This window comes from Cupressus sempervirens, chromosome 11, assembly GCF_028749045.1.
Source record: "Cupressus sempervirens isolate cs-2001-9-10 chromosome 11, ASM2874904v1, whole genome shotgun sequence".
NCBI classification, from domain to species: Eukaryota; Viridiplantae; Streptophyta; class Pinopsida; order Cupressales; family Cupressaceae; genus Cupressus; species Cupressus sempervirens.
This window is the reverse complement of record NC_143128.1, coordinates 241,793,582-241,937,760: the sequence shown is the minus strand read 5'-3', so window position 1 is coordinate 241,937,760 and position 144,179 is coordinate 241,793,582. Positions and strand designations below refer to the sequence as shown.

Sequence of the window (144,179 nt, the reverse complement as noted above, 5' to 3'; positions counted from 1 at the left end):
AAGAAGGATGTGTGAAAATATGGGGTTTTATTGGATATTGTTGTCTAATTCATAAGGTGAACAGACCGAACATGAATTTGTAATTTTATATGTTCAAGAACAAAGAGCTTGAACCCATTTGCAATTGCCCGGTTGTATGTTTGAAGTTTTCTTGCCTTTGACTCAAGGAGTCATATAATTGCTTGTGGTTTCAAACAAGGTTGCAGATTCATTAAGAAGGATGTGTGAAAATATGGGGTTATATTGGATATTGTTGTCTAATTCATAAGGTGAACAGACCGAACATGAATGTCTCAACATATGCCATATGTTGATTGATGTTCAAGGATGCATAATTTTGAAGTATAAGATTGCCCTAATGGATAAGGCACTAGTTATTTGTAGGATCATTAAGTTTTTGCTGCATATTGGACATGTTGTCTTTTCTCAATATAAATCAATCATTTTCCCTTCATGTTGAAGTGGACATAAAAGTTTAAACCCTCACTCAGTTTATGAATAATATAGGTTTGCACCTAGCTATTATAGAATCTGTGTTGTTTCATAAGCCACTAGAAGATATTAGGGGTTTCATCTGCTATCATAGATCCTGATTATGTTTATTACACTGGTTCCATATGTCAGATCTAAAGAGGTTCACCTGCGTAGGTTTTGCAGAGCCTGAAGAAGAAGAAGGTTCTAGCCTTATAGTTGGCCTAGTGTTTGAATGGGCATTTTGAAAATGGGAGTTAGCTGCCCCTAGATGTGTTTTGTTCTCATCAAGGTAATTGAAAACGGGTAACGCTTTCAAACACCAATAGACACTATGAATTTTAAAGTCTCTGAATGTGGGCCAAGGTGGGTGGATGACTCAAAAAGGATATTTTCAAAAAGAATTGTGAATGAATGGAATGTGGCAAGGAAATAGAACACTCAATGAATACTTCAATGGGGAATTGATCTAACAAAGTGACATTAGATATAAGTAAAACTAGAAAATATTGCTTCATCACAAATGAAAAAAAATATTGATGAGAGAGCATGGAATGATCTCGATTTTTGAAAACCCTATCAAATCTAGACTATAAATTGCTCCAGGTATGCCAAACTACACATAGAAGGTAGTGATTGGTATTGGGATTAAAATGGAACAATTTATTGCAAATGTAAAACCAAGCATCACACTCACCAAGTGTCTAGTGGAATAGTGTAATTTCATCCTTATTAGAAGCCACGTCTACCATATATTAAAGTCACCATAGAGAACCCATGTTGCAAGGGAACTAAATCAACAAGCTCTTGGAAGAGATGTTCTCTTTCTACAACATCATTTGAGCCATATATATTTTATATGCCAAAAAGATAATTATCAATGTTTTAAAGAATTGACACAACTTTGTGTAAGGAGTCCTCAATAGAATAAATCACTAAATCTTTCTAGCATGGCACTAATAGTGTAACCACCCCTCCTCTACTAGCTTCATGAGATAAGAGTAAAACTAGACTAAGAGTCCATATAATGTGGAAAACCACAACAAGGGAAAACCCAAGTATCTTAATCTCTTTAAGGAAAAAAACCTCAATTCTAGGAAACTAACGAAGGACATCTTGAACTGAGTATTTGCAAGAGAGGTCTTATATAAACCTCACATTCTATGAGAAAATTCATTGAAAATAATCCTTCATGTTATCCTCATCCCCAAGAGAGGAGAAATTATTATGAAAATAATGTAGAACATGGTGGAAGACTTGATAGAGATCTCATTGTATAACCTATCTCTTCCCTTTTCCAACATCTATCATGTCCACTTTCCTAAGAAGACTACAAGAATAGTGATGCAAGGACACCATATAACTTGAACCCACTAAAGCCAGTTGAGGGGTTGGGTTTAGCAAAAGAAACCTATATGAAATGGTGGAAGAGTCTGTAGGTGGTTGTGAATTTCCCTAAGAAGCAAGGTTTGAAATGTTGCTTAAGGCGGAGATAGGTTTGGAAGCCTTAGAAGGTAAGGGATCCTTCGATGGAAAAGATGAGGCTAGCAATTTGTAACGCCCCGCCAAGGGATCCAAAAGAATTAACCTAAAGTTTCACTAAGTTTACTAAACATTTTTTTTTTTTTTTTTTTAAAGTAAGAAAGTATGACATACACATCAAACAAATAGTAGCGGAAGCAATAACATGTAATCATCGACGAACATACATTGCAAGTTACATTTCTTAAAGATCCCAAGACGTTGAGTCACGTTTAAATTTAATTAATTCTAAGTCTAACAACTAACACATACATATAGAAGAATAATCAGAAACTCCAATATCCATAATATACATTTGTTCTGAATGCTCCTTGGCAAATTAATTCGGAATGCTCATTCATCCAAGTACATGTCACAGGGTATGAAAGGCTTAAAAGAATATACATATGTAAAGATCAAGATACAACATCCTCAAATCCATGATACAAAGTACAGTAAAAATATATGAAAATTATTCACCATACATGATACATCCATACATCCATAATGATAAAACATCTATCATAAAATCTAATCATCCATCATACTAATCCAAGAACATAGTGTAGGTAAATGCCAATCAGGAAAACTCCAGCCACGGTGACCACGGAACGGATCTCAATGGTAAGAGTAAAAGCACTACCACCCGACCGCGTGGAACCTAAATGGTCCACTCCCACCACGCTGAGGAGATAGTCTCAAGTCCCAAATAGGATAACAAAACCTATAATCATAAATACTTTCTAAGTCCAGGAGATCCTATAAGTATGCCAACTCAAGGGTTCCTAAAAAGATCGACATCTAAATCCCAGAGGTACCACAAGACACGTAGGAAACCTAATATGCAAGCGGGAAAGTGTCATCGCAAAAGTCATGTAGAAGTTACCCGAGCAATCCCTTAGGAATCCCGGGTCCCTACTGATCCTGCGGCCACTAGTATCCTCTCGTACTGACGAGGCATACTATGGTATGCAAGGTCGTAACCAAGCGTCCTCTCTACCCCATCCTAGTCTGTACTAGCACTCATGGCATGGGAGAGAACATACAATTATCTTATTAGGTTCATTTTCTCTCATTTAGTGTAAATGTTTTCACTTATTAAAAACGACTTACAATGGGTTTCTCAAGGCAGCCACTTAGGGCTCCGACCCCCATTGCAAGCCACTTCCCGACTCTACACATAGATAACCTACCCTAGCTCATGAACTCATAAATCAAAGAATCATAATAAAACCATCTCAGTCCTATGCGAGCAACTGAAAATATCATAAAAAGATAATCCACAAAATATATCAGTTCTTCATGAGCAACAGATAACATCAAATAGTAATCAAGTAATCACGACAGTTCTCTATTAGCAACTGAAGGCATCAATGATAAGTCACAAAATCCAATGGTTCTCTAATGAGCAACCAGAAAGTAATACAAGTATAACTGATCGAGACTCAGAAATGGTTAAGTTAGGTATTCTCAAATACATACATCTCAGCTTCACACAAGGAACTGGAAAGCAATCACAAACAGTAAACACAATCATGTCATAGAGCACTTCATCACATTACCATGGTCAGGTTTAAGAAAGATCGAGACCAAATCATCAAGACATCACATTCACAAACCCCGAGCCTCTGGTAACAACCTGAACTGGTCAACGCTAAACCAACCCCAAAACATTCAAAGTATAAAGACAACATCAAAGTCTCAGAGATTGGATCTGAAAGTATATTATTTAAGTTAAGGTAAGGTTTGTGATTTAGTTTAATGTCGAATTCAAGTAACAAAGTTTTCACAACTACCCTTTTTCGAATAACTCATTTCTATAATAACTTTCATTAAATCAATATCCAAATTTATAATTTAGTCAAATAAAATTCATTATTAATTAACTTAATTAAACTAATTTTAATTAAATTAATCAATATTCATTAGATCTAATTAATTATTTTAATCCCACTACTAATTGTTAATTTATTAATATTTAAACAAAATTATTAATAAATTAAAATCTACAACTATATATATGCAATTAATATTTATTTATTAAATATTTAAAAAGTTTAATATATTATAAAAATTGAATATATTATAATTTTTATTATTTAAAATTTTTAATTAAATAAAATTTCGTTTTTTAATCATTAAAAAAAATTATATAAAAAAAAAATTAAAAAAAAATAAAAAACGGAATTAAATTCTTCCCCACGTTTAAAGCCCGTCGGCTTTGGCCGCAGGCCTGCGGTCGCAGGGCCTGCGGCGGCAGGTACTCTGTACCTGCCGTCGCAGTACCTGCGACGCAGGTATTGTCGGCCTGCGCCGACAGTGGGGGCGGGTACGGGGTAATTCCCTCCCCCCCACTATATAATATTTAAATATATTTTTTTATATATATATATATTTTTTAAATTTGATTTGATTTTATTCTAAACAATAAAATAAATTTTATTTTAACAAAAATAATTTTGTTAAATTCTTTTTTTTTTTTTTAATTTATTTATTTATCTAGAACTTTTCAATTTCATTAAAAACAAAACCCTTATCAAATTAGATCTTAATTTCTAAATCAGGAAAAACAAGGGTTCTAATTAATTCATCCAGTCTCCATGGATACAGAAATTATTGACGAATAATTAATAGCTTCACAAGATTGAAAGCTTAAAACTTTTATAACAGAGAATTCATATCTACAAACCCCAGACACGAAGAAGGCAGGAAGGGATAATTGCAAATTTAATGGATAAAAAACACAAGACCCTACCTGATCCTGATGCTATTATGCAACCTCCAAAAAACTGTATGCGAATTCGCTCCTCTCAATAACCTTTCCCTTCGAGACTTTCTTCGTATTAGCCTTCTGAAATTTTCTTCCAAAAATTGTCTTCCTCCTAATTCCCGTCCAAATTCCTCTCTCTAAAAAAATGAACCCCCAAAGTTGTGATAAGCAAATTCTCCTCAATTCGGGGCACTAATTGTGCGTTTACCCGAGAAGACTCTTTTCACAACTCAGTTAACTCAAATTAACTTTTATTATCTTTTCTAATTCTTTTGCATTCAACTTTCATGCACATTAAGTTGAATGATTAAATAACTTTATTTAAAATTTCACTTGACTTCAATTCTTAATTAATTTATTACTTTAAATCTTATGTGCACTTTTAAGAAATTAAAATAACATTATTAATTTTTATAATTTAATCTTTTAATTTAATTCTTATATTTAACTCATGTTTAGATCATGCGATCTAGAATTCTTAATAAAATTAATATCTTTCAACTTTTTTAATTTATTTTAGAACTTAATTGATAACATATTTAATTAATTTAAATAACAATAATACTTAGCATTTATTTAAAAATGAACTCCAAATATATTATTATTAAATTAAATAAATATTATCCTATTCTAAATATATCTTAAACTTTAATTTCCAACTTTAATTCTTTTATTTAATTAATTAATTAATTAATTAAATATAAAGATATCATAATAATTCCTTATTAAATTAAATCATTAATTTGTCTTTTTAATTAGACTTAATTAATAGAAAAATACACCAAGGACTCATAAAGCAACATACGAAAACCCATCATAGAAAAATACATACCACATCAAACAAAAAGGTTATAATCACAAAATTACATCATTTGATGCATTCGGAGGGTACTAACTCAGATACTTGTCCTAATTATCAATTAGGACAATTCGCTAGAGGGTTTAGGATTTGGACTTAAGAGTTTATCTCCCCTCTCTTACCATTGAGACAGTGCGATAGGGTACGCTCATCCTGACAATTCAGGGAAGTCGATACCCGGTACCTGCAACCTGCATAAAATCCACGCATGTACAAACACAATATTCTAAGCTAAACAGGCAATGGCAGGAAGTGGTGCATCGTGTAGATCCCGACTAGCAGGTGACTACGACTCCCTTCCTTAACCATATCAGAAACACCATACATAAATAAAACAGCACGCACACCATACACATGCAGTATGGGGTAAGTATCCATAAGAGGCACATGAAATAATAAGCCATCTAACTAATCATCATCGATAACTAAAACCATTGAATAATCATCATACATGCATGAAATATAGAGTACCAAGTAATCTCATCATATAATAAACTGAGTGTAAACATCATCTGATAATCTCTAAAATAATAATACTACTCATCAAACATAAATTGGCCTAAAAGAGTTTGGCAATCATAACATAAATGTAGCTCGAAAAATGTAAACTAGGGGCAGGCACTACATCCACCCCCCCTAGACTTAGGCTTACTCCTGGAAGCCTATAAACAAATAGGGATATAAATCCCGTAATCTAGATGCATCCTCCCATGTCGCTGAAGAGTCATCAGTAGGGTCCCATTGGACCCTTACCTGCTGTATGGTTCGACCCCTGAGGGTCAACTCCCGCTGCTCCAGAATACGACTTGGCTCCAAAGCCAGCTGCCCGTCCTCTACCTGTAATGCATTCCAATCAAGAATATGTACAACATCAGGAATATACTGTCTAAGTACTGAAACATGGAAAACATCGTGAATGCGAGCAAGGCTGGGCGGTAAAGCAAGACGATAGGCAACTGGACCAATCCTCTCAAGAATATCGAATGGTCCCACAAAGCAAGGTGCTAGCTTCGAGCCCTTTCCATAACGGATCGGACTCTTCCGCGGACGCACTCTCAAGAAAACCTTCTCACCCACAACAAACTGCTTATCTGACCTATGAGCATCGGCATACTTCTTCTGCCTATCCTGTGCCGTTGTCAAGTGCTCTCGGATACGCACCACCTGTTGCTCCATGTCACGAAGCATCTCTGGGCCCAACAGGATGCGATCCTCAAGGCTATCCCAACTCAAAGGTGTACGACAAGGGCGTCCATATAAGGCTTGGAAAGGTGCCATGCCAATAGAACTGTGATACCCGTTGTTGTAAGCAAACTCCACTAGGTAGAGATAGTCCTCCCAATGAGTCTGCCTATCCATCACGTACATCCTCAACATATCCTCGAGAACCTGATTCACTCTCTCTGTCTGCCCATCTGTCTCTGGGTGATATGCTGAACTGAAGTTCAACTGTGCTCCAAGATCATGCTGTAGTGATGTCCAAAATGCGGAAGTGAAAACATGATCCCTATCCGAAATGATCTTTCGGGGAATACCATGTAGTCTCACAATGTCACGCATGAAGACATTAGCTACTGAAGCTGCAGTGTAGGAAGACCTGATTGGTGCAAAATGTGCCACCTTGGTCAACCGATCAACGGTGACCATGATAGCATCATGACGACGAAGAGTCATAGGTAATCCTACTATGAAATCCATAGAGATGATGTCCCACTTCCGTGAAGGAATGAGATTCGGTTGCAAAAGTCCTGCCGGATGCTGGTGTTCTGCCTTGACTCTCTGACACTCAAGACATCTAGCCACAAAATCAGCAATGTCGCGCTTCATCCCGGACCAAAAGAATAAACGTCGCAAATCTGCATGCATCTTCTTGACACCTGGATGTGCCGAGTAAGGTGCACGATGGGCCTCTGATAGGATCAATATGCGAAGCTCATCCAGTAGCGGCACATAGATCCTTCCTGAAAGTCTCAAAAGGCCATCTGACTCTAGGACATAGCCTGAAAACTTTCCCTCCAAGGATCTCCCTGAATTGATCTCACTGCACACCTCCAGATACCATGAATCAGTGGGGAGTGCCTGAAGTATCTGACATCTCAAATCGACACTAAGAGTCATAGATGATATCACATGTTTCCTGCGACTCAAAGCATCAGCTACGACATTCTCCTTCCCCTGGATATACTTCACCTCAAAGTCATACTCGCACAAAAACTCCATCCAACGCCTTTGCCTAGCATTCAGATTAGGCTGCGTGAATATGTACTGAAGACTACAATGATCGCTATGTAGTTCAAATCTGTGTCCCAACAAGAAATGTCTTCATCTCACTAAGGCATGAACTACTGCTGCTAACTCAAGGTCATGTGTAGGATAATTCAACTCATGATCCTTGAGTTTGCGTGACTCATATGCAATCACTCGACCATTCTGCATTAGAACTGCTCCAATACCCTCGAGGGAAGCATCGATACACACCATGAACTCACCTTCTGGATCAGGTACAGCTAAGATCGGTGCACTGGTCAGAAGCTCTTTGAGTTTCTGAAAAGCTTCTACACACTTTTCTGTCCAAAGAAATTTCTTTCCTTTCCTCTGAAGGGAGGTAATAGGGTGTGCTATTCTGGAGAAGTTTTGAACAAATCTGCGGTAATACCCAGCTAGACCCATGAAACTACGAATCTCCGACACAGTAGTGGGTGCAGGCCAATCGACTATTGCCTGGATCTTCGCAGGGTCTACAGAGATACCTTCGCCTGAAATAACGTGTCCCAAATACTGTATCTCTGATTGAAAGAAATCACACTTTGCCGCATTGGCATAAAGTTGATTATCTCTCAAGCACTGCAAAACTAAACTCAAATGTTCCTCATGTTCCTTTTGGGACTTAGAATATATCAGAATATCATCGAGGAACACAAGAACAAATCTATCAAGATAGGAACGGAACACCCCATTCATTAAGCACATGAAAACTGATGGAGCGTTCGTCAGCCCAAAGGGTACCACTGTGAACTCATAATGCCCGTAGCGAGTTCGGAAGGCGGTCTTATGAATATCAGCCTCCTTGATGCGAAGTTGATGGTATCCTGACTTAAGATCAATCTTAGAGAACACTGTAGCTCCCTTGATCTGATCAAATAAATCATCAATCCTAGGTAAAGGATACCTGTTCTTTATTGTCACCTTATTCAGCTGTCTGTAATCAATGCAAAGGCGCAAAGAGCCATCCTTCTTCTTCACAAAGAGCACTGGAGCTCCCCATGGTGATACACTAGGTCGAATACTATCCTTGGCCAAAAGTTCCTCTAACTGCAAATGCAACTCACTTAGCTCTTGAGTGGTCATACGGTAAGGAGCTCTAGAAATAGGTTCCGCTCCTGGAGTGAGCTCAATGCTAAAATCAATGTCTCTCTTCGGAGGCATGCCTGGAATCTCACTCGGAAAGACATCAACATACTCCTGTAAAATAGGGTGATCTAGGGTCTTCCTCGTAGATTCTTCCTCATCAAGCTCATTTACCGAAACGGCAAATACCTGACACCCCTTACGAAAGCTTCGCTTAAGTTGCATAGCAGAGATCATCCGTAGGGATATAGGCCTCGGTATCTCCACAATCTCCACATCCTTCCCTTGGTCATCCTGACACAAAATGGTCTTCTTTCTGCAGTCAATACTAGCCCTATGAGAGCCAAGCCAATCCATACCTAAGACCACATCGTAGGAGCCAAGAGGAATAACTCAAAAATCGACTGAAGTCTCGAACCCTCCTATGCTAAGTCCACACTTGTGAACTACTGAATCTGTGGAAACTTTAGCACTTGAGGCTAGTTCCACTTGCCAACCATGGTCTTGCTTAACCGACTCCAGCTTACACTTATCAACTAGAGATGGAGAAATCAAAGAATCTGTAGCACCTGAATCAAATAATACAGAGAGAGGTGTACCTCGGATAGCTCCTGTAGTCTCGACTACTGTCCCCTGATGGTCTGCCTGACGGTGATCCACCGCTGCAAAAACTCTATGAGATCCACCTGTATTTCCGACTGTAGGCTCAGATGCTGCTGGCCTGGGTCCTGAATACTGAGATGCTCATTGTGGGCAGTATGCTGCAATATGACCAATCTGTCCACATGAATAACATCCCGTGCCTCTGCCAGATCCTCTCCCTATAGGTGGTGCATTCGACCGCTGGTGACTACCCCTGCTAGCAAAAGACTGGTTGCTCTGTGCAGGCCGAGATTGCTGATTCTGCCTATTACGTTGAGCATTGCGATTGATCCTAGGGTTGGATCCACCGCCACCACTCTGTGCCTGAGGGTAAAATCCCTTATGCTGCTGAGGCTGCTGCTGAGAATGCGGCTGAGAATACTGATTCCTCCTAGGGAAGGGAGGCTTCCTGACTCCACCGGAATTGTGGTTGCCCTTAGATCCTGCTATAGTAGGCGCTCCCACAAATCCTCCTTGCCCAAAGTTGACACTCTGCTCTACCAGGATAGCTCGATGTACCGCATCCTTGAGGGTCTTAGGCTCAAATACCTTAACACCCCCAATAAAACGGTTGTTCAATCCTCGAATGAAATGTTGTGCCAACTGTGCTGGGTTATCACTGAATCCCGAAAAAGGCATGAGCTCATAGAACTTGCGCTCATACTCTACAACGGTCATAGTGAACTGTCTCAGGTTATGGAACTCATCTGCTCTATGCTGCTTCCATTCCTCTGGTAGGAATCGCTCATGAAAACTCTCCAAGAAAATCTCCCAAGTGACACTACCCATGTCAATGCCCAACTTCTTCTCCTCAATACTCCACCAGGTGGCTCCAAATAACTCCAGATTGGTAATGGCAAACCTCGCTTTGACATTACTGTCAAAGTCCTGCATAGCAAAAATCCTGTCAAGGGCAATAAGCCACTGCTCAGCTACATACCCAGAACCTTGCCCATTAAAGGGTTTGATCTTGGACCTCTGAAGATCCTTCATCTGAGAAGATACTATGAATCTATGACGGTCCTTCTGAGGACTCCTAGATCTGCGTCTATGCTCATGTCCATCCTGGTGTGCTCTATCCTGCTCAAGAACAGGAGGTAAGCGATCAATAAGGGTCTGCATCATTTGCCTCAGATCAACCTCCTCAGAGTCGGCATGTCCCTCATTGTGGTTCTCTTCCTGATTCTCATTGACATGCTCTTCCCTATTCTCTTCCTGAATGGGGCTCTCATGGATAGACTCATGAACACTAACATCTCTGCCTCGTCCACGACCTCTGCCACGGCCAAGGCTACGGCCCCTAACGGAAGATCTCGTCCCAGATACCATCCTACAATAATATCCAAGACACAAGATGCTAAAATAATCATGAAACATACTACTGAAATACATAGATAAAAGACACATGTTTTGCAAACAAGATATTTTCAGTTTTCAGTTTATCTATAATTTCAGTTTAAGTATAATTTCAGTTTTGAAGTTTTGAGTGTTGAAGTATGAATAAAATAGGTAACTAATAGTTTATATACAGTTTCAGTTCAACTAGCTTCAAGTTTTAGTTTAAGGTTTGCATTTTTATTCAACTAGTTAACACTAGTGGCGTTCCAATATACCCAGAGCTCCCAATGTAGAAAACTGGGCTCTGATACCAGATGTAACGCCCCGCCAAGGGATCCAAAAGAATTAACCTAAAGTTTCACTAAGTTTACTAAACATTTTTTTTTTTTTTTTTTTTAAAGTAAGAAAGTATGACATACACATCAAACAAATAGTAGCGGAAGAAATAACATGTAATCATCGACAAACATACATTGCAAGTTACATTTCTTAAAGATCCCAAGACGTTGAGTCACGTTTAAATTTAATTAATTCTAAGTCTAACAACTAACACATACATATAGAAGAATAATCAGAAACTCCAATATCCATAATATACATTTGTTCCGAATGCTCCTTGGCAAATTAATTTGGAATGCTCATTCATCCAAGTACATGTCACAGGGTATGAAAGGCTTAAAAGAATATACATATGTAAAGATCAAGATACAACATCCTCAAATCCATGATACAAAGTACAGTAAAAATATATGAAAATTATTCACCATACATGATACATCCATACATCCATAATGATAAAACATCTATCATAAAATCTAATCATCCATCATACTAATCCAAGAACATAGTGTAGGTAAATGCCAATCAGGAAAACTCCAGCCACGGTGACCACGGAACGGATCTCAATGGTAAGAGTAAAAGCACTACCACCCGACCGCGTGGAACCTAAATGGTCCACTCCCACCACGCTGAGGAGATAGTCTCAAGTCCCAAATAGGATAACAAAACCTATAATCATAAATACTTTCTAAGTCCAGGAGATCCTATAAGTATGCCAACTCAAGGGTTCCTAAAAAGATCGACATCTAAATCCCAGAGGTACCACAAGACACGTAGGAAACCTAATATGCAAGCGGGAAAGTGTCATCGCAAAAGTCATGTAGAAGTTACCCGAGCAATCCCTTAGGAATCCCGGGTCCCTACTGATCCTGCGGCCACTAGTATCCTCTCGTACTGACGAGGCATACTATGGTATGCAAGGTCGTAACCAAGCGTCCTCTCTACCCCATCCTAGTCGGTACTAGCACTCATGGCATGGGAGAGAACATACAATTATCTTATTAGGTTCATTTTCTCTCATTTAGTGTAAATGTTTTCACTTATTAAAAACGACTTACAATGGGTTTCTCAAGGCAGCCATTTAGGGCTCTGACCCGCATTGCAAGCCACTTCCCGACTCTACACATAGATAACCTACCCTAGCTCATGAACTCATAAATCAAAGAATCATAATAAAACCATCTCAGTCCTATGCGAGCAACTGAAAATATCATAAAAAGATAATCCACAAAATATATCAGTTCTTCATGAGCAACAGATAACATCAAATAGTAATCAAGTAATCACGACAGTTCTCTATTAGCAACTGAAGGCATCAATGATAAGTCACAAAATCCAATGGTTCTCTAATGAGCAACCAGAAAGTAATACAAGTATAACTGATCGAGACTCAGAAATGGTTAAGTTAGGTATTCTCAAATACATACATCTCAGCTTCACACAAGGAACTGGAAAGCAATCACAAACAGTAAACACAATCATGTCATAGAGCACTTCATCACATTACCATGGTCAGGTTTAAGAAAGATCGAGACCAAATCATCAAGACATCACATTCACAAACCCCGAGCCTTTGGTAACAACCTGAACTGGTCAACGCTAAACCAACCCCAAAACATTCAAAGTATAAAGACAACATCAAAGTCTCAGAGATTGGATCTGAAAGTATATTATTTAAGTTAAGGTAAGGTTTGTGATTTAGTTTAATGTCGAATTCAAGTAACAAAGTTTTCACAACTACCCTTTTTCGAATAACCCATTTCTATAATAACTTTCATTAAATCAATATCCAAATTTATAATTTAGTCAAATAAAATTCATTATTAATTAACTTAATTAAACTAATTTTAATTAAATTAATCAATATTCATTAGATCTAATTAATTATTTTAATCCCACTACTAATTGTTAATTTATTAATATTTAAACAAAATTATTAATAAATTAAAATCTACAACTATATCTATGCAATTAATATTTATTTATTAAATATTCAAAAAGTTTAATATATTATAAAAATTGAATATATTATAATTTTTATTATTTAAAATTTTTAATTAAATAAAATTTCGTTTTTTAATCATTAAAAAAAATTATATAAAAAAAAAATAAAAAAAAAATAAAAAACGGAATTAAATTCTTCCCCACGTTTAAAGCCCGTCGGCTTTGGCAGCAGGCCTGCGGTCGCAGGGCTTGCGGCGGCAGGTACTCTGTACCTGCCGTCGCAGTACCTGCGACGCAGGTACTGTCGGCCTGCGCCGACAGTGGGGGCGGGTACGAGGTAATTCCCTCCCCCCCACTATATAATATTTAAATATATTTTTTTATATATATATTTTTTTTAAAAATTTGATTTGATTTTATTCTAAACAATAAAATAAATTTTATTTTAACAAAAATAATTTTGTTAAATTCTTTTATTTATTTATTTATTTATTTATTTATTTATCTAGAACTTTTCAATTTCATTAAAAACAAAACCCTTATCAAATTAGATCTTAATTTCTAAATCAGGAAAAACAAGGGTTCTAATTAATTCATCCAGTCTCCATGGATACAGAAATTATTGACGAATAATTAATAGCTTCACAAGATTGAAAGCTTAAAACTTTTATAACAGAGAATTCATATCTACAAACCCCAGACACGAAGAAGGCAGGAAGGGATAATTGCAAATTTAATGGATAAAAAACACAAGACCCTACCTGATCCTGATGCTATTATGCAACCTCCAGAAAACTGTATGCGAATTCGCTCCTCTCAATAACCTTTCCCTTCGAGACTTTCTTCGTATCAGCGTTCTGAAATTTTCTTCCAAAAATTTTCTTCCTCCTAATTCCCATCCAAATTCCTCTCTCTAAAAAAATGAACCCCCAAAGTTGTGATAAGCAAATTCTCCTCAATTCGGGGCACTAATTGTGCGTTTACCCGAGAAGACTCTTTTCACAACTCAGTTAACTCAAATTAACTTTTATTATCTTTTCTAATTCTTTTGCATTCAACTTTCATGCACATTAAGTTGAATGATTAAATAACTTTATTTAAAATTTCACTTGACTTCAATTCTTAATTAATTTATTACTTTAAATCTTATGTGCACTTTTAAGAAATTAAAATAACATTATTAATTTTTATAATTTAATCTTTTAATTTAATTCTTATATTTAACTCATGTTTAGATCATGCGATCTAGAATTCTTAATAAAATTAATATCTTTCAACTTTTTTAATTTATTTTAGAACTTAATTGATAACATATTTAATTAATTTAAATAACAATAATACTTAGCATTTATTTAAAAATGAACTCCAAATATATTATTATTAAATTAAATAAATATTATCCTATTCTAAATATATCTTAAACTTTAATTTCCAACTTTAATTCTTTTATTTAATTAATTAATTAATTAATTAAATATAAAGATATCATAATAATTCCTTATTAAATTAAATCATTAATTTGTCTTTTTAATTAGACTTAATTAATAGAAAAATACACCAAGGACTCATAAAGCAACATACGAAAACCCATCATAGAAAAATACATACCACATCAAACAAAAAGGTTATAATCACAAAATTACATCATTTGATGCATTCGGAGGGTACTAACTCAGATACTTGTCCTAATTATCAATTAGGACAATTCGCTAGAGGGTTTAGGATTTGGACTTAAGAGTTTATCTCCCCTCTCTTACCATTGAGACAGTGCGATAGGGTACGCTCATCCTGACAATTCAGGGAAGTCGATACCCGGTACCTGCAACCTGCATAAAATCCACGCATGTACAAACACAATATTCTAAGCTAAACAGGCAATGGTAGGAAGTGGTGCATCGTGTAGATCCCGACTAGTAGGTGACTACGACTCCCTTCCTTAACCATATCAGAAACACCATACATAAATAAAACAGCACGCACACCATACACATGCAGTATGGGGTAAGTATCCATAAGAGGCACATGAAATAATAAGCCATCTAACTAATCATCATCGATAACTAAAACCATTGAATAATCATCATACATGCATGAAATATAGAGTACCAAGTAATCTCATCATATAATAAACTGAGTGTAAACATCATCTGATAATCTCTAAAATAATAATACTACTCATCAAACATAAATTGGCCTAAAAGAGTTTGGCAATCATAACATAAATGTAGCTCGAAAAATGTAAACTAGGGGCAGGCACTACACAATTATTTCTCAAACTAAGGAGCTAAAGGCTTCTTTCCCTTATGAGAAACAATTATCCAAAAAGCATCTTCCTTTGTGGATTATGGATGAAAAGATGCAATTAACTCCTTTGGAGGCGTTGTTATCAACGTGGGAGTGGCCAAAGGATAGTCCTTAATTTTATGATCAGCAAACTCACAATGAAAGAATGTATTGGGCAAGTTCACATACATGACATGTTGAGAGAAGGATTTTCCACCAATCTTAATGTCAGTTATCTCCATGAGTTCTTTGGTGAGATCAATTTCAACACTAACCCTCTTTTGAAGGTGGGCCTAATAAAAGCAGTTTGGTTCCATACAAACCACTTCACCTAAGGTCTAAGCAATATTTTGTAGGAAAGACCAACATAAAAAAGGCAAGTCAGGTACCTCAACCCAAATTAGGACTTAAAGCTTGTTTTCATCAGAGATTATAAAGTCTTGGGACTAAGGTTTAAGAAAAAGCAAGGAGTTGCAAACAAACCATGAGTCATTTTTTAGAACACCCTCTACATGAGAAGGGTTGCTAAAAAGAAAGGGGAAAAAGTTTATGGTCAAATTTTGGACTCCATCTAGGCAAACTCCGCATTGGAGCCATGCCTTGGTGACTCAATCCCACCCTACACTTTTAGAAGGGACATGACAAAAACATAGGCAATTAAAGTAAATCGTTCAAGCCATTCATGGGGTTTGTCAAAATTAGGCAATGACAAAACAACTTCAGGTGTAGCTTAATTCTTACCTTATGAAATACCTTCAAAACAAATTTCCTAAACTTTTTCTTGAAGGAGGTGTTAAGAGAAACTGCCGAATTAAAGGTGGCTGCAACATTTTAAAATGGGTAGCAAAAATTCCCATGATAAATACAGAATAAAATTACTAGCTAACATGCAATATAGAAACCCTAAATCAAACCTAGCAAGATGGACACGACATGCACTTGTAGAGCTCTCTCAATATCCAATGTTTACAAGCTTTAGATGTTTCGCACGAGGAAATTTAAAAAATAAATAGCTATCATTTTAACCATGACCATCTCTACACTTACATTCATAACGTTGGAATCTCACATTACAAACTTATAAATGTGAACATAAGCTCTTTCCATTTTGAGTTGAAGAATGTAAAAATAAACATCTTGCATATATTTCCATAATAAATATTCATATATCTTAAATATTGACCACTTGAAATATTTTAACAATTTAAATTTAAAAATCATTTTTTGAAATCCTTATTTACCTTGCTCGCTATAGATGAATGAAAATTTGATATTTTATTATTATTAAATATTTAAATATTTATAGATCCCGAGCATTGACTAATTCAAATAAATCAACGTCATTATATCGCACAAATAAAACAAATATATTGTATTTATTTGATTTCCATGTTTAATTTTTCTATCGATTAGGAATTAACGAGTGTTCATGAATGTGACACTATGTGCTGACAAGTATCTTACAATTTAAAACATAAAATACATTATCTTCCTCTATATTAATTACGGAATAAAATATATTAGATCTATTTAGTTTACTTGACTCAATGTTTTATTATTATTATAATAATAAATAATTAGATCCATTTAGCTGACAGGTCATATCTTGTGGGTGTGCCTGCTTATATTTTATTATTATTAAAAGCTGCATCACTTGGCAATTTCAAATGTCACCAAAGAAGTAGAAAATAATAAAAGAGGAAGGGCGAAGGGACTGCACAATTTCATGTACACCAACTTTGACAAATTCAATTTAGACTCGTCAAAATTGTTTTTCTTTTCTTGAGGCGCTGTTTTATCCTTTAATATGCGGTTGGAGGCCAACTTTCCTACCTAAAAATAATAAATAATTGTGGAGATGTGGTGATATGAATATATAATTTCGTTGCTTATTTTAAATAAGAAAATAATCATAATTAATTGAATGAATAATAGTTTTGTAGAGAAAAAAATAGAAATAAAATCTTTAAAAAATAGAAAAATGAGTTTGTGGAGCCACTACTACTTTTCAGCCCTCCCTCTTTTCTACTAGTCAGGTCCCATGGGCACTTGCTTCCTTGAAAATAGAGGGCGCATTGAGAATTTTTAAGAATATCTAAAAGAAAGTGGTCCCATGAATATTATATGTGAATTAGCTTCAAACAATCAACTCCTAAACTCAAGGAACCTTGTCACTGGTGTTATAAATTTTAAAAATAAAAATTTGATTTGTTCGTAGAATTATTTATATCATTTTGGTGGGAGAATGAATAGTAGGTTTTGACAAGTCACATTTCTTTCGTAAGCTGGTGGGGCTATTTAGAGTCCCACCCATTTTCACCCACTCAAATTAAAGGGGCTAAAAAGTTGGAACTCCTAATTTATAAGTAGATTCGAGATAAACCTATAGCCCCCTTAAACCTGCTCCACAAAAGTAGAGCCCAAGCTCCTCCCATGGGACCCATGCTTTATTTTCATTTTCTAAATAATAGCTTATTTTCATTTGCAAAATAATAGCTGCTCCACTAAAATAGCTGCTGGATTATAAATTATTCTCTTTAAACAATTTAAAATGTCCATAAGAACACTTAAATGATTAAATTTAAGCACAAAACAAACTTAAGCAGCGATTTACCGGACAAGCTAAAAAAGAAGATGACCATGTTTCCTCTGCTTCTCTTTTTCTGGCTCTCTGCACTGGCTGCTCCTGTGGCTGGGTCTTGTGATGTAGAAGCTCTGTTGGGTTTCAAAGCTGCAATCTCTCTTGATCCAAATAACTCCTTGCTGGATTGGTCTGTTGATCACACCTTGTGTAATTGGACTGCCATAAAGTGCTCTCCTCGTCAGGAGCGTGTGGTTTACTTGAATCTCACAGGTAAGGGATTAACTGGCTCCATCTCCCCATTAGTGGGAAATCTTTCCTTCCTTAGAGTACTTGATCTCTCCTATAACAGTCTGCAAGGCCATATTCCATACCAGCTAGGAAAGCTATTCCGCTTAAGAAGCCTTCGGTTGACTGGCAACCATTTGGAAGGTCACATTCCATCCTCTCTAGGAAGCTGTCGTTCTTTGCAATATCTCTTGATGGCGTATAACAATTTGAGCGGAAGCATTCCCTCTGAATTTAGTCTTCTTTCAAAGTTAGAAATCATGTCAATAGCAGCAAACAATTTGACAGGTGGTATCCCACCTATCTTACTGAACATGTCTGCTTTAACTGCCATAGATTTGTCCCAAAATACACTAGAAGGTAACATTCCTATTGAGTTGGGTATGCTTAGCAAGCTAAAGTGGCTTAATCTTCACATGAATAGCTTCATAGGCCCGATCCCTGTTGCCCTTTCGAACTGTACTCATCTGCAGATCCTGGACCTTTCTGAGAACCACTTGAATGGCCCAATTCCAGGGGAGCTTGGAGTGCTGTCAGAGTTGCAAACAGTGATTTTGGGTGAAAATCAACTCACCGGGGAAATACCCACCTCAGTGAGTAACTGGACTCAGTTGCAATGGCTTTACTTGAATGAGAACCTACTGAGCGGCACAATCCCCCTGGAGTTTGGAAAAATGCAGCAGCTGACACGGTTCGCTCTATGGCAAAATCAGTTTGTGAGTGGAGGCAATGGCTTGTCTATTATAACCGTATTAACTAATTGCTCCAGCTTGGAAGTTCTTCAGTTGGCATCTAATTATCTCACTGGCGTTTTGCCTGCTTCAATTGGTTGCCTTTCAAATTCGCTCTCAGATTTAACTTTGGGCTCAAATGAAATCGAGGGAAACATACCCGGTGAGATTGGTAACCTCACAAGTTTGGCGACATTAAGTCTAGAAGCAAGCCGATTCAATGGGTTAATTCCATCTGCACTCAGTAAGCTATCAAATCTGGAAAGATTGTTTCTCGAGGCAAATAATTTACATGGAAGAATTCCAGAAGGCTTTGGCCAATTGAAAAGGCTTGGATTGTTGGAACTCAGTGAGAACATGCTTTCAGGGAAAATTCCTGATAGTCTTGGTGAGCTTCCACAATTAAGAAGGCTCATTCTTCATCATAATCAACTTTCAGGTAAGATACCTGCCAGTTTAGGAAGATGCAAGACTCTGGAAATGGTGGACTTGGCGCACAACAAATTGATTGGAAATATACCTCTTGAAGTTGCAGGTCTTCAGAATCTTCAGTTCTATTTCAACGTCTCGGGAAATTTGCTGCAAGGTTCTATTATGGAACTGAGCAAAATGGAGATGGTTTTAGCTATAGATGTTTCTCAAAACAATCTCTCGGGTGACATTCCTAGTGTGCTGGCAAGCTGCAAGGAGTTGGAATATCTAAATCTTTCCTCGAATGCTTTTGAGGGTCCAGTCCCGGCATCACTGGGGGATCTACAAAATCTCCAGTCCATGGATCTATCCTGCAATAATTTGTCAGGTACAATACCCATAGCTTTCAAAAAAATGAAAATGCTTCAACATCTTAATCTCTCTTCAAACAGGTTAACTGGAGAGGTCCCAAAAGAAGGAGCTTTTGCAACGCTTGATATATCAGAAATTAGCGGAAATCATGGTCTTTGTGGTGATTGGTTAAACTTGCCCACATGCTCTAATTCCAGTCACAAACAGTCATCAATCTTCATAATTGTGATAATTCCTATTGCATTTACTACTGCTATTTTAACCATGTTTCTTCTCTTAGTAGCATTTCCCTATACACGGACTCATTCAAGTACCCTACCTCTCAATTTGTGGCCCCACAAAATTTCATATGAAGAACTGGTAATTGCAACCGGTGGGTTTAGTATGGAAAATGTTTTAGGAATTGGCAGTTTCGGATCTGTTTATAAAGGTATTCTCAAGAATGGTACAAATATTGCTGTTAAAGTTTTCCAATTAGAAGATGAGCATGCTCACCAAAATTTTATTAGAGAATGCAATGCATTAAAGAGAATTCGGCATCGCAATGTGATTAAAATCATATCAGTATGTTCGACCATTGATTTTAAAGCTTTAATTTTTCCATTCATGTCAAATGGAAGTTTAGACAGATGGTTGTATCCTCCTAAAGGGGGTAGCAGAAGGAATGGCATATCTCCACCATTACTCCTTTACTCAAGTGATTCATTGTGACCTAAAGCCCAAAAATGTCCTACTTGGTGATGACATGACTTCATACATAGCAGATTTTGGCCTTTCTAATCTTATTTTTGGCAATTCTCTGGATTCTTTCACTTCTACAAATGCTCTTAAAGGATCTGTTGGCTACATTGCACCACGTATAGATTTCTCATTAATGCACCATCCATTTCATAGGTTTTATTTTTTCTATTATACAACATCAAATGATTCAAATGTCTTAGGAGTCATTGATCCTTTTTTTGTTTGTTATTATAGAGTATGGAATAGGTGGAATGCTTTCTGCAAAGGGAGATGTATATAGTTATGGAATTCTAATTTTAGAATTGATAACAAGGAGAAGACCAACAGATGACATGTTCACTAAAGGAATTAATTTGCAAAAGTGGACAAAAAAGTATTTTCCAAATAGAATCTCAGATGTGGTTGATAATTCTTTGTTTAAAGATGATCATGGATCAGGGACATCAAGAGAGATGGAATGCCTTACACAATTTATACAACTTGGATTGTTGTGCACAAGGGAGTCACCTCAGGAGCGCCCTCATATGACAGAGATAGTTGATAGATTAAACACAATTAGAGCTACATTTCTTGGTACAACTAAATCTTTTCAATTTCCCATAGATATCTCATCTTTTATTGATGATGGAAGAAATATAAAAATGTCAAATTTAGGAAACATTGGAAGTTGCTCTACATCTACATCATAAGATGAAGGAATTATTCTTCATTTATTTCTCTAGCCAAGAGAAAAAATAATACCCTCATGTACTATTTATGATTGTATAGTATACTGTGAAATAATGTAAAATTGAGCCATCTATGTTGTAATATCCACTATTTAGGAGGCATATTTAAAAGTGTGAATAGATCAAGGACATGTGGATGTCATATTTCTTTTACAATATAATCCATATAGATACATGATTAACCATACTTGTTACTCAATGAGAAATTTTCAACATATATAATTTAATTTTATATCAATGAAGTTATGAACAATATTTGAAATTTGATTTATTTTATATTAGTTTATTATGATTAATTGTTAAAGTTATAATATTTTTTTCAAAATTAATAATGAAAATAGTTAGAAATCATTTAATTTTCTTCTAAATTTTAAAAGAACATTATTCTATTTTGATAAAAATGTGGTAGATTTTCTTTTAGATAGATTTTTTCATCACTTGAAATCACAATGAATAAAGATAAAATTTTAAATTTTAACATTAAATTATTTAATCACTTTTAATAAATATCAAAATAGAAATTAGTTACACACACAAACGTACATGTGTATGTACACACACACACACACATGCATGCATGCATGCATGTATGTATGTATGTACACACACACACACACACACACACACACACACACACACACACACACACACACACATCCATCTAGATACATATACACACGCACATATATACATATGTGTGTGTGTGTGTGTATGTATGCACATACATACATGTGTGTGTGTGTGTTTGTTCATTGGATTCCAAAAAATATTAGGCCTCATTAGATATAGTAATTATAGGTTTGTCAACTTATCTACTTATTTCAATACATTATTTTACGTTTTCTATGATCACATAAGGAAACTTGATTTCTTTTAAATTTTGGTGAACTTGGTTAATCTATGATCATATAAGGGAACTTGATTTCCTTTAAGATCTATAATTCTTTAGTTTCAATTCCCTTCTGTGTCTTTTTTCTTCATTAATTTATCCTTATTTCAAGGATGTGAGATCATTTTTGCATCTTACATTGTACCCATTTTAATTACCCCTATATTAGCTCTACCATTTGCAATTTCTATCTATTTTGAGATATGATATACTAAGTTTTCTAGGATGATATTTATAGCTCATTCCATATTATCATTTACACTACTCCATTCTAGATATCCTCTCCTCATTTCTTATTAAAGTAACTTCTTTTTTCACTATACATTGTAAATTTGTACATATTTTATGCTATTAGCTACATTGTTCGTAAATGTACTTCATGTAACTAAAAATCTTGAGCCATAGGTCATGTCATATATATAATTCATGATAAGTTATATTTTATATATGGATCCTTCTTATCGTTCAATTTTTTTTGTGATATATAAATAAATGTGTAGGCAAGATATCTTCTGTACTGCCCAATGTTATATTTGTCAAATTTGGATCATGTATTTATCATGCCTATCTTAGTAATGACCCTTAAGATTAGTATATATCTTCTCACTAACTTAACATAATTGCTCATAACATACTTATTTGAGAGGAAACACATGATACACATCAAAAATTTAATCATAGAGATAAATTATGTCAAAAACGTGAATACAATGTCTAAATGACATAAAAGAATTACTATAATACCATGCAAAATATGGTGATCAAATCTTATAAGAGAATGTTGTCTTCATGCACACCACTTGTCACAAAATTTAGATTGAAAACAAAAACATTATCCTCAACAACCTAATAATTATGAAACATTGGACACAAGATTAAATGCTATAATGGCTGAATGAAACCTTGGGATAAACAATAAAGTAGGATAAAATTAGATAGTGATAAGTGTTACAATAATCATAATATAAGAGAAGACTTATGGTTATTACTAGCTTAATTCAATATAAGGAAGAAGCATGTAATATTAGCTTATATGAATAAAGTAGTTATCTTCTCCTCCCTCTATAGTTCAGGTTGGTCCCCTTCACTTTTGGGCTATAGGTCCAACCCCCATTGAATGTATTACATACCTTTGAAGGTATGCTTATTAGTTTAAGAATGATTTTGGACGTAAATTCGTGATTCCATACTATAACGAGAGGGAATAACAACAAGATTCTCTAGAATATTAAATCAAGAGAAAAACATTTTTACAGGAGCACCTAGGGGTTCTATGTGGTGGACCCTCAGTTTTTGGTGTGTAAGATCCTATAAATATCATGGTGAGAATGAGGAATATCTAAGGGTCCAATAGATGTGTTTGAAAAGGTTTAATATCTAGTGTGTGTGTGTGTCATTGACAAAGTTGGACAAAGTCTATCATTATATTGGCTAAGAATTTCCATGTAAGCCAAATTTGGCATAGTAGGTGAAATGAACCCAAAATAGAATAGGAGGTCATGTTTGGTATGTAGACATGTTTCATAGTGGAAAGGAATCCATTGGGAATATTGGAATGCCAATATTTTGTTAGCACCAAATGATCCTAATATGGAAAACTAATGTTGATGGAGAACAATGTTATAATAGAGCTATAAAGCATATGTGAAAGAGTTAGATCAGTTATTACATTTTAATTGATGTTAATACTTCTCATATGATGCATTATGATAATTCATGTAAGGTTCCAATCATCTAAAGGATGTGATGTTGAATGAAGAAGAAGATAGAAAGATAACAGATGGAATGAAGAAGTGATGTTAAGTGTAAGAACTTAAATTGACATTTGATGGATTAGTCAGTGGTAAGAAAATAATGATATTCATTGTTTTACATGATTTTATGAAGTGTTAAGATGATACTTAAGTTGGTTGGCAAGGAAGAAATGAAGAAGTGAAGTGAAAAGACAAGAAAATAACAAGTTGCATCGAACTAAAAAGGTGGTTGATAAATGAAGGACTAGTATTCACCAAGTAGTCATAGTATTTTTCGAGCACATGTTAAGTAAGTTGAAGTGAATAATGTCAAATGAGTGTATTATTAACCAAGAAAGCATAGTGTTGACCATGCAAGATAAATGAAGAATAGTTTCTAGAAGATTCGATCTAAGGCCTGCATATAGTGAAAATATAGATTATTCGAGAAGTTTTTAAGATAAGGATGAAGTCTATTAGAAAATTCAATTCAAGGATCGATTCAATTACAGATCTGTGATTGAGATTTAATGATTGAAGGAGAAGTTCAAATGTTAAGGTTTAAATGTTTTTCTGAGTGTCTAGATTAATTTTATCTAAGCTAGAAGGTGATCATGTGGACCATGTAATTAAGTGGAAAAATTCTAGAGAATCTAATTAAGTGGTAAAAATTTAACTATACAAGGGATGATCAAGAAGGTAATAGATGTTGATCAAGTTAATTTTGAAGTTAATAGCCAAATGGGTCAATGAGTATCTAGCAATATTGTTGATCTAACAAAAGAAGTAAGAAGTTTATGTATGTGAGTGGATCAACCAAAGATGGAAGAATGATTATTAGAATGGAGATCTAAAATTGAAAAGGTAGTTTTATATTCATGAGATCATTTTGTAATTACTCTCTAACCATTATAGCAGAAAATATCCTAATCAAGTGGACTTAATAACATTATTTGTAAATCCTTTTTAAGGTGGCATTCCATTGAATATTTACAAGTCATTTAGATCGGGCTAGTCATTTGAAGAGTGTTAAGGTCTAGATGATCTTTGGTGAAAATTCCCTAATAGGGTGACACCTAGCAGTGTTCTTGTAACCTTTTAGAGTTGGACCCTAACCGAGCTCACTTCAAAAGAGTAATTTTTTTGAGTGACTAGTCCCAGGTGGTTTATACCCTAATCAAATTTCCATGTTAAAATCATTGTGTCAAATTGTGTGGATGAATATGTTGCATGTTATTTCATGTTTATATCATGCATACTATTGTTAACTATTTTACTATTGAGGGTCATTTAATTAAGAAAAGAGGTATCACCAAGTTTATCAGTAAACAAGTTTGAAGTAACCGTTAGATATATCTGATACTCAATATATACATATAGTATAATATTAAGATGTGATTAATGATTGATGTAAAGGTTATATCTGATTACCAAGTGAATTTATTGAATGAGGATAATTGATTCACCCCCCTCCCCCCCCTAGTTATTTAATAATCGGTATTAGAGCACTAGTGCTTAAAGGAACAAGTTTAAAAGGACATAAGCCAAAGATCCAAAGATGTACAAGAGAGAGGTGCTTAAGGTATAAAAAAAAGAACTTTTCATCTTGGGAAAGTAGGATAAGGGTGTATCTATCTAGAATTGAGGCTATGCATTTTACTACATGGACAATAAATATACCTCACCACCACTTGGACCTATGACAGTTGAAAAAATATAGAAAAAAAAAGAGCCCAACACTGTGATGATAGATATTGTTTCTTCTCTTACCAATGTTGAATTCGATGATGTTAAAGACTATGCTATTGCAAAGGAGATGTGGGAAAAACTTGCACTTTTTCATGGAGGAGATAAAAATGTATTAAGGGCTAAGGTTAAGAGTCTCAGATGAAAGTTTGATGAAATGAGGATGAAAGAAGGAGAAAACATTGCTCAGTATAGTAATTGAATTAAGGAAGTGGTCAGTGTCATTAAAGTAATTGATGGAGTCATAAGTGATGAACATATGGTAAGAAAAACTCTCAGAACTTTTTTACCTAGTTATGCTATTAGAGTTTCAACTATTCAGGAATTGAGATCCATACCTAGTAATGTCCTTACTCTTGATGTTTTGGTTCGTAGATTGATTGATTTTGAGCTAAGAATTTTTTTATAATAGTTTACCTAAGATAGAAAATGCTTTCAAGTCATCTCTAATCATTGATAGTTCAAGGAAATATAATAATACTCATCACAATAAATATGGAAGTGACTATGAATAAGAGGAGCAAGATTAAAATGAATTAGAAGCATTGATGATTGATGACTAAGAGGCTACCAAGAGGAAAAGGAAAGTGTAAAGGTAAATTGCCTTAATATGTTTTAAATGCATTGAAGTTGGTCATATTGCATCTAGATGTCCTAACAAGAGAAGGAATGACAAAAATGGAAGAAGGAAGAAAAAATTATAAAGGAATAAGGATTAAAATGATAAAGGAAAGAAGTCATGCTACCTTACTAAGGAAAGCAACATTGAGTCTAAAACTGATGATCAAAATGAAGGTTTAAGGAAGTTATATATGTTGCAATGAAGGATGATTCAGAAAGAGAAGACTAGTATGAAAATGAAAGATATCTTATTTCTCAAGTAAGTAAGAATGCTACATGGATTATTGATAGTAGATGTACACATAATATGACTTGTGATGTTGAAAAGTTTGATAATTTAGAGGATTATGATGTAGATTTGTTAATCTTCAAAATGGTTATCCATTTCCTATGAAAGGACAAGGTTCACTATTGTTGAATGAAAAGATAAGATGTGATAATGCATATTAGGTTCAAGGTTTAAAATTAAAAAAAAAATTGAGTGTTGCATAAATGAACAACACAAGTCACTAACTAGAATTTCATAATAGAAAGGTGAAGATCTATGATGCAAATGAAAATTTGATTGGTACTAGAGAACAAACAATACACACCTTATTCTATTTGAATCATACTGCAAATACATGTCTGATTACAAGATGTGATGAAGTTTGGTTATAAAAAAAAAATTATGGTATGTGAACTATAATAATTTGATTAGGGTGAGTAGAAAGAAAAATGTGAGAGGTTTACCGAGCTTGTCTAAGCCTGATAATGCTATGTGTAAAGAATGTCATCTTGGTAAGACAAATAAGTCAAGTTTTTCAAGAAAATATTATTAATCTAATGACATACTGGATTTGGTTCACACTGATCTTTGCGGTCCTATAAAAGTAAAAAGCTATTGTGGCAATAAGTATTTCATTATATTTGTTGATGATTACTCAAGTAAGATGAATACAATATTTCTAAAAGTTAAGTTTGATGTATTTCAAATGTTCAAATGGCACAAGGCAATATTTAAGAAAGAAACTAGTAAGAAATTGAAATGTTTAAGATCTAACATAGGAGGTGAGTTCATGTCTGATGAGTTAACTAAATTTTGCAATGAGAATGGAATCACAAGACAAGTATCTACACCAAAGACACCACAACATAATGTCATAGCTAAAAAGAACAACTCCATCGTTGATTGTGCTAGAGCATTGTTGATTGAGAAAGGACTTGCCCAAATGTTCTAAATAGAGGCAATTAGCATTATTGTCTATACCCTCAACCAAGTATAGTTAAAGAAAGGTACAAAAAAATATCTATGAACTTTGGTATGGACATAGACCGAATGTAAACTAATTTAAAATATTTGGAAGAAGGTGTTATATTCATAAGGATGCTAGAAATGGGAAGTTTTATTCAAAAGGTGATGAAGGAATATTCCTAAGATATTCTATTAGGAGAAAAAATATAAATGTTTGAAAAAAATTACTGACACAATGGTGGAAAGTGCAAAAGTAAGGATAGATGAATTTGCATAAAAGAATGAACTATAAAGCAAAAAGGAACCTGAAGAAGAATTTCACATTGAACAACTTGATGAATTTATTGATCCTAACTAGAGAAACATGGTATGCAAGTTGCACAAAGCCTTATATGGATTGAAGCAGACACCTCGAGCATGGTATGAAAGGTTACCCTCTTACCTAATAAGAATTATTTTTTTTAGAACTAGCGATAATAGTAATTTGTACTTGAAGAGTGAATATGAAGATAAAATATGGACAACAAAAATATTTGCTGATGAAATTATATTTGGAGGGCATGAATTGGAGTTTAGATCATTTTTTGTTAAAATAAGAAAAGAGTTTGAAATGTCAATGTTTGGTGAGATAAAGTTCTTTATTGGTTTGCAAGTTCAACAAGTCAAGGATGGCATATACATAACATAATCCAAGTATATCGAGGATATCTTGAAAATGTTTGGCATGGAAGAATCTAGACCGGTTGGCACACTAATGGTCATAGGTTACGAATTGTCAAAGGAAGATGCATCAATAGAAGTAAACGATATCCTGCATATATCAACGATTAGAAAGCTACAATATGTTGTTCATAAAAGACCTGATATTACACATGTAGTTGGAGTTGTAGCAAGCTTTTCTTCAAATCCTAAGTAAACATAGATGACTTTAGTAAAAAGAATTCTTAGATATCTGAAAGGAATAGAGGAGTATGGTTTATGGTAGAAAAAAGATGGAGATTTTTCTTTGAGAGTCTATACCCATGTTGATTGGGCAGGAAATATTGATGATAGAAAGAGTACAAGTGGAACACCTGGGTATGTGCAAGATCATGGTGTACCAAACTATGACCTTAAGTGGAAGTGAAAAATCAGCAAATTAGGTTTATGTCAACTTGACACATAATTTTGAAGTGGTTATGGACTTTATATCAAAAAGTTGTAAGAAAATAATTTGTAAAAAATTGAATGCAGTTTCTAAACTACTAGGCCTTATCAGGAGAAAAAAATAATTGATTGGTCAAAAGTTTGAATTTTAATGCAGTACTAAGAAAATTTCAGGGCGAAAATAAAAAGTAGGTGTATGTCTGACCACCTTAATCAAAATCAAATCATAATATTTTTTTAATATAATTATAGATATGAAAACTAGACTCATGCCCGGATGTGACGCATATTTTTTGATATTTTTATTCCAAATAAATAATTAAAAATGAATTTTCTACCAAAACTTTTTTGGATTAAAAAAAGTCTCGTGTCTGACCACCCTAACTAATAGAAAATTTGATCAATTTTTTTTTTTTTTTTTTTTTCTTATACTAGGCGAAGTATAGAATGTGATGCAACTTTTAGATTTAAAAAATGTTATACCGTTTGAAATTTATAGCTATTTTTCATTCAGTATGTCAATCAGCACTTTACAATAATCTTCATTGATAATTAACTAATAAATACTTATCGAACTTAGAATTTGACAGAAATTATATTGATGGAATCTAGAGAGCGATATTAAAAAACCCATTTCGTTTCATTCAATTTTGATCAAAATAACATTGTCAGACGGCTACCCGAAGTCTGAGTATCACTAAAACTCTCTATAAACACGTCTTTGGGGTTGACCGGGCAGGCTTGGTAAATACCAAGCCTGATCGGATATCCGATTCAAAATCGGATATCCGATTTGACATCGGATATCCGATTTGGCTCGGTAGTCAAATTCCAAAAATCTTCAAATTTTGGAGGGAAATTCGATTTAAACGTTCTAGTTTTTTATTTTTAAATTATTTCACTTATATTAATATGTAAAGGCATATTTTAATATATTATATATATATATAATAACGTAATGTAAACATACAAGATATAATCTAGTAATATATAATAATATCTTATGTTAATCTTATTACAATCTATAAATATAATATATATTATTATTATTTTTACTAAATATAATAACGTAATATATATATATATATATATATATAAAATACGTATTATATATTATTATATTAATACGTATGTTATTAATATATACAATAACGTAATATTTTCATTAAATGTAATATGTATTATATATTATTATATTAATATGTATAATAATATAATATTTATATAACAACGTAATATTTTTATTAAATATAATATATATTATAAACTTTATTATATTTATATGTATGTTATTAATATATTTATATAATAACGTAATATTTTCATTAAAAATAATAATGTAATATGTATATGTATATATTATTATATTGATATGTATATTATTAATATATATATATATGTATATTATTAATATGTATATTATTAATATATAAGAGTCAAAGGGGGTCATAGGGTGACCTATAACCCTCTTTGACCCATTAAAGGACGTCATATGTCCCTAGGGGTCCTAGGACCCCTAGGGACATATGACGTCCTTTAATGGGTCAAAGGGGGTCCCTTTGACCCATTAAATGATGACATATGTCCCTAGGACCCCCAGGGACATAGCCGAATCGTTCATATCGGTCAAAGGGGGTCATAAGGTGACCTATGACCCCCTTTGACCCATTAAACGACGACATATGTCTCTAGGGGTCTTAGGACCCCTACGGACATATTCGAATGGGTATTATGGGTCAAAGGGGGTCATAGGGTGACCTATGACCCTCTTTGACCCATTAAACGATGACATATGTCCCTAGGGGTCCTAGGACCCCTAGGGACATAGTCGAATCATTCATATGGGTCAAAGGGGGTCATAGGGTGACCTATGACCCCCTTTGACCCATTAAATAACGACATATGTCCCTAGGGGTCCTAAGACCCCCAGGGACATAGTCGAATCATTCATATGGGTCAAAGGGGGTCATAAGGTGACCTATGACCCCATTTGACCCATTAAACGATGACATATGTCCCTAGGGGTCCTAAGACCTCTAGGGACATATTCGAATGGGTAATATGGGTCAAAGGGGGTCATAGGGTGACCTATGACCCTCTTTGACCCATTAAACGATGACATATGTCCCTAGGGGTCCTAGGACCCCTAGGGACATATTCCAATCGTTCATATGGATCAAAGGGGGTCATAGGGTGACCTATGACCCTCTTTGACCCATTAAACGACGATATATGTCTCTAGGGGTCCTAGGACCCCTAGGGACATATTCGAATGGGTAATATGGGTCAAAGGGGGTCATAGGGTGATCTATGACCCTCTCTGACTCATTAAATGACGACATATTTCTCTAGGGATCTTTGGACCCCTAGGGACATATTCGAATTGTTCATATGGGTCAAAGGGGGTCATAGGGTGACCTATGACCCCCTTTGACCCATTAAACGACGACATATGTCCCTAGGGGTCCTAGGACCCCTAGGGACATATTCGAATTGGTAATATGGGTCAAATGGGGTCATAAGGTAACCTATGACCCTCTTTAACCCATTAAATGATGACATATGTCCCTAGGGGTCCTCAGACCCCTAGGGACATATTTGAATCGTTCATATGGGTCAAAGAGGGTCGTAGGGTGACCTATGACCCTCTTTGACCCATTAAATGACAACATATGTCCCTAAGGGTCCTAGGACCCCTAGGGACATATTTGAATCGTTCATATGGGTCAAAGGGGGTCAGAGAGTGACCTATGACCCTCTTTGACCCATTAAATGACGACATATGTCCCTAGGGGTCCTAGGACCCCTAGGAACATATTCAAATCGTACATATGGGTCAAAGGGGGTCATAGGTCACCCATTAAACGATGATATATGTCTCTAGGGGTCCTAGGACCCCTAGGGACATATTCAAATGGGTAATATGGGTCAAAGGGGGTCATAGGGTGATCTATGACCCTCTTTGACCCATTAAACGATGATATATGTCCCTAGGGGTCCTTGGACCCCAAGAGACATATTCGAATGGGTAATATGGGTCAAAGGGGGTCATAGGGTGACCTATGACCCTCTTTGACCCATTAAACGACGACATATGTCCCTAGGGGTCCTAGGACCCTAGGGACATATTCGAATTGTTCATATGGGTCAAAGGGGGTCATAGGGTGACCTATGACCCCCTTTGACCCATTAAACGATGACATATGTTCCTAGGGGTCCTAGGACCCCTAGGGACATATTCGAATGGGTAATATGGGTCAAATGGGGTCATAGGGTAACCTATGACCCTCTTTGACCCATTAAACGACGACATATGTCTTTAGAGGTCCTAGGACCCCTAGGGACATATTCGAATCGTTCATATGAGTCAAAGGGGGTCATAGGGTGACCTATGACCCTCTTGACCCATTAAACGACGATATATGTCTTTAGGGGTTCTAGGACCCCTAGGGACATATTCGAATGGGTAATATGGGTCAAAGGGGGTCATAGGGTGACCTATGACCCTCTTTGACCCATTAAACGATGACATATGTCCCTAAGGGTCCTCAGACCCCAAGGGACATATTCAAATGGGTAATATGGGTCAAAGGGGGTCATAGGGTGACCTATGACCCTCTTTGACCCATTAAACGACGACATATGTCCCTAGGGGTCCTAGGACCCTAGGGACATATTCGAATCGTTCATATGGGTCAAAGGGGGTCATAGGGTGACCTATGACCCCCTTTGACTCATTAAATGACGACATATGTCCCTAGGGGTCTTAGGAACCTTAGGAACATATTTGAATCGTTCATATGAGTCAAAGGTGGTCGTAGGGTGACCTATGACCCCCTTTGACCCATTAAATGATGACATATGTCTCTAGGGGTCCTAGGACCCCTAGGGACATATTTGAATGGGTAATATGGGTCAAATGGGGTCATAGGGTAACCTATTACCCTCTTTGACCCATTAAATGATGACATATGTCTCTAGGGGTCCTAGGACCCCTAGGGACATATTTGAATCGTTCATATGGGTCAAAGGGGGTCATAGGGTGACCTATGACCCTCTTGACCCATTAAACGACGATATATGTCTCTAGGGCTCCTAGGACCCCTAGGGACATATTCGAATGGGTAATATGGGTCAAAGGGGGTCATAGGGTGACCTATGACCCTCTTTGACCCATTAAACGACGACATATGTCCCTAGGGGTCCTAGGACCCCTAGGGACATATTCGAATGGGTAATATGGGTCAAAGGGGGTCATAGGGTGACATATGACCTTCTTTGACCCATTAAACGAAGACATATGTCCCTAGGGGTGCTAGGACCCTAGAGACATATTCGAATGGTTTATATGGGTCAAAGGGGGTCATAGGGTGACCTATGACTCTCTTTGACCCATTAAACGATGACATATGTCCCTAGGGGTCCTAGGACCCCTAGGGACATATTTGAATAGTTCATATGAGTCAAAGGGGGTCATAGGGTGACCTATGACCCCCTTTGAGCCATTAAACGACGACATATGTCCCTAGGGGTCCTAGGACCCCTAGGGACATATTCGAATGGGTAATATGGGTCAAATGAGGTCATAGGGTAACCTATGACCCTCGTTGACCCATTAAACAACGACATATGTCTCTAGGGGTCCTAGGACCCCTAGGGACATATTCGAATCGTTCATATGGGTGAAAGGGGGTCATAGGGTAACCTATGACCCTCTTGACCCATTAAAAGGTGATATATGTCTCTAGGGGTCCTCGGACCCCTAAGGACATATTCGAATGGGTAATATGGGTCAAACGGGGTCATAGGGTGACCTATGACCCTCTTTGACCCATTAAACGACGACATATGTCCCTAAGGGTCCTAGGACCCCTAGGGATATATTCGAATGGGTAATATGGGTCAAATGGGGTCATAGGGTAACCTATGACCCTCTTTGACCCATTAAACGATGACATATGTCTCTAGGGGTCCTAGGACCCCTAGGGACATATTCGAATCGTTCTTATGGGTCAAAGGGGGTCATAGGGTGACCTATGACCCTCTCTGACCCATTAAACGACGAGATATATCGTTAGGGGTCCTAGGACCCCTATGGACATATTCGAATGGGTAATATGGGTCAAAGGGGGTCATAGGTCACTTTGACCCATTAAACGACGACATATGTCTTTAGGTATCCTAGGACCCCTAGGGACATATTCGAATGGGTATTATGGGTCAAAGGGGGTCATAGGGTGACCTATGACCCTCTTTGACCCATTAAACGACGACATATATCCCTAGGGGACCTCCGACCCCAAGGGACATATTCGAATGGGTAATATGTGTCAAATGGGGTCATAGGGTGACCTATGACCCTCTTTGACCCATTAAACAACGACATATGTCCCTAGGGATCCTAGGACCCTAGGGACATATTCCAATCGTTCATATGGGTCAAACGGGGTCATAGGGTGACCAATGACCCCCTTTGACCCATTAAACGACAACATATGTCCCTAGGGGTCCTAGGACCCCTAGGGACATATTTGAGTCATTGATATGAGTCAAAGGGGGTCATAGTGTGACCTATGGCCCCCTTTGATGCATTAAACGACGACATATGTTCCTAGGGGTCCTAGGACCCCTAGGGACATATTCGAATGGGTAATATGGGTCAAATGGGGTCATAGGGTAACCTATGACCCTCTTTGACCCTTTAAATGATGACATATGTCTCTAGGGGTCCTAGGACCCCTAGGGACATATTCGAATCGTACATATGGGTCAAAGGGGGTCATAAGATGACCTATGACCCTCTTGACCCATTAAACGACGATATATGTCTCTAGGGGTCCTAGGACCCCTAGGGACATATTCGAATGGGTAATATGGGTCAAAGGGGGTCATAGGGTGACCTATGACCCTCTCAGACCCATTAAACGATGATATATGTCTCTAGGGGTCCTAGGACCCCTAGGGACATATTCGAATGGGTAATATGGGTCAAAGGGGGTCATAGGGTGACCTATGACCCTCTCTGACCCATTAAATGATGAGATATGTCGCTAGGGGTCCTAGGACCCCTAGGGACATATTCGAATGGGTAATATGGGTCAAAGGGGGTCATAGGGTGACCTATGACCTCCTTTCACCTATTAAACGATGACATATGTCTCTAGGGGTCCTAGGACCCCTAGGTACATATTTGAATGGGTATTATGGGTCAAAGGGGGTCATAGGGTGACCTATGACCCTCTTTGACCCATTAAACGACGACATCTTTCCGTAGGGGTCCTTGGACCCCAAGGGACATATTTGAATGGGTGATATGAGTCAAAGGGGGGTCATAGGGTGACCTATGACCCTCTTTGACCGATTAAATGACGACATATGTCCCTAGGGGTCCTAGGACCCCTAGGGACATATTTGAATCGTTCATATGAGTCAAAGGGGGTCATAGGGTGACCTATGACCCCCTTTGATCCATTAAACGACGACGTATGTCCCTAGGGGTCCTAGGACCCCTAGGGACATAGTCGAGTCGTTCATATGGTTCAAAGGGGGTCATAGGGTGACCTATGACCCCCTTTGACCCATTAAATGACGACCCTCTTTGTATTATATATTATTATATTAATATGTATAATAATATAATATATATATATAACAACGTAATATTTTTATTAAATATAATATATATTATAAATATTATTATATTAATATATATGTTATTAATATATCTATATAATAATGTAATATTTTAGTATATATAACGTAATATTTTAGGATATACTATTTATACTATTTTAGGATAATAATTATAATATAAATAAACACTAAATATTAATATTATTATATGTATAGTAATAATAATACCATTATAGCTATAATAATAATATATATTAATACTATATATTGTAGCTTAATATAAATAAACACTATATATTTACACTATTATATCTATATTAATAATATTAATACTATTATAGGTATAATAATAATATTGATACTATAGGTATATTAATACTATTTTATATTAATATTATTGATATTTTATACTAATACTAATATACTATTAACTTAGTTATAAATTAAAGTCATTTGCCTCCAAATATTTTCATAATATTAATATTATTGTGGCAAAGGAGGGAAACCTTAGCAAGTTTTCCCCCCAGAAGTCCTTTTCCTATATCGGATATCCGATCTATTATCGGATATCCGACTATACTGGCATCAATTTCAAATATTTGACTGTCCCTACAGACCCGACAACATTACTTTTTTACCTCTTTTTTCACGGGATTTGTAAAAAATCGTGTTTTTGGGCCCAACCAATCGAAAAGAATTCAAAAATATAACCTTAGGTGTTCGAATTTGTCATCTGAATGGGAAGCAGCAGTCGTCGAAAGAATAAACGTAAAAGGAAGATATCCAATGAAGACATTGCAGCATATAGGGAAAAGGACAAAATGAAACACCGAAAAAAAAGACAAGATATGCTAAATATCAATCAAGTTGACAATGAATTAATAGAAGGTGAAATCATAGAGTCAGATAATGAAAATGAACAGTTGGGGAATGAAAATGTACCTATTGAAAATGATAATGCGAAAATTGAAAATGTAGAGATTGAAAATTTTGAAGAAGAAATGCCACCAAGTCATAATCCAAATTGCATAATTGACCATGTCGAAGATGACAATGCACAGGAACTTAATGCACAAGAACCTTACATATCTCCTAATTATAATCGACATGAAGGTTCTAAAACACCAAAATGGATAATTGAAATTGATGAAACGATTATGACTAGTTTGGAAGGAAAAAAATCAGAAAGAACCATTCGGTTATGGGCTTCAAGACTATATCAGATGTTTTTCGGCAACAAGACAGTGGTAGAGCAATGTCAGCTTTTCATGCACTTATTAAAGATGCAAAAGATGAGACCTATGCTTTCCAAATTGAAAATTCGTGTCAATAAAATGTTGGAAAGAAATGCCATTATTGTGAAGAATCTTTTCAGTGCTCTCAATAGCATTGGGAAAAATAGCAGAGAGAAGGATAATAGAGCTGCTCGAAGGGTTATTACAACCTCTTTGGTAAGTCATCATTTGAGAAAGGGTAGATATATGAGACAAACTTGTATTGATTTGAATCTAAATCGTACTACTTTGAGAAGAGTACTTAGTCGACGAGAGAAAATTGATGATCCTCTTCAAAATGAAACATGGGCATTTGGTGGGAGACTTCCACGTTTTGATAAGAAGCTATTCGACGATGTGAAGGAAGAAATTATACAATTTTGGCACTCTAACTCACGAGTATCACCCAATGCTAAAGATGTCTTAAAGTTGAGAATTGGCATCAGAGATCGCACGCCACATCCTAAACACTATTTGGAGGTAAGTCAAACTATGTTGTTCAAACAATTTAGAGAGAGTCATCCAAGTGTTCATATATCACAAAGGGCTTTTGAATCTTTGAAGCCATTTTATTGTGTGCCACTCAAAATTCGAAATACATGTTGTTGCAAATATCATGTTGAGTTTTCTATGCACCATGAACTATTATGCTCCATCCATTCTACTGTGCATAGTAAAGAAATGTTGGAGGATTGTGGGGCTAGTGGGCTTCCAAAATCATCAAGAGACTTGTTAGATCAACTCTTATGTCTTAGATTTGATGGTTGTTCCTTTTATAAAAATGCTTGCTTAAATGAGAAGTGTTCAGAATGTGGTGGCTTATCCAAGTTTGACACATGTTTCCATGAGGGGTGTGAACAAGATCTTGGAAAGACAATAGTGAAAAAAAGGGTCTATCAAATGGTGAAATACACATTGAAGAGTGGGAGTGAGAGCTCTAGATGTGAATTGGTTGGAAAAGATATCAATGTGGCTAATTTTATTTCAGATTTCAAGGCAAATCTTTTTTACAAGTATGCAAGACATAGTCACAGGTGTCAGTGGTTGGATCAACAATTTAGAACGTGTAAGGAGACTTTTCCCATTGGCACTATTATATCAGTTGTTGATTTTGCTGAAAACTACACATTGCAACCTCAAAATGAGACACAATCTCAGTATTACAACTCTATTTAGATTGCAATTTTTTTTCACATAACATATAGACATGCCCCTGATAGTGCGGAAGATAATTGAAAGATTATTAGAGAGTATCATTTTTATATGAGTGATGATAGATCTCACTCTCACGAGTTTGTGCAACATTGTTTCGAGAATTTTTTTTATTTCTTACACGAGCATGCAATTGCTATGGATAGACATATCATTTGGTCAGATAACTGTACAGGTCAATTCAAGAATGCTCGCATGTTTTATTGGTTGTGTAGGATGCACGTAGAGAGAGGGGTGCCTCATATTTGGAGTTTTTTTTAGTCCGGCCATGGAAAAGGGGAACATGATGGAGTAGGGGCATGTGTGAAGAGAGCTCTAGTTAAGGAGCAATTGAAGATTTCAACAACAGAGCTTCTTGATTCTCGTAGCATTGTTGATTGGTGTAGTTTAGCATTATCATAGGGGGGGACTCTTAATTCAGTGGTATGCAGGTTCTTTTGGTTGGTTGAGGAAGGGTCCATAGGTGATAGATCAGATTGTGCTACAGTGACAGACTCATCAAAAATGCATTCATTTCGAAGCTCTAATTCTAGTACATGGACCATTTGGACACGACAACTAGCTTGTTTTTGTCATACTTGTTTTCAGTGTGATTGGGATCACTGTGAGTCAAGTGAGTGGGTGGACACATGGGCTCCACGTTATCTTACTCCATTATCAAACTAATCAAATAAGAAAAATCCATAAAGTACGGATGAACAATTAGAATACTTGATTTTTTCCATTTTACAACCAATCATAGCATTTGAAAGCATAAAGAGTCATAATATTGTATAATGTTTTGAAAGACTTTCATATTGAAAAGTTGTATGAAGCACATTTGGGATAAGCCATAAAATCCATGAAAGAAGATAGCATGTAGGATAAGCAGTTAAAGCCAATAAGCAAGATAGCACATGCGTACTGACATGATATGAAGTTGGATATGAAGGCTATGAGTGGATGAGTCATTAGAGGTATCAACAATCCCATCATAAATGAGATCTTGGATTTTATGTTTCAACACTATGGAATCTTTAGTTTTATGAAATTTTCTTCCATGGAGATTAATTTAAGAATGCCCCGTGTGTATGTAAAGGTCTTAAGGGAGATTAATTTAAGAATGCAATATTCTCCTCTAACCTTTTCTCAAGTTTAGAATTGATTTCTATCATGTGCTTAGAGAGATGAAGGTAAGAAAGATTATTTGTCTCTTCTAGCTCTTTGTATTGAACATATAGAAAGAGAGATGACAAGTGAACAAATTTAAGTGTAGTCAATAGATCAAGGAAACCATTTAGTGAAAGAAATTCTTAGTATGCATATCATAGACCATGAAGTTAGAAAATACCAATAGCTCTAAGACCAAAGAGCCATTTTAAGTATGTTCAAGCACTAGAGACATAGAAAATCAAAGTCAATTTATGAAACTCCCCTTAGCAAAAAATGCAAACAAATATTTGCATTTGACATTTTGACTTGGTTGAAAAAGTTTGACAATAATTGATAATATTGCAAGCTTGATGTTCAAAAGCAATTTTTTTTCCAAGAAAGATAGTGACACATGGAGTAGTCTTCAAACAATCATCCATCATTTGTGGCCACCCCGTACCGAGGAGTCTCCAAGGTGCTCTAAGTGCATTTGGAGGTCGATCTTTCGAGGGTCATAACTCAGAGCTCGTGAGGGCTATTGATAAATTGTCAAATGCTACAGGATGATGATCCTGAGCCTAAAATAACCTATCTCATTTTCGAGAGATCACATTCCGTTTGGATTCAGCACAGCGATCTCGCTCGATGCCAAAACTCGCAGTGTGCCTCAGTTCATAGGTGCACCACAGCGTAACTTTGAAACCACTGATCTTGGCATCGAATCGTCAATGCCATTAGCTCTGGATGGGCGGGTGAACCCTAGTCACACCCTTGTTCTGGCCACGAAGACCATCCATCATTTGCGGCCACCCCGTACCGAGGAGTCTCCAAGGTGCTCTAAGTGCATTTTGAGGTCGATCTTTCGAGGGTCATAACTCAGAGCTCGTGAGGGCTATCGATGAACTGTCAAATGCTACAGGACGGTGATCCTGAGGCCTAAAATAATCTATCTCATTTTTGAGAGATCACATTCCGTTTGGATTCAACACAACGATCTCGCTCGATGCCAAAACTGGTAGTGTGCCTCAGTTCATAGGTGCACCACAGCGTAACTTTGAAACCGCTGATCTTGGCATCGAATCGTCAGTGCCGTTAGCTCCGAATGGGCGGTTGAACCCTAGTTACACCCTTGTTTTGGCCATGAAGACCATCCATCATTTGCGGCCACCCCGTATCGAGGAGTCTTCAAGGTGCTCTAAGTGCATTTTGAGGTCGATCCTTCGAGGGTCATAACTCAGAGCTCGTGAGGGCTATTGATGAACTGTCAAATGCTATAGGACGGTGATCCTAAGGCCTAAAATAACCTATCTCATTTTTGACAGATCACATTCCGTTTGGATTCAGCACAACGATCTCGCTCGATGCCAAAACTCGCAGTGTGCCTCAGTTCATAGGTGCACCACAGCGTAACTTTGAAACCGCTGATCTTGGCATCGAATCGTCAGTCCCATTAGCTCCAGATGACTGGGTGAACCCTAGTCACACCTTTTTTCTGGCCACGAAGACCATCCATCATTTGCGGCCACCCCGTACCGAGGAGTCTTCAAGGTGCTCTAAGTGCATTTTGAGGTCGATCCTTCGAGGGTCATAACTCAGAGCTCGTGAGGGCTATCGATGAACTGTTAGAGGAGACAAGTTCATAAGGATAGAGTGGCTTAGTTTTTTTGCTAAAATAAGTTAGTGGGAAGGCTTTATTAGAGGGTCTTCGCCAAACTAGTGGGGTGTTTGCCAAAATTTCTTGTTTTATTTCTACTCGGTTTTGTTTTCTTGTTTTGTGCTTGAGTATTGTTATGGGATTGGGACTTACACTCACCCTTGTGGGAAGGGAAGAGAAGTCCAGGGTGAAGGGCTTAAGTTGGGTTCAAAAAATGTATTGAGAACCTTAGAGTATGGGCTCCATTGTATGCAATAACATTTCATATCTTGCTGGGGGTGATAAGGAAAGTATGGTGTAGAAAGGAAGTTTGAGGAGTTATAGCTGATGGTAGTGGGTTTGGAGGAGGAAATGTGGAGGCCCCGAGAGGGCATTAAATGGTTCATTTATGATAGCCCCGAGAGGGCATGAAATTTGGTGAATTATGATAGCCCCGAGAGGGCATGAAAATTATTTATTGCAAATATGGTTTGGTATGGCAAGTCTCCATTTTAGAACACACCTTCACCCTATGTTTATGGTTCCATCTGTGAAGCCATTGTGAAATAGTCTTGGGGGAAAATTGTTCAAGTTTGAAATGTAATGTTTATGCATTGAAAGATTGTATGTGTATCCCAGTTTGAGCCTTGTTCACTAGCGCGGGGGTGGTCTCTTTGAGGCCTATGGTTGGGTGGAAAGCACCCATGGTCCTTGTTATTTTGTTGTGTTGCATATGCAAATTTGTGTCCAAGGGAGCAATGGAAATGGCTTGGAATGATCATCTTGCAGATTGATGTTGGATGAGAAAACTTGACATTGTGCCCTCATTTGTGAAGGAGGATTCACCAGCTTGTTCATGTTCTCAACAATCATGTTGGACAATGTTCATGCTACTCATTGTCCATATCTTTCAATGTCCATGTTCTTTATGATTTTGAAAAGTCCCTTATGTTGCCCCATTGTGATGGAAGGAGATTGTATCATTGTTACCTAATGTACATGTAGAAGAAAATATTGATAAGGTTGTATATGCATGTTTCATTTGGAGTTTATATTGTTATGAAAGCATTGGTACGAGTCACAGATTTGCTTTGACATCATTGTTATCATTTGAAAATGTGAAAGAAAGTTTTCTCCTTGTGGTATTGTAAATGACTAGTTGATAATAACAATCCATAGATGTTATGTGATACCATTGATTGTATAAATTTAAAACTTAGTAGATTGCTTACAATCTTGTTGTGCACTCAATAATTTGGTGAGGAAGCAATGTTGATAGATAATGAGGATATAGTAATATACTAATTGTCACATTAATATATATTGTAATGATTAATGAATGTGTGTACATTGGTAATGAGGATAATAAGTAATTGTGATCCCCTTCCCTTACATGCTAGAATCACGACCTAGTCCATATGATACAACTGACAGACCCTAATAGAATATTAGTATCAGAGGCTTGTTAGGATATGGATTACCTCACTAATTTATGAGTGTTGTATCTTGAACTTGCTCGTTTGACTCGTGACGCTAACTTGAACTAGACTGTCATCCAATCTATTTGAAAACCACCTGTGACTAAAATGTTAACACCTTCACACTATTCACATGAGTCTTGAACTCCTATTCAATGATAACCTTGTTTTACAATATGTAATTTCTTATGCGACTTCATAAGCTAAAAAAAAAAAAAAAAATTGTTGTGTTTTTACTAGTAAAATTTAGGGCATGACACATGATCCACGATAAATTGAACAATACTAGATACTAAATTAATATGTATATCATTGTGCACGTAAATGATAAAAATATATATCAAAATACATGTATCCATAGAAAAAATTTTACACAAATATATATATCAAAGATCATGTATCCATAGACAAAGTACTCAAATATATATATATATATCAAAATACATAGATCCATATACAAAATGTGGCTGATCCTGCCATCAGAATGTGTATAATATCAATGTTTCTATATACAATGTGGCATATGCCATCTTAAAATGTCTCATGATGCATCCTACGAAAACTATACTATCCTAGGGTGCTGGTGGATGATCAAAATGCAGCCTCTTCGCTGCACTAGGTGGATCGGATGCCTCCTACATAAACAAAAAAGGAAAACCCAAAGTTAGACTACTAAATTTATATGATTCTACGTATCTAACATTGAATTACTCAAATGCATAATGATCTTTTCCGTATTGGAGATTAATACTGTCAAAATTTCATAATAAATACCTCTCTCGTCGACCTCCTGTGCCGGTCAGGAGTCCTCTCGTATGCCCTCGACAATGCTGGTACCTCTGTGATTGTGGGCTGTATATGTTCAAATACCTTTTTCAGATGAATCTACAATTTAAACTATAACATTATAATTCATAGCATGCTAAATTTATAACATATTTAATCATGAATTCAAACTACAACTTACTATTGTAGGCTCCTCCTCAGGAGTGAGTGGTCGCGTCATCAAATCTACATAACTGTCCCGTCGAACCTCATGTGCACTAGGAGTCTCCTATGAGATACAAAATAGTAGTTGTTAATATCACAAAAATTAGTTTTGAATTTATTTATGAAGATAAGTGATGCAAGAGCATCCCATGCTCATCAGGGGAACATTGAAGATCCAAGGCATTACAGAGGTCATGGAACATCTCTTGAAGTCAATTGGGAAATCCTTGCACCAATTATGGCTCATGGAAGCATACAAAGTTATAATGTTGGACTCATATGTGGAAGAAAGTTGTAATTGGGCATGAGATAGGATTTTAGGATTTCATATGGTAGATGTGTCATTTGATAGGTTCATGTAGGTTGTCATGATCATATCTTGTCATTAGACAAGTCAAAACGTTCTAGAATTGAGTTTTGGGGTTTGAACAAGCAGGCCCTGGTTTTTAAGCCATTTTAAGGAGGGTTTTGAAGTTTGGGTGTTTAGGAGTGTGACCAAGACCTATAATCTTGAAAATCCTTAGTGTGTTGGTCCCTTTGTTGAAGCCTTGGTGTGTCTAATTCCTCCTTGTGTGTCCCAGAGTTGAAAGGTACATAAGTGGTGTCCAAAGATTTCTTGGTGAGGAAAGAAAGAGAATCAGTGAGTTGGCCCTTGGGAAGGAAGAAAACTTGTTGTGAAAATGCCTCCTAAAAATCAAATGGCTAGAGAACTTGAAGAATTGAGAGAAGAGTTGGCAAAAGAGAAAAGAGAGAGGAGAGAACTTGAAGCATCTAGAGTGAGGGAAGAAAGACAGATGAGAAGAGAGAGGCTGTAGCTTATTGCAAGGATAGAATCCTTAGAAAAGGAAAGGCAAGAACCTAGAGGAGAAGAGGTTAGAGGAAGAAATCATGGAGAGAACCATGAAGAAGAAGAGGTTGGTAATGCAAGGCAAGAGCATGAGACAACAGATGATCCTGAAGAAAGGAGATTTATGAGAATCATTAAGGCAGTACAAGGTAATGGTGGGAAGAACCATATTGATTTTCCAATATACCAGGGTAAAATGGATAGTGAAGAAGTGCTAGGGTGGATAGAGGCCCTTGAGAACTACTTTGATCTTGAAGACATAGAGGCAGATAAGAAGGTAAAAGTAGCAACAACAAGACTGAGAGGAACATCACTCACTTGGTGGACTAGTGTTCAGAATGAGAGAGAGGAAAGGTGGTGCAGGGCACCTAACCTATGTGGCAGGGGGGAACAAGTATCTCTGTTGCCGGACACCTTGCCACTCCATGAAAGCGAGGATTCAAGTAGATTAGGAAGTTGGAATAAAGGTTTGGTCCATATTTTACAAGTTGGTCTATGTTTTGTAATAAAGGCACATGTAAGGCCCACAAGCATTTTGGTGTGGTTATAAACCAAGTGACTCCATGGGACCAAAAGGCCTTAGAATAGGGTATTTAGAGTCTAAACAGTATTAGCAAAAAGTGGTTGTTTGTTTGTTTTATGGTTGGGAACACCTATATGGTTGTTCCAACGGTCATGTAGACCTTTATATATGTCATATGTGATCTCAGTTGAAAGGGGGAGATCAGAGTGTACGGTGGTTTGGAGAAAAAATAATAAAAACTTCAATTTTCTGGAAATTTACTTAGTTGCATTTAATAAATCCATATGACCAATTTTGAGTCAATGGAATAGTTTAGAAAGTTAGGGAATGCATAAAAACTATAGTTTGAAATTTTAATTTCAAATTCAAACGGTCATATTAGTTTTGGAGGGAAAGTAGTAATTTGGTATTTGTTTGATTAAATAAACCTTTGTAACCAACTTGGTCGGTTGGACAGATGCATATAAGCCTATTTAAGTTGTAATGAACATATGCAAGACATGAATCATTATTGGTATGGAAAAAATCATAGAAATTGTATAGAACAACAATCATACTTTCCTCTGCATCAATTAAAAAAATAAAAAATAAATGATACTTATACATACAATGGGGCTCTCTGTGCGAATGAAAATCCCTGATGATCTAGGACGCCGAATCTGTACAGGCTCATCGCCAGTAGCCACACCCTATATACAATAAATAATGTAATTAAATGAGATTAACACAAACATTTTATAAGAATGCATCAATATTTAATCAATTAGAAAAAATCTAATTACCTTTCCTTTGTCAATGCATGTTGGCTCACCCCCCGCACTTTGTCCCCCTGGGGCAGGTGGTATCTGCAAGATAAAAGAAAGATTAGCAACCATATATGCTACAATATCAAATAGAAAAAAGAAATGCGAACACAACATAATGTACCGTAGATGTCTCAAGGTCAAATGAAATGGCCGAGAGTGTAGCATCATCTATTTGTCTGAGCTCCTCCTCGGTCATCAACTAAACATGAATGAAGATCACATACATGTAAAAGTCAGTATGGCTTAAAAATTAAAATTACTCTATTATAAAAATTAACTTTAAATCACATATGTCATAACAAAAAAATGTATACACGTACCAACACCGAAGGAGTCCATGCCTCTACATTCCCCTCCTCTCTCGCATTCGGGTCTGTAGCCTCTGCACGTGCGTCTGGTGTATCCTCGTCTAATACAAAATGATACTCAGGAAGATCACCTATGAGACCTAGGAAAATATTCTTGCATGTAATGCAAGTGTGAGGCACACAAACGTGTGATGAGCTAGCCGATGATGAACTGGCACCAACATCATCAACACGAGGAGGCAAGATTGACCTAGCCTGAGATATCATTAGGCTACTCAGCCTATGAATGGCTTTGATGGTCTGAGAGCTAGCCTCTGCCATAATATCTGGATGCTGTACTCAAGGAGGGGGGGAGATATCAGGGGGGGGGACAAAAGTGCCAAGTTTCTTCCGTTGGGAAGAGGGTCTATCCTGAGGAGCTCCTAGTCCTAAGCCCATGTTGGGCTTCATGCTCCAATAGTTCACTTTAAGTTTCAACACAAATTCTGCATATAATTTTTTAAGGAAATAAAATGGTATGTCTAGATTACCATGTGGAGGGATATCAAAGACCATCCACCAACGGTCCCAAAAATTTGCACGTATGGCGTCATTTGTGTACCATTTAATTGATAGTTTGGTTTTTTTTGGGTCAACTGGTATACCCATTTTTGGGTTAGCAAAAAGGCTTGCCAAATCGTCTTTGGTTATGTTGAGGGCCGCGACCTCATCATAATCCAAACCATCATCAAACATCTAGTGCATTTCATCATGCCAACGAAGAGCGACATTTTGTTGGTTTCTAAGAGTTTCAATGTTATCCACTATGGTGTTTAACATGGATAACATAGGAGCCAGTGCAGGTACATTATTGTATGTTCTATGCAAACCTCTCAACTCAGTGAGATTTTCATTTATCAAATCCTCAATTCGAGGAGGGTTTTGAGGAGGTAGAGGATCATTTGGTGGACGGTTTTGTGGGGATACTGGATCATTTGGTGGTGGGTTGCGAGGAATATTATTCCCTGCCTCAGTGTCATCATTTTGATCAGCCATTCCTATTGAATTGCAAAACGTAATATATATTAAAAAAAAATCTAAATTTTAACCATTTTTGTCAAAAAAACCCTAGATTCAACTAAAACAAACAAAATCTTGTTAAAATCTATTAAATTTAGGTTAAAAATGAGTCAGGGGGGGGGGGGGGGGGAGGAAACATACCTGATATTTGATATCCAATTTGCTATCTGATATCCGATTTATTATCTGATATCCGATCTGACTGGCCCAAATTCGCGTGAAAATAAGGGCCGCAGGTCTGTGATTTGTGTTTAATCCATGCACAGGTATCAGATATCTGATATTATATCGGATATCCAATATTATAATATATATAATATAACATATATATTACATTTTATATATTTTTATATTATATTTTATATTTATTATATTAATTTACTATATATTATAATATAAAATATTATTATTATACTATATTATTATAATTTATAATATATTATACTTTTTTATTATATATTATATTATAAGATATTACTTTTTATTATTATATTATATTATATATATATATTATATTACATTACTATATATTATAATATATGAAATATTATATTATATTATTATAATATAATATGTTATTATAATATTATTATTATAGTATAATAATTATTATAATAATAATATTAAATAATATATCATAATATTATATGATTTTAATTATTAGTCAGATATTGGATTTAAAATCGGATATCTGATATGATATCGGATATCCGATAAGGCTTGGCTTAACCTTCCAAGTTTGGTTCCTGGTTAGGTAAAAAAAAGTCAGAGCGGATTTTGAAGCGCTTTTAGGTGTCTTCAAACTCTTTTTTTTTCACATCGCCACTTTTTGGCATACCATGATCCTGCACATACCCACCTTTCTTTTTAAGAGAAAGACTAGTGACATGGATAAGAAAGAAAGAAAGAAAGTTGTATATCACAATCCATTGCTGAAGCTAAGTATGTAGCTACTGGCATAAATTATTCAAATATTGTATGGATCAAACAATTACTATAAGGTATGTAGGAGGAAGTGATTGATCCTATCACAATCTATTGTGAAAACATAAGTGCTATAAATATTTCATATAATATGGTGATGCATGCAAAAGAAAAACATATATCAATCAAGTATCACTACTTGAGAGAGAAAAGTCAAGAGAAATAAGTAAGATTAGAGTATGTGAAATCTAAGGAGAAGTTAGAAGACATATTTATAAAGCCATTACCTAAGGATTCCTTTGAATATCTAAGAGGTAAACTAGGGGTCATTCCCCAATCTAATATACACTAAAGGAAGATGCATAATAGTATCAATTCATGCTTTACCAGAACATCTATTTGTGAGTTGATGCAGGAGTTCACTATTTAGGGACAATCCTAAAGTTGTGAAAACATTAAATTATACATTAGATCTTATCTATACTCTCAAGGTACAAGGTACAATTACATGTTGACCTTTGACATTTCTATCAAAGGGTGTGAACTGTGAATATTGGGGAGAACTGTGAAGATGGAGAGGTGATGAATATCAAAATGAGGAGTATATGACCTACTCAGTGGTAAAATGGAAGCACTTTAATAGGATGTAGACCTCTACATTATAGGGAAATAAGCCATTCAAATAAATATATGTGAGGGAAAGAGGGGGATTTCCATGTATGGTTCCACCTATGATCCAAATTAGATTAGCTAGGACCTAAAAGGAGAAGGGTGCTAATACTAAATTTGGGTTGTAAAGAGAAATGCATTACAAATAAATACACTCTCTTAGGCCCTTGATAGGATAATGTGAATGTGAAATTGAACTAATTGCATAAGAAATATAAACCTAGATGCTATCTGAATAAAATAAACACAATTAAGATGCAAATATGGACTAAAGATATGAAATGTAAAAGACTCACCTTGAAATGCATAGAGGAAGATTGTAATGCCCCGCCTGGAGATCCTTGGAAACAAGGATTCAAATCAAGCCAAGATATTTTTTTTTTTTTACAAGTATGAATGCACAAGACAACATAATACAGGGATCACAAAGATCACAACGAAAGACTTCAACACAATCCTGGCAACCAATGAATCTCAAAATGCCACTACCAAACTAACACACACAAACAAAGCCAACAAAGACAACGCACATGATGAGGGCACAAGAAACAACCACTCATCAACAAAACACCAAGCTGGGGTAAAATGTAGAATCCCGAAATTTGGTTAAGTCTGAAATCCTGAAGCCCTGAAAATTGGCTAAGTCTGGATTTCTAAAGCCCTGAAATTTCCTAGAATCCATAACTTATCTTTGAGAGGTCTGAAACCTATCTCAAACGATTTTTCGCATATATTAAAATATATCTTAAGCAACTTATACTTAAACGATATATTTTAAACCCCAAGAGACTAAAACAGAAACACAAAAACTCGATTTCAAAAGAAACCTCCTAAATTCAAAATGCAACAACATAGGCTCGAAGAACGCCCAAAAGGGTATCCAAAACCACTCTCAAAAAGATTAGATCACGAAGAAAAGTGCCCGCTGATGGCACGCGCAAGTTTTTCACAAAAATCGTGCGACACTTTTTACTAAGGGAGGGTGACACTTCTCCCTTACTGAGTGTGACACTTCTCAAGAAGGCGTGCGATACTGGAAAAGTATTGCGCGACATTTCTCATAAAGCCGTGCAACACTCTTCCAGTGTCGTACGACACTTCTTCAGTAATGCATACGACACTTTATAGTATCGTACGACATTCTTTCTATGGGCGTGCGATACTTTATTAGTGTCGCACAATGCTGAACAAATGTCGCCCATAGAAACACGAGAACACTCCCAGAAGAAAAAAGGACCAAAATAGAGCAAAGAACCTCCACACCAGGGAGTACCAGATCCACCAAGGCTCGAGGAATGAACACTCGATTGCAAGAACAACACAGAATGAAGAACACCAAACCATCTAAACTATAGCAGCAAAGAACACACTAGAAATAAGCACAACATCCAAGGCTAACACTCACGCCAGATAGTATGATGGCTGAACCAAGAACCTAAGACAATGCAAGGAGTAAAGGTCCTGGTCAGACACTCAATAGGCTACTATGTAGGGGCTGAAATCCTGGAGAGTCGCTTGGCATCAAAAAGCCCAAGCTCGGATAGTGTGTCCTCAAACTTAAACGGGTGCTCACACGTTGTGTCCTCGAACTTAATCGGGTGCTCACACATTTTACTTATCTTAAGTTTTATTAACAATCACACATTTTATTTAGTTATCACTTATTTAAAGCTTCCTCTGCCAACCCATGACGCCATGGTCATCAGGCTGTGAGATAGAAGCCCCCTCCAGATGCTACCCTACCCTACCCATGCTCATCTTACAACAAGTGCCCGTGGGCATGCATACTCCCATCCCAACCCCAATGATCAAAACTTTCGGTAAATCCACGAAAGATTGGGCCTCACAAGTCACCCAACAAATGTACGCGCACGTACTCGTGTGTGGCGCACCACCATCACGAAGATCATAACACAAGGATAGGAATGAGAACATAATGCAAAGAAAACACCCCACTGAAAGCAACACGGGAAGGATGGATTCTACACGAATCCCAAAGCCAATAAAATCATACACCATGAAATCACTCAACCGGCCTCAATCTGAGAGTATGGATTCTACACGAATTCCAATGATGCAATAAGACCAACAGTCATGAACTTACTCAATCGGCCTCAATCTGAGAGTATGAATTCTACACGAATCCTAGCGTTCACGAACAAAAGCAAAGGTCCAAAAGAAACCATAACAGGTATAAAATCACTCAACCGAACACAACGTCGGGAGTACGGATGCAACATGCATCTCAATGCAACAAAAAGGTACAAAAGTGGTCTGACTGATATCCAAATGGATCATCAAGATCCACGACCCACATTGTGCCAAGAAAACTCGAGAAAATAGGGTAGCACGCAAAACGAGGTAAAAACCCCAAAAAAATTGAAAAACTTCAAAATTAAAACCCATTTGGCCTTTGGGTTCAAAAACCCCAAAAATCCAAAAATAAATGAAAACGGACACCGTATACAAAAATGGCCAGCATAACGGTGCAAAATCTCAAACCCTTTTCCCAAAAAATAGGGAAATGTTCATACTCGCCCAACCAGGTAGAACTAACATACAGAAACGGAGGGGAACACTAGTTTTCAGCCTCCAAACAAACGGCTACCAAAAACAGAAGTTGAAACGGAGCAGAAACAATAAAACGGGAAAGCCCTACCTCACAGCCAAAAGGGCAAAACGGGAATCTGAACCATAAAATAAATATCCTGCAGAAGTAGCTGAAAATTGCGGCAATCCAAGGTTTCCCCGAGCTAGATCCAACGAGCCCAACCTCGCGACGATCCCACGCCCGTAGCTCCCACAACGAACAAAACAGTAAATCCTCATGAAGAGGATTTTTGGGTTTTACTCTCCAACTTTCCAATTTGAAAGTGAGAAGTGAGGAATTAAATTCCTCTTTGGATATTTATTCACTTTTCGGGTGAATAATCGATTAGGGCAAATAACCAGCCAATCCAGCTAAACCCTGAATCGACCCAAACGAAAATAGGCTATTCCTATAAATAGGAATTCATCTATGGCAAAGCTGCCATAAATTAAAATAAATCAATTAAAAAGCCTGAAAACCCAAAAACACATAAATCTCCTAAACAACTTTTGCGACAAAGCGAAACTCTAAATGCACAGACACGCTTACTGGTCTAATCACATAATGCAAATGAGTTCGGATTTAATAATCACCGAAAGGTTTAATTTAAACATTTTAATAAAGGATACGTCGACCATACAAGGATGACATTGGTAAAATATGAAAGGCTGAATCACTAACTCCATGTGCCACTGCTAGGGATATAAATCTTGCACACTAAACAACACGATCAAGTGCAATTGCATATAATAACATAGCCGAAGCAATAAATGCATTAAATCACCTAATTTAACCATTTATTTAATTATATTAAAATAATCTATTTACATCACTCACGTTCGCATAATGCATAACAACGCAGGAATGAAGTAAATAACCATAGCATTAAATCCATCACATAACAAAATCAGAGGTATGTCCAAATACCAGATAACCAGATAACATCGTAAAACACACTGTCATCTCAAAATGGCATCATCATGCAATATGATTAACTGAACAACATAGTAGTCTAAAATCTATGATACTAGAATCAAAGAGTAACATTTGACCCTCGGGTCCTCTCAAATGTAAACATCACATGAGTAACAAATATCTCTCTAATAAGAAATATAACAAGGTAAATGCCTGCAACAAATAACCAAATAATCCAACAAGAACACTCCATTCTAATTACTTAAGCATTTAATAATGATTGGTTACTCTGCATTAAAACACATAAGTGAACACAGTCATAAACATGACTAACCACTGCTACAGGAGCCTAGTCAGGTGTAGCATGGTAAAAGAACATAGTGTAATCTCTGCACACATCTCAGGGTAATCATAGAACAACCTCATGATACCACATCGATCCTGGTAACCACTGGCACAAACCTCAGTGAACCAAAAATTACATCGTAATCTCAAAGATCAGTCAAAAGCATAAATAAAGCAACTGATAAAGAAGCATAAATCCAAACACCTCAACAGTGTAGACCACTCAGGGTCACAATCAAGATCCCATCACAACAAAAGATCATCAAGGTTGCATCCATTAGGATGACTTACAAAAGTCAAATGGGAGAGGCACTACAAAGATGTAGTTTTGCTCAAGAACTCTAATTGGAAAGATTGGTTGGAAGCATGAATGATGATGATATTGCTATGGGGGAGTACTACTATGATGATATGTTACATTTGTGACTGAGTTTGTCATTGATGACAACATAACAAGTTTTATATCAACATAGAAGTTGTCTGTGGTACCTAACATAAGAACAGTGGAAAGATCAAGTTGGTACAAACAACTAGTTGAGCATGATAACCACCCGAGCTTATGGGAGATACTTTTGCGTATCTAGTATATGTAGTTAACATTGGAAGAAGAAAGGATAAGTCTAGAAGAAGTTATGTAAGTTTTGGTGATGTTTTTTTTGAGATAGAGTTTACAAAAGCATGTTTTGGTAAACTTGTTATATCTCTTAGTAGAGTTTATATCTTGAGGATTGAGGTTGAGGACATAAAGAAGAGACATGGCTAAGCTCGATCATCATAATATTGCGTGTATAGAAAGTTATTCAAGTTGCAATGCAGAAGATTAATCTTATTGCTAAGTGTAACATGTTATTAATGTGGTCCCATAATAATTAATTGAGAAGGACTAACATCCGTCTCAAGAAATTGTTTTATGGACTTGGTATAAAGGAAGGACATTTTCCTTTATCATATGTAATTGATTGAATGTGATGATATGAGTTTATGATCGATGATAAGCAGTAGAGAGTGTGGAATGCGAAGTTGAGCAAAGTAGTGCAAAAGTGAAGGAAAATTCATTTTTGAGGTTTTACTCAGTGATCCAAGGTTTGGTATTTGGATCTGAGGTTCGTGACCTAGTCTACAAGGTCTAAAATGATTGGTCCAATTGACAGGACAGAGGAAAGAATAGAGGAAGAAGAAGACAACAATAGATTACTTGTTTGAGCAGTGAGCTCTTCTTGTAGTTGAAATTGCATAAAAACAAATAATAGGATTTAAAGCATTCATTAAGATCACTTAGTGAGGTTGAAAGTGTATAAAATAGGAATTTTGGACAAGGGTTAAAGATAAAAACAAATAATAATATTTAAAGCATTCATTAAGATCACTTGGTGAGGTAAAGAGGAGGCTTGTCCAAACCCACACACACATGCTTGCGAAACATGATATATTAATATCTAATAAAGAGGTGCAAATTGTTTTCACCATTAGAACAATTAATTTATATCTCTATTAAATAATCTATGTAAATTATTAAACATTTCAATAACTAAACAATTAAATATGATATTATATATATTTTATTTAAATAATGACAAAATAATTTTATTTTTCTCTTTATATTTAAAATCACAAGCTTGGAATCCCACAAGACTAATATATAAATGTGAGCAAATGATAATCCTGTCTTAAATTCAAATGTGTGAAAAGAAATGCTATGGTACATATATCCCTATATCAAATATTCATATATTTCTAGTATTGACCAGCTAAAATATATCAAGATTTTAAAGGGTAAAAAATAAAAATAAATAAAAATTGAACACCTTGTTTTCTTACCAATAATATGCTTATTGTAAATGCATGAGCATTTGAAATATTTTTTATGATAAATATTTATAGAGCATAAACATTGACTAATTAAAAAAAAATCAATTTTATTAAAATGCACAAATAAAATAAATATATTTTATTTGTTTGATTTTCATGTTTAATTATCATATTCCAATTAGAAATTATTGATTATTCGTGAATTTGGCATTATATGGTGACAAATATCTCACAATTTCAAACATAAAATACATCATCTATATAATCTGTTTAGCTGACCCATCATGTCTCATAGGTCTGCTTGCTTACATGTAAAATTATTGTGAACTAAATTATTTATTATTTATTTATTTATTATTATTATTATGGATCTGTTTGCTTGTATTTGCTTTTATTATTACAAGCTACATCACTTACCAATTTCGATCTATATAATATGTTTAGCTGACCGGTCATATTGTTTAAATTATTGTAAACTGCATTATTTATTATTATTATGATGGGTATGCTTGCTTATATCTAGTTTTATTATTGCAAGCTACATCACTTAACAATTTCGAATGTGAGTAAAGAAATAGAGAATAATAAAGGAGGGAGGGCGAAAGCACCACCCAATTTCACGCTAACCAAAGACCACAACTTTGACAAGTTCAAATTACATTCGTCAGAATTGTCTTTTCTTCAACGAGCATATTTCGTTTCAATCAGTTGAAATTCGACTTCCTTTGTCGCGAGTCTCTATCTGTCGCCCACTACGTAATTTGTCCGCATCTCCTTTGAACGAGAACTCCATTGCATGTTTTATTAATATGCATTGAGGCGTGTCATTTAATCAAATTTCCCAATGAAAGCTGAATGGATATTCTTAAATATTTATTTACTGCTACCTTTATCTATATTTATTTATTTACTCTAGTACTTGCACTAAGAAGAGGTCCAATGATTATGTCTATAGTGAGATGTACTATTGAGAACATATTAAAATATTACCAAACTCTTTTCATTGTAACCATTCATGTGTTGCACCTTAAGTTTAGAAAATCATCATCTTTTTACACATATTTAAATCAATAACAAAAACATACACTAAAGTTTGAAATGTTGAGGATAAAATATTTGTAGATGCAAACTTATCTCTAACATCATCATTATTATGAACACTATATTTCTGAATATGATGAATTTAAATAAACAATACATGCTTTTCATATAACCCATTTTGAAAATGTAATTAATTAACAATAAGTCGTAGAACTTTAGCTGAATACTCATCATAGTAAAAAATATTACTATAATTTTTATTTTAAAAAATAAAAATAAGAATAACATAAAAAATGTAGTACTATAATATATTAATAAAAATATTAAATATTATTATCAATATAATATAATTATTAAAATTCATATCATAGTCTAATAAGTGCCACATAGTGGCATTTATTGTTGTTATAGTTATATTATTTACACAAATTTAAATATTTGTCATTAAAAAAAAAAAAAAAAAAAAATATTAGATAAGTTGAACAAACAATAAACTTAGTAAGGTTGTAACTATCAATGTTGAAGTAAATGGGATTAAAAATGACGATGGATAGTAGGAGTAGGAGCAGGAGCAGCGACCGAAATGGCGCAACTAGGGTTTTAGGGCTAGAAGGATCAAGTGATGGAGATGGAGGTGGGGAGTCGAATGAGGATGATCCTAGAGGAGGATGGGGTGATCTGGTAGCTGCTTGGGTTGTTGTTTCCAAACTTGGGCTGCTCGATGTTGAGGATTTGGGGGCTGAGACCATTGGGAAAATGTTGATTTGGGGGTTCTGGTTGAGTGACCTACAGTCTCTCTCTTCTCTGTGGTGCCTTTCCATTGGTGAGAGATTAGTCTTGGATGACTTCAAAGCTTCCCTTGGATAGTTGGGTTTTTTTTTTTTCCATTGGCTCCCACTCTATTGTTTGGAGTATCTAGTTTGGGATGAATCCCACTCAACATCTCTTCAGTGCTTTTTGTGGATGGGCCTTTTGTTCGAGGGAAACTTGTGGATTTATTTTGGCTAGTCTTTTTGGGCGCACCCCTCCCTTGGCCCTCTCGTATTGTTTGATTGGAGGGTTTAGTTGGGACTCTTCTCTTTTGGCTTTTCTAGGCGAGCTTGTTAGTTTGGGCCCTCCTTGGATGAAGCATGATCTATCATCTTGGTGGGCATTTGGAGTTAGGGCCAAAAAGTATTTGTAATTACCCTTTCCCAAACTGACTGATTTTCGCTCAAGAAATATTGTCAAACACTTGTATTGTTGCCTTTTAATGCTAAGAAATTTAGAATGTTCACAAATGATATTAAGATGCCTCTTACAATGAACTAATATGCAAATGCAGTTCTTTTGATATTTTCAATGCATATGCATGGAAACTAGATATGGAATGGATACCTACAACCAACTAACATTTTGACAAATAATTGACATGCAACTATTATGTTGATCATATATGCTATTAGATGGACATTTTGTCAAACAAATGGTATGCAACATGTATCTCCTTTATTGAATTCATTCGCATGTGCAATGTTGCTATGAGTTTGCCAAGACAAATGGCTTACAATAATGACTACAGTAATGCCAAAATCTGATTCTAAATTATCATAGCAAAATCATATGCCCTAAAAAAAATTACAATGTTAACTACTAATAGCTGCAAGAGGAACCTAATAATAGTGATGCCCAAGGATGGAGATGAATCAAGCATAAGTACCATAGCACGACATCATTCTTGCAAACTGTAGTAGCGAATGATAAATATATGCTCCAATTTAAGCACAAATAGAACTCCTAAATTGAAGCTCTCCTGAATACCAAATTCAATGGATATTTCACCACCTCAAATGGCTGCAATACTGAAGAGTTGATGTTCTCCAATGGTTGATTGAAATTGGAAACCTTAGTTTCTTCTCCCAACTTTATATCAAATGCAATTCACAATAATTGAATGATTAATAATGAAGCTCTTACCTCTATTTATTCTTTTCCTTCACCCTACTAGAAGGAAATAAAATATTATTTAATTGCGTTCTCTAGAAGCTTCCCCCTTTCTAATACAATAATTAATTATATTTCTAGAAAATGCACTCTCTAGAAGCTTCTCCCTTGCAATACAATAATTAATTGTGCTTCTAGAAAATTAAATTAATTAAATATAAAGTCACCTTTTAATTTTAATTTTTTTAAAGGACTTTATAAGAAATTAATTTAATCGATTTCCCCTTATTTCTTCACTTAGACTTTAGGGAATGTAAAGGCTAAGAACTCCATTGAGTTGCTAAAAAGATGGGGACATTACAACACTGGATGCTTTGTGATTCTCATTTGGAGGGTAGCTATGTTTTTTCCCTTTCTTCTTTCCCTTTGAGCTATGTGACTCTTTCTGATGTTGTCAATATTTACAAGATCTGGGTGTCCTTTGCCTAGATTCATAAATGGTTTCTTCTAGGTTACTTCCAAGAGGATGTTGAAAATTTTCTAGGGCCCTTTATGGCTCAGTTGTGTTTATATTTCAGTGGAGGAGTTTTTTCCCTTAATGGAGACTGGTGCCTAAGTTCTCAAGGGCCCTATTTGGCTCCTTGTGTTTGCTTAAGTACAAATCTCTTTTTGGGGGTGCCTACCCTCAACAGAGTCTGATGCTTTCTTTTTTTGAGTATTTAGTGGTCTTTATGCTTTCTCCTACATTTCCCCTAGACATTTCTATAGAGATAAAATCTTACCTTTGGTTTCAAAGGCACCTTTGGCTAACTTCCTAGTTTGAGGGTTGGTTCTTGTCATTGTCTATTAAGCTCACAACTCTTATTGAGGTGGATATATCATCTATTGAGGTGGTGATATGTTGTGTGGGTATTGCTAATAGTGGGTTGAACATTTCTTCTCATAAAGTCAATGCTTGGAAGTGGGGTGGATTCAACAAAAGGGTTTTTTGGGGATTCTCTTCCTCCCCACTATCCATATTGAGGTGGGGCTCCTTTTTATTAAGAAGGAAGGAAGTTATGTGAGGAGAATGGTTTCTATTATTCTCTTCTTATGGATTTGGGAGGTTCCTTCTAAGTGGAAGGCTTGGAGTTTGTTGGTTTCTCCCTCCAAGTTTTTGACAATGAGATTGACTCCTATAGAGGTGGAGTTCCTTATGATTTTGTGGGTGGAGATAGTCTTTATTGGAGGGGAAGTTAGCTAGGCTACCATTAGTGATAGTTCTTATGTTTGGAGGTTTCTCTCCCTAGCATTGGATTTGTGATATTTCCACATTCGGCTTCTATGGAGGTGGATCCCTTTGATATTGTGGTGGAAAGGAAGTGTGCAGAGGGGCACAAGATTTATGGGAACATTGACCTTAACAGGCCATTTTATTGGCTACATAGACCTATGGCTATGAGGGTGCTAGAGGAATAGACTACCTATTGTTTGATGTTGGTTTCAAGGCCTCATGAGAATGAGTTTGTCTCTCCCTCTTTGTTTCCTTTCTTCCTATGATGGGGTGGTTGGTGATCGATTTAAAGAACTCACCTAGATCCTTTGTTCCTATTTTTGGTTTGAGAATTTAGCTAGTAAGGGAACTTATCCCATGCTGATTCTTAGTAATGTGGACCATTATTGGTGGGTTTTCCACATTCAAACCTTTGTTTTTGATATCTAGGCAAACTTTAGTTGATGTGTTTACTTGATGTCTGACACGAGGTGTTGTTAATATGTTGTTTACAACATCTAGTGTCTATTATTTATACCGCAAGTCAACACCTTCTTGTTGCTTTCTATATTAAAAACAATGAACTTAGTAAGGTAAACAAAGCTACAATTAATATTCTAACAAATAATCTTCGATATTTCATTATAAAATTAAACTCTCATTTAATTTAAAAACTTTTCATTTAAAAGATATTTTTATCAAATATGTCTAATAATATTAATGCTTATGCCACGAGTAATTGTTTAGATGACTATAATTATATAGAATTATAAAATAAAGTATGAAACATGTAGTATAATAGAACTTATACAAGATTTTTAAATTTAAATATACATATGTATTTAATAAATATTAATTTGATTGAGTTTGTTATTTAAAATTGGTATTTAATAGGCAAGAGCCTACAACACAACGGTAAATTGTGAGCCCCTTATCTGAGAGGTCTTGGGTTCGACTCTACACAAGCATAATAAATAATAATAATTCATCACATCACATAATAATAATGAATCTTGGCTTCGACCTCTTACTAACCAAAAAAAATTGGTATTTAATTGAAATTATAACATTCATTATCATATAAAATTGATTTTTTTAATATAATCATTAATATACATCAAATATTAACATCATATATATGTTTTAATCCAAAAAGATTAATTAGATTTTTTAATAAAATTATTTATATATTATGAAAACTTATATTTATATTATGAATAATAATATAATGTATATGCATATATTTTATATAATATATTTAACTTAGAATATGTAATTGAGGGTTTGTACAACCTCCATCTGAATCCTTGCTAGTTTCCACTAGTTGTCGTACCGCATTTACTATAGGATTATTTTCATTTATAATGAGTTCGGCCTTCTCTAGCCTAGTAGTTCATGTTAGTGTTAGAGTTACTATTGCTAACGAAGATAATGGCTCCGCCGACCAAACACTCGTGCAAGTTTGTTCCCAATGTGTTCCACGAGGTAATTCCTCTCCTAATATTATTTTGAATGCCAAGGAGTTTGATAGTGCATGCACATGGCTAGAACAAAAAACCCTCATTGGGTATTTTGTGGGTTGTACTCCTTCTGAAAGCACGTTGAGGGAATGGGTTTCCAAGGTTTGGACACCTTAGGGTGTTCACCTTGAAGGCGTTCAAAGCCTTACCAAAGGCTTTTTTCTTTTTCATTTTGGCAATGCAGGCCAAGATGAGCATGTTTTTTTGTGAGGTCCTTGGACTGTAAGGTCCTCCCTCTTGGTTTTTTAGTGTTGGTCGTGAGCTTTTTTTGTTTTTCAATGATTGGAAACTTAAGCTACCCATTTGGGTGGAGTCCCCTGGGCTTCGATTCCTTACTAGTCTTTTTTACCTGCTATTATGCAAACTATTGGTAAGGTTTTTTGCCTCGAACGGAACAATTTTTTCAATGCTCATCCCCAACATAGGGTTTGTGTTGAGGTTGACTTATCTAGGGACCTCAAAGATATAGTGGATACATAGATAGGTGGTACCATCTTTACTCAGAAGGTGCTTTACCTTAACCTTCTGAGTACCTGCTACTGGTGCCAGTCAACTGAGCATAAGATTAGGGATTGTCCCTTGTTGGATCGTAAGCACCCCTCTACTTTAGGGACCAAGCTCACTCTACTTGCTAAGAAAGATGAATGGACTAGAATGGTGAAAAAAGGGAAGGGTTTGGCTGTGGCTAAGGCAAGCTCTGTTCCTATGGATCAGGGTAAATCTAGTTCAAGTTAGATACCCATTGAATCCCCAATTCCATTGCTCCCTCCCCATCTTGTTTCAAACCTTGGAGGCTAGGGGATAGTGGGTGTTCATACCCCGGACCCATGTCCTCTTTGGACTCGGGCACCATAAGTGACATTGATGATTGCCCAACAAAAGCTATGGCGGTCTCATAGCCTTGATGGCTACGATGAGTTTTTTGACAATGGAGAGAAGCTTTGAAGGTTCATTGCTATTGATGACCCTTCTTTTGAGAAGCCCTCTTTTTTGCACAATAGTTTCTCCTCTCTTGGGGATGAGAATGACATGCAAGCTGGGTTACCATGAATTGCATGTCATGGAATGTACGAGGGCTAACAGAACTCCCTAGAAAATATTCTGTGTGTGATACCAAATGTTGGTTTGATCTTGAAGTGCTTTGCCTCTAGGAAGTTAAAGTGGCTAGGTTTCTTCTTATCTCAGCCTATCATGTTATTTGGTTGGATAGTATCATTTTTGCTTCTCAGCATAAAGCTAGTTGAGGTGGTGTTGTTACTCTTCTCTCCCCTTGTTTACTTTCCTCTGTTGTTTCACATGGTTCTGACCCTATGCATAGGGTAGTTTTGATTTTGTTGTCTTTTCAGAATCATTCTTTTGGTATTATTAACATTTATGCTCTCAATGATGTTGTTGAACATTCACACTTGTGGCGTTGGTTGGCAGATCACTTGCCACCTGCGACATGGGTTTTCTATTGGGACTTCAATATGGTTGAGCTAGCCTCTGACAAGGAAGGCCTTTTGGCCTTTAGGTAGGAAGCTGGTGAATGAGAGGCTTGGTTTTACATGCAAAATAAATTAGGAATTTTTGACCCTAATGCCACTTGTTGATGCCTTGATGGGATATGGCACTCTTAGTCCAATTTTTGAGTTGGATCTGACATAGTTTTTAAAAGATTTGACAGGGCTATGATTTTTGTGTAGTCCTTTTTTTTTCCTTTTTTCAAAAGCATGCCTTGCCTATCATTCCTCTTCTTGATGTGACATTGTTAGACCATTCCCCCATCCTCTTTTCCATTAGCTAGTAGAAATCTTAGCCTCACCCGCAAAAAAACCCAATTTCACCTCAACACTTCTCTACTATCCCATATGCCAACTATTGTCACATCCTATGTGTTTGGAATCTTGAGCCTCGACCCTACAATCACCTTGGTCAGATTAAATGGTTGAATGATGCTATCCTTCATATTGTGAGATTTCTTCACATTTATGATAGACAACTTGCTATGTACCATAGGTGATCTTACAAGGCCACTATTATTGATCTATGTACAACTTCTAAGGTCCTTGCCATTAATTCATTTGGTATGGATCTCTAGGTTCAGCTTGCTAACCTTTAGAATTAGAAGCAAATTGTAGATAGTTATGCTATTAGGGGAGCTTAGATCAAAGCCTATCTCCATTGGTTGGAGGTTGGCGATCAAGCTTCCAAGGAATTTTTTAGTGCTTTGAGGGCTCATCATTCTACTGTAGGTATCAAGCACATCTGCAAAGATCAATAGGTTTTCATCGACCTGCCGAATATTCTCCAGGCTTTTGTGCACCACTCTGACTAGGTTTTTACAACTTAGGGGCCCTCTATTGCACATGATGAAGCGCTACAAACCTACCTTGATGTTACTCCCAATAGACTTGCTCCTAAATAGTATGCCTTTTGTGAAAAAAATCTTACTCTTGTAGACTTAAAGGAAGCTATCTTATCCATGGCTAATGACAAGGCCCCTGGATGTGATGGATTCCCTTGTGAGTTCTACAAGACATTTTGGGATGACATTGGCCCTAATCTGCTTCAGGTTTATCTTGAAGCTTACACTTATAATTCCTTAGGCAAAATTAGCACCAAAGGGTTCATATTAAATTCATACCTAAAGCCAGAGATCCTAAAAAGATTTGCAATTGGAGGCCTGTCACTTTGTTGAATGTCTCCTACAAGATCATTGCCAAAGCCCTCTCTCTTAAAATTTGGCATTTGCTCCTTTAGATTGTTTGACCTGAAAAAATTGACTTCTTCAAGTCCCACTATTTCTTGGAAAACATCATTGTTGTCTGGAAAGGAATGGAATGGGCTAGACAGTCTAAGCAGCAGGCCCTTTTCCTAAAGATTGATTTTGCTAAAGCATATGACCATATTGAATGACCCTTTATTCTTGCTATGCTTCAAGCTCTAGGTTTTGGTCTAGTTTTTTGTGAATCAATGTAGATGCTATTTGAGGATGCCTCTACATGCATCACTATTAATGGTCATCAATTTGAAGCTTTTGGGATCTTCAGATCTATTCACCAAGATTTTCCTCTTGCACCTTCTCTCTATGTTTTGGTAGCCGAGGGCTTTGGTTATTTGTTGGCCAATGCCATCTCTCAAGGTCTAGTGCATGTTATTTCTTTACTAGAGTCAATCTCTCAACTAGTCAATAGCCATTTTGTAGATGATTCTTTCCTAATGTTGATTGAGGATGAGGAGAATATTTCTAATGCTTTGTAGTGTTTAGATACTTTATGTCTTGTGTCAAGGTCTATTATCTAATGGCACAAAACCCTTTTCTATAGACAATCTTTTCTTCCAAGCCCTCCTTGGTTGCAGTATTATGGATGGAAATGGGTCCAACATGGTGAAATTTTTTAATTTCTAGGCATTCCCTTTGCTTTTCAAGCATCTCCTATGGAGTTGTGGAATGTTGTGCTTGCTCGAATTGAGAAGAAGCTAGAATATTGGATCACTAAGCCTGTTTCACTTGCAGGAAAGTTTCAAATATGCTCCAAAGTGTTTGTTGCTACTCATGTATATTATTCTTCTTGTTGGGCTCCCTCTAAAGCCTCATAACTTAAGGTTGAACATCTTCTCTAGGACTTTCTCTGGGCCTCTGATGTTGTACATCATGGCTTTCACAAAGTAACTTGGGATTTCTATTTTTTACCCAAGGATTCTAGTGGTCTTGGCTTGCTTTCCACCTGAAATCAAGGGATGGCCTTTTATGCCAAATGGGTCATACGAGCTCTCACTAGAGATGAGGCCTGGAATCTTTTATTACGTCACTGCATTTCTTTAGGCTTTCTAGTTAACCATCTAGCCTGGAAGGGGATTTGTTTTCAAACCCTTCTTGTGACTCTAGAGCCTGTTTAGATTTAGAGCACTTTTGTTGCTAAGAGTATTTGGAAATCATGGGAAGCCATTAAACCTTGGTTTTGTTGGGCTAGTATTGGATTTAGAGATGGACTCTTGATGAATCAACCAAACTTTTGGTGGTCGCCCTTGTTTTCCATTCAAGGGGTGTCTTTAGCCAAGATTCAAGGAGCCAGTGCTTTGCGTTTATTTCGTAGTGCCATCAAGACACCGAAATATTTATTCTCTAGGGTTACAATGAGCCTTCACTCATGGGAGGATTTGTAGATGCAATTTAGGCTTATCCGTCCAGATTGACAAAGAACTAATCTTCTAGTTTCTACAGTTCCTCCTAATTTGTTACATGAACTTGGAATTCACTCATCTTGCCCGTGGTGGAAAGATTGGAAGTGGTACCTTGCCACTCCAATGACTAGCTACAAGCCTAGGCTAGGGTATCGGTGGCTAGTGCCCCATCTTCCGATGGTTGATACCCTTAATCAATGTTGGCATTTGCATTCTTCTCATAAGAATTGGAATCTTAGATTTGCTACTATATGGCATACTATTACTGAGCCAAAGATTGGTCACTTTTCTTGGTGTCTCCTCTTCTAGGGCTTGGCTTTGGCTCCTTGGTTGTGGCATTTGGGAGTTCTTGATCCTTGATGCCCTTTTTGTGGCCAATCTAAAAGCTTTCTGCATTATTTTTTGTTTTGCAGAAGAGCTTAGCATTATTGGCTCTAGATTTTTTATTTCTTTAGGCCTTTTAATCTAGAGGCCTTCACTTGGCATATGGTGGTTGTGGCTAATGCTCCCAAACTCCCTTTTTAGATATGCCCAGATTTGGCATGCTTTCAGAATGGAGTTATTATTCACAATCTGGAAAGATCGCAATGTTGTTTTATTCTCTCACAACTTTCTTGATATTTATGTTGCAATGTACTCTAAAGCACAAATATGTAATAATTTCATGATGCAAATTCAAGTACAAACTGACAAAGTCATGCTGGAAGTGGCTCACCTGCAGGAGCTACTTTCTCACTAGGGAAATGCCCCTTGAATGGTTTCTCGAGTGCCTCCAGATGCTTTATCCAGTGACCATACTCCTCCTTGTAGTCACTGAAGAGGCTAGGGTGGTTTTTGTTGCCACTCGCAGACTTCTAGGTCGCAACCTCATCAACGCTCTCCTAGTGGAGGCTTTCGTGGTTGTCACTGCTCAATCTCACCTCCTTAGGGGTTAGGCTCAAGTTGGTCCCTGGTGGCTCCCCATACTACAACTGATGTGGGTTGGCCATTTGCTCCTCATGACCCCAAGTAGGTGTTCCCCCAACTAGATTTAGCCATTTCTCCTCCTAGGGCTGAGGAAGATAAAGATAAAGATCAAGAAGCTGCTGCTACTGATAGTTGGGCTCCCCGTAACCCAACCACTAACCCCATAGATTTTTGGGGTTCTGATGACAAAGACCCTCCTTCAGCTGGCACTGCTCTTGTAGCCTAAAGTTTTATATTTATGTTTATATATGTTTTTTTGATGAATAGTTGATCTCTGACCTTGGGCCATATGAACTTGCAGGGTGGTCCTGTATCCCTCAACCCTTTTTTTGTGAACATGTATCTTTAAAGTTTTAATTTAATGGAAAAGGTCTATTCATTAAAACAAATATGTAACCAAAATTTAAGTTAATATTTTTAATCTTTTAAAAAATAGAATTGCATATTTATAAAAATTAATTATACATTGAACTTTTTGCCAAAAAAAGAATATGGAAGAGGTCTCCAAAAAAAGGGCTCCTATAACACCAAATCAAATTAACCTATCATAATTGAGATAAAATATTTATATAAAATATTTATTTAATAAAAAATATAAAAACCTTTAAACTATTTGATTAACAAAAAAATTCAATACATATGATTGGTTGATCTATCAAAAACTATTTCACTAATTTGAAGAAGTGAATGGAATAATATTTGCCTACAACAAATACAATAATATAAGATGATATACTAAAATAGTATATAAATTACAAACTATTAAATAAAGATTATTTTATTTATTATAAATATTAAAAAATAAATTTGTAGAAACAATGCTAAGCATTATACACCAAATATTTAAATCTTAAAATTTGGTTAAAATTGCTTTTTATGTTTTTAACTAGTTTAAATAATATTATACGTTCAAAATGTTTTCTAATTTTTTATACTTAGAATTAAATTATTATTATGTTTGAATTAATTTATGAGATAGTCTACATTAATAGATGCAACATATTATTATTATTGTATTTGTCATAGGCAATAAACTATTGTAATCACTTGAACTTAAATGGTATATCAACCGATTACATTTAAGTATTTATGTTTCTAATTTTAACTTTTAATTTTTCTAGTGTTTATTTGTGATATTTTTAATTTCTAAATTGATTAAAACTATTTTACTCTAACTTGATTGGTTGGTATATTTTGAGTCTTATAGGAACGGATTTTCAGGAAGCACTACCCCTATTATTAGGCTATATTTACAGATGAATTATATATAAAATTATATATGGAACTTATTTAACAATGTTTAAAAATTAAAAAATTGTCTAAGAAATAATATTTCGAGTTGTTCATCTCATAATAAGCATACATAGGACTTTAATGAAGTATTATAAAGTTATTTATGATAATAATTTATATAGAAAAAGTTAATTATTAATTTTCCATTAAAAACAATTAATGGTACTAGTATAAGTTATATTTAATATAAATTATGTCTAAAAATGTAATAAAACTATAATATCACAACTAACTTATAATAGTAACATTATATTTATATCATGAATTTTAAATTAGTTTTAATTATCAATATTTTCTATTGAAAACTATTATGGGTATGAGCACAAAGTTGGTTTGCAATTCTATGGAAGTCAATTATGTAGAATGAGACCTTTTAGAAATGGGTACCTGATTTGTTTAGAATGGGGTACCCAATTTTAAGAACCCACTTTGGGCACCCGATCCATGTTCAAAAAATTAGGTACCCGATTTGTTCAATGCGGATCAGGTGCTTGAACCTTTTTAAAATCTGGTACTTGATTTGTTTAAAATCAGATACCCGATTCTAAAATATTGGGTACCCAATTTTAAAAATTAGGTACCCGATTGTGGGAAACTAGAAATCCCAATTTTTGGGGGTTTTTTGGCTCATTTTAACCATTTTGAAAATGTGAGCCCAATTTTAAGAGTGATATGAGAGCCCGTTTTAGATGTCTACTGACCCCCCTGCTGCTATTTTTTGGCATACCAGGTATTTTATTTTGTTTTGAAATATTTTATTTAATTGTTTTTAGTTTTACACTTTATAATATTGTCAATTTATTGATTTTTTTCAGTTTTAATATTTAAAATTGTAAATTTACATTGTTAACAGTATTATCTTTAGATTATTGTATTTGTTAATTTAAATAATAGTTTCATAGATGTTCATTTAAAAGTTATTATTTTATATGTTTCCATGTATTTAATATGTAAATTACAATGTTGAATGATTAGATAGATGTAAATTCATTGTTTAAACATGTAATTACATTCAATATTTTATATTTATTTCAAATAAATAGTAATTACTTAGAGATTAGTTTGTAAACCATATAACAAAGAAAGTAAAACTAACTATATTCATAAGTCTAACCTCAACCTAACCATAATTATACAATAATTTAATCTAAACCCTAAACATAAAATTAAGTATTTAATGTGTAACACCCTACCAAGGGATCCAAACACAAAACTAAGTATTTAATGATTTTACTTATTGTATTGTACTTTGTTTCATGAATCGAAGAGGGATGATGTAAACTATTTTATAGATGTATATTCTTTCAGCCTTTCATACCTTGTGACATGTACAAGGGATGATTGTGCATTCCAAATTAATGCCAAGTGACATATGGAACAAATATATATTATTTAAATGGATTGAACTTGTAGTTATTCTTTCATGTGGATGTGTTATTTATTTTACTTCTAGTATAATTATTTAAAAATGAAATGTGACTCAACACCTTGGGATCCTTAAGAAATGTAATCTCTTATCTTTTCTATGTATTATTGTACATGTTATTGCTTAGTAAAACTTTAGGTTAGTTCTTTGGATCTCTTGGCTAAGCATTACATAATGTGCTCCCTTACCTTAAAATCATATCTTTTTAATTAAAACTACACACTAACCATAAACATAGTATTAACCTTGATGTAAAATCTCACTCTCACCATAATTCTAAACCTAACCCTAAAATTGATTAAGATTTTAACCAAATTATATAATTAAAATCGATAATCTTAATTCTAAGCCTAACCCTAATCATTAATAAACTTAATCCTAAATGTTAAACCTTAATTCTAATTGTAACTTCAAATCTTAAACCTAACACTTGATCCCTAGCAGATAACCATTATAGTAGATCCATAATGGAAAGTAATCTTAATCCTAGGTTTGAAAACTATATTTAATGATTTTAAATTGGGTTGAAGAAATATTATGGATAATATGAATAATATTATTTTGAGAATATATGTTATTAATAATTAGTTCTAAATAATGAAATGGACTATGTGTAAATATTCATTTATTAATGTAGTTATTTAATAGTGATTGTATATTTGGTACATTAATATTTTGAGACACTAAAACTATACCAACTATAAACTTCCTCTATCAAACTATTAAATTAAGTATATTTTATAATTGTCCATTACTCATTCAACTTCTGATGAAGTCTACATTCATTACAACTTTAGCTATGAGTTTTGTAAGAATTTGCTTTAGGGAAATATTCACCCAAGATCAAGGAACTCAAGATCAAGTACAAAAGTAGACCAAAAGAGTATGATCAAAATGAGAATATACTATCTCAAGCATATAGAATGTACATACACACTAGGAGAGCCTGTATATAAAGGCCTCTAAGATGCACCTAGAATGTGTCTAGAATGTACTAGGAGATAAGCATGATAACTAAGCACATATCCTCCATAATATGAGGATAATCATGATGAGGTGTCTCATGTGTGTAGATTTTGTAGGCACCATGTGCATAATTAGAGTGTTAACTCCTGTGTTGTCAATATGACAACTCACAAGAGTATGCATACTTCTAGGTGACTAATAAATAAATAATAAATGCATTAACCTAAGTAAACTTAAATAAGTGTAAATAGTAAATACTTATTTACACCAACAAGTTTGTATGATTCTATTCTTTTATAACCTTTTTAACCCATTCATTACTAAGATTTCGAGCCAACAAAGGTAACATTGCTAAACTTTGTTTGATCCCAAGATGAACATATAATCCATAATGAGAATACGATCACCCAGTGTCACAAAATAAGTATACATAAAAATTGATAGTGTTGATGTTTGTAAATTTTAGATGGTTGAGAGAGCCTTTGTACATTGTTCCAAGAGGAATTTATTTATATCTTTGTCTCCTATTTTATCTACACTAAGCTCAAAGTTAGTAGAGGTAATCAATTGATTGTAATGTTTGAATGGTCTTAGTTTCCTTACAAGCCTACCACTGATCCTCTAAAGAACACATTAGACCATTAATTTTCACAGCATTAAACTATAGTGATGATTATGTAATGCTTAATGAATACAAATTGAATCTAAAGTACATTGATTCCAAATCTTATCAATTCTCGCCAAGTCTACAATAGTAATAAATTATCCAATATGGTCCTCCTTTGAATAGAATGAACTTTACCCCTTATCAATGATGAAAACCATAGTACTAATAAGGATCAATTCGATTTCAAGTGTATTAAAGATAGTTTCTTTCTCTACTATTTTTATTTTTATATTTTCAAGAATATAGAAATCATTTGGACCCCCTATCACTTTAGTGAATGGATAAATAATTTACTTTCAACATACTTATTAGTAGGCCTACATAATATCTTTTTTTAGATATAAATATATCTTTTCTTTTATATATAATGAAAAATATATTATTTGAAAAGGATAGTTGTGGGAACAATGTCATCACATAAGAGTCAAATAAGGAGAACTAAAAAAAGCTAATTGAATCTCAAAATCATGGGCCTATTCCAAGAAACAACTATGAGGTCCACTGAGCATCTAATTGATTGCTTAAAGATGGAAGAGGGTCTTAATATTATCTTTTACCTGATACATCAATAGGGTCAGTTTAAGATTGTAGACAGACCATCCATCGTTGTCTCTATCTATTTTTTTCTCATTCTTGGATGGAGAACTAACTATATTTTTCATAGGAACCACTTCAAATATATGAACTAGATTGTTAGTAGGATAAATAAATGCATAAATAGTGTTGAATAACAAATCTTATAGGAGTACCAAAATACGTTTTCCCTTTCTATAAGGTCAGTAAGGGGTCTAGGATAGAAGCATATAACTGTAATATTGTTTTCAACAAGACTTTAAAAACTAAATAGAATAGGAATGTAACTACTCTAGCATGATATAAAATATTAATAATAAAATAATCATTACAATATTTCATAAAGTAATTCCATGTAGGATCTAGATCATAATCTAATAAAACAATGGTTAAACTATTGGGCACTTTCACATCCTTTTCCTTAATATCAAAAACATGTTCCCTTGAACTTGCATAGACAAACCAAGTTCATATCTAACATTAAAACCAGATGTATAGTTCCTCCTTATAACAGAGACACATAGATAAAGATCTACCATCTACATAGATACTTATATAACTACTTAAAGAGTTATTTATTCAAATCTTGGCAACCAACACATTTCCCTATAGATGTCACCATTTGAAAGGATAATTATGTGTGATATTATAATATGTTCAATCCTAACCCAAACCACAATCTTATTTATATGTTTAACAGACTAATTTTTTTAATATTGATCCTTAATCATACAAATTTGCAAAGGCATAATCATAAACATATTTATATAAGATATTTTTAGAATTCACATTTTTAAGTTGATTTATTAATATAGTTTCTTGGAGTATTATTTTATAATTAGGCTTAAATTCAGTATAATGTTCAATTAGATTTAACATTAAAGTTTATTAAGTGTTTGAGTTTATTTATTTAATTGGTATGGTTTTAAAGATCTGTGCATTTATATAATTGATATTTTAGATTTATTTTATTTAATAGTAATTTTGTGATTTTTTATGTTGTTTAAACATATATACAGATTATATTTGATGGAACCACCCCTACCTCCGTCCCCTCCATCTCCACCTCCACCTACACCCCCACCTCCACGACCACCTAGTCCTCCTCCACCACCTATCATAGATGATTTGCAAGAGAGCATAAGGTGTAATCTTAGTGACCTCATGTGAGATATTGAGACTATCAGGTGTGAGGCTCACCCCCCTCCTCACCTACTACACCTTGCAAATAGCATGCAAGGTGTCATTCACTCTATACAACATTTGGATTGCGATATTGATTCATTTAGATTATGGAGGCAAAACATGTGTGCCTTCTATTCTGATGGCTTATTATACAAAGAGGTCCATAACCTCAAAATAGTTAAAGGACATTTTAAAAGAGATTTTGTAAACCCTAAGATAGGTGAGGAGATTAATGAGAAGAAGCCTCACATTTCTATTAGATAGTGCACACATCCATGTATATCAACATACTTTTGGGAGCAGTGGTGGATGGTATTTGACCATCCACCACATGCTAATCATGAGGTGCCCATGTACTTCCTTAAGAAACTATGGGTTGAGTTTGAATTGGGTTTGAAACCCAATTATTTTGATATTAGATCATTTCACGAGGTTGGTGGAGGGATGCCTCAAGATAGGCCTAGGGAAAAGCTGAGCAATAGAATAAGAAACCACATGCAACCTTAGCCTCTTATACCTCTTCATGTGCCCATTGTACTAGTGCCACACCATCATCGAGAAATTTTATCTACGCTTACCTCATTGAATGCCCTTTCAGGCAATTTAGCAGAGCAGTGGACATAGGTGAGACATATTTGTCAACTTGGACACATTTGTACTAGTTGTGGAGATATATGCAGAGGCCCCTAGAGTGATGTTGATGCAACACATCATGACCATTATGCTAAGGGCTCTTATTTTTATGATGATGCATATGCTACCCATGGTGATGGTAGTGATGATATTGATGTGTCATCATTTGTTGACCTCATGTAGGGAGAGCCTGGAGACAGTCAAGAGCAGTAGGTAAAATTTTAATTAAAATTTAAATATAAAGTACATAATTATTTACTTTCTACATACATGTGTAATTTTATTAACCATATTAATGTGCATGTTGATTTTGAAATAATAGAGGATTGATGATACTATTCCTTGTAGGATGCAACATAGTCTTTTTTTGAGACCTATAGATGTTGGCATCCCTCATATGATTTGCACTTTGAATTACATTGTAAAAATGTACATTCAAACTTGAATTTAGCAACATGTCATTTATGTTCTTTTTATGTGATTTTGTAGGGATTGTCAACTACTACACAATTTGATGTCAATACAGGTCTTGATCTTGACCATTGAGGCACAGCCTCAAATACCTACTTTATGAACTTTTGACTAAAGACAAATAACTTGTACTATTTTTATGTATGTACATTGTTATTAACTTATGATTTGAATAATTTTGACTCACGTGTATAATAACTTGTACTATTTTTATGTATGTACATTGTTATTAACTAATAATCTGAATAATTTTGACTCATGTGTATAATTTTATGTGTTTTGATTTTATGAATAGGAGATGGATTGTACTTATCCATACAGGCCTTGGTATAGTTTATTTTTGACTCCATCTTTTGATCATCGTGCTAGCATATCTTTAAACACATCTGTGACATTGGCTTTATTATTATCCTAAAATGTGAGCACACTTCTATGAGTCATTATATCCAAGATTGATCAAGAATGAGGTCTCAAACGATAGCTCATAGCTGTCTATTCATGGAATGTAAGAGTTTGTAATGGAGGCCCTTAGTTTGACCTAGTTTGTGCCCATGCAAGTACACCATGAAACAAGAGATTCAACGATCGAAATATGAATGCAAATGAAGATGAAAACTAATATAAATGATAACAATGAAAAAAAATACAATATCTAATCTATCAATGCAAGATCTAAGCTAATATGAAAGCGTAAAGATGAAACCTCATGATGATGGAAGCCATGGATGTAAGAGAGAATAAGACAAGAAGATTTAAGTTCTCCACAAAAGGCTTTAATGCTCAAATTTCTTCTCCAAAATCACTTTCTAAACATGTAGCATAACAATAGCATAATTGTGGATTAGTTGTGGATGTCCAAAATAAGGAGAGGGCTCTCCCTTATAAAGGAAAATGTGGAGGTGAGAGGCTTCTCACAACCAATATGAGATAATAGAGTTTGATCCATATGAGACAAAATTGCACCAATGAGAAAAGAGGAGTGTTTGAGAAGAAAGTGGGAAGAGGAAAAAGAGGACTCCCTCTTAGAGATATGTGCATTTAAGTGTAGAGAAATTTTTTTAAAAAAATTATTTAATTTCTTATTTTATTTTATTTCATTTTTCAAGTGGGTTTAATTTTTATTTATTTAATTTCCTTTTTCATCACAAAGAGATATTTAAGTGAGAATTTTATTTAATTAAAAGGGAGCAATTTTTTTAATTAAATAGGAAATATTTAATTAAATTAAAAAAGGGTTTTTTCTTTTAATTAATTAAACATGGATTAATTATTTAATTAAAAGAGAGGTTTCCTTTTAATTAAATAAGACTTAAGATAAAATGATCAACCTTAGAAAAATAAATAATCAAATTTGATCAAGAGAATTGATTTAAATTGATTTAATAAAATATTGTAAATCATTGATTTAGGAAATTTGATAAATTGATAAATTAAAAAATGGGGGCCCATAGTCTAGGCAACCATTTTAGGGTGCATACATTTGCCACTCTTTGACTAATGTGTGATCGAGTTGGGAACACATGTAGTCAACGAAAGAAATTGAAGTGTGGGATCGATTTGGGATCACAAAACAACCAAGATGTGTGGTCAATTCGAGAACACATCAGGACAAAGAATACAAATAAATTTTGACTTTAAAAAGTCGAGGATAAAATTGACAAAATTGAATCAAGGATTGAAGTCGATAGGTACAGCCCCCTCATGATCGAAATTGAAATGAGATAGAGGTGAAATAGAAAATTGATCAAATTGATCAAATCAAACAAAAGATAAAGTTCTTGATGTAAGATGAAAGATATAAGAATCATTGAACCAAGATAGATCATCTAGCATGAAATATGATGCCCCATAGCTGAATTAGAAGAAAAGAAGTTGGGTAAAAGAAAATGGAAGATAGAAGAGATGAAAAGAAACAAAAAGGAGAAAATAAAATTTTTCATAAGAAATAAAATGCTCCAAAATAAATCAACTGTTTAAGATAAAAATTTTGATTGAGATCACAAAATAAGATAAGGAAATAAAGATCAAAATGTGACCACAGTTGATTAAAAGTCCACAAGAAAGATGAAGGGAAAACCCTCTCAAACTCATAATGCAGCCTAAAAATGCAAACTAACATGAAGCCTAACAATGCAAGCTACATGAAAATGCAAAGGTGTACTGGCAATAGAACAACTATAACATAGGATTTTGTATTCATCATTCATTAGAGAATGTAAAGGAACTTATTCTCATCATTGGGCCATTATTAATAGACATTGAAAAATCACACAATCATCACTAGTCACAAACACAACTATGAAAATATCAATGTGATTTATATCGGATTGGAATGTGGAAAGATTCTAACATAAGCATCAAAGACATAAAGGTCAAGATGAATTTGATGTTAGCTTACCCAGTTTAATGTAGCAAAACCATGCTCGCATCAAGGCATAGATGTTAGTCCATGACCCTAAGAACAATTATGCAAAAGTAGTCAAGGATGATGCCTCAAATCTTCTTAGTGTTTCAAGCAGACACCAACAGACACTCTAGAGTTTAAAGACCACATCCACAAGTAGAAAATAAATAAAAAAATTCCTCATGCCCCAAGTCCACTAGCTATGTATCCCGAAGAGACTTATTAGATAAGGACGCTAAACAAAAATCAATAACAGTTAGCACACAAAGAAAAGATCATGACATAAGTCAAGCATTAAGTATTTGTGTTAAAAAATTTAAGTGTGTTAACTAATACTGAGTTTTGAGAATAATGATCAAATGCTTGCAAACAAGGAAGATCACATGATGAAATTGGGTAAGACCAAACCGATAAGTGTTGAAAAAAATTCAACATTAGGGGTTGTATTGAAAAATACAATTTGGGGTGGTGTTGAAAAACACTATTTGCAAGGTTTCCTAAAGACTAACACAGCCAAGAGACAAAAGATAATATAGTTATGCCCCCTAGGAAAAGACCAATTTCAAACCAAAGCAACAAGGACAAGGCATGATGGACAAAGGCTAAATGCCGAGGACAGACACTAAGAAATAGGGTGCAAAGGCCTCAAGTAGCACTCATTTTTTAGGTTTTCACCACTTGGATTTTTAAATTTTTTTTTTCAAGACTTATATATATATATATATATATATATATATATATATTGTATTTTTGTTACCAAGGTACCTGTTTCCAAGTTTTCACTAAGGCACTTTTTCTATTATTTTTGAATTTTTGATTTTTTTTTTTTTGTATTTTTAGAATATATATATATATATTTTGGAGATACATGAAAACTCTTATTACTAAATGATCAATTTTTAGGACATTTTTCAATTTTTAGAATTTTCACAATATATCATTTTTTGGATTTTTGAAATATATCATTTTTTTGTATTTTTTCAAGATCAATAAATATTTACAAATAATATACAATGCCTCCAGACAAAATGGGCATCAAACTCTCAAGCAAGAGAACATCTTGCAATCCTAATGTCTAGCAAGGTGGAGGACAAGAGTGATTAGCAAGCTAGTGGAAGAAATGAAAGACAAGAGAGTGAAGGAGATTAAAGGAAAGAAATCCTCAAGGGAAAACTTCTCAGTAGTACCCAATCTAGGGAAAAATTGTCATGTAAAGCACATTTGGAAAAGAAATGAAAGGCTAGCATAAGATAATTCATGAAAGTATAATGTAAAAGTGGGAAAGATGCAATCCAAAGCAATAGTCATGTCAAGAGGCTTCATAGCATTGCATTTTACTCTTTTTTATTAGATCAAGACCAAAGGGGTAAATGAGAAAAGGATAGCGGAAGACTAGAATGAATGGAGGAAAATAAATATGAAGGCTAAATATGAAAGGAATGAAGACAAAATCATCATAAGGTAGCTCACAAGATAGCCAAATGTTTGTGCATAGGTCAACATTGTCAAGTTCAAAGAGAGAAGACAAAATGGATGAAAGATGTAGATGAACTACGCATGATGCCTGATTGTTAAGTTTTCATCATGGTACTTATTCAAGGCACCAAAAGGGAGTGGATTTCACCATAGGACGAATTGATTAATCTTTACTTTTGCTACCAAGATGCCTAATTACTAGGTTTTCACCAAGGCACATTTTCAAATTTTTCATTTTTTTTTCTTTCTATTTTCAAATTTTTGATTTCTTTTTGGAAGAAGTCAAGCATTTTAGATAATGCTCCTTGAAATTTTAAACCATGACATGCAAAGGAGTTGAAATGATATGCTCAAAGATGCTGATAGGGAAAGGAAGATGGAAGACAAAAATGGAGGATATGGCTTTATGCAAAGTGAGTAAGATTGGAAGATGGAAATGAAGGCAAGATCAACGTCAAAACACACCTTGAAGGGTGGCAAGAGAATGGAGAAACTGTGAATGAAAGAATATGTGAAGGAATATGGTGAGTGGATAGAAGAGGTTGTAGTTTAGGTGCGTGAAATGGAAGAATGCTTTTGGAAGAAGATGAAGTGGAATCCTATGGAAGCTTGAATGTCAACTTCAATTGTTGTTCAACATTAGAATCTCTCAAGAGAGACTTTGGAATCCATATAGTTGTAGGCCTCTTTTCATTTCTTTTTGATGATTTAGAGATAATATCTTCAATGATGGATTTTGGAACCCATACTTGTCTTATAATTTTTTTCTTAGATATCTCTTTTGACTTTATGCTCGCATGTCAATTAGAGGAGACATGGTGGTCTTCTTTTTTATATGGGTTCTTGAATTGCTTCTTTTTCTTGTAATGAACATTTAGGTTACTTGAAAAAGACTTGGGACTTATGGAAGAAGAAGGATGATATGACTGGTTTAGGTAAGTGGGTGGATCAAAAGGATTCAAGGATATGCATCTACATTGATCTTGAGGAAAGATAGGAAAGGGAGGGATGTAAGGACCCAAGATGGATGATGAATTAGGAAAGCTGGAAGGGGAAAGTGAAGGGACATAAGGACCCAAGATGGAAGGAAGATGTGAAGTATTTAGTATTGGTAGGGGAGGTCCAAGGATAGATGTGGAAGATGCAAAAGGGTAATCAATAAGTTCATCAAAATCTATATGACAATCAAGGACATCAGCATCTTTAGAGTGAGCATTAGAATTTTCAATAGGATCATGAACATCTTGAATAGGAGAAACTTCTTTGATAGGAGTAATTGAAGCTTGAGAAGACTTAGGAAGAGTAGAAAGTGGAAGGGAACATGGAGTGGTAGAACAAGAAGATGGAAGACTTTGATCTTGACAAGGATCTTTAGATAAAATAAGTGTAGAGTTTTTCTCTTGATTTTCAATAGGCTCAATATTGGAAGTAACAAAAATATTTTTAATAACCTTAATGGAAGTATCATCTTTGGAAGGCACAACTATATTAAGGTCATTTTGATTGTCAATAAGCTCAGTGATGTAAGTAGAAGCTTGTTCTTGCTTAAGAGAAGACTTAAGACATGGTGGAATGAATGAGGAAGGTCACAGAGGATCAAAAGGACCATGAAAAAAATTAGATACATCTTGAAAATAATTGGATGAGATGGAGAGTTCTCGATCTTGATCTTTCTTTATATTCTTTTCTTTATCATTTTTAGAGTCCTCTTGACATGAAGCCACTCCTAAGGAGAAAGAAGCATGTTGGAATTTTATTGAAGACTTTGGAATAGATGATGAAGGACTATTTGAAGTAGGCATTATAGTGCATGAAGGCTTAGGCTCTTAAGGTTTAGCATGATCAAAAGTATTTGTAGCTAGGTGAAGGTTAGCTTGAGTTTCTTTAAGAGGTAGCCTTTGAGGATAACTATAAGGAACCACATGAAAAGCATTAGGATCTTTGTTGGATTAAGGATTGGTAGAAGATTTGAGAGACTCAGAATCTTTAGGTGATGTATTGATAGTGGAGGAAGTAGAAGATGGAAGGGGAGCATCATAAGACAAAGGTTCAATATTAATGTGATCTTGCTCAAGAGTGTAATCTTTATTTTCAGCATGAGAGTTATTAGAAGAGGAACTCTTATGTCATTGATGTTTTATTTTAATGCAAAAAAATGCTTTCTCTTCCTCAAAAAATGCAGATTTATCATTTAGGTATTGTTCACAAAATTTATCAATGCTTTTTTCAAAATTTGATTCATATGGATTACCATCAATATCTTTCCGTGACTCATCCCCTTTAAGCACAAGCATAGGACTAGGAAGACTTTTAGGACTTGTAGGAATGTAATAGTCATCATCATCATAATTATTGTCACTGTAGGCATTATAGATAGGCATATCAAAGAACTTTTCATGTTGTTCATTATGGTATGTCTTAATAAGAGGAATAAGACTCTTGGTAGAAGTAGAAGAAGAATGATATTGTGAAGAAGAGGTAGGTGAAGACCTACATGAATGATATTTAGAAGAATCATGGTAAGACTTAGAATATGAAGAATGTGAATGATATTTAGAAGAATCATGATAAGACTTAGAAGATGAAGAATCTGAATCATATTTAGAAGAATCATGATAAGACTTAGAAGATGATGAATGTGAATGATATCTAGAAGAATCATGATAAGACTTAGAAGATGAAGAATCTAAATGATATTTAGAAGAATCATGGTAATACTTGGAAAATAAGGAATATTTGGAAGAAAGATATTGTGATATGATCTTACGCATGATCCTAGCAAGAATGTCTATTTTCTTCCCTTTTTAAATCATTTTTGTCACAAGGTTAGCATCCATATATCTATTCTAGTAAGAACACTTTTCAAATTTAAGAAGGAGGTTGATTTCATCTAAGCTCAAATGAGGATCCCTAACAAGATATTCAAGATCCATGGTTCTAGAAGAAGAATAATCAAACATGGTAGAAGAGAAAGGGTGAATAGAAGAAGGTAGACTATAGGATAATAGGAGAAAAAGAATCAAGAAGACATGAAGAAGAGGAAGAATGGAGATGGGAGACTAGAAAGACATGGAAGATGAAGAATAAAGAAGACCAAGAGTCATTTTGTGAAATTTGATATCATTTGAGTTCATTTGAATGTTGTGAAACATGTAATAGCACTTGTAACCAATATGAAAGAAAAGGTACTAGTTGATAGGAAGCACTTACTTGCCCAAAAGAAAAATGATATGATAAAATATTGCAATAGGAATAAACCAACACTACCACAGAGGTGCCCACAACTTTGGGTGAATACCCTAGCACATATGGACCGGGAGGATGATTTACCCAAATTTTAATGAATTAAAATTGAATTTTGATGAAAATGGATGGACAAGAGATTACTAAGACTCTTCAAGCATACTATCAAAGGATTTAAAGGTATATCTTTTTCAACAAGGAGAGTCTCTAACTCACCAACTCCAAACAAGGTCTCTTGTGAAATCAATGATTACTAATTCAATAGGTCAAATCACAGTAACCCAAGGTGTAAAAAAGCTTCTAACAATGGGGTAAGTACCATAATCTAAACCAGATCAACCTAGGGAGATTGAAAATAATAGGACAACAAAGTAGTTTCATCATAAAGTCTCAACTCAAGAACTTAGATTTTGTTCATTTTAAATGTCCAACTAGGTGTATCAATAAATTTTTAATCATAAACCAAGCATGTAGGATAGTAATCAGGGATTTCAACCAAATGTCTTCAAACAATGAGCAAGGGACAAAGCAACCTTGCACATGAACAAGAATAGTCTCATAGAATTAATGTAATCCCTAGAACCACTACTATGTATTTTCTCAAAATATTTCTTAATCATACACATAGTCCTATAGAAGAAAATTTGGCAACACTATGATTCTAAGTAATATTCAACTCTCTAGCTTTTGAAATCTAGAGTGGAAAAAATCCAATCCCATTGCACCAGGGTTTTGACATATTCTGAGAATTTAATCAATTACAGATACTGAGGAGATCTAATAGCCCAACAAAAGACTACACCCATGAAGATTTCCCCCACAAGGACATTTATATAGCGGTTCCTACTACCACATCAAAAATGACTATTACTACTTGAGGTACCACCCATGTGGTTAACCCAATAAAGGGAATATCCACTATGGTTTAACCCTCTCTAGTCAATGAAGACTCAAAAAGTTGTACCACATGGGGACTTAGTTTGGATTCAAGGGTTCCAAGTTTTTGATGTGCCCAAAAGGGAATAGAGCATACTCCTCTAGCCTCTTCACCTTACCCAACTATAGCAAACAAAATTCTTTGACATGCTAATTTCAAACCACCTCACCAACTATTTGAAAAATCCAACAAAAAACACCACCAATCTCAAAAGAGAAAGGACTAATGGATGTTGAGAACAAATCCAAGTGGAATAGTGAGATAATAACAAATATCTTTCCCTACCTACAAGGGGATCTGTCGTCAAGAGGAGCTTAACATGTAAAGCGAGCGAATGAAGCTTCGTCTCTTAAGATCTCCTGAATAGTGTTTATGGGGCCTAATTACTATGTTAAACATAGATGTTTGAAAGAAAATCTAGATCCAATTTTAGAGCACCAAATGAAGTGTGAATCTATGAAAGCATGTAAAAGCACTCAAGCCAAACACATGAGAAAGTTTATTTTACTTCCAAATTCAAATGTTATAGAGATCCAAAAAAATACCTAGTAATCCTTGAAATGTGTCTTTTCTCTATTGTACCTTTTTATTATTCTTGAATGCTCACTCCCAACGAACAAAACAACAAGAAAAACAAGCGAACACAAGATATGTAATATATATCCAACTTATGCAAAACTAGGGTTAGATCTGAAAATCTAATTTTTAAGAGTGTTAATAATCAAAAAATAACTCAAATGAAAGCTCACATCATGCATTGATCCATTGTAAAAATTAAATGCAAGCTATTCATTAAATTCCCCTTTTTTATTAATTTTTGACCTAGTCATAAAGATTAGACCTATATGATATGAATTCGTACCCAAAATTCCAAATGTAGAAAAGTGACCCCAATCAAAAATTAGAGAGCTTTCCAAAAATGCCATAATTTTGAAAATATCTTTTCATTTGTGCCCTAGGGAGCCATTTTGTCAAAATAGACTAGTTTTTGCAAATTGAATTATTGAGCCCTAATACGATTGCTAAAATCAAAACACAAAGAAGCAACTCGATTTAGAGTTTAGAGGGATTTCCAAAAATGTATAATTTTCCCAAAAATTCAGTAATTTGCTCCTTAAAATTATTTTTCATTAAAAATAAGGAAAAAATTATAAAAAATAAAAAATACCTCAAAAAAATCTAAAAATTGGACTGAAGCTTGTTTGATATTTGGCCAACTTGCAAAAAGAAATCCAAATCAAAATACTTATCCATTCTAGAGATATGATCAAATATTTTAGATCTATGGTTTTTTGTCTTCAAACAAATCTGCACAAGGGGGTTAACTCCAAAAATTTCTAAAACCAGCAAGCAAAGGTGGGTTGCCCTGCAACGGGCACCAAAAATGTATGGTTAAAATGTAAGAACACTTTTATGAGTCATTATATCCAAGATTTCTTAAGAATGAGGTCTTGAATGGTAGCTCATAGCTCTCTATTCATGGAGTGCAAAAGTTTGTAATAGAAGCCCTCAGTTTGACCTAGTTTGTGCCCATACAAGTACACCATAAAACAAGAGATTCAAGGATCCAAATATGAATGTAAATGAAGATGAAAAATAATCTAAATGATAAAAATGAAAAATAATGTAATATGTAATCTATCAATGCAAGATATAAGTTAATATGAAAATGCAAAGATGAAACCTCATGATGATGGAAGCCATGGATGCAAGAGAGAATAAGACAAGAAGATAGAAGTTCTCCACAAAAGGTTTTAATGCTCAAATTCCTTTCTAAACTTGTAGCATAACAATAGCATAATTGTGGATATCCAAAATGAGGAGAGGGCTCTCCCTTATAAAGGAAAATGTGGAGGTGAGAGCTTTCTCACAACCAATATGGGATAATAGAGTTTGATCCATGTGAGACAAAATTTCACCAATGAGAAAAGTGGAGTGTTTGAGAAGAAAGTTGAAAGAGGAAAAAGAAGGCTCCCACTTAGAGATATGTGCATTTAAGTGTAGAGAGAATTTAAAAAAAGATTTATTAAACATGGATTAATTATTTAATTAAAAGAGAGGTTTTCTTTTAATTAAATGGAGAGTTATTTTATTTAACTAAAAGGGAGATTTTCTTTTAATTAAATAAGACTTAGGATAAAATTATCAACCTTAGAAAAATAAATAATCAAATTTGATCAAGAAAATTGATTTAAATTGATTTAATAAAATATTGCAAACCATTGATTTAGGAAATTTGATAAATTGAATAATGGGGGCCCATAGTCTAGACGACCATTTTAGGGTGCATATAGTTATTAACTTATAATCTGAACAATTTTGACTCATATGTATAATTTTATGTGTTTTTATTTTATGAACAAGAGATGGATCATACTTATCCATACAGGCCTCAATATAGTTTATTTTTGACTCCATCTTTTGATCATCGTGCTAGCATATCTTTAGACACATCTGTGACATTGGCTACTACTCAGGTATGATATATATACACATTTTTATAGTGTGTAAAAAATGTAGATTACAAATTATGTACTTTTTAGTTTACGTACTTTATAATTCATGTATTGTTAAGAGTATGAGACTAAGCTAGATGGAGATACCTACACCATCCTTTGAGGTCAGTATTGTGTTTTATGTACATACATAGTTCATTATGCTCTTTATCAAATTTTAAAAATGTATGTATTACAAATTATAGGACCTCACCACTGTCGCATTTGGTAGCTTTCACAATGCACCTCCTCCCATTACAGAGGGAAACCCATCTCATGTGGTATTATTTTTATTATGTAATGAATATTTAATTTATTTTCTTGCTAGATTTTGAAACCCATTTCAATTAAGCATGTACATGATGAGAAACCTCATGTTACACAAGATGATCCATTTGCCTCACGGGTGCCCCACATGATGAGACAACTCATATTACACAAGATGATCCATTTGAGTCCTCTTCACGTGGAGTAAAGAGGACTGTAGATCAGATAGATTAGGTCTTGTTGGCACCTTTAGATTGTGTTTCTATGACACATATTGTTTATTTAAATACACTTTGTATTAGGATAATTAACTATATTATATGTATTTTTTGACTTCATAGATCATGTTATGACATGTTAGACCATGTACTATTTTTTTAACAAATTCTTATCATGCTAGTGTATGTAGTATATATTATTATGTTGTCATGTTGTAAGTATTCAAATAATTTTCTTTATTGTGAAATATTTTATTCATGTTATGACACATTTTGTAAGTTTATATGGTACATGAACAATAATTTTAACTATTTATAAAAAAAATTAATTTAAACATGTTTGAATGTAAAAGTAATGGAAAAAAATAGGAGGTTGTTACTAGAATTGATAATTAATTTATAATATCAAGTACACACCCGTAACTTTCAAATAGAAGTAAACTCCTATTTTTAAATTTGTTTACAACATATTTCACAATATATGTAAGACAATGTCAATGATATATTTATATAAGTGAACTCAAAATATAAAATTGGTTCAACACATTTCTTCAAATGAGGTCCTATAAAATAAAATTGTAAAACAAAAACACATGTTAATAAAAGCATAAATTAATATGAGCTATTTGAACTATGTAAATATATGTGTAATTTGTATGCACTCACTATGTGTAATTGCACAAGATGTTGATGTTCGATCCAGCTTGACATTTAAATTTGCATAAATTGTAATTGAGACTTGAATAAGAGGTATATATATAAGTTCTCTAATTTTGCATTGACAACACATACATACATGCAATTAAATTATATAACTACATATATAAAAATAACACAATAAAGAAAAAACTTACATGTGTTTGATTTAAATATAGTCATCCCACTGTACCATTTGCATCCTCTCTCTTTTGCAATGCAACTATGATTGTCTTGTGCTCGTCCATTGAAATTATCCATAATACCTTAGTGGTGTGTCTCCCTTTGTATCTTTCTAATTTGATATTTGTTGCCACAACCAAATGAGAATAGTATAAAATCTTCTTTTCAGATTGGTAGTCTTCAAATGCCAGTAAACCATTACTTCTTGTTAAGTATCTATGTAGCCAAGTGCCAACTACAATGATAGACCCAATTAAATACTCAAAACCATCATCATCTACTTGATGACATATCAATTTTTTCTTAGGTTCCACACATCTAGCTAGCCAATACTTAGTTTGTTCATTGTTATCATTAGGTGCAATAACAACATAAACATGTCCTAGAAGATAAGATAAAGTACATAAAGACTTTAATCACATGTGTACATATATAAACAATATAAATTGAAGCATGATCACAACAAAATCTAATTAAATTGTGCATACCAAGTTGTATGAGGTCTGAAATATGATCATAGTCTTCTGATGCAAAAGTAACATTTTGGCCTTCATTTATTATATCATCTTGAAAATGTGTGTCAGTAGATGCTAATGATTTTTGTTGCCAACCTTCAACCCATTCTATATTCTTGCATTCTTCCCATTCACCTACAAGACAAAACTAACAAAAACAAACAAGCTCTCTAGTCCATATAGTCCAAGTGTTAGAATCTGAACTCCTAAATGAATGCCATTTAGTTGACCCACTAATTGTATCATAGTCATATCTTGAAAGGATATTCTTCTCTTCAACTAGGTAGAAGAAGAATTTGATTGTAGAGTTCTCACTTGATCCTGTGTATAAATATTTGTTACACCATTCGACAATCTTATGTGCATTTTTGAATTTGACTTTTTCTTCAAATTTTAATTGCTCTCTAGTAAGAGCTCTCTTCACACATGCACCAACACCATCATGTTCTCCTTTACCATGTCCAACCTCAAAAAATTTCACACATGTTGGATATTAGTTTGTCTATGTGTCCTACTCAACTAATAGAATATTCTACCATTCTTGAATTATCCTATATAATTATCTAACCATATCCAATGTTGTGTCATTTGAATTTGTCTCTCTTTTAAATTATCATAAAAAAACCTTGAAACAATATTAGAAAAACTTAGATGAATGAAGTTTATTATCACTCATATAGAAATGGTACTCTCTCAATATTTTTTGATCCTCCTCTGTACTATTATGTGCATGCCTATAACTATATGAATATAAATTGTTACTTGCATTGAATTGTAATATTGTGGTTGTACCTCATCTTGTGGTGCAAGTGTGTTGTTCTCTACAAAGTCAACAATTGAAAGTATAGTACCAATTGGAAATATATTCTTACATATGTAAAATTGTCTATCGATCCATCTAACATATTGAGAGTGTTTAACATATTTTGGTATGATCACACTCTTAAACTCATCCATAAATGCATGACAACTAACTTTATTTATAACTAGATCACACCTTCGTCCAATCTTCCTATCCTTCAATAGATATTCAATAGTTTTGAATCATTTTACATCAACTAAGTGTTGTCCAAAAGCAGTCAAAGCATTTTCATGCAAACATTCATCTAACAAAGAAAGATTGCCACACATATAACATGTACCAAAAAGACATGCATTGAAAAGAAAGTATTGATCATTAGGTGGCTTACAAAAAAAACATGATATGAAATCTTTTATATTTTGAGGTGATATTTCTATACCACATTCTTGCAACATTTCTTTTAAATGCATGGTACCATGTATAGATCAAAATACATCATAATGGTAATGAAATTGAACATGAGTTTTACAACATGTGATTCTTTCCTTGTTAATCCTTACATACCATGGTTTACACTTTTCAAAAGATCTTTGACTAATGATAATAGTTAATACCTTACCATCTACAAATTTTCCAAACAATTTAATTTGAGTCATGTCCACAAGGTGTTTAGGATGTGGATCATGTATTTTTGACCCAACTCTCAATTTAAGAACATCTCTTGAATTAGGTGATACTCTTGTATTATCATGCCAAAAATTTTCAACCAAACTTTTGACTTCACTAGTAAGTTTCATATGACATCTCAAGAGTCTACTACTAGAAGTCCACAAAATATTTACTGGATCACATTTAAAGTTAACGCTTCCCTTTATAGCTCTTTCTGAAGTCTTATGATTCACATTAAGATATCCACTTATGTTGCTAATCAATCTTTTGTTAGTTGTTGATTTGTTAACTAAAGTTATTGTTATTTCTCATCGTGTTGCATTCTTATCTTTAGAGCGACTTCTCTTTCTAATAACATCAAAGGCACTAACAACAGTGGATACAACTTATTTTAAAGACTCATTTTTATTCTTGGGTTATGTATACATTCCTTACCTTTTCATTACTTTTCACATTTTAATTAGTTGCAACATCAACTGACATTGAAACCCAAATTTTTTATTATAAAAAAATGTCTATATAATCTATTAGCACATGTCCTAATTTGTCTCCATGAAACCAATCCCTCAAGATTATCTAGCATATCATTAGGAAAATGAAAATTATGTTTAGGCACTTTACTATCATTCTAACATGTTTGTTCAGTAGTTGGTGTTTCTATGTCTACATTCATTCAATTTTTATTTTCAGTTGACATTTCATTTTCACTATTATTTGGGATTTGAATCTCATTTTCAATTTTTCTTAATATTTATTTCAGGGCATGCATTTCCATTGGAGTTTGTTGTGCATGATCTTTTGACAATCTATTCTCACAAAGAAAATCTAAATCATTTAAATCCTAACCTGCTTCTAAAAAATCACCAATTTCATCATGAGAAAAAATTTGAGGGTTTGTAGACACACCTATATTGAATGTTTGATTAGAATGTGCACTTGAATCTCCTTGTATTGGATTTTATTCTTCAACCTCTTCATCCATCATGGAATCCTCAATGTTTTTCTCCTGTGAAACATTGTTCAATTCTCTAATTTTTTGTCGTCTCTCTCGTTGACGTTGTGTTTCATTCTTTTTATTTGTTGCAATCTCCTCATTTTTCAGAACTTTTATTTTCTTCTTTCTTCGTTGTTTTGATTCCATGTTTGCACTAATTTTGAATTTGAATCAACATCTTTCAAATTGTAGAAGAAGACAAGAAAATAGAATAACTATGACATAATTCATTGTTATAGATCAAAACTATTATTCAATCATTGCAATCATTAAAAATCGGCCTGTGGGGCATCTTTTAGAGCCCAACGAGTGCATTAGAATCGAGTACCCAATTTTTAAACAATTGGGTATAGGTGTTTAAAAATGTAGATACCTAATTTGTAAACAATCGAGTACCTAATTCTATCAACAGTTAAAATACAATTGGGTACCCAATTTTTGGATTACAAATCAGGTGCCCAATTCTTGTGACATAGGTGGGAATTTGGAATGGTTGCAAATTTTGCATGAGATTTTGCCTTGGGGAAATGCATGACATAGGCTTGGTCCCACCATGCCATGCCTTTATGAACCCTTTTTTTCTAAGGCATTTAATCGACAATTTCAGGGATTATCATAATTTTTATATGGTCATCCCCATTGAATTTTTTGATGAAAAAAAACCTATTATAGGTCTTACTTTCTGATTTCAAAAATGTAAATTTTATTGTGTTATTAGTTCATTTTCTATTTTTTCATTATTTATTAATCAAAAGTATCTCTTAAACATTAAAAAGTGACATTCACTAAAACTTTAATAACTTTTCTTATATATATATATATGGCATCCATACACAAGATGTTTTAGAAATTAGCTTAATCATCAATTAAAAATTAATTAAAAAATTTAAGAAAAATATTCTCATCAATTTTTGGTGTGTTAGATAAATTTGTTTAAAATGATTCACAAAAATTCATTTAGTTGTGTTAAATTATGGTGTCCATACACAAGCGTGGTATGTTCTTGAAACAAGCATTTTGAAAAAGTGGTTTTTAAAGATCCATACCAAAAAAAAAAGCTATCATATGGGTATAAAAATAAATTACATATTCAAAAAGAAGATCCCATTCACTACAATTTTTATTGCTAAATTTTTTTAAATATTTAATCTCTAAATGACTCAAATTTTGGCATCAATTGATAAAATATTTCAAAAATAGGAAAAACACTTCTACTTTTGGGCCAAAAGTGAGATCCAACTTGTTGCATTGACCCTTATTTTTCTAATATAAAAATGTGTGTCATTTTTAAAAATCTAAATGATAATTTTTCTCAACTTTCTAAATTAAAAATTAATTTTTTATGTAAAAATTCTATCTAATAATATTAATTCAATGACTCAATTATTTTCTTATAACTATTAATATATATATATATATATATTATACATTATATCATATTATAACATATGATGACTACATGGCACTATGTGACACTTGTTATTATTTTGACCATGTCCTACAAATTCTCCTAATAACATTATATAACTTTTATAGCTTTTATACGTTGCATGAATTTATCAATAGTAAACATGTGATATGTGAGAAAAATAATGCAACCATTCGTACAACTATTCTCTTACATAATTTTGCTATGATAATGAGAGAAGATGGTAACTTAATGAAACTAGATTAACCTTATATGTTGTATTTGCATTGAAGCACACTAACAAGTAAGAAATGTCAAAGTCAAGAGTACCTCACAATTCTAATTGAAACAAGGGGTGCAAGCGCCAAAGTTCTTGCATGTAGTTTGATGGGTTTTGGAAGAGATTAAAGACTATAATTCCAATTCACTTTTGTGTTATCAATTGGAATTTGCTTCAAATAGCTTCTACATGACAACTAGGCTAAGTTAGTATGCTACCTTTTCATAAGAAATATGACTAGTATATCTACATAAAATTCACTAATAAATATATAAATATCATCTTAAATTTTAAAAAAATCAATATTTATATTACATAAAAGAATATAATAATATATAATGCTAAATATAATTATATAATAAATATTTAATTTTTAACATTTTGAGTAAATATAGGAACTCTTAGCTTTTACTTCAAAATTAAAATTAAAAATTTATAAAAATTTAAAACTAATCTATAGTGCCTACCCCTAGTTTACATTTCTATTATTATTGTTGAACTCTTTTAGGCTAGTTTTATGCTTGATGATTAGTAGCATTAGTACTATATACTTCATGTATGCATGATGATTATTTTAGTAATTTCAGTTATTGATGATGATTAGTTAGATGGATTATCATATGTATTTTCTTATGGATACTTACCCCATACTATATTTGTATGGTGTGTGTATATATTTTCTTTATGTATGATGTTTTTGATGTTGTTAAGGAAAGGAGTTGTAGTCACCTACTAGTCGGGATCTACATGATGCACCACTTCCTACCATTGCCTATTTAAGTTTAGTATATATGTGCTTGTACATGTGTGGATTTTATGCTAATTGTAGGTACTAGGTATCGACTTTTCTGAATTGCCAGGATGAGTGTACCCTATCGCATTATCTCAGTGGTAAGAAAGGGAAGATGAATTCTTAAGTCCAAATCCTAACCTTTAAACCCATTTGTCCTAGAAAATTAGGACAAGTATCTGAGTTGATTACATTTTGAATATGTCGTATGACGTAAAATCATGATTATAACCCTTTAGTTTGATCTTGTATGTGTTTTTCAATTATGCATTTTTTTATTTTATCTTATAAGTCTTTGGTGATTTTTCTATTAACGAAGTCAAATTAAATGATTTAATTTAATAGAAAATTGTTATGATATGTTAATATTTAATTTATTTGGAAATTAATTAAATAAAAATAATTAAATTTAAAGATAAAATTATTAGTTTAATTTTAAAACATGATAATGTTTATTTAATTTAATAATAATATATTTAGGAGTCCATTTTTAAATAAATGCTAAATATTACTATTACTTAAGTTAATAAATATTTTATCAATTAACGTTTTGAAAATAAATTAAAAAAAGTGAAAAAATATTAATTGATTAAAGAGTTTTAAGATTGCATAAAGTATGCATGAGATTAAAATTTAATAAATTAATTAAAAAAGAGAAGTCAAGTGAAATTAAATAAAGATATTTTATATTGCAATAAAGGTGCATGAAAACATAGAAGAAAGATAATAGAGTTAAATTTTGGTAAGCAAGGAGTCCTCTCAAGTGATTACACAATTAGTGCCCCAAATTTAGGAGAGAACTTCTTATCACCAATTGAGGGTTCATTTTTGAGGGACCGCAAATTTTGGGGAATAAGGAATTTTTGAAGAGAGAAGGTTTTGAGAGAAGAAATTTCTCTCACAAATCTTTTTGTTGTGTAGAATTTTAGCATTAGAATCTAGGTAGATTCTTGTGTTTTGATTTACGCAAATAATTATGTTATTTCCTTTTTCCTATCTTCTTTGCGACTATGAAATGCTTATATGAAATTCTTTGTGACAAGTATTTCAATATTGTGAATTTCTAGTATGCATGTTGATTCTTCTGTATATACAGAGATTGAAATATCTTAGAATCCTTGTTCAATAATTTTACAAATTATAATTTAAACCAAGAAGGGTTTAGAATTGAAAAAATGATATTTTTAAATTAAAAATTTGACTGATTGGCCGTATTTGCCCTATCAATGAATTGTTAGAACTATTATAAAAATATATATAATTAAATCATTATAAAGGAGGGTTTTTATTTTTAATTAATTTTTTTTTTTTAATTAAACAAAACAATATAAAAAAACATATATAATAAATAAATAATTTAATTGGGAACGGGTGGGAATTCCTCCCCCCCCCCTCATTTACTTCAGACGACATTATCTGTTGTCACAAGTATTGTGACAACAATGGTATAGAGTACCACTATGGCCATAGTCCCTGCAACAGTCAAAAGGCCGCACGATAACCTCCCTTTATGGGACAACCGATGGTTATTTTAATATATTTTATTTTATAATTTTTTTTATTAATTAATGTTAATTATTAATTTTATTAAAAAGTTTTATGAATTGTTAATTTTATTATTTATTTTAATAATAATGATATTGACTTTAATAAAACTAAAATTATTTTATTGGAAGATCAATAGTTATTATTTTAATAATTTAAATAAATAATTACCCTTAGATTATTTTAGGAAATTGACTTAAAATCAAATAAGTGTAATTATATTTTATTTGAATATAAAAATGGGTTAAATTGTAAGGGTAAACTGTGAACTCATCTTCTTAAAACTTACATTGAACAAAAACTGAAACCTTACTATTAAATCAACAACGTGTTTTCAAAATCAAACCAAACTATGAAACCTACACTATTGTCTGCATGTTGATTATGCTTTGGGTTTGGGTTGACTAGAGTTTTAGGACATCTACCAGAGGCTTGGGAGTTTTGTGATTGTGATATTATGCTGATTTGATCTTTGATCTTTTAAACTCAACCATGATAATGTGTTGGTATGCTCTATGATGAGTTTTGATTATATTGTTGATTATTGTTTTCATTGTCATTATGGGATAGCAAGATGAATGCTATGATATATTTGACTTAACCATTTTGAGTCTTCAATCAGTTTTTTTGGGATACTTTCTAGTTGCTTGTAGACAACAGATGGTTTATTGTGATTTATCTTTTGATGTTATCCAATTACTTGTATAGGATTGAGGTGATATTATATGATTCTTTGATTTATTATTTCATGAGCTAAGGGTAGGTTATCTATATGTAATGTCGGGAAGTGGCTTGCAATGGAGGCTAGGGCCCTAAGTGGCTACTAGGGTAACCCATTGTAAGTTGTTTAAAAAGTGAAAACACTACACTAAACGAGAGTAAAATGAACCTAATAAGATTCTTTGTATGTTCTTTCCCATGCCTTGAGTGCTACTAAGACTAGGATGGGAGTAGAGAGAATACTTGGTTGCAACCATGCATCATTAGTATGCCTTGTCAGTACAAAAGGATACTAGTACCACATAGAGTCACTAGGGGGCCAGGGTCAAGTTAGACTTCCAGGGTAACTCTAGTGTTGATTCATATGATGACATTTGCCTTCTTACATAGTATATTCCCTATGTGTCTTTATGTGCCTCTAGGTCTAGATGTCAATTTATCTTGGAACCTTTGAATTTATATTACTTTTAAGATTTTCTAGACTTAGAGATTACTTTTGATATTTGGATTGATATCTTGTTTGGGACTTGAGACTATCTCCTTAGCACAGTGGGAGTGGGCCTTTTTGGGTTACCACGTGATCAGGTGGTAGTGCATTTTACTCTTACCATTGAGATCCATCCGTTGTTGTTGTGGCTAGAGTTCTTTGTCTACTTTTCCTTTCAATCTATCTTTGTGTATTATGATGGATGGTTATATGAATTGGACAGTAAAAAGGTGTCCCAAATGGCCAAAGAAATGGTGGATTTTGGAGCTGTAGTTGCTACAAAGGACATAAAAAAGTTATTGGAGCTTAATGGTAGATTTAAAAAGGTACTAGAGGCTTATGAAGGAAGAGGAAACACAATACATCAATTGGAAGCTTAGATTACTCAAATGGACAAACAATTTGGAAAAGGAAAGATAGGAGAATCTAGCCAGCCTAGGATTACTTATCCTCATCCTCCAATTGAACCTTTCATGTCAACTCCCCTTGTAGAAATACTAGATAGCCCACATAGACCCCAATTCTATATAACCAAGGAGTTTGAGGAAGAAAAGAACAAATTATGAGTGTTACATGTGGAATTGGATGCCTAGTATGAGGAGAAAATAGGAAATACAATTATGTATCTAGTAGACAAGATTGGCTGGCCTATATTTTATGAACAATCATCAAATTTAATGAATATATGGAATGAGATGAAAAATAATGAGGCCGCTTTGAATCCAATTGTGAAGAAATGGAATAAAAGGGACAGAAATGTCACTCTTTTATGTTTCTTAGTCATTAGTCTATCTTGTGAGAAAATAGAGAAAATCTTTGACATAACTAATGACCTCTCTAATTTTGATGATAAAGAATTACATTGCAGAAGTGAATCATAAATTATCTCTCAAAATATCTTGATAAAAACTTTGAACTTTTCCCTCATGTGCTCAAGACTATAGATAAATTGAAAGACAAGGAAGAATGAGCCAAAGAATTGGATGATTTGATATTTATTAGATTCAATATGGTCATAAATAAAAGAGGCCATGCATGGTTGGCCAAAACAACTAAGAAATTTGTTAAAGTTCAAATATTCTTTGATTCTTTTAAAAGGAAGTTTGTTGAAATAAATAAAGACAGAGAAGATGTTCTAAAAAAGTAGTAGGAAATATTGAATTTTAATTGGCTACATGGCATAGTTTTTAATAAGTGGATGGCAAATATTTTTCAAACTGATCAATTGTTATCTAAGGGAATTGATGAAGATGAGATGGATCAAGAAAAATTGCAAATAATAGATTCACTACAATAGACAAAAGAAGATCAACCAGTTGCAATAACAGAGGTAGTTGAACAAACTTATGATTTGGCAGTAACAGAATCAAGTAGAATTGGCTTGTTAGTGTATGATGACCTAGATGGAGAATCACAAGTTAAAACCAGTTTTCAAATATCAAAACCTGGTCCATCATAGGTAGATCAAAATGTTACACAACCCAAGGAATAATAATTGCATATAGGCCAATCATCAAGTGAAACTCCTCAACAACAAGAAGATGCAATGAAACTAGCCCCATAGAAGGAATATTCATGATGTAAACATTCAGTTGCACAATTTTTTTCTTTTATAACAGTAGCCTCTTTTGTAAATATCTTTCTATCTTAAGGACATCTATCATTCTTCTCTAAGCCTAAAGTTTGTTGCATCTCATGCTATATAAATGAGATTCAAAGGCTAGAGAAACCCCCAAACTCTTATGTAATATCTAGTCTTTTCCTAGGCTTACATTCGGTCTAGTTGTCTTGATGTTCATTTTGTGATGTATTTTTCTTTGCAAATATGAGAATACATTAACATTGAAGGGTCATATTGTCTTGTCCAAAATTATTTTGAGTTTTGTATGAGTGTTGCGTGATTTTCAATGAAAATTAATATGAAGGAGAGCTACACCCATATTTATTTTCTCTGAATTTTGTCTCCATTATTATTAGCTAGTCATCTTGAGGTTAAATGAGAAAATATTGTTCTATTTAATGCAACTAGGATTGGTTGTATACCAGTTTTCTATTGCTTTTAATTCAATGAATTAAGTAAATGCTTTAGTGAGGTAATAGGATTTCTAGTCAATAAGAAGGATATGCATAAGAATGAGGTTTAGGGTAAATTGTTGACATTATTTATTGTAATGCAATCAATTAGGTCAAAATAGTTGGGTAGACTCTGAATACCAATAGATGAGGCATTGATACTTTATTAAGTTTTTATATAAATAGATCATAGATTTTCATTAAGAAATGTTTCAATTTAAAAATCAAATCAATTTTACTCTAATGTATGAAGAATATAATAGTTGGTCATCACTTGTTTGCATTTAATCTCTATGTATTGTAGTAGGCTATTTTAACTTAGAATTATCTATAAATCTAAGAAGAATTGTGACCAAATATCTATTATAGGGATAAGTTTTATAAAAGAATATCAATAAGTGAATGATGTGTGAAGACAATATCAAGTTGTGAGCCCTTTTATCCCTCAGGTGCACCCACATTGGTTTTGCAAAACCTAAAGAGTAGAAAATCATTGTAATTTTGTTGAAGTTGGGTCTAGTTTTGAAGGTTTCTTAGTTAAACATAGGAATTAGCTAACCCTTAGAACAAGTTGTTCTTCATTATCCTGGCATAAAGTTTTTTGTTACGTAGTAGATTTTGAAACATCAACAGTGCAAAAACTTATTTATAATAAATGTCATACCTTTGAGTGAAACTGTTAGCAACCAATCTCGCCTTATGTCTTTCAATACTCCAATCATTTTATACTTGATCTTGTAGATACATTTGGAATCAATCTTCTTTTTCTCATGCATAAGCTCTACATGCTTCCAATTCTTATTCCTATTAATTGAATCCATCTCTACTTTCATTCCTTGTATCCAAACCTCATTAGTACATGCATCTTCAAAACATGATGATTAAAAATTAGTTTGATCAAGTAATGCAAAATTCATTGTCTCACCTATTGGATCATCTTTGTGTGTTTTATTTTGACTCATTTCATAAATGTCCCTTAATCTTCTTACCTTTCTTGTATAACTTGGACTTGAAGATTAAGTTTCACTTGCAATTTATGAGGGGTAGACTTGAAGATCTTAAAATAAATTCATTAGTTTTTTGCTCATGATTTTTATTATCAAATCATCATTCAAAATGGATTTTGGCTTTTTAACATGGCCTTTTTGATTACCATAAACTCCCTCTTCATCAAAAATCACATCTCTTTAGATAATAATCTTATTAGTAATAGGATTGTACAACTATTAGCTTTCTCTCCTCACTATAACCCCAAAAAATGCATGGTTCACTTTTAGGATCTAACTTTTCTCTATTCTGATTAGGTACATGAAAATAAGCCAAACAACCAAATATTTTCAAATGGTTTACATTAGGCCTTTTCTCATACCATGCTTCATATAGGGTCATCTTTTCTAGGGAAATTTTAGGAATCCTATTTAGAATATAGATAGATTTAGCAATTGCATCTTCCCTATAAGAATTGTTCAAACTCTTGGTTTGTAACATGCTCCTTTATGTTTCTACCACAATAGGGTTCTTCCTTTTAGATACTCCATTCTATTGAGGTGTACCGTGTGTATGTAGCTAACAGTTTCTTGTTCATCCCATTCCTCTCAATTTTTTTTGAAATTTTTTAGAGAAAAACTCTTCTCCATGATTCATTCTCAAATATCTAATTATGTTCTCTTTTCCATTCTCTACATGAGATTTAAACCTCTTTAATCTATCAAGGGATTCATCCTTAGTCTTAAAAATATACACCCAACACATGCATGATTAATAATCAATAAAGGTTATAAAATATGATTAATTAGTCAAACTTTATGTTTTCATAGGATTGCATATATCTACATAAATAAGATGAAGTGGGTTGGTTATAGGCCCTCTATGCATTGCCTTATGGAAATGACTCCCTTGCATGCTTCCCTTTTACACATCCTTTACAAACTATTTTTGTGATTGTCAACCATCGGCAAACCAAGAACCAAATAATTTGATGGAAGAAGTTTCAAACTATTAAAATTAAAAAGGTCATACTTGAGATGCCACAATCAACTTTTATCCTCATAAGCCATATTGACAAGCTAATTGGTATTTTCACCAAACTTCAAAGGAAGCATCCTATTATTTAGCATAGGAAAAATTGTGATCACTTTAATGCCCTAATTATTATCATAGATAGTACAAACCATATTCTTAAATGTCACTCTACAATTCTTTCCACATAACTACTCAACACTTAATAAATTATTCTTCAACTTTAGATTATAATAAATATCTTGAACACTTTTCATACATTCCTTTGTTTGGACATATATGGATCCTTTAGTTACAACCTCCATTGTATTGTTATTACCAAGGGTAGCATTATATGTAAAACCATCATGAATTTTTAAAAATATCTCCTTATTACAAGGCAGGGTATTAGAGCACCTCAAATACAAATAACAAAAAACATTCATATTATTTTTCATCTTTTCCAAAATACAAAAATAAGTTACTTGAGGAAGGATCTTTATCTTGTTGAGCATAATTGATATTATTATTATCTAGATTTTAATCTACACCCTTTCTCAAAATGTCCATACCTATTGTAATGGTAGCATTTAATGAACATTCCTTTTATCAAATCCGCCTTTGCCTCTTCCTCCTTGACCACCCCCTCTTCCTCTATTTCCTCTCAAATAATTTTTATTTTGACCCCTTCCTTGGCCTTTATTGTTCCTATTGTTGCTACTGGCACCATCATTTTTTAAAATTTATAATTGGGAAGCAAATACCTTTTAAGTAATATCTGTAGAGGTATACTTCAATATATCATCATGTGACATGAGATATCTAACCAACTGATCATACTCCAAGGTGGATAAATCTTTTCTCTCTTCCATAATGAATTCTACATTGTTCCATCTTTGGGTTAAATATATCAAAAATTTCTAGATCACATGTTACTGACTCATACTTTTACCTAAAGTGACCATTTTACTAACCACATCCTTGACTTTTACACAAAAATCTCTCATATTCTCACTTTCTTGCATTTTCAAATTCTCATATTCTATTTTCAAGGTATGTATCAAGTAACAATCTTAATATGATCATTACCATTGTAAGGATCTTTTAGAGTCTTCTAATCCTCCTTTGTAAGGATCTTTTAGAGTTATCTGAAAGTGAAATAGAGTCATTCCATTTTTATTTTCAACTTTCTTCTCAATTCTCCTTTTAGTAGCTTGAAGATCATCCCAATTCTCAACCTTCTCATACCTTGATTCAACAATATCCTAAAAGTCTTCTCCTATAAAAAAATATCTTTATCTTAATTAACTAATATTGATAATCATCCCCATTGAATTCTAGAATTGGGAAATTGTTTGTCATGATGATTTCTTCAAACACTTTACCTCTAATACCAAATGTAGAAGTAAAATAGTAGCAACCAAAGGAAAAAAAAGAGTAAAAAGGATACTAAATCTATGTAGACATAGGTAGCTCTATTTTTACCATTAAAAAAAAATTCACGATCATAATATTTTTTTATTATGAGTTTATGTAAATTAAAACAATAAAAAAAAAAAATCTTTTTATGAGTCTATAGTCATCACATATTTCTTCATGGCCAAAGAGGACACTAGATTATATTCCTAAATTAACACATAAAAATCTACCAAAAACTATGCATAAATAACGTGCTTTATTGGTGAAAATTAGCAAATGAATTTTGCATGATTAAATTAAAAAAAAAAACTAATAGTCATTGAATATATGAATAAAAATTAAGATGATCTTCTTGATCTTGTAATAGTAGCATCATCAATCTTAATAGCTAGTTATAGACCATTGTTTGACAGGTTCAAATTATGTTATCTTATTTGGCAATATATGACTTATGACCTCTTCAATATTTTCTTTCTTACATCCATTTATTTTTTCCTTGGACACTTTCATAGATGTTTCCAATCCTTTCTTCTTCTGAATTGTGGATGTTGCACTTCGACAACTTCTATTGTAGTGTAATTCATCATTATAGCTTGACTATTATTTTATGTATTTGTGTAGAGATAATGTTATTTATTGGTCCTTCATTTAGAAAAATAATTTGAAATAGCTACTTTATTTTTCATCTTGGCTTTAGAAGTGTTTATTTTTATATGTACTCTTGGTATGACTTGCATAGGCTTCATAGTCTTACATCTCTTGGCTTAAACATCCTACACTAATGACTAGATTATAGGCTTAAAGTGTTAAATAGTCAAAAGTGACTAATTATTTCCAATTTGAATTTTTTTAGTGTATGATGTTTAAGGCTTGTCATCCGTCCTGCTCATTTATGCAGACTAATGAAGGGTACTCCCCTTAATACCATAAATACATAACAGAAACAAAGAAATAACAACAATTTGCTAGAACAAAATATGGGCTTCTAATTATCATCACAAATGCAAAATTATAGAATTCAGAATTACAATATGATAACCCACATGGGTTCCTTCATTATAGTAATTTTCAAGATCTATGAACTATCACCCAGAGTTTTCTTAGACAATGTTTGGGTAATTCTTACTTGTAGGTAATTTTATACCGCCTGGGAAGGTTCTAGACACTCAAACTTAATACCTAGGGCCAAAAAACCCTAACAATACATATACAATTAACCAAATACATTTTTAACATTTATTTTGGAAGTTTTGGTCAGCCCAACTCTAGAAGGCCATAACTCTCAAACTGTTGCTTTGATTGGCTATTATAACCACTTTTTGGAATCCTCATGTTTTGATCTACAAGCTCAAACAAACTAGACCTTATCTGGGTATGCTTAGGCCTTCAATAATGAGCCTAGAGTTTTACACCAAAATTCCACACCAAAAATTTACAAAAATCCATGAATACTTATGATATGACATTGAACCTCAACTAGTAAGTTGGTATATCCAAGGTGAACACCCACCTCAAAAAACTAGGAAATTCTGAGCTCCTACGATTGACTTACTAAGTAGCAAGCCTCCATAGACACCAACTTTGCATTAAGACAACCCTTATTCAAATAATTAAAATAAAATATTTATTGGGTGATGCAAGATTTCTCTTACACCTAGGATGCTCCTACATCATAGACTCTAGAAACTTTTCTATGAGTAGGCACCTTATAATCACAAGAATATGTCGCAATCCAAGGCTTGGATTCTTGTCCTTTTTTAGAGAACTGACATAAATTTATACATTACTTTCAATATTCGGATGGAATATATGTGTAAAAAAAAACATTTTTGAGAGAGTGGAAAATTAGTAGTTATGATAAGTTTTATGCAGAAAATACCATTTTCATTTTAAGTGCTAGTTGGTCCTTCAATTTCTACAAATATGCTTGAGAAATTATCACTATTAGTAACTACTTTAATGCCAGTTGGTGGAACTTCATCAAGACTCCTTGTCTCCCTTGGGAATTTCTTCTTCATTTTGTTGGGAAGATTCTTATTTTCACCCATCACACTCAATTGAAGAGTATTTAACATAGGCTAAAAATTGAAATATGTCTTCTAGTCTTGCCAAAAACTTGTAACTAATCCAAGCCTTCTTAAAAAATATAATTATTTCTTGTGCATAATTCTCAGTCTTCAACTATCTAGGATCTCCAAGAGCTTCCAAGCACAACCCACGACTCCACTCCAACATATCTAGTTGAATCATAGAATTGAATATGCTCTAAAAAACCTTCTAAGATATTTTCCCCACAATATTAAAAAATTAATAATTATCTATAATAAGGCTCAACAAAAATCAATTACAAATTTTACATTAGCTAAAGATCAACTCACTTCAACTCCAATTTAAAGATGAATACTACTCCCAAGATGCATGGGTAACTAGTTTGAATTGACCAAGCTATCCTCTAATGCACTTCAACAAAAAAATTAAAGAGTGCAATAGACAATTTTTCACCTCAAAGGTTAATCTTTCTCCTTCACTTTGGCCATTTTCAGCATATTCTTGTGCTTATGTACCTATCATAGTCAAATTGAGCACAAAATTTATTTGTCCATTTAGGGATTTTGAAAGAAAAAGAAAATAACAAATGCCGAAGTTATGCTTGAAGAACCATAATTTTTTTTTTCAAATAGGGTAGAGTAATGGATACATAGAGATTTCTTCTATGTTACCGAAATATGCAATAGAATAATATTCAAATGAAGACAATGAATACAAAGGTGGAGATGTGCAATATTTCATTCTTTCATTTAGATTCAAAACTAAAACTAGTTGTTGATTACAATATGAACAATACAATATATAAAGCTATAGCACTTAGTGGTAGTGAACATAAAACAATATGATCTCTATAAGATCTTACAATAGTATGGAACAATCACTTCTCTATGACACAAAACTTAAAGGTTACAATTGCTTCTATAAATAATCTATGAAATAGAGGATAGCTTGATTCGACTTTCTCTCTCCACTCACTCTATTGTATATTACCAGAATGTTTCCTTCTTTATTCTTGATTCCTCCCCCCCTCCCCAAAACAAAAAAAAAAAAAATTTGATTTTCCTGATAATTATTTTTATCCCAAAAACTAAAAACTTCATTGCTTAGTGCAGAGGACTTGCTTAGAAACTTAATCACCAAGTTATGGTGAAATAGGGGATAAGTTTGCTGAGAAGAAAATAATATTGACCTACTTACATGGTTCAACTACTCAATCTCCTCAAGTACCTAGAAGCTCCTGAAAAGTAAATGAGTAGCTTAGGAATAGGATAGAAAAAACTGATAGATCTGGCCAAAAATATGATTGGTTAAACAAGTAATTCCAATACTACCCCTTTGCCTTGAACCAACAAAACAAACATGCTTGATCATGCTTGACCAACTATGCCTAAATTCTTCCTCAATTGTTGAGAACTTCTAATACTTAAAGGCTTGGTGAAGATGTTACTATTTGTTGCTCAAACTTGCAAAACTTCATCTGTATTTCACCATTTTCAACCTATTCACAAATAAAAAGATATCTATTTTTTATATGCTTACTTCTACTACGAAAAATAGGGTTCTTTGTTAAAGAAATAGAAGAAACATTATCACAAAATATAGTGGTTTCTTCTACTTGATCTTCCTTCAAATTAGTCAAGATCCATCTCAGCCATACTACTTGACATCTTGCTACATTTGTTGTTATATATTCAGCCTTTGTTGTAGCTAGGAATCCCAAGAAATTAAAATAGAACCCATAAGAAAAACATTACTAGAAGTACTCTTTGCATCATCTGGACTTCCATCCCAATAACTATCTTTATAACCAACCAACATAGAATAATTATCAATAGAATATAAAATAACATACCCTTTGGTGTCATTCATATACCTTGAGATTCTCTTTCTCTCTTGTCAATGAGTATCCTTTGGTGTTTCCATAAACTTGGAAATCAAACTCACTACATGCATAATGTCTGACTAGTTTTTATTAAGTACACTAAACTCCTAACTAAACTCTTAAGCATATTTGGATTTATAATATTCCTACACCTACACTTGTTAGTGTTGGGGCTTCCTCCTTTCTCAACATTCTAAAACTTTCCATAATTTTATATGCATACTTCTCTTGAGAAATAAAAATATCATCATGCATTTTTTTAACTTTTATGCCTAAAAAGTATCTCAAGATTCCTAAATATATCATTTCAAACTCATTCTTCATAGTTTCATTGAAATTAATAATAACAAAATTATCATCCCTATTAAAAATCAGATCATCAAAATATAAGACAATAATTAAAATCTTACCATCTACTTCTTTAATGTAAAGAGTAGGCTCACCATTACTTTTGCTCAAACCATTGCTCAAAAAATATGATTCAATCCAGTTGTACTATGCTATTGGTGCTTGCTTCAACCCATAAAGAACTCTCTTTAGCCTACGCATTATTTACCCAAAACTTCATAACTAGGTGGTTGTTCCACATACTTCTTCACTCAACATGCCATTAAGGAAGGCTGACTTCACATCCATTTTAAATACCTTCCACTTGTGTTGGGCTACAATTTCTATGAATGCGGGCATAGTTTTCATCCTTGAAATATGTGCATATGTTTCATTATAATCTCTACCAAACTTTTGTTTGTATCCCTTGACTACCAAATGATCTTTATGCCTATCTATTTTTTCTTCAGTATTATACCTTGTCTTACGCATCCATTTAACACCAATTACTTGCTTGTTGGGAGGCACATTATTTAAATCCCAAGTTTCATTTCTTTCTATTGCGTCTATTTCCTCATCCATGGCCTCACACCATTTTTCTTGTTTCACAACTTCTTCAAAGTAAACTATATCACTATGAGAAAATAATTCAAAATTACTATTCTCATCAAAATCAATATACCTTTCATCTTGGTGTTGGGACTCAAATTTGAAACCCTAATTTTGAGTACCATTCTAAAAATTGAGCCCCTTTAAGCACTTTTAATGAATGTGTATCCAACTGTCATTTTGAGGCCAACACCTTTAATTTAGTTGCATGCATCTTATGATGATAATTTTTCATTTTGATTCATTCCATGAAGCGTCATTCTGAGCATTGTTCAAATCTGCATTTTTGCCCAAGTGTCAAATAGCGAAAGGAAGCCTAGTTTACAATTGAATATCTTGTACCAATAAAGTTTAATGACTTGCCACTTTGGAAGTGTTTAGTATGCATATCAAAGAACCTATGTTTCATATTTCAAGTTGTTTCAATTTTTTTTGTCTAGGTTTTGAATCCCTCAAAGTTGGTTGTTTACTATTGGCATGTTGATGTATATATCTTGAAATTATGAGAAACCCTATTTGACCAGTTATAACTTTGACCTAGTTTAGCAAAATGAGAAAATTCCTTTTGTATTGCATTTTAGAGGTTAGACACTTTCTATTTTCCATATTTGATCCTATGACAAATCTATTTGACTAGTTTTCAAATGTTATTCCAAATACAATTTATAAAGTTTTATTGGTGTCTAAAAGTGAAAATTGATCGATAGCCTTGTTCTGGATGTCATAACTTTGTGTTAGAATCTGAAAAGATTGATAACTTAGAAAACTAGTTCAAAGAATAGATATCTAAACTATGAATACAAATGATATAAAATTAGAATAGTAACATAGAGTTAGTCTCCAAGAGAGTATTGTAAATACTGGAAGCAAAATAGCATTAAGAGGATGAAAAAGAAATCGATCACAAATACAAGCTATGTAACATGCTTATATAGACTAGGAAGAGGGAGGAGGTGGCAACACCAACCAATGAGGAGCAACCATCTATCAGACTAAAGATAGCAAAGTATCTTCCTAAGATAGATAATGGATGCTCATATGTAGGAAGGTGACACCTCACAATCACTTTCTAAATAAGACATGCTTTATTAAACTAAGCAAGATTATTAAAAGTGTAGGAAAAAACTAGCAATATAGGAAAAAATAAATAATCCACTAGGAAATTTAAAAAAATACACTAACACTTTGAATCTATGATAGATGAGACCAAATGGATTATACCACTATGTTCTACTCTATAAATACTTTAAGTGTACCAATTTTCAAATCTTGATGAATTCTTCTACACACTTTCCTAGGTCCATTCTATTTGTGAAAAATGTGTTTCTACTAGTGTTCCTAGTTCTGTGAATACTAAGTACATAACTTTGACCACTTGCCAAATGTACCCAATTATTCATCATGATCCCAAGCCATAGAATTATGCTCTCCTTGTGATAGTGAACTAATGACCCAATTTTCATACCCCCAAGTGTCCATTTCACCTATTTTCAAAGCCAAAACTGGACACACTTTATTGTTTTATGACATGTTTGTTTGTAGGAAGTTTCAAGTAAGAAAGTTTGATGGTCAATATCTTTTGACCTATATATCTTCATGAGGTGAAATCTGATAGGGTACAAGAATGTGGGACAAAGAATTAGTATGCTCATATAGACTAGGAAGAGGGAGGAGGTGACAACACTGGCCAATGAGGAGCAACCATCTATCAGACTAAAGATAGAAAAGTATCTTCCTAAGATAGATAATGGATGCTCATATGTAGGAAGGTGACACCTCACAACCAATTTCTAAATAAGAAATTCTTTATTAACCTAAAAAAGATTATTAAAAGTGTAGGAAAAAACTAGCAATATAGGAAAAAATAAATAATCCACTAGGAAATAAAAAACTACACTAACACTTTGAATCTATGATAGATGAGACCAAATGGATTATACCACTATGTTCTAATCTAAAAATAATTTAAGTTTACCAATTTTGAAGTCTTGATGAATTAGTCTACACACTTTCGTAGGTCCATTCTGTTTGTGAAAATTGTGTTTCTACTAGTGTTCCTAGTTCTGCGAATTCTAAGTACATAACTTTGACCACTTGCCAAATGTACCCAATTATTTATCATAATCCCAAACCATTGAATTATGCTTTCCTTGTGATAGTGAACTAATGAACCAATTTTCATACCCCCAAGTGTCCATTTCACCTATTTTCAAAGCCAAAACCAAACACACTTTATTCTTTTATGACATGTTTGTTTGTAGGAAGTTTCAAGTAAGAAAGTTTGATGGTCAATATCTTTTGACCTATATATCTTCATGAGGTGAAATCTGATAGGGTAAAAGAATGTGGGACAAAGAATCAATATTCTCATTTTCACAGTCAGATTGTTTGTTTTAGTCAATGTTTAAAGCCAGTCTCCAAGGTTTCTAGACCAAAAATCACAGTTTGCAAAAAGTGTTAAAATGGGTCTTAAAGTTTTCATGCAGTGATGGGTTTTGAATCAAATTAGCATGATAGGTGATTAATTGATCAGTTCAAGAGTTAGGTGTTTTAGTTTGAAATTTTTTAGCTAGGCCCACTTTGGGGCCCGACTGACTTCAGCAAACTAGTAAAGCATTGGGAGATTGAGGGTGTTTCGAAAGGGGATTATCATGGTGTTGATCACTATAATGTTATAGTATACATATATCATCATTTTTTAAAAATCGATGTAGAGGGTTAGACAAAAATTATGCACTACATGAGGAAATTGTGTAAATCAAGATGAGCATCTATGAAGTTGTGTAAACACCATGAGAGAATAAAAGAGGAATTTGAAAATAATTAAGAGGGTTGTTTGCCAAGATTACTTCATTTTAAGGTTGATAACATTACTTTATCACAAATTAAATTTTCCAAAAGGGTTGAAGGACAAATAATTTAGAATGTGTACCAATGATGTCCAGTCCTCTAAACTGTGGCTTAGAAAAATTAAGGAATGTGATTGGATTTTCATTATGAGTGACTAAAGATGTCTCACGGGAAGCAACACATGAATAGGTGGAGTCCCATTCCACGAAAGAAGATCACATTAATGTCATGTTGACTCTAGTAAAAGTGACAATATCTATTTCCATTGCCAATCAACATGTTGAATTTAAGAGTGGAAGTGGATGAAGCCACCATTCTCAATAAAATACCATCAACTCATAAGAAAATATTTTGATCCCTATTACTTGTTTTGTGAAGTAAAATCAATGTATGAACCAGTAGTGGTTGTGGCTCACCAAGCATAAGAAATGGAGATTGTTATAATCTAGCAATGGATGATGTGAGAAATGCATTAGATTATGCTTTACTGTCTATTTCTACTAATAGAGCTGGCCATGTAGTAGATATTGTGGAGCTAATTTTTTCTAACCACCTAGACAATTGGCACCTTGTCCTCTTTTAAGCCAGATGGAGGTGATCATGACATAATTTTCTTCCTCCATCATAGATATAAAAGATTTGGTTATCTTTGCTTTGAACAACTCAACCTTGCAAAGCTTTCCCGACCAAGCACTCTACACCACGCAGTCATTCAAACAGAACCTCTATGGATTATTTTTGAAAGAGATATGGTCATTCAACTAAAGGAGGAGCTTATCATGAATAGTTACAAGACTATTGATGGTAGAGGAGCCAATCTTCACATAAAAAATGGAGCTTGCATTACAATATAATACTTAAAAGGGTCTCATGTTTGCCATGAAAAGACTGCAGAAGAAAAGAGACGCTTTTAGACAAAAAATGGTAAAGGAACACCATGGGAAATATGGGATGAAATTATGGGCTCAACACTTAATTAATGTATGAAAACTAAGAAATTTTATTTGATTGGAATGACAGTGTGGGTGAGGCCACCACTCTTGGCAAGGACTTTGTACTTATAAAATGAAGGCAAATGGCCTTTCAACATTATCCATTTTTTCTAGCATAAGAAAAAGTCAAATTAGAATAGTTCCATAGATGTCTCTACCAACTACAAACCTATGAGAAATACAAATGTTAGGATCTGAACCACCCATTATTACAATAGAACTATGAGTGATGGAGATGGAATTAACATCTTTGGATCGTGTGCAATTTGGGTAGACCATTGTTCATTGTCAAGTTGTACTGATGGATTGATTGATGCCATCATGGGTTCCACTACAACCACAATATTAAACAACTTTTTCACCCACCATGACAAGGTGATGCTCTTTGGACATAGTGATGCCTATACCCAAGATGTAAAAATGCTAACCCTTGAAGCAGGAAATGATGAGTTTTCCCTTATGGTGTGTCTAGAAGGATAGTTACATAATGGGTCTAGATGGGTCTACAGTGTGCCCAATTGGCAGTACTAGGGACAAATCCCCATCAATTTCCTGTATCCCCTATGATGTTCAAATAAAATCTTTAAGCATTATCCACTTCATCCAAGTATTTTCTCTTTTTCATAGGGTATGTTGTGTAAAGGTGAGCTTAGAGGCAATTTGTCTAATCCTTGTGGGTATTTTTGTTGCATAGTGTGGGATAATTTTGTCTAAATTCACGTAGAGCTTGTATGATCCTTGAAATGTTTGGGAGTTTTCCATCCATGATGGAAACTTAATATCACTACTAGAAAACCTCATTTTCCTTGCAAAATTCTAAAAGTGACTATCTCAAAATCCCTTTCCCAATTTTTTGACATGTCCACGTTATGAAGAGACGTATGTTGGATTTGAAGTAGCTTGCATGAAATTAGGGATCACATGAATTACCACCTATTGTGTGATTTATCATTAGATATAATTCATCTGATATCTATTGGATTGGTGAAGAAATCCAATGAGGGAAGAGGAAGAATACATGAAAGCATTTATCCCACATTGGGTAGGCTATCATAAGTTTTAATGTTTAAGTACCCTAGTCCATAATAAGTAAATGTCTTTAAGACACAAGCCTTTTCAAAGGCAAGGACAGTATGCTCACATGGGCCCCAACTAGTTGGTGACCAAGTAGGTGATTTTGAATACATAGACTCATGATTGGATGGTGACAAGGATTGGAGGACCAAATAGACGATAACACATGGAAACAAGAGAGCAAATTGATGTACAACATGTGGCAAATGCTTATGGGCCTTGTGCACTTCCTGAGGTGATGATGTGGCAACATGGGATGTGTATTGCAATGTCACTATATCACTAGTGACATGGTGATTTCTAACTTGGATAGCAACATAACAATAGGCCACCACATGGAAGGCAGGCTGAGGTGTCAAGTTTCAAGATCAGATTCAGAGGATTTAACTATGTAGTGCAAGATCGACGGTTGTTGCTATGTCATTTTCCAAAGTTGTGCAAAGATTAACAAAAGTGAAATAGAAACATGTTGACATGTAGCAGTGGGCCCAGGTGGCAATGATAGTAAAAAGATGGACAAATTACACAATGACATGTGTCAAGCCCGGTCAAGCAAGTTTGGCCCAGATGGAAGAAAAAGAGGTAAATTTCAAGCTTTTCAAAATTGCATTTTAAATTTTTTTTCCTCTTACATGCAAATATTTTTTTGAATCAAAGAGGGTTATAACATAAAGTTTTAACTTTAGGCCAAGGTTAAATTTTTGCAATATAAAAACATGAGACCTAGTGAACCTTATTTTCTAATGGACGTCTAGGGCATTTCCTTGACTCTAATATAGGACAATCATATACCAACGGAAAGGTCTTGGAATGAACTTTCTAGATTTTGTTTTTAAATTTTTCAACATGAAGTATTATGTGTGAGATATTCAAGGTTTTGTCTGAGGTTCTTATTTTTTAACTACATTCTAGTATGGTGGTTCAAACTTGGTTTCTGGTGAAATGATATAGTGGGTGTGTGCCAAAGTTAGTGGGGATGTAGTTAGTGATGCCCTTTTACCTCCAAGTTAGTTTAGTGAAGGATTTATTAGAATTTTAGATCTATACCTAATGTTTTTAATTAGAATGAGGGTTTCTCATCACTTGGAGGAGATATTTTGAGTTTGTTGAAGCTCAATGATGAGATTCCATTTAGATATTGGTTGTAGAGAGAAGAGGGAAGATTTGTAGTAGTAGGGGATGGGGATTCAAGTGGCCATATGTCACTTCCAAATTAGATCCAAGATTTCTTTGATCTCTTATATCTTTCTTTCTTTCTTTGCAAGTTGATGGTTAGTTGTTTGTCCAAACTATTGAGTAGTGCTCTAGTTGTGATCGCACCATTCATTCCTTAGTATTTTCTCTTGCTTGAACAACATTTTAATGGAGTTTTATGCATATTTCTAGTCTATTGAGTTGTTTATCAGTTATTTACATGCATCTTATGTGTATTGTGTCAAAGAAATGAATACAAGGAACAATAAACTTCTTAGTTTAATTCTAATTTTCATCTCCTATTTCTATTGTCTACAATGTTTTGTGGTTTAAGAACAAAGGGCTTGAACCCACTTGCAACTCCTTCAAGTTGTATGTCTCAATATGCTTTGTTGTTGGAACAAAGAACCAAGTAAATGCTTGATATATTTGGTAGGGTTGCAAGTTTCATGAGAAGGATACTTCATGAGTATGAGGGTTGTTATGAACAATGATATCTGATTCACAATGTGATAGGATAGTTATGATATCTTGATGTATGGGATATGTCACTGATATCATGGACGTATGTTTGTAATTTTTGAAATTTTCCAATAGAAAAGGAATTAATAAATTATAGGATCAACATTTTCTTGTTGTTGCATATTTGGATTTTGTTGATATCAAACTTAAATCAATTATCCATTTCCCTTTCTATTTAAGAGTTTAAAGGATGCCCTCACTCAACTTATGGATTTCACAAGTTTTACAATTTTCTATTGCATCTCTTTGTCATTGCACGAGTATAGGAGAAATAAGGGTTTTATTTTCTTTGTATAGATTCAAATGGTATACTTTTGGAACTAGTACCATACAAATGAATCTAAGATTCACCTGCTTAGGTTTTCAAAGCCTAAAGAAGGAGTATATCCTTATAGTTGGCTCTAATGTCTAAATTGGCATGTTGAAAATGGGAATTATTTACCCCTAAATGTATTTTTTCCTATCATTGGGTTATTCAAAAATAGTTAATTTAGGAGCTAATAAAATGGAGACTCTGTTGGGGAAATATTGAATATGAAAAGAGACTCAATATGATTAGAAGAAAGGCATGCGAAAATTTTTCTATAGTAGGAAGGTTGTGAAGTTTTTTCCATTTCTTTGCTAAATATTCATGTCTCCCATTGGTTACCTTATTCAGAACAGTAGTATGTTGAAGGTTTAATAAAAATTGTGCTACAAAATTGTAAGTTTATCATCAATTAGTTCAATTGGGTAATGTTTCAAAATGTTATTGTAAAAAAATTTAGACTCAAGAATTATCAAAAGTTTTTGTTCTCCATTTTGAGTTTGTAAATCTCCAAGAGTGGTCTGTGTTGGAAATATAGATGGAGTAACTGAGAAGTGGGGGAGGGGGTGGTGAATCTGTTACCACAAAAACAAATTCATAGATCCCTTAGATGTCTTATAAAAGTAGTTACTATTGTCACTCGGTAGCCACACAAAAAAATGTTGTAACTCAATAGATGTAGTATTTGTTAACTTATTACTAATCTTTAAGCATTCATAGTAATTTAATATGCATGTATGAAAGAAATACCATGAACACAAGAGACACCATATTTAACATGGAAATCCAATATGGGAAAAACCATCAAGTAACTCGCTACTAATTTTCACTCTTTTGAAGTGATCCCTATTAGGAGCCAACCTTGTTAAAGGTTACAAAACACACTCTTAGATGTGACCTTGTTAGAGGATTTAATCACCCTACTAGGAGTAGCCTTGCTAGAGGACTTTAGAACAATTCAATAGTACTGTCCACCTTGTTAGAGGATTTACAAAATGGTTGTTAAACCAACTCTATTAAGAGATTTAGAAATCAATGCTAAAATTGTGAGAAAGCAACAATGAAGTGACCTGAATGAGATGCAATTAAATTTTGCTGATACAAATCTCTACTCTACTTCACTAGATCCTCTCTGATCAAATACACCTTTTCTACTCCTCAAGGATATCTGATCCTTCTTCAAAATTTTCTCACACTTTCCTTTTCACACAATCAGTATACTTGTATGCTCCTTCATTACAATTTAGAATTCACAACTTGACCTTTTATTTATACCTTACAAATTATCAAGTTGACTTATTTACAAGTTACAATTACCAATAAGCATTACATTAGTTGGCTAGAAACATTACATGAAACAATTAAACTTTATTTCCCAAAACAATGAAATCCTTTATTGGCCAACCCTACTCAATAGACACTACTCCAGAAATGATTTCCAGTATTAACCAACTGAAGCTCCGTAAGCACTATGAACTCTAAAAAATCCTTTGGAGACCAAGTAAACTTAGTAAACACTGTCTTCCCTTCACTAACCTTGTGAGCTCGATAGAAATTGACTTTTGTCACAGAAACACTCGAGTGAGCTTGGTAGACACTGTTTCCATAGAGTAACTTTTAGGAATGCTTGGTAGACTTTGTAATTCACTTTTCTGACCAACCAAGCTTGGTAGATTCCATTTGATAACTATTATGACATTTGTGTAACATCAAAGTCAACACACAATTGAACAATTATATCCAACAGTTTGATGATTTGCATGTTTTTCCTACTAACTTAAATTCTGGTTCAGATTTTTCAAGTGACAAATTATGTTTCAAATATTTTCTCACAAGTGTGAGTGGTGAGTCTAAATTTTTGTGCCAGTTTCCTAGATTGATTTCATATTAAATATTTTGAAGGAATTTTAGCTTTTGTGGGCAGATCTGAAACTTTTGATAGTGGTTCTTAGAAAAGAAGATATAAGTTCTTGATTTAAAGAGTGTAAGTGTTGTATGAATCTACTGTTGTAAGGAATTGAAATGCAAGAAAGTGAATTGTAATAGTGATTTCTTTGTCCTCTTCAAGGAGGTGGTGGCTCTACATATTTTTAATGAATGGTGTGAAGAAGTTCATGTTTACACCCATGCCAAATCAACAGATTGAGTTTGCAAGTATCAACACTAAAAGGTATTTTACTTTTCATGAGTTTCCCTTTCATGGAAATTCAAGTGATAATAAATGGTTGCTTCTATTTAGTGATTATCAGCACTATGGAAAGAGGTATTTAGAAGTTTTATTTCACAATGGAGTCATATTTCAGATTTGCAATTGGTTTGCCAAGTCATGAAGATGTACTGGAAGATATTGTAAAGATAAAAAAGGAACTCTGGATTCATATTGTATGTTTCATAAGAAATATGGTAGGAAGTATTTGAGGTCTAAGAAATAACCAAGTTTATATGAAGTTCAAATCAGCACTCATGGAGTTGCACTTTTCTTTAAGACCTAAGGAGTCTTCATGACCCATTATTTGCCTAGAAGTTTTTATACCTGATTTAGTTAATTGGTGAACACATTTAAGATTACAAAAGATTTTACAAATCAAAGAATACATCAAGAAAATGGAAAATGATTTGTATAACAATAGAAGTCATGTTGAATCTTCTAATTATGAAAGTGAATGTGCTAAAAGTCAGAATGAATGCAGTGAATCCATGTATAATGAGAATTTGTCTTCTGAGTGTGAAGAGATGGATTCTAGATTGAGTGAATTAGATAATTGTAGTCAGCATGAGAAAGAGAGATACATAACTAAAAATGAATCATGTGATCGCATGTATGAGAGTGAAGAAAACTCTAGCAACAATAGTGATCACTCTTCTTGTGATAAAAGTGATTATTATGATGCACTTAGTGATGATGTATCTTGCAATGAAGAGGAAAAAAGTTGTGATAAGGATTCTAAATTTTTAGATTGTTCTATTAATGTTAATGCTATTGTAGATATTGTGGATCAGTTGGATTCTGATCAAACCCATGGAGAACAAACTTGTGATAAAGCCTTGCTAAACGCTAATGAAATTTCAGAACTATTGGCTCATGATTGTGAAAGGTATGAAAATATTTTTAAGGATAATCTAGTTATCCCTTGTTATGCTTCTTCTCAAGATGAAGTCCTTTCCCACAAGTTTGATGCTGAAAATGATACAAATTTAGAACACTATGTGTCAATTCTTGGAAGTGTATATGATAGTAGTCCAAATGTCAATACACATGATGACTTATCTAATGTAGAGAGCACTACTAAGGGAAGATTTAGTGTTGATTCAAATTCCTCTCATGTTGGTAATGTAGCAATAATTTTTGACAGTTTATATGATGAAAATGAGAATTTTGTAAGTTGTGAATTTGGTCTTGAGTTTCCATTTTGTGTTAATGAGTCTAGTGATGATGAGTTCGATAGATTTGAAGTTCATTCCAAGGAGTTTTTGGAAAGAGACAATGATAGTAATCAACAAGTTGTTTGTGAGCACTTTCATGATATGTTTTGCAACTTGGTAACTAATCCATTATTTGAAGAATGTGAAGGATTTTTAGAACATTTTAAATCTAATTGAATGTCAAACAAGGTTACAAATAAGGATAAATCAGATTTCATGTTCCCTTCATATCTGGTTACACAAGGTGAGTTTCAAATTCATGACATATATGACTCCTTGAATCAAGAAGAGTTTGAGTCCTTTGTGTTTCTATTTGATAGCATGCATAAGTTATTTAGTACAAATGAAATTCAATTTATTTATAAAATCTATAAGCATGTTGATTTGCACTTTCATAATGAGAAAGTTCAAGATAATGATTCTAGTTTTTATTTGCTTTGTGAAAGTGACGATGTTGAATTGGTTTTACCAAATGAGCTAATTCAGAATGCTAATCTGATTGGTGAAACTAATGGAAGTAGTATTTTCAGCTTACCTCATGTGAGTGGGAATCTAAATCAGGTTTATGATAGAGATAAGAAGTTTTGTTGAAGTTTGGTGGCCTAGGGCTATTATTTGTACAACTTAGGAGTAGTTTTCTTGCTTTCAATAAAGTTGTTCAAAGGAAAGTTTTGGAGTGATCTACTTATTCCAAAGATATGAATCCTTTCCATGCCCACAAGGGACATGCATCCCCGGATAGAGCCACTATTGGGACTCAAATTTGAAACCCTAATTTTTAGTACCATTTTGAAAATTGAGCCCCTTTAAGCACTTTTAGTGAATGTGTACCCAACCATCATTTTGAGGCCTATGAAGTGTTTGATGTTTCTAACACCTTTCATTTAGTATATACATGCATCTCATGATGATAAATTGTCATTCCAAGTCATTCCATGAATTGTCATTCTGATTATTATTCAAATCTATATTTTTGCCCAAGTGTTAAACAACATCAGGAAGCCTAGTTTGCAATTGAATATCTTGCACCTGCTAAAGTTTCATGACTCTCCATTTTGTGAGTATTTAGCATGCATATCAGAGAACCTATGTTTCATATTTCAAGGTTTTTTTATTTTTTTTGACTAGGATTTGAATCCATCAAAGTTGGTTGTTTATTATTGTCATTTTGATGTATATTTCTTAGAAGTCTAGGAAGCCCTATTTGACGAAGTATAACTTTGACTCAATTGATTAAAATGAGAAAATTCCTTTTGAATTGCATTCTAGAGTTCAGACACTTGCTATGTTCTAGATTTGAGCCTATGATGAATATGCTTGACTAGTTTTCAAATGTGATTCCAAATGCAATTTATGAAGTTTTACTAGTGTCTAAAAGTATAGATTGACTAGTAGCCCTGTTTAGGATGTCATAACTCTGAATCCATCATAGATGACACCAAGTGGATTGTACCACTATTTTTTACTATAAAGAATACTTTAAGTGTGCTAATTTTCAAATCTTGATGAATCCGTCTGCATACTTTTCATGTCCATTACGTTTGTGAAAATCATATTTCTACTAGTGTTCCTAGTTCTGCAAATTCTGAGTACGTAACTTTCACAGTTTCCAAATATGCCCAATTATACATCATGAACCAAAATCAAATACTTATACTCTCCTCATGACAGTGAATTAATGCCCTAGTTTTCATACCCCCAAGTGTCCATTTGACCTATTTTCAAACCCAAAATTGAACACACTTTATTATTTTTTGACATGTTTGTTTGTAGGCAGTTTCAAGTAAGCAACTTTGATAGTCAATATCTTTTGACCTAGATGTTTTCATGAGGTGAAATCTAAAGGGTAAAATAATGTGGGATAGAGAACCAATATGCTCATTTTTAGAGTTAGATTGTCTGTGTCAATTATTTTTTAAAGCTAGTCTCTGAGGTTTCTGGGCAGAAATCACAATTTGCAAAAAGTGTTAAAATTGGTTTTAAATTTTTCATGTAGTAATGGGTTTTGAATCAAATCAGTATGACGGGTGATTAATTGATCAATTCAAGGGTCATGTGTTTTAGTTTGAAATTTTTTTAGTCGAACCCACTCTGGGGCTCCACTAACTTCCTGTACTAGTAAATTATTGGGAGATTGAGGGTGTTTTGAAAGGGGGATTATAATGGTGTTGATCACTATAATGTTATAGTATACATATATCATCATTTACTTTCAAATGGATGCATATGGTTAGATAAAAAAATGCACTAAATGAGGACATTGCATAAATCAAGATGAGCATCTATGAAGTTGTGTAAATACTGTAAGAGAATAAAAGAGGAGTTTGAAAATAATTGAGAGGGTTATTTTCCAATACTACTCCATTCTAAGGTTGATAACATTACTTTATCACAAATTACATTTTACAAAAGGGTTGAAGCACATATCATTTAGACTATGTACCAGTGATGTCCAGCCTTGTAAACTGTGGCTTAGGAAAAGTAAGGAATATGATTGGAGTTTCATTATAAGTGGTTAAAGATGTCTGGAAAGTACCACATGAATAGGTGGAGTCCCATTCCAATAAAGAAGATCACATTAATTTTATGTTGACTCTAGTCAAAGTGAAAGTGTTTGTTTCCCTAGTCAACATGTTGAATTTAAGAGTGGAAATGGATGAAGCCACCATTCTCAATAACATGCCATCAACTCATAAGAAAATATTTTGACCCCTATTGCTTGTTTTGTGAAGAAAAATCTATGTATGAACCAATAGTGGTTGTGGCTCACCAAGCATAAGAAATGGAGATTGTTATAATCTAGTAATGGACAATGTGAAAAAAAGCATCAGATTATGCTTCATTATTTATTTCTACTAATGGGATTAGCCATGTAGTAGCTATTATGGAGCTATTTTTTTCTAAATACTAGATAGTTGTTGCCTTGTATGCTTTGAAGCCAAATGTAGATGATCATGATAGAATTTTCTTCCTCCCTCATGAAAACAAAAGACTCGGTTCTCTTTGCTATAAAAAACTCAACCTTGCAAAGCTTTCCTGACCAAGCACTCTACACCACATAGTCATTCAAATAGAACCTCTATGGTTTATTTTAAAAAGAGATATGGTCATTTAGTTAAAGGAGGAGCTTATCATGAACAATTAGAAGACTATTTATGGAAAAGAATCTAATGTTCACATAGAGAATGGAGCTTACATTACGATACAATACTTAAAAGGGTCTCATGTCTGCCATGAAAAAATTGTAGAAGAAAAGAGATGCCTTTAGATAGAAATTGGTAAAGGAGCACCATGGGAAATATGGGATGAAATTGTGGACTTGGTACTTAATTAATATGTAACAACTAAGAAATTCAATTTGATTGTAATGACATTATGGGTGAGACCATCTCTCTTGGCAAGGACTTTGTGCTTTTAAAATGAAGGCAAATTGGCTATCCATGTTTTCTAGTGCAAGAAATAGTAGAATTAGAACAATGCCATGGATGTCTCTATCGAATACAAACCTATGAGAAATACAATTCTTAGGAGCTCACCCACCCATTATGGGTATAGAACTATGATTGATGGAGATGGATTTTACATCTTTGGATCAAGTGCAATTTGGGTAGAGCATTGTTCATTATCAAGCTGTTATGATGGACTCATTGACGCCATCATGGATTCCTTTGCAACCACAATTTCAAACAACTTTTTCACCCACCATGACAAGGTGATTCTCTTTGGACACATTGACACCTATACCCAAGATGTCAAAATGCTAACCTTTAAAGTAGGAAATGATGGGCCTTCCCTTGTGGTATGTGCAAAGGGATAATTCCATAGCGGGTCTAGATGGGTCTACAGTGTTCCAAGTCAACAATGTTAGGGAAAAATCCTTATTAGTTTCTTGTATCCCCTATAAAGTTCAAATACGATCTTCTAGAATTATCCACTTCATCCAAGCATTTTCTCTTTTTTGCAAGGCATGTTGTGCAAAGGTGAGCTCAGAGGTGGTTCATCTAATCATTGTGGGTATTTTTGTTACATAGTGTGGGATGATTCTATCTATATTTGCATGTAGCTAGTGTGATCCTTGAAATGTTTGGGAGGTCTCTATCCATGATGGTAGCTTAATATCACTACTAGAAAACCTCATTTTCCTCACAAACTTCTAAAAGGGATTATCCTAAGAGCCCTTCCCCAATCCACTTACATGTCCATGTTATGAAGAGATGTACATTGGATTTGAAGCAACTTCCATGAAATAAGGGATCACATGAATTACTAGCTATGGCATAAGTTATCATCAAATATAATTCATCTAATTTATGTTGGATTGGTGAAGAAATCTGACGAGGGTAAAGGAAGAATGCATGAAAAAATTTATCCCACGTGGGTAGGTAGTTTTAAGTTTTAATGTTTAAGTACCCTAGTCTCCAATAAGTAATTATCTTTAAGACACTAGCATTTTCAAAGGCAAGGCAAGCATGCTCGCGTGGGCCTTAGCCAGTTGGCGACCATGTAGGTAATTTTGAACATGTGGACCCATGACTTGATAATGAGAAGGATTAGAGGATCAACTAGATGATGACATGTGGTGACACAAGAAAAAATCATAGTGCAACATGTATTAGATGTTTTCAAGGTTGGTGTGCTTTCTTGGTGTGCTTTCTAAGATGATGATGTGGCAACATGGGACACATGTCACAACATTGCTATGTTACTAGTGATATTTCAATTATTGACTTGGATAGCCACATAATGAAAAGTCACCTTGTGGCAGGTAGATTAAGGTGTTTGGTTTCAAGATCAACTGCATAAGATTTTTCCATGTGGCACAGGATCGACAGTTGTCACTTTGTCGATTTCCAAAGTTACATCAATATTAACCAAACAGACAGAATGACATACTGACACATGGCAGTAGGACTAGGTGGTAATGATAATACATAGATGGATGAATCACATGATGACATGTGTCAAGCTTGGTCAAACAATTTTGACCCAGATGGAGGAAAAAGAGGGAAATTTCAAGCTTTTCAAAATTGCATTTTAAAATATTTTTCCTCTTACATTTAGACAATTTTTAAATCAAAGAGGGTTATAACATAAAGTTTTTACTTTAGGCCAAGATTAAATTTTTGCAAAAATACAGACCTGAGAACCAATTATGAACCTGATTTTCTAATAGATGTCCTAGGCATTTCCTTGAGGCCAATATAGGACTATCATATACCAATGGAAAGGTATTAGAATGCAATTTCTAGATTTACTATTTTTCAACTACATTCTAGTATGGTAGCTAAGGCTTGATTTTTGGTGAAATTTTATAGTGGGTGTTTGTAAAAGTTAGTGGGGATGTAGTTGGTGATGCCTTTTTTACCTCCAAGTTAGTTTAGTGAAGGATTTATTAGCATTTTAGATGCATACCTGATGTTTTTAATTACAATGATGGTTTCTCATTACTTGGATGATATATTTTGAGTTTGTTGAAGCTCAATGATGAGATTCCATTTAGATTTTGGTTATAGAGGGAAGAGAGAATCTTTTTAGTAGCAAGGGATGGAGATTCAAGTGGAGATGTGTCACTTCTAGATCAAATCCAAGATTTCTTTCCTCTCCAATATCTTTCTTTTTTTTCTTTCTTTCTCCATGGTTTGATGGTGGTTGTTTGTCCATACTATTGAGTAGAGCTCTAGCTATGATCCCACCATTCATTCCTCGGTATTTTCTCTTGTATGAACAACATTTTAATGGAGTTTTATGTACAGTTCTAGTCTATTGATTTTTTTCTTAGTTATTTACATGCATCTTAAGTGTATTGTTTTAGAGAAATGAATACAAGTAACATCAAACTTCTTAGTTTTGTTCTAATTCCTATCTCCTATGTCTATTGTCTACAATGTTTTGAAGTTTAAGAACAAAGGGCTTAAACCCATTTGCAACTCATTAAAGTTGTATGTCTCAATATCCTTTGCTATTGGAATAAAGAGAAAAGTAAATGCTTGATATATTTGGCAGGGTTGTAGGTTTCATGAGAAGGATTATTCATGAGTATGAATGTTTTTATGAACACTGATATCTAATTCACAAAGTGATAGGATAGATTTGATATCTTGATGTATGGGATATGTCACTGATATCATGGATGTATGTTTCTAATTTTTGGAATTGCCCAATAGATAAGGCACTAATTAGTTACAGGATCAACATGTTCCTACTATTGCATATTTGGATTTTGTTGATATCAAACTTAAATCAATTATTCAATTTAAGAGTTGAAAGGATGCCCTCACTCAACTTGCGGATTTCACAAGTTTTGAAATTTTCTACTACATATCTTTGTCATTGCATGAGTATATAGGAAATAAAGGTTTTATTTACTTTGTAAAGGTTCAAATTGTATGCATTCAGAATTGGTATCATATGAATGAAACTGAGGTTCACCCACCTAAGTCTTGTAGAGCCTAAAGAAGAAGGAGTATAGCCTTATAGTTGGCCTTGATGTCTGAATTTCTATGTTGAACATGGGAATTAACTACCCTTAGATGTATTTGTTCCTATCATTTGGTCATTCAAAAGCTATTAATTTAGGAGCCAACACTTGGTATATCTCCTTTAAAATTTTAGTTTTTATTAGTAGAAGGGAAGAAAGAGTAGGATCAAAATTATCATTATGATTATTGTGTTGTGTAGGTTGTATCCAAAGGTGTGTGGTGCTATCAAAAATTATTTGTGTATTAATTTAGAGTTCTCCATAGCTATCTAGAGCTGATTGTTTGGCTATCTCTAGTTGCTTCTCTTCCCTTGTTTTTGTCAGGAGCAATTTGAAGTTTTCTAGAGCCATCTATCTCTACTTCTACTTCATCTTACTAATCATCCAACTCATCATCTTCATTAATAATAGGAACTTTACTTGAAGTTCTAGATGATTAATCCGTTAATTCATCTCATTACTCATATTTATAAACTCAACATCTCTTGAAATGACGATCTTCTTGGTAATGGGGTTATACAATGTATGTCTTAGATTCTAAACTGTAACCCATAAAAATATACTTTACACCCTTATCATCAAACTTTTATCTTTTCTCCTTTGGTACATGTCCATATGCTACACACTCGAACACTCTCTAATGTTCTATTGTCTAATTATGCCTTGTCCATGCATCAAAAGGTATCTTATCACAAAATTCCTTTGTAAGAATTCTATTAATCAAGTAACTTGTTGTTGCTACAACTTCTCTACAATAATTAGTTGGAAGACCTTTTTTCTTTCATCATACTTCTTTCTATCTCAACTATAGTGCTACTCTTTCTTTTAGCTACTTTGTTTTGTTGTGGAGAATATCATTTTGTAAGCTATTTCTTGATACCATTTTGCCCACAAAATTTCACAAAAATATTAGGGGTATACTCTTCTCCTCTATTTGACCTTAATATTTTGATGCAATATCCACTTTCTTTTTCAACCTGGGCTTTAAACTCTAAAACCTTATCAAAGGATTCATATTTTATTTTTTTTCAAAAAATACATTCATGTTCTATGGCTGAAGTAACTTTGATAGGTCCAACCAAATTAGTATGCACCAACTCCAATGGTGCTCTAGCCCTTGTAGAATTGCTAGAATTAAAGGGCAGCTTATGTTGCTTACCCAAAATGCAAGCCTCACACTTGCTACTAGACTCTTCAATACTTGGAAAACCATCCACAATTCTCTTGTTGGGTAATAAATTCAAACTAGCATAGCCAAGATGTGCATAGCTTAAATGTCATAACTTGAAGGGATCGTCAATCACACTTTTAAAAGTTGATTTATTTTGTATGGTTATACATACTTTCTTGGGAGGTGCAACATTGGACTGAAAGGAGAAATGTGTCTTAATCTTCAATGGAAACATTTGGTTCTTTGTCATTTGGAATGTTGCAACAACTTTCTTTCTGCCATCTTTCTCATAAATATACATTTGTCATTTTCTAACAACACTTTGTATCCATTCTAAATGAGTTGTCTAAGACTCAATAGATTGCGCTTTAACCCATGGGAAAAATAAACATTCTAGATTTTTTTCTTCTCACCTTTCTTGATGTAGATCATAATAGATCCTTTGTCCACAATAGGAAAAGTTCTATTGTTCCCCATCATAATTTCAAACTTATAATTCTTATCAATGAAATAAAATAGACTTTCATTACCACTCATGTGGTTACTATAGCCATTGTCCAAATATCAAACTTCAAGGCTCCCTTCTTCACTAATATGGCACATGATGAAGGTTGTATTGTTATTTTTTTCTCCAATATTTACATCAACTACATTAGTATTTTGTTGTGGCTGGTCAATATTTTTTTCCAAAATTCATTTTCATAATGCCCAAGCTTGTGGCAATAATAGCATTCAACATTTCTCTTATTAGAGTTCTTATTTCTTCTTCCTCCTCAAGGGCTATTTAGAGAGCTACTTAATCCTTTATCGCCAAATCCTTCAGGATTTGTTTTTCTGAAGTCACCACATCCCCTTCCTCTAGAGCCACATCCAGAGTTATTTCTTCTCCCACTACCTCTTGTATTGGCTTGAGCTCTAAAAGTTGGCTCTTGATAAGAGTTTGTAGACCTATTAATGTGATGCTCATGAGTATGGAAAGAATCCATCAACTCATCAACTATCAAATTATACAAGTCTTTTGACTCTTCAAGGTAAACTCCTCAAGATTTTTCCACTACTCTTTATTCTTCAATCTCTTCTCCATTTATTTTCAATTGGTTTATCAAACTAGATATTCTATAGTTGAACTCTGAAACTGGTTCATTTTCTTTCATAAGAAGAGACTCAAACTCTCTTTGAAGCATCTACAAATTCACAAAATGAACTTGATCAATTCCTTTGAATGTAGTTTTAAGAATATCCCAAGCTTCTTTGGAATAATAAATTGCTACTATTCTTTGAAATAAAGTCTCTGTCAAGCTTTCCTAAATTAGGCTCATTACCTTAGCATATTTCCTTCTTGTCTCTCTCAAATGAGTCTTATGATTATTTGTGAGGGTAGAAAATAGAGTAGGGTATGTAGTATCTATGAAACCATTCTTCACAAGATGCCACAAGTCATTTTATATCATGATGTCTTCATTTTTCTTTCCCAAAAATGATATTTTTATTCATTAAAGGATAGTTCTTGCTACCAAACTTTTCCCTCATCTCGAATCATGTCTCCTACTCAATAAATTCAAACAACCAAAGAACAAAAATGCTCCAACTCACTAGGATTAAGGGCTTAGAAGCTCTAATACCATGCAGAGATTTTGAAAGAAAATAAAATAGTAAATACCCAAGTTATGCTTCCAAAATGATAAATATTTTTTGCCAAAATAAGGTAGAGTAATGGATACATAGAGATGGTTGTTCTATTTTCTAACTACATATTGCAATTACATTCTAATGAAGACAATGAATACATAGGTGGAGATGTACAATATTTATTTATTTCATTTAGATTCAAAATTAGAACTAGTTGTTGATTACAATCTAAATAATATAATATATAAAGCTACAACACTTAGCAGTTGTGAACACAAAAAAAATTGAGCTCTACGAGCTCTTACAATAGTCTAGATCAATCACTACTCTACACATAGAAAACTTGAAGGCTATTACTGATGCTATAAATACTATATGAAATAGAGGATAGCTTGCTCTGGCTTTCTCTCTCCACTCACTTTGTTGTATATTATTGAAATTTTGGCTTCTTTATACTTGATGTTTCCCCCAAAACAATATGATTTTCTTGCTAGTTATTTTTATCCAAAAAACTAATAACTTCACCTCTTAATAAAGGGGGCATGCTTGGAAACTTAATCACTATGTTATAGTGAAATAGGAGATAAGCTTTTTGAGAAAAAAATAATATTGACCCGCTGACATGGTTTAGTTACTCAAGCTCCGCAAGCTCCTAGAAAGTAAATGAGCAGCTCAGGAATAAGATAGAAACAAACTGATAAATCTAGGAAAAAATCTAATTGATTAAATTAGTAAAATCCAACAGTCCTTCCTTCCAAGGTATTTTATCTATTCTTTCAATTCTTATTATTTGCAAAAGAACATTTTAAAAATATATCATTTTATTTCAAAATGATAATGAGATGACATTTTTAAAAAGGTATGAAAAAGGGTTGTAGTGAAATTAAAAAAAAATTCTTATAAAGATTTTCTAGTCAACAAGACAAGGTAATAAGAAAGGTGGGGTATTATAGGTGGGATATTAGATTTTAAACATAATAGGAATAATGTGTATTTAGATGAGCACATATAATAGTAAAATTTCTTCACATGGTTCTTTTCATTAGTTTTTTTGGATTACACATAACTATTTCCAATTTAAAAATAGTTAGATAAAAGCTCCTATTAAAATTATCGGCCAAATTTTTAATTTGATTTTTTATTTAGAACTCAATTTAAAGAATGTACACAAACTCCCTTTGCAAACAAAATCAAGTATGCATTGAGTTTCCTTCTATCTCAATGTTCTTAATAAGTATAAAGCAATTTTAAATGTTTATTACATAATAGCTAGTAGCCACATCCTTTTCTAAATTACTAAATCACTGGTTCTCTTAACTAGTTACAGTTCTAATCTATCATGTTGATTCCTATGTAATATCATAATGAATCTTGAAATCATCAAGAACACCACTTTGCACACACATATCTATAAGAACCTGCCAAATGTTGCATAATTTCACCACATAGATTTAGTAATATTACAAACTCTACCTTGTACCATTTGATATTAGATACGAGTTATCACTCTAGCATTTATGTAATTCTCCTCCTTCATTGTATATGTGAGAAACACTTGTAACTGAAAATATCTCATAAATTATGCTCTAATTTCATGAATGAAAAATATTGTAGGTAATCTGAATAGAATCTATATTATTTTTACATTTGAAGATCATCTTGGATTTGTGGCTCCACATTTGGATGATTTACTAAATAGGCTTATTTTTCATGACTTAAAATGTTGTGGAATTTGTATAGCTACTGCTTTCAAAATATATTTATCACATTTTCAAGGAATTGATAATTATATAAAATGCACAATATTATGGCATCTTATGACTCTAAACAAGTGATTTTTATTATTAGTCCCTATTGTCTAAGGCAGGGAATAAACTTTTAGGTGATCTATTTTGCATTTTTTATGCCTAGGTTTATGCGTAAACAACCAAAAATTAGCTATATACTAAGGCCTATTAATTAATTTTTATTAAACTCAATTTTTTGGTACAAATTTTAGATTTTTTCATTGGCTCCCGTGCAATTTCTTGTTGATCATTTCTAATTTCTTGCATAGAAATTTTGGCAAAACATTAGTGACAAGCAATGAGAATGGTGCATATCATGGCAAGAAGCGGAAAGACCTTTGCAAAATAGTGGACATGGCCTTCTACATGTGTATGCTTCTGCATGTAAGTCTTACATTGACCACAATGCACATCGCCTTTCAACTTCCAGTTTATGTTCTCTGATAATTTACTTTCTCATTTTGATCTAGAGGTATTGTACTTTAACCATTTTTATTTTCCTTTAAAAAATTACGTCTTATGGAATTGTTTACCCTTAGCTTAAACATTGCATGCTAAGGCTTGATTCCTAAGCTAAAATTATTAAATAGTTAAAATTGACTTATTTTTCTAACCTTAATTTCCTACTTAGTGTGTGATGTTTAAGGGTGGCCCTAGAAATAGTATAAGCCCTTACCTCCACACATTTTTACATGGTAGGACAAATCAAGAAATACAAAAGGAAATTGTTGGGGGTGAAAGAGGGATTGAAGTTTATATTTATAGGTGTTGAAACATGCAAGCCTTTTGAAGTATTATTATTATCATTTCCATTTTTCCAATTATGTTGGTCTACTATTTATTAAATCATAAGACAATTGAATTCATGTTCTCCCCTCTTACCTCTTCTATTTCATCTAGTATTTGTAATCCAATTCATTTCTTTTACTAGAATTACTTTCAGTCATTAAAAGCCCTTTGAAAAAAATTCAATCTGTATTCAAGTGTTTTGATTTGGCTAGATCGATGCTTCAAAAGTTTGTCAAATATGGCTCTATAGGCCATTCATACTCTCTTCAGTGCTTATTCTTTCTCCATTTTGTGTATCCTCTTATTTAGTATGCTGATTGGATACCCAAACAACCAATTTCATCAATTGGAATAGAATACCTAACTATTGATATGCTTGAGGGGAAATAATTAGAGAGTTTTCATTGGTTCATTTCTTTATTGGTGTTGGTCAAAGTCCAAACTCTGTACTTGAGAGGAAATCATTGTGAAGTTTGAATTGCTTCATTTCTATCTTGGTGTTCACTAGATTGTATACATTTTGTTTTTTCCACCATCATCTTTAGTAATCCAGGTATCTGACCTCTTTTTCTCACATTTCTTATATTCTTGTTTATGTACTATGGTAATTGCACATTATTCAAACTATAATTTTATAATAATTTCCTTGAATATATTCACTACATTTTTTTCATTCCCACAACTCTCATTTGTTTACAACATTTTTAATTTGGCTTCTCATCAAATAACATTCTAGACTCTAAAGTCTAAGCAATGCTGGAAATTCCCATTAACTCTAGAAAATCCACATGAATCGGGATAGCTAAAATCCTTAACTTATGACAAGAAAAAGTCATCATCACCAATTTGAATTCTATTTTGTATTATTTACATGTTAGATGTAGCTAAGAATTGTCTTGAGGATGAAGTGTTTTGGAATATTTTATTATTGATGGAAAAACAGTCAAAATTTCCTTTTCTAAGTCCATAGTTTGTTGTTGAATTCCATCATGGCTTAAATATTAGAAGAATAAATCACTATACATTATAATCTTTGTATATGACTTTTATTCGAAACAAATTTTTCAAGGATCTCAAAATTATGGGAGATATGCATAAAATGTAATCAATATTTTAGAAAAATTAGGAAGTGATCTTTGACCAAATTATTATGGCACATTAAAATTTCAATGGCTTTCAGTAAGATGGGAAGAATTAGTCATGATGTTATTCATACTGAAATAATCTCATTTTTCAGATAAATTACTCTTTGTGTAAGTTTACATTCTTTGTAGGAGTAGGGGTTTCTTCCATACAAATGAATTGCACTACATATTCTCTTGACTAAGAATGTATAAAATTGTTAGGGAACCTTCTTTCTAAAAGAAATCAATTCAATATGGAAGAAGATGCAGTTTCACAATGATATTTAAAATTATTGAAATTGAATTTTGTTTTCATAACTAAAATCTAAGTTTAGAATGTTTTTGGAAATGATAATTTAGATAAAGTTTTCCTTATGTTTAAGATATTTTGTAACATATTTAACAAAATTATTTAAATCTTTTTTATTTTCTTTTTATTTTTATTATATATTTAAAAACATTCTATATCATTTCCTTTTTTTTTAATTTTTTCTTATTTACATTATTGTTTAATTCTTAGAGCTAGAGCCTTTTTTTAATATATTTTATTATTGTTATATTTCTTAATATGTAGGTGAACTTCTATATTTGAAGATTCATGGTAGTAATATTTATTAATGACATTATATTTTCAGAATTCATATATTTTTATTGTAGTGGTTTCTTGATTTGATCATGAAGTATTATTTTGTAATCAATGTTTTAGCATCTTGTGTGTGATCCATCATTAAGATAACAAGAGAGAGTTCAAGGAGAAAAAATATGATGGATCACAAAGTGTAATATGATTTTTTTATGAAAATTACCAAAATAACCACCTAATCAAATGTAAAAATCACTCCATTAAAACATGATTAGATATGTTTTTTTATCATTTCTCACCTTTCTTACTAAATTATGGATAAATTCTTATTGTAATTTATTTTGTATATTAACATAACCTTATTCAAATTCCCCACCTCATTTAATCAGAGATGAGTCAAGTTACATTTTGATGGTTCATCCCAAAGTAGCCTAGATTGGGTGGTTGGTGTGATCTTATCCAAGAGATGTTGGGTGCCATGTTGGATGCGGGGGATCTCATCTTATCTTCAAAAAAAAATAGAACTCACACATTGGATGTGGGGGGATCTCATCTATCTTCAAAATACAAATAAAAATCATAATATATTGACCGAGGAAGACATGTTATGTTCAAATCTCAATAATCCATTCTCCAAAATTTATTCAAGACATAATCCCACTCTTGTCCTTTATATCACACCTTAGATAATTTATGTATGTTCTTCACATTAGGTACTCTACTTATTGAACTCAACTACTTAATTCTTGGATAACTTTAAAGATGACATGAGTTTAATAATTCCTAATCACGAAAACTCTAATCTCCTATGCCATTAATTTTTCATCCAAACAGATTTTTGAGCTTAAAATATGATAGTTCTACTCTAATAGATGAATATCAATGCATTCTTTTTATTGAAAACACTTAAACCTTGTAGTTTATACTCCTTAATTTAGACCTTATTAATAATACCAAAATTTTTGGTTTGCTACAAGAATTCAAATCTACTATTATTTCTTTTATGATTTTTACTAACACAAATAGGTATTATTGTATCTATGACTAATAGGTCAAGTGCAAGAATGAAGACTTCAAAAATGGCATAAAAGTGAAAATAGTCGCTACCAATCATGAAGAAAGTGATGGAACTGACGTCTTCATGAATCACCATGCTTCCACAAAAAAGGCCAAGAAAGGAAAAGACAACTACCTTCTAGCTTTAGGTGTTAGGGACATTAACTACATATTATTCAAAAACAAATAAAAAATAACCATCTATGATCTGACTTCATTCGTAGCTACATTTTCAAGTGTTATAGAAAATTAATGAAACAACTAGCGTTGATCACTAATATCATTGAAGTAGACATGAAAATCAATAATTTGACTTCAACCTTGAGATTGGTCTAACTAATTTCATCTACTTCACCTCTATGTGTGTCTCTTGTAATGTGTATTTTCATGTGTTGATATTCATTATTCCTTGAAATTAATTTAATATTTATCTTGGTGCTATTTTGAATTTATATTTTATCTTTATTTTATGTGTTCCTCTAAGATTGGATACACCATCTTTCACACTTAGAAGTATGAATACTTTTAAAGTTATACATTTTTACAATTTTTGGGTCTTTTGTAACTTTTGTGCTTTAGTGATGGTAGTTTAATAGTGCCCTAGCACTAAACTGGCCACATTTAGCCCATTCATCTTTTCTCCTAAAGTGGCATCAACTTGATTTCTTAGTATATCCCCTCTATTCAAGGGGCTTCCTTGTACTTATTTATTGTGTTGATGACAAGTGTTCAACATACAACTAGACCAAATAAAAGCTCCCTACTATTGCCCCATGCAAGGATACAACTAGACCAAATAAAAGCTCCCTACTACTACCCCATGCAAGGATACAAGTAGACCAAATAAAAGCTCCCTACTGTTGCCCTATGCACAAGAAAGGACTTGAATTGTGCATAGCCCTTGTTACTTTCAATTACATTTACCAAATATAGAATAAGTATGTTAACTTTTTACAATAGATTCATCATTGTTTGATTAATATATATTTCTTTCTAGATTTAGATTTGTGTGGTCTATATATTATTATAAAATTGTTGGTCTTTTTTAAGAAACAAATATAAAACTATTTTTATTAGATTTTCTTTGTAGAGATTTTTTTTTCTTTGTAAATATAATATTTTTATCAAGTTTTGAATAAAAATTTAGTATTTAAATATATTATAATTATTTTAAAGGGTTAATTAAGCTATTTAAATTAGTTTTTTAAAATAAATATTGAAATAATTATTTTATTAACATCTCTAAAGCTAAACAACATATATGAGACCTAAATAGACAACAAACTAAAAAGAAATTGAAGTCAGGAATGGGAAGACCCCCATCAACCATATATAACCATCTTCTACTACCAAAGGTGATCATATCTATTAGAGATAGATCAATGAGAGCCACTACAATCAGAACATACTAAACCAATTTCTATTAAGGAATAAAACTTTTACAACTTAGCTCCACTTCCTTCCCCATTCTATGTCCACTATGTCAACACGATAAAGCACTAGCCTCACCATACCAAGGAATAATATCCACAGAGAGTGTTAGTTATATTGACTAAGACCTTACTTAGAAAGGAAGAAGAGAGAAGACAAACTATTAGGACTTAGTGTATGCAATGATTAAAATTGTAATGTGTTAAGAAGTGACTTTTATTAGGGAGGAATTCCTATAATGTAGGAAAAAAGAAACTCCCATAATAGTATAATATATATTGAATGGGAGGAAATTATTGAATGAAAGGTGAAATAGACTAATAGAACAATATCTAAGTAAAAAATCTATTTCTAGCTTATATTTTTTACGTATTATTTTGTTTGCATCAAAGGAAACCTAATTAAAGGAGACCTAATCATTTGCAGGACATAGTCTACAACTTAGGTGCAAATTAAATATTAAATAGAAATATAAATACCTATCCGAATTGATATTTTTTGGAAGATATTGAAAGAAAAATTTAAAATTATTATATCTTTTTTTGTTTCTTAAAATAAATTTTGATGTAGTGAGAGATGAACATACAACAATATGAAGTTTAAGGGGTATTATGTTGGTACTTTGTTCCCTACCACTATGGCTATGGTTTCCTTTTAATCTCTATAGAGTGGTAAGCTCCAATTTACCATTGATAGAGCCTTTTATAGAGTTTTGTGCAAGATTACACTATAACAATAAGTTATAGTTTAAATGGTGGTATTGAACTAATGCTTAGGGTTGAGTTACAAGAATACATCCAGAAGGAATTAATGGTAGACATGACTTCATATTTACACAAATAGGGGTGGTCCTTCTTCTAGAAAAGATAGAATGTTTAATATTTTACACAAATGAAGTAGGTGGTGAGGATTCAAGGATAATGTAATGATGAAACTTCTTCACTTGGTGGTAAAGTTAGTTTTTGTGATCCTAGAAATGGTATAGAACCCTTATACTATAGTGAATAGAATGGAAATATAGATAAGGGTGGGAAGGATTAGTAAGTTACATGATATAAGAAGGAAGAAGATAAATAGGAGCCTAGAAAATATGCAAAGCATTATTGGAGGTAATAAATTGATGTGACATGGGTATAAAATGGATTTTTTGAACAATGATATTTCAAAAAGGGTAGCAACAAATAAAATAAATATTCCACTATGATGTTCTTAATAGGTAGGATAATCACATGATATTGTTGAAACCTTGGTACCCCAACAATATACCATTATGTGTAAGACGTGCAAACATTCAATTACAATAATTGTTTTGCTCATTTTTTTAAGCTTTTGGTAATAATCAAGGTAGATTTCTAGAAGGATAAATATTATTTATGTTTCCTTCATATTAACTATGCTTGCATCCTAGTTAAGATGGACATGAAAAAATATTCTTCAATGGATTTCAATTTATAAATGGTATTTTTGCTACAACCTTTAGGTTAAGAGGGAATCCCTTTTAAGTGAAAAAAATATTTTAAAATAAGGCATGTTGATACAAAGTGTGCAAAGAGGAAACACCACAAATATTAATAACATGGTAAAGGGAGGTTTTCCCTCATCTTTATTTTGTAGAAAATAAATTTAGTGAAATACCAAAGAGGAAACACCACAAACATTAATGTGGTAAAGGAAGTTTTCCCTCATCTTTATTTGGTAAAAAATAAATTTATTGAAATACCAAATATTATTAAGGGAAAGGAAAATATTGAGGAATAATAGGGTAGGGAAGGAAAATTTGTAAAGGTCTTAGGAGTGGTAGAGATAATGCTAAAAGAAAATGGTAATAATAAATGTAATTGAGTGGTGCAACAAGATGATAAATATTATTATTTCTATAACATTGACAAGGGGGTGAGTTTATTTTCAACTCTTAAGATTTTGAGAGAAATTGAAATGTAATGAAATAGAAAGAAGGTGGGGATGGATTTAAAATGATGGGGGAGGATGTTTTATAGGATGGTCAACAAAGATAAGAATCTCATATCCCAAATGTAACCTCTCACTCTCACTACATTAGGAAAGAGAACACACAACCAGCTTAAAAAGACTCAAGCATCAAATAGGTGTAAGGATTCATCCTTCTCTAAAAATACAAAGATTCATTGGATTAATTTGGAAAGAATAAATGAAAAAAATTGGGTAATACATGATGCATGGAAAGTAATCAATATATGTAGAAAATGAACAAACTAATATATGAATTCCAAAACCAAATTAAAGAGGAAAACAAAACCATGTACTTGCATACAAAACTTGTAGTTCAATTTGTTTATCATGGGTGACTTAGAATATAAGAGTGACTAGATTTGTTTATTAGGGGTGACCTAGAATGTAAGAGTGACTAGATATGTCTTGTTGTAGTCCTTACCTTGCATCTAGGATAGGGTGAACATGGATTCCTTCACACATGATAGGATCTAAACATTATTCCATATCTTGCATGCTTTACAATTGTTTAACCTTGGTTTCAACTTGAATGCTTGACTTCTTGAATATGTAAAAAAATTTCTAAATATATTCCTTCTTACATAGTCATTAAATACAAAAATGAGGGATCTATCCTTGTTCTTATATCTGTCATATCCATTTCAAGGCTAAATATAAAAATCAAACTAAAAAGAATTTGAAACTTACAAAAAGTAAAAATATCAGACTCCAATTTTAATTTTGACCCAAGTTATTATGCCATGGGAAACCTCTAATGTATGGGGTGGGTTGAGTCACCTTGTACATCTTAGGTTTCCCTTTATAATGTAGTCAAAGCTTGAATTTTAATCAAAAGCCAATTTGGAGATGAGGATTCTAAGTATATGGAAAAAATCAAGGTATGATTAATCATAATGGACATGAAAATCTAGGACATTAAAATAGGTATTAACTAGGTCCTAACTGAGTACTAGGTTCTTATAAGTTTGGATTTTATATTTAACACAAAAATTAGTGATACTATGGACTTGGTTCATAATTGCCATAACATGGATCAAATCATATGAAAGATATATCATCAAGGTAAAAGAGACAAGGAAAGTAAAATCTCTAAAGTGCAATAGGTTCTCTTCAATCTTAAACCCAAATAGAAACAAGATTCACAAAAGAGATAAATCATGAGCAAAATCCCTAGTAAGGTAAATTTACTATGGGTTATATCAAGATAAAGAGAGTGGTACAAAATATGTTGTTGATGGTATAGAGAGATACATTATGCTAGTCAACTCATTCAAAGGATAATTGAGAAAAGCATTATTTTCCAATAAATCAACCAAAGGTGGATCATACCTAAGGAAAGTATTGTCTCTAAAGAGTCCATGAAAAAATTTGGTGGAAAAAGGATTAGGCCTAAGGAATGTGTTATCTCCAAAGTGATCTATTAAATAGATTAGGATTAAGGAAGTGTTATCTTAAAATGAATGTGTTAAGAGAATATTACTAAGAAATGTGAAGGCTTTGCCAATAAATCTCATAAACACCAACCAATGGAGTGTGTAAAATATTTAAAAATGAAACCAGTGCATTCACCCACTTTAAAGAAATTGTGTACAGTATAACAAGATTAATAGCTTTAGTGTAGCATACATATATCCAAAAGACAAGAAAAATTCAGCTATCATATTTCCCCAAAAAAGGACAAAAAAGGGTAGATAAATTAGCATGAATTTTGATGGTATTCCTATGGGGGAGTATTCCAGTAGTACTAAATACATGATTCAATGGTTGTGTGTTTCATTCATGATAGAGTTTGTCATCGACAACAACATACTAGTTATTTTGTAAAGACTAGCAGAGTAGCTTAAAAAGTTTTGATTCATGAGGTTAGAAGTTGGAAAGTTGGCAAGTTGGCTTGTGTGTAGTTAAATGGATGTTCTAAATTATATCTATCTATTGTGGTTAATCACATGTATAGTAATATGCATTCTACATGGAGTTGTGGATGATTTATAGAAGACCATTTTTAGATAATTTCTACAGTGAACACGTGCCAGTAAACTGATTATATCTCTTAATAGAAATGGAATCTAGCTGAGAAAAGTTAGATAAAGGTAGAATACATGTTTAAAATGATATGAATAAGTAAGCATGATTTAATGTTCATCAAGTGAAGAATTATGAAGACTGTGAGCCAAAAAAAATGTTATAATTGTGAAAATATGTAATATTGTAATGTAACATGTAATATAATATCTTACAGTAGTCCTATATTATTATTTTTAATTGGGAAAGCCTTAGTTCTAACTCAATAACTTATGTTTGGACTTGGCATAAAGGAAATATTATTTCATTTTGGTAAAGCATCTAGTGTGGATATTGATTATAAGACTAATATGCAGTCTTATATTTTTAACTTGTTATATGTGTTCTTGAATGAAAATATCTATTAGATCATAGTAGATATTGGTGTGGTTGAGGTATGGTGAGCTTACAAGGAACTGAAGTAGGTAAGTGAAGATCTTGGTGAATAGTTGTTAAGGTACACTTGTATTATTTAGTGAGGATAGTACTAAAGCTATTTGGATAGTGGGTCCATTTGTCTACCTATCAACTCCTAATAAGGTTGACACAACTCCTAATAGGGTTGATATCTCCTAACAGGGATTCAAAGTCTCCTAACAGGGACTAAATGTATTGAACTTATTGGTTAACTTGTGTGCACATGGATCACTCCCATTTTCAAACTCCATCATTCTTCCATCATCTTGACTTTGATCTCTACTATCCATTTTTATTTAAAAGGGAGGGCTCTTTCCTCATTCAAAAATCTTAGTCTATCATGCTATTTTTAGGCTACAGGTTTTTTTGGTGATTTTGGAGACTTGGAGCATTCTTTAATTTTTTCATTTTAGCTTAGCTCTCATTCTACTTACATTATGGCATACTTTTTAGCTTAGTTTCCTTTATGCTTTAGCTTAGTTTTATTTCATTTAGAATATCTTGCATTTGCATTTTATTTTATTTTAGATTCTTGGATATTGGCACTCTTGCCTCTACTCTTTGAATTTGTCATTCTATGGTGCACCTTGCAAGGGTTTTATAGTTTGGTTCATTTGAGAGCCACCATCTCCTACCCTTTGCACATCATAGATAGAGAGCTCTAAGCCACCTCTTGAGATTCCCTCTTTCATGGGTATTCTCGAGAATAATGGTTTATAGAAGCTTGACACTTTTGTACACACATTTTTGGCACCCATTGTGGGGCTTAAATCAAGTTTCTAGCTCCAATTGCTTTCATTTCTCATTTCTAGTTTTTTTACAGCATCATATTAGATTCAATCAAGTGGTTTTGCAAGTTTCTCACTTTGGTTTTAAGGATAACACATATGGAGATTGGTTTGAAGGCCAAAACCGTAGGTTTTTGAAGATTCAATCATATCTCTTTATTGCTTGGAGTTCAATTTTGATTTTTTTTTTGTAGGTTGGGGATACATCTGAGATGTCTTAGTCCAATTTACAGATCATTTTGATTTGATTTGCATCTATTATGTTTTTTCCTTTTTTTCATAAAAATTCATTTATGGTCGCAAATTAGTGACTTTTTTAGAAATATCTCTAAATTCTACAGGGGGTTGGTTATTTGTGTTTTGAATTTAAAGTGTATATTAGGCCTCAAAAACTCAATTTGATAAATTTGGTTTGTATTGACAAAATGGATCCCTAGGGCACAAATGAAAAGTTTTTAAAAAAAATTTCTTATATTTTTGGAAATCTCTCTAGTTTTAGGAGGGGTATCTTCATTTCATTTCTATTTTTGGAGCCAAAATAATAGAAAACAAGTCCAATCTTATTGACTAGGTCAAAAGAGCATTTGTCATTAGCTTGCACTTTCTTTATCTACACTTGGTTAGAAGATAACTTGGATTTTTGAGGCAACTAACCACTTTGTGTTGCAGGTATTACTTGGTTATTATTCCCTAACCTTGGTTTTCTTATAGGGAGTTTCTCATCTCATTGCTAAAAAGAATGCATGTCAAAGCTTCAAATGTGTAAGGGCTACTAACACTTGTTTGTAGGGCTGCCCAAAGCATAAAAGCCAAACAACAAAATGCTTGTTCTTTCCTTTCATTTTAAAGTGCAACATTATACTAGTTGTTCATTTTATTAGGCACTTAAGATCTTTTCACTAGAATCTTTTGGTGGTAGGAAAGTATGCTCTTCATCCTTGTGGTGAATCAGAAATCTTGACTCACCTCTAGATTTTGAAAGAAAGAGGGTTAATTAAAAATTGTTTGACATGTTTGGGAAAGGCTTTTGAGATAGGAGAATATTCTCTTCACCCTAATGGTGAATTGAAAATCTTTACTTTCAAAATTTGATTCACTTCTTGTTTAGTCTAGAACCCTTTAGAGGGCCTACTCTTGGGAAACCAAGAGGAACGACCCAAGTGGGCACAAGTGAGCCAGACTATTCCAACCCACTATAATCTCAAGGCTATCAAGGACACAAAACCTTGGTAGATGTATCACTTTCCTTACCTAGTGTGATTGCTTGTGGGATTGTAACCATGAGGAGATCACCAGGGAGGAATGTTTAAGGTCTTCTTGTGGTTACAAGACTGGTTACTCATTGTAAGGTGAGGTGTCTTGTATCAGGAGCAAGAGAAGTACTATGAACGGAAATCCTTTCTAAACGCCCTAGGTTAGTAGCTACCTTATTTTGCCACTAAACTTCTTTGTGCAAGGTTCGATCCTAGTGGACTGCTTGGATCACCCCATGATTTTATGCTCATCATTTGTGTTCCCTTCGTTATGCTTATGGCATTTCCATGTCAAAGCCAATATCTCTTGTGTAAAACCACTTGGTGTGAGGTGAAAGAGAACTTAGTGTGGACCAAGTTGTTGAGAAATGAAACACATGAATTTTAGGTAGATATTGCTTGATGTGTTCTCGAATGTACTAGACCTATGAAAATCTTTTAAACATACACATGACAATAGTTCTAAAGATTTCTTTTGAGACCTCACATATGCTTGTATCATGCAAGGTTTCTTTGTCCCTTGCTTGATTGTTTGAAGATTTCTCCATGTGTCACTATATTGCTTGAAAAAAACTTTCTTTTGAACATCAACCTTGCTATGCTATCAAATTTTGTCAAACTTTGTCAACCAAGTCAAAACATCAAGTGCAAAAATTTTCTTGTGTTGCTTACTAAGGGAATTTTCATCATTTGACCTTGATTTTCTACATCTCTATTTTTTGAACATGCTTAAAGTGGATCTTTGGTCTTAGTGCTCTTGGTCTTTCTATCTTCATGGTCTATGTCCACTTTCTAGTTACCTTTTTTTTTGAAATGGTTACCTTGATTTCTTGACTACACTTTTGGATTGGGAAGTTTGTCACTTGTCACCCCTCTTGCTCTATCTATTTAGATACTTTTCTTCTTGCCTAGCCCTTGACTTGAGTCACTAATGTCATAAGTTTCTTGGACACCTTTCTTTACAAGTCACTTTAATATCTCTCTACTCTATTGGCAAGTGAACACTCTACCTCTCTAGTTTGGACATGAAGTTATCTTGTGTCACCTTCTTAGCTTCATCTAGCTCCTTCATTCTTGATTATCTATCTACCACTATGGCATTAAAGACTTGTGGTACCAAAATTCAACCAAATCTAGATGATCATGATATCCTCTGTATCACTAAAGAGTTTCAAGATCTATATGCTCAATACAAAGAACTAGATGGGACAAATGATATTTCTTACCTTCATTTCTCTAAGCACATGATAGAAATGAAGTCTAAATTTGAGAAAAGGTTAGAGGAGAAGATTGCATTATTAAATGAATCTCCCTTAAGATCTTTACATACACATAGGTCATTCTCTTCAAGGTCTACATATTCTACTCCAAGACATCAATTGTCTTTGCCTACTGGATCTAAAGGCCTTTTTAGAGAGATAGAAAATGATACATCCTTGGAGCATACACCAAAATTTCACAACAAGCCCATCTTTGACCAATATGATGAAGACATGATAGCTTGTTATTTTCTTGAGAAACAAAAAAGTGACTCTAGACATGTTTTTGAGAGAACTCTTACTCCCATAGAAAATTATTATGATGATATTTTGAGAACACTTTTTGTCACCAAGATCATAAATTTGCCTAAGTCTAGCTCCTATGGAAATACTTTCTTGGATTATTATTGTGCTTATCATCGATCTAATGACTACACTACTTTTGATTGTATAAAGCTGAAGCATAAAGTGCAAGATCTCATTGATGATGAGATTGTTGATCTTGGAACCTCTAGTAACTCATGTGGTGAAGATACTTCTCTTGAGCAAGATTACATTGATGACCCTATGTCTAGAAGTGGCTAAATTACATCTTCCACTTCTTCTAATACTCATGCATCTCCCAACACTTCAAATATTTCCAACATGCCTCTATCAAAAAATGAACCTAATGCTTTCCACATTGACTATGTGTACCCTCAAGGGCTACCTCTACAAGAAACTCAAGCTCACCATCACTTGGCTGCAAACCTTTTCCATGCTACTACAACTAAAATCCTCAACCTTCATACAATTCTATGCCTACTATACCTCCTCTTGCTAGTCCTTCATTACCTCTTCAAGGTACAATCATGCAATCCATGCTTTCTCCCTTGCGGCTCTATTTCAAGAGGATTTTCAAAAAGAAAAAGCTGTAAATGTCAACAAAGATCAAGATCAAGTACCCTTTCATCTCCTTCAAACTATCACCCCTCCATATCCTACATATTATCCTCCTCCTAAATATGATGAAGACACCACTTCCATTTTTTCCCTTGAGCTTACTAAAAATTATGAGAAAATTTATCTTCCTATGCTATCCAAAGCTACTTGTCAAGATCAAAGTGTCCCCTCATGTTCTACTTCTCCATATCCACAAGCTTCAAATGATCCTATTAAAGGAATTGCTCTTATTAAATCTACTAATGATTCTATTGATGGCCTTGGTCATATTTATCACTCTAAAGATGCTAATATCCCTTTCCACTATCCATTTGCATCTCCTATGTCTATCCTTGGTCCTTATCCATCTAATGTAATGCCTTCAAAACTTCTTTCCATATTAGGACCTTATGTTCCTTTATCTCCATTTTCCACTTCTAGCTCATTGCTCATTTCTCCTATCTTACCATTTTCCACCTCTCCTCTTACACCTCAAGGTCAATGAAGACACACATACTTGAATTCTTCACATTCATCTTTTCATCTAAATCAGTATTGGTCTTATTCATCCACAAGTCCCAAGTATTTTGGAAGCAATTCAGATGATCAAGTTAAGAATAAACACATGAATTGATTTACAAATAAAGATCACTATGTTTTATCTAATTGAAATGTGAATGCAAAGAAAGAAAGAAAATTCAAGAGATCACAAAGGTCCACTATTCAAAAAGTGAAATCAAAGAAAATATGGGTTCCTAAGCCCATTATTGAAGAGATGTGGTCTAAATTATCCAAAGAAAAATCTAAAGCTATATGGATTCCCAAGTCTCTCTTGAAAGACTTGAATATTGAACATAAATCTAAGTTGACATTCAAGCTTCCAAAGGCTTCCACTACATATTCTTCCAAGCATCTTCATAAAAATCTTCTAAAGGCTTCCACTTCATCTTCTTCCAAACATCTTCCTATAACTATTTCAAAGGCTTCCCTTCCATCACCCTATCAACATCTTTGAGCATACCTTTTTATGATCTTGGCTTATCACAACTAATCCTTCTAATAGGAGCACTATCTAAATTAAAACAAAAGCTTGACCTATTTCTAAAAATTCAAAAAAAATGAAAAATGAAAAAAATGTGCCTTGGTGAAAACCACTTCTTGTGGCACCCTAGTAGAAAAAGTAAAAATAAATAAATTCATCGTATGGTGAAAACTATTTCTTGTGGCACCTTGGGTAAGTACCATGGTGAAAACCTAGAAAGTAAGCATCATATATAGTTCTTCCATCATCCATGTACTCCCTCTTCCTCTTTGATCTTGACAACGTTGAGCTATCCTTGTGTATTAGCTATCTTATCTATGAGATTCTCTATTGTGCTTGTTCATTCATTCATAGCCTTCATATCTAGCTTCATTATGATTTCTCTATCTCATCGCTATCCTATCTATTTGATCCCTTGGTCTTGATCACAATTTAAAAAAAAACATGGTTCACATAGGCCTCTTGGCATGCCTACTCTTTTGGACTACACGCTTTCATGCTATATTTCTTATTGGCCTCCACTCCTTATCCTATATGTTATCTCACTTATTGGATTCAAATGCTTATTCTATATGTTATCTTGCTCATTGCTTCCATTAATTCTTATAAAAAATGCACTTCCTATGGCTATCTTTCCCTAGTTTGGGTATCCTTGAGGAGTTTGTCCTTGAGGATCACTTTCACTTGCTTCATATTCCTTAACCATCCATCTTTTCTTATCCACCATCTTTCTAATCCATGATATCCTACATCTCACTAGACACTAGGACAAAAAATGTGATCTTGCTTGAGAATTAGTGATTTCTGAAAGTCCTAGAAAAATCTAAACAAAATCATATATGATGTTGAAAAAATCCTTAAAAAGAAGAAAATTTCCTTAAAAATATGATCATCCTAGTGAAAAATTAGCAATAGGTGCTTTGATGTATTAGCAAAAAAGTTCAAAAATTCAAAAATACAAACAAAATTGAAAAAGTCCTAAAAAATTTGCCAAGTGGTGAAAACCTAGAAACAAGCACTACTTGAGACCCTTTCACCTATGTCTATTAGTCTTAATCACCGAATTTGCAACACATTTCCTAGCTTGGAATTGTTTCTTGTCCTCATCTCAGGGGCATAGCTATATAGCCTATTGAGGTGTCCTTCCATATTAGGGTTTCTTTGGTAACTCACACAATAGTGTTTCTCAACATGACCCCAACTTGATATCAAGTGTTTCTCAACACTTTTCAAATAGTTTACCTACAATCTCTGATGTCATGATATTTCTCACTATCAAAATCAAGTCTTGAAAAAATGGCAAAGTTCCTTACACACATGCACTTAGACATTTAAACAACTGAGCTCTGCTAATCTTTATTTTCTTTGTGTTTTTTATGACAATTTCTTTGCTGAGTGTTCCCTCCCTAATAGTCTTTTGAGGATGTCATGAACTAGAAGACTGGTGGCATGGGGCATGTTTTACTTGCTTTCTACTTGTGCATATACTATTTTTTAAATAAGAAAAATAGGTTTTATAGGGACCCTGAAACCCAATAGTTAAAACAAAAACCAAGGTTGATAATAAGTAGTTAAAGCCAAGCCAAACAAAGACAAGTGACAAGGCTGATAATAAGCATGAAAGCCTAGCCAAACACAAAGGCCAACAAAAAGGCCAGTTCAACTTACATCCAAAAAGCTAGAACAAGAAAAAGCCAACTTGACAAAAAATAGTAGTAACCTAAAAACAAAAGATAGGAAAAAGGAAACCATGATTACTCTTCTATCTTTCGCTTGAGCTCCTACATCATCTGAGCTACTTCATAGACTTTGTGAGTCTCCTCAGCCATCTGCTCTTGACTCTTCTGGGCTTCCTAGTCCAGGCTGTTGAAAGTAATTTCTGTCACTGCATCTTCTTCCATCCTGGCTCTTTCTCTATCCTTATCCTTACTCTCATCTAGTAGACCTTTAGATTTTAACATTCTAGTAAGGGACAAAATGTTATCTGTTGGGACGAAAAATTGCATGCTTCATTTGTTAGTCCCATTTTAAAATTTTGAAAAATCAAGCCTTATAAACGCTTTTAAATGATTTTGTACCTGGCTGTCAGTTTGAAGCCTAAGAAGTGTTCAATGTTTCTAACACCCTCCTTTTAGTCTGCCTAAGCATTTCATGAAGTTTAACTTTGATTCCAAGCCATTTTGCGAAGTCTCGTTTTGAGCAAGTTTCAAATCTGCATTTTACCCTAAGTGTCAAATAGCGATCAGAGGCCCAGTTTGCATCTGAATATTTCTTACCCAAGAATGTGTCATGACTAGCCACTTTGGGGATGTTTAGTATGTATAACAAAGAACCTATGTTTCAATTTTCAAGTCATTTCAAATCCGTTTGACTAGGTTTTGTACCCCCCAAAGTTGGTCATTTATTGTTTTGTGCATTTGACTAGTTGTTCACAATTCTGGGAAGCTCTGTTCGACCAATCATATCTTTGACCCAGTTGACCCAAATGAAAAAAATATTTTTGCATCGTGTTCTAGGGGATAGACCCTTCATATGTTCAAATTTTGAGGTCATGACGAATCCATTTGACTAATTTGCTAACATGATTAAAAACCCAATTTGCATTGTTTTGTTACGGCTAAGGTATCCAGATTGATTCGCATCCCTGTTTGGCACGTTATAACTTTGATCCTGTGATTGGTGAGCCTAAATGGATTATATCATTGTGTTGTCTCCTAAAAATCCTTCAAGTATGCCAATTCTTAAGTCATGACAAATCCATCTGCATACTTTCACATGTCCGTACATTTGCCAAAAACTAACTTTTGACATATTTCCCAGTTAAAATTTCTTAGTGCCTATTTTTGGAAATTCGCCAAATGTGCCCTGTGATTCGTCATGAGCCCAAAAAATGGAATTATATTCTCTTCATGGCAGAGAACTTATATCCTAGTTTTCAAAACCTCAAGTGATCAATAACCCAGTTTATAATGCCGAACCCGAGCCCAGTTTATGTCTTTTAAGATTGTTTGCTTGCAGGGTAATTGAAGTATGGATGTTCGGAAATTAAAATCTTTTGATTGGAAAATCATCATGGGTTGAAAATTTGCAGTATGATAAAGTGTATAGGATTGAATACTCATGCCGATTTTCGTGGCTTGGTTACTTGATTGAGTCAGTTTTTAAGGCCAGCTCAGGCCTCCAGGCACAAATTTCACACTAGTGCAAAAATGATTAAAGTGGAATTTTAAAGTGATGTTTCAGTGATTGTTTTCAATTCCAATCATTACAGTGGGGTCAAGTGACAAATATGAGGATGTCAGTTGTTTGTAAGGAAAAAAATTTTAGCCGCACTCGCTTTGGGGCCCAACTAATTCCGTCAGATTGATAAGCTATTGGGAAGTGAAATAGCTCAAAAGATGTTTTAATGACTATGATCATTAAATGATTATGAGAGAAAGTTGGATCAAATGGATCAAATTATTTGAAGAAATAAGGAGAAAATTGGCCTGCAAAAGTCTTGATAAAAACAAATTTGAATAAGGGTTTTGCTATATATTGAGACATTTTTTTTTTCTTAATAAAAAATGTTCATAGTCTGCAACTATAGTTTATATCTTATGGTGGAGATTTTAAAAAAAAAAAACATCTCAATATTTTGTCCTTTCTCTATAATCAAAACTCCATGACTTTCAATCTACAAATTAACAAATAGAGAGGGAGATGAAAATATTAGTGCTATCTTAGATAGACGTGAACAAATAGAACATAGCAAAATCAAGTTGCAGGTGGAAACGGCTGAGAAGACAATTGTATTGCTCTTTACAAAGGAGGGTGATCAGCAAAATAACTTATATGATATGCAAGGCATGTGGTATGAATTAGTTTCCAGAAAATTGCAGGGGAGTAGCCTTGCAAAAGGAAAACCATCGTAGCAAACTTGGAGGCATAGAGAAAGCTGCAAGTCAAAGATAGAAAGCCTTTCTCAAGGCATACATACCCAGGAAGAAGTCACATCAATGTTTTAAATTGCAACATAAGAGGACACCAAGATTTTGTAGCAGAGAAAGTACTAGAGCAAATTCAAAAGAGCAAGCCACAAAAACATTAATGGAAAGAAAGCCGCATAATCATAGAAGAGCTCCATATATTTGAAAGAGCGAGCCCCCGCATTGTAAATGGAATCCACACCATTGCAAAGGAGGTCCACGTGCTAGTAAATGTGAATAATTACCCACACAGAGCAACAAATCATGTATAATAGGCATGGAAAATAGAGGACCATGTTTTAGGAAGAATTGCAGCAGCAAGGTACTCATGCTAAAAGGGGGAACTCCATGAATGCTAGCTATTGTTGGAGGCGCTCACACCAGCAGAGAGCAAATGACAAAGACAAACAACCAATGAATATTAAAAGGAGAACCTGCAGGATTTCCAATAGCCAATGGCGAAATAAAAATTTATACTTGACCCAAGTAAAAAGGTGGACAGAGACCCTACACTGATGATAGGAAGCCGATTGCAAAGAAAAACAATTCCACTCTGTTTGAAACAAAGCTCCACGCAGGAAGGCAAAACTGTAGCATTAAAGAACCACACGTAGTAGCAGTCAGAGCAATGTGTAAGAGGAGCATGCCACGAATCTCAAGCAACTTGGCACGATAAAAGAAAGCCCATGTAGGCACTATTGAAACAATGGCAAAATGCAGTCAGAGGGCAAACAATAGTCAAAATATATATCCCACATGCGTAAGAAGGTGAGTTTTAAAATGTTTAAATACAAATTTACTCACATTGCATAGTGTCCAAAGTAAAAGGTTTTCTAGGAGACTCAAGCTAGCACATTGGTCCCCTGCTTGTGCGACCTGGAGGATGATGTCAGTTTGAACAGAGTATAATTTTAAACAAACATGCGGTCAAAATTGATGATGTCAGCACTATTTGAGGCATCGAAAAACCAAAAATCCAGCTAGTCGCTATATCGCTAGCCGAAAAATCTTGAAAAATCCGGCTAGCGATATAGTGAGGTCGCCGAAAAATCTCAAAAAATCGACGAGATCCAAAATATTGCGTGGGTTCCATCTTAGTGTCGTCAGTGAATCAGTAAGTGACATGTGTCACTCGGTCAAACTTCAGGTTGACCTAGATGGAATGAGATGTTTAAAAAATAATATTTTCATTATTTTTCCCAAAAGGAAGTGACGTGCACATTCTTTTAAATCTGAAGGGGCCTATAAGCTAAAGTTAAAACTTTAGCTTATTTTAAATTTTGAAATTTAAAATCAAAGAGGTACAGACTTGGTTTTTCTGCGAGAAGGCGATTGTTTTTCAAATGAAGATTCTGGGCGATTCCCAAAGGTGAACATATCAGTATTATATATCGCCGAAATCGTGGGAATCCAAATTTTCCGATTCTGGGATCAAATTTTGCACAGAATGCCACCTATTCGAGCTATAGGAGGATTTGTTCCAGGTAACCAAATTGTAACTAAATTCAGAAATGGGAATTCAGATCTAATTTCTAACAAAGTAGTGACCTAAACATGGTTAAAAGGTAGTAAGAAAATAGTTTGGGTCGAGTTTGGTTGCGTTCACTCAATAAAAATTGA

The 144,179-nt window shown here is 33.6% G+C and overlaps 1 pseudogene; it reads left to right on the top strand.

The window, feature by feature from the left end:
- Window positions 1–18,152: 18,152 nt before the first annotated feature.
- On the top strand, window positions 18,153–21,328 carry LOC149529053 (uncharacterized; annotated as a pseudogene).
- The last annotated feature ends 122,851 nt before the right edge of the window (window positions 21,329–144,179 follow it).